Here is a 123198-nt window from a genome sequence, read left to right on the forward strand (position 1 = left end):
TTCCACCAGCAGCTGGCAGGTTCTGGGAGTGGGGGAGGAGGTTGTCCTCAGGTTGTTCTGCTGCCCCAGAGCCATCTCAAGCCCCTCTGAGCACAGGGATGCTCTGGGACAGGTTCCCAGGGGTGTTACTGGGATGAACGGGGCTGTCAGGGCCAAACTTGGCCAGGCCAGCCCAGGCTGGGGGCAGCCAGGGGACAGGGAGGGCAGGAATGTCCCCAGCAGACATTCATCCCCATTAATCAGCCCTGGTTTCACAGCACACACTTGGGACAGGACTGGGGCAGAGTTCAGAGAGAGACAGAGCAGGGGAGTGGAGAGGGAGCACCAAAAAGCTCTCAGAGAATGAACAGCTGAAGAAATCCCTGAAAACTCTGCAAGATTGAGCAAGAAAGGAAAAAAATAAGCCTGGGCTGGCTGGTCCATTCACTGCCACAGGCAGGAGTGGGATAGCTGGGAAACAGGGAGTCCTTGGGAGTGGCACAGGGCTGAGGGCAGGGGGAACTGGGGCTGAGAGTGGGAGAAATCCTGGCAGTGTGTATTGGAAGCACTGGGAAAGCAGAGCCTCCCCCAGCACTGCCTTGTCTGGGCACAATCAGACCAAGCCCAGCCTGGAAGTTTGTACTAAACATTTTAAAGGGTTCAAAAAATGGGTACAGAAAGGTCAAAGCCACATTTCTCCTCCTGGGGAGGCTGGTAAAGCACTGCCCCCCCAGCATCCCCCCTTTCTCAGCTGCCTGAAATGCTTGACACAGTTGAGGCCCAGTCCTCAGGAATCCACACTGACACTGCTCAGCTCTGGGAGCTGGAGGAGCCCATCCAAAAGGAAAACCTGCCTGGAGGCAACAGCAGCTGGAGACCAACAATACAAAATGGATCAGGGCTCTGGCTCTGGGCTGCTCACAATTGGTCCATGGAGACTCCTACAGCCATGGGAGTGACGTGAGGAGCAGCTCCCTGCCTGCTCTGGAGCCTCCAGGAGCCAGACTGGGCAAGCAGGGATGGGGAGGGACCAGCAGGTGCCAGCCAGGGCTCAGGTCAGCCCCCATGCCAGGGCAGCAGGGTTACATGGGGTAGTTGAGAACGACGTCCTGCTTGGCCAGTTCCAGCAACATGGGGTCATCAAAGAACTTGCTGATGCTCACGTCCTCACTGAGGCCCTGCAGATAACACAAACCAGGGTTATTCCCCACACAGCCACTGCCCAGACCTTGTAAGCTAAATTTTCAGGCTCCAAAAAAGGCATGAGGTGCTTCTCTGCAGTTTGAAGGCATCTAACACTCCTCAGGAACCTGCAAACATGTGGTTTCTGCTGCTGAGCACATCTGCCAGCTCACTGCTCCCCACAGCAGAGCTTGATTCCCTCTGCAGCCCCTCAGTCCAGCTGACTAAACCAGCACAGAAAGCAGTGCTGCTGTTTCTGCTGGACAAGGGGGCTACACCAGGCCTCTGAGGGCTCAGAGGGGCTGGGGAGGGAGTAGGGCTCAGCAGAGACCACAGGATCCTGTTCTGGACTGGACTCACTGGTGGGACTGGCAGGTTCTGACGGGCAGCACAGGGGAGGTCCTGGGGCACAAAGGCCACCAGACCACAGAGGGGATGTGGCACAGCCAAGGGACAACCCAGCAACAGCTCAGCTGCTGGGACAGAGTCACAGCACAGGGATTTGGCCCAGACACACCTTCCTACGCCTGGTCTTGATCATGAACTCCCTGGCCAGGTGTGGGGCTGGCTGTGGCTCCAGCGGCCGGATGACGATGCTCTTGTCCAAGGGGTCCCCAGGCACGATCTGAAACACAGGGCCAGGGTGTGAGAGTGATGCTGGGGCTGCTTCAGCCTCCTGGAGACACATCCCTGGGTCCCACAGACACCCCAACAGCCCACCTGCTCTCCTGGCACACAAAGCCATGTCACTGCTGGTGATCATGCCTGTGAGAAGTCAGTGCTGAGAACTCAGGCCAAGGACACATCCCTTCCCCAGGGAGTACTGCAAGACCCCACAACACCTCCTAACAGAACAATCCATGCAAATCCTGCTCAGCACAACCCCTCCACAAAGCAGGAGTGCTTATTGTTTCAGAGCTGAGCCTTGGGCTTTGACACACCAGCCTTTAGGGCAGGGCTCAGCCTGCAGCTGCTGCTCTCATGGAGCTGCACCCCAAAGCACTGTGCACCTCACAGCCATGGCTCCCACAGGACCTGATCTGCCCCAGACACAGAAGTGGCCAGAGAACAGTATTTTGTCCCAAGCTTTGTTTCCTACAGGTTTAAAACACCATCTCTGAGAGGCAAAGCTGAAGTGTGGCACAGATCAAACTTCCTATGGCAGATCAGTGAGTCTGAGCCTCAATCCAAGACTTCTGCTGCATGAAGGGGACCCAAACAGGCTCCCTCCTCCCAAGGGGGATGTCCTCTCTCCAGGCACTGCAGGACCCTGACACTCAGCCAGCAGCAGCTTCCAGGGCTCCCTCACAAGCACTGGGAGTGATGGGACTTGGAACAAAGCCTGGCAGACATGGAACAGCTGGTGCACAAAGCCTCCCCAAGATCCTCCAAGGATGCTCTCCAGAGCTTTCCTGCTCTGTTGGTGCCTGATCCTACCTGTCCCTACCTCCCCAGGGCATGGACTCACCTGCCAGTGGTGGAAGACAGAGAGAGAGAAGGCTTGTCCCTGCGTGTGGGTCCTCAAATCTGTCTCAAATCCAAAGGAATCAATGGCTGGGATGAAGGCTTTGATGGTGTAGAGGGGAGAGCCTGGGATTGGAGCATCCTGGGTCACGTGGCCTCTGCAAAAGTGTTAAAGGATCAGCATTCCCAGGTGTCACAGAATCAGGGAAGGCACCTCAAACCCCACACAGTTCCACCCCCTCTACCATGGGCAGGGACACCTTCCACTGTCCCAGGTGGAATCCAACCTGGCCTTGGACAGTTCCAGGGATGGGGCAGCCACAGCTGCTCTGAGCAACCTGTGCCAGGGCCTCTCCACTCTCACAGCCAAGAACTTCTTCCCAATACCCCATCTAACCCTGTTCTTTGGCAGTGGGAAGCCATTCCCCTCGTCCTGGTGTGGCAGCAGAGAAAAACAGACAAGTTCCCCAGGCATCATTCTGGGAAAGGCTTGAGAAGATCAGAGAAAAGAATGAGAAACAATTCTTATCTTAACTTGCTGCACCTGGTGTTGTGAACATGTGGAATGTGTCATGGAGATTTGTTTACCAAAGGGTGGTTTCTTAATTAGCTAATGGTGGTGGTGTTTTAAGTAAAGGAGCAATTTATATTTTTTAAACTTGGCTATAAGAAACCCATTGCTTTTTTATACCCAGGATCACCTGTAGTGAACTAGGGTATAAAAAAGCAATGGGTTTCTTAATAAAGAAAATGATCAGCCTTGTGTAATACACAGAGTCTATGTCAATCATTACCCAGCTGGGGACTCATTGTGCTGACACCCTGGCACTCCAGGCCCTTTTCCAGCTCTTTTGGAGCCCCTTTAAGCATTAGAAGGGGCTCTAAGGTTTCCCTGCAGCCTTTTCTTTTCCAGGTTGAACCACCCCAGGTCTCCCAACCTGTTTTTAGGTGTTCCAGCCCCCTGGGCATCTTGTTTGGAGCCACTGAAGGAGGTCCAAGTCCCTCCTGAGCTGGGGCCCCAGGGCTGAGCACAGTGCTTTGCACATTCTCCTCTCTGACACTCAGCAAGAACCAGGCACAACCCAAAGGCTGCGTGTGATCCCAAACATCCCTCCCCACACTGCTCAGGGCCAGGATCAGTCAAGAAGCTTCCAACTGTCACTTCACAGAGCCTTCACCCCCTGCACCAGTGGCAGGAATTCTCCAAGAGCCCAGATGCCAACAGCTTCACCCCCTGCACCAGTGGCAGGAATTCTCCAAGAGCCCAGATCCCAACAGCTTCACCCTCTGCACCAGTGGCAGGAATTCTCCAAGAGCCCAGATGCCAACAGCTTCACCCTCTGCACCAGTGGCAGGAATTCTCCAAGAGCCCAGATGCCAACAGCTTCACCCCCTGCAGCAGTGGCAGGAATTCTCCAAGAGCCCAGATGCCAACGCTGCTGCTCTGCAAGCCCCCAGTGCTGGCAGCAGGAGCAGCTCACCTGCGCCGGGCCAGCACCGTGTACACAGCAGACACACAGTCAGCAGGAGCCTGCACCTCCACAAAGTAGTAGGGCTCCATCAGACGAGGGGTGGCCTGTGAGGGGACAAGGACATGAGCCACTGAGTCTCTCACAGCTCAACAGCACAGTCAAACTCAGCACTGGATGAGATGACAGGGTTCCTGCTGTCCCATGGCTGCCCAAACCAACAGCACAAACACTGCAAGGACCTTTTCTCCCTCTGGGCATGAGTCACACGCCTCCCTCTCCCCCGTGCCCACCCTTCCCAGCAAGCCCAGCAGGAGCAGGAAGGGGAGAGCAGCAGATGCACACCAGGCCTGCAGGACTCGTGTGCCAGCCCACAAGGGTATGCAGACATTGATGGGTGAATGAGTCAGAGTGCACCCAGAGCCCCAGGCAGGGCTGTGGGGATCAGCCCAGCTCAGGCAGGCCCTCACCATGAGGAAGGCAGAGTACACCACCCTGCGGGCTGTGGGGATGATCTGCCCTCCACCCCTGTGCAAGGGCTCCTGAGCAATCACTGCATCCAGGATCTTGAACTTCACGTTGCGGATCACTGCAGAGGGAGAAATGACAAGCAGTGACCTCAGGGGATGTCCTCTGCCAGCACCAACCACGTCCCCAGATGCCCAAACACTCAGCAGTTCTCCTAAATTTAATTCCAGCATCACCACATCATAACCTTGCATATCAAAGAATCATGGAGTGATTCGGGTTGGAAGGAGCCTTAAAGCTGATCCAGACCAACTCCATGCCATGGGCAGGGACACCTTCCACCAGAGCAGGCTGCTCCAAAGCCTGCTCAGCCTGGAGCACCTGAATGCTTAGAGATGGAAGAATTTAACCAATCTCTCATTGTTTCAATTTCCCCACAGGTCCCACTTACATTCATCACAGAGGGGTCCTTCCCTGGTCCCCCACTGGAAGCCCTGCACGATGCTGTCCTTCACTGAACCCAGCAGAGACTTGTCCACCTAGAGACACACAGACAGCTTCAGAGACCACCCCTCATCACAGCCAGCATCACCCAGTGTTTCAGAGCCAGTTTCCAAACCAGCAGCAGTGTTGCCCTGTGCCCCCATGTTCCCCCCTCCCTCTCACAGCCCAAGAGCATCAGCACTATGTAATTTCTAGAGCACTAGAAATTAAGAGCCCACATTTTGGGGATTCTGAAAGGCAAGGCAAAAAAAAAAGAAAAGGGTTTTTTTTTTGCCTTTTGGCTCAAACAGCAACACCTGAAAAATAACAGGTGACCTGGTAACCAGTGTAGGATCATTGTGGGGAAAGTGCAGCAGATCTGAGGCAAACAATGAACACCCCAAAGGCACCAGGGCCTTGCTGAAAGTTCTGGGAGCAGTGGGCACCTCCTGGCACCACAAAGGTGTCAGTGAAGAGTGGCCCCCACTCCTCACCTCTGAGGGCAGTGTGTCATCTACCAGGATGTTTGGGCCAGTGGCATCTGGCCCAAAGGCCCAGATGGAACGGGCAGCCAGCAAATCCCAGTCGTATTTGGTCTGGAAGAATTCACCCAGCTTCTTTCTGAGAGAGAGAAAGGGAAGAAGCTTTAGGAAACAAGAATCTGACCTGAACTCACCATGTATTTACAACCCTGTTCCCTTCAGGCACAAAATAGTCTCAGCCAGAGATGCTCACAGACTGGCTGGCAGGAAAACCAAAACAGGATCCCAGCCTGATCCTGTGCACCCTGCAGGTTCCAGCATTCCCTTTTTCCCCAGTTCTTTACTTCCAGCTGCACTCCTGCCCTCCCAGATTGCTCATACCTGTTCCATGTTATCTGCACCACTTCGTTCTCAATGTCCTCTGCCAGTCCCTTCTCCAGGGGCTCAGCAATCATTGTGATCTTGTTCCTGAGGAGAGACAGTCACCATCAGGCACAGTGATGGAAATGGGGCTGACTGGGAAGACTGGCAGCCCTGGAGGGGCTGGGATGTGTCCAGAGAAGGGAACAGAGCACCAGGAGCAGCTGAGGAGCTGGGGGAATCAGCCTGGATGGAGAAAAGGAGGCTTAGGGGGCACCTCTGGCTCCCCACAACTCCCTGACAGGAGGGGGCAGCCAGGGTGGGGGTCAGACTCTGCTCCCAGGGAACAAAGGACAGGGTGAGAGGAAGAAGCCTCAAGTTGAGCCAGAGGAGGTTTAGGTGAGATATTAGGGAAAATTTTACACATAAAAGGTTGCAAAGGCCTGGCACAGCTGCCCAGGGCAGTGATGGAGTCATCATCCCTGGCTGGAACTGTTCAAAAACCATGTGGATGTGGCACTTGTAGATATGTTTTAGTGGTGAACATGATGGTGGTGCTGGGTTGACAGCTGGACTTCATTTAGGTTCTTTTCCAACCTTAATAACTCCACAATTCTGTGATTCTCTCACTGCACCCAGCTTGGATGCAGCTGGGTTGATGAAGCCACCTGCAGCCACTGCTGTTCCTGTGTCCCTGTGAACACAGCCAGGTGCTCCCCAAAGCCTGCTCAGCCCCAGAAGGGGACAGCTGAGGGACAGAGTGGCTCCAGCCCTCCTGTCCCACATCCAGGGCTGCAGGAGGGAGCCCATGGGCTGGGGAAGGTGCCCCTGGGAGCTGCATCTGACACAGCAAATGCTACCTCAATGCCTGAAACCTGCCCCCAGCACAGGTCATCCCATGTGCCTAAAAGGTGCCTGACCTAAGACTGGGAACAACCTGGTCTGGTGGAAGCTGTCCCTGCTCACAGAAGGGCTTGGAACTGGATGGTTTTTAAGGTTGCTTCCAAGCCAAACCATCCTGTGATTCTGTGAAGATTGGAACATCTCTGTTCCCAGAAATAAGGCTGCCAAACATGGTGAGATTGTTTCAGAATAAAGGAAAGCAAGAAGAACCAGAAACCACAGGGGAACGCAGGAGAGGAGAGTCCACCTCAGCAGACCATGATTTCTCTGAAAATTCAGGTATGGGAACATGCTGTGCACACAGATCTCCCCCATGGTCCCTGCCAGGCCTCCCTCTCCCAGTCACATGCACTGTGAGGGGCTGGAGGAGGAGATGAGAGCAGCTGCAAGGCTCCAGGGCATCACCAGGAGAACAAACCCAAGATTACATATGGATAAGAGAACACACAGCTCTTTTCATGAAACTCTTGGGGGAATTACTGAAGGCAGCACTTTGGCACTTGCTCCAGGATCCCAGAACACCTCTCAGAACTGCTGAAAAAGTGTGACACTTATGGAAAAAGGAGGATGTGGATCTGGCTTTATTCCCTTGATTCTCAGAGCTCCTACACAGCACAGGAACATCCCTGGGACTCTGCTGTGTCCCTGTGAGCTCAATGGGACATTGCTCACTCAGGAATGTGTCACTTGGTGGACAAGAGCCAGTGGGAACAGCCCCCCTGGAGGGATGGACCCTCCCTCTGCCCCCTCCCATCCCACTCACCCACAGCCCTTACTTCTTGTTGGGTGTCTCAGCAAAGCACTTCAGGGAGGATGTTTCCACCACTGTCTCACAGAATGTCACCACTGGATCAGCCACCTAAAAGAAGAAAAGGTTTGTAAAGTTTTCAGTACTTTTCTGCTTCTAAAACTACTGTTTGAAACCTCTGAACACCTGAAAGGAAAAACCAGTTCAACTGGCAGTGCTTTAATCAGGGTTGTGCATGAAGCACTGAGGCTTTCAAATGAGATGGGAAAATTTAAATCTAATTCCAGGTATGAAAAATCCTGCTCAATTTATTTATTTGATACTAGCCAGGCAACAGCTAGCATCAAATGAATAAATTGAGCAGGCAATGCTCTGAGCACAGGGAAGTCTGGAATAAATAAATTGCTAGCCAGGCAATGCTCTGAGCACAGGGAAGTCTGGAATATGGAAAACTCCTCTCCAAGCCAGTGTGCCACTCTCAGTCCCACTGGTGTGACAGCCAGGCTGGAAGAGCCCCTTTTACACACAAACAACTTTTTCTTACTTTTATAGGAATGTGACAAAATCCATGCTGTGTATTCAGGCAAGTTCCTTTTCTCATCCTTCTGAGAGAGGGGACCAAAACCCTGCCCAGGGTTTCCAGTGGGAAAATCCCTCTCAGATTGCCTCACCTTGATGTCAATCTCAGAGTACATCTTCCTCAGGTCGTGCATCACACAGTCCAGGTACAGCTCTCCTGTGCCCAGGATCACATGTTCCCCAGATTCTTCCACCTGCAAGAGAAAAGAGGGATTCAGTTGGCAGCCCCCCTGCTCACAGCTCCTTCCTACTCAAGCCTGAGGAAGGATCAGCCTTAAATAGACTTTGTTAGAGTCAGAACACCCCAAGGAAAGCTCCCAGGGCCTTGTTCAGCAGGAAGTGCTGCTGGGATCTTCCCTGGCACAGCAGGGTGTGTGCTTTTCTGCTGGATTTACATTTTTCTGCTATTTCTACAGAATTGATGAGATCAACTGAAACAGCATGAAAAGACCCACAACAAACATAACAACCTGTGGTAAAAAACCTGATTATCTTGAAGATCAGCTCAGAGGCTGCCCCCAGCACTGGCTGGAAACACCCCCACACACAGAGAGAAATCACAGAACAGTTAAGGCTGGAAGGGAGCTCTGGAAATCATCTGATCCAGGTGCCCCCAGCAGTACCTTGGTTGTAAGTGAGGGGTAGCTCTTGTTGACTTTACGAAGACCATCCAACATTTTGGGCAGCTCTGAGGGGTTCACTGGCTCCACAGCTATTTTGATAACAGATGTGGTGTTGAACTTCAGGGGACGAAAGATCTGAGCCTGGAACCAGAGAGGACAAAGAGCTGAAACTGCATCCCTGCACGTCCTCAGGTAACACACAGCATGTGGAGCTCTTCTCTTTCCCTCAGCGTGTCACAGACACATTTCATGAAAAATCCTTTCCTTAGGATTTCTTCTCCTGAGAAGCTGAGAGGCTTCAAGAACAAAATGTAAACATTGATTATCTGCTGCTGTGGAATGCAACAAGTAGATCTTTGATTAGTCTGTGTTAGTTGTTTCTAATTAATGGCCAATCACAGCCCAGCTGGCTCGGACAGAGTCTGAGATGAAGCTTTTGTTATCATTCCTTCTTTCTTATTCTATTCTTAGCCAGCTTTCTGAAGAAATCTTTTCTTCTATTCTTTTAGGATAGTTTTAATGTAATATATATCATAAAATAATAAATCAGCCTTCTGAAACATGGAGTCAGATCCTCATCTCTTCCCTCATCCAAAAACCCCTGTGAACACGGTCACAGACCAGAGTTTGTACCTTTATCAGATGATTAAGTAAAATTCTCTATTTTATTTAGCAAATTTCTGTAAAATGGTGTTGACTGGCATCAGTTTTGTTCATATAATTTCCCAGAATTTTATCCTTTGGAAGTTCAGTGGTTATTTTGCCTGAGATTAGTAATGGCATAGAGCTCTATAATTACTGAGATCATACTGCTTACCATCCTCAACCATTAGCAGAAAATGCTAGCAGCCTTACTGAATTTCTCTGGTGCTCCAAAATGTATTGAAAATTAGCATCATTGAAATGTTCCTCTCACAAACATTTTGAAGAAGGCCTCAGGAACAAAATGTAACCAATAATTATCTGCTGCTGTGGAATGCAACAGGTGCATCTGGGATTGGTCTCATGTGGTTGTTTTTAATTAATGGCCAATCACAGTCAGCTGGCTCAGACTCTGGTCAGTCACAAGATTTTATTATCATTCCATTCCTTTTCCTTTCAAGCCTTCTGATGAAATCCTTTCTTCTATTCTTTTAGTATAGTTTTAATATAATATAGATAATAAAATAATAAATCAGCCTTCTGAAACACGGAGTCAAGATTCTCATCTCTCCCCTCATCCTGGGAGCCCTGTGACCACCACCACACTCAGTGGCTCTTGTGCCCTGCCACCATGTCAGCCAGGGATTCTTTCACCCCACTAGAGGAGCTTTTGGGCTGGACAGCATCACCCTGCCTCCCTGGAAGGCTGAGCAATAGCAGCCATGCCTGGTACCTCCTCATTGCCCCGAGGCTCTGTCACAGTTGCTGTCTTCACTATGGGCTGGTCCACGCCCTCAATCAGCACCCAGTTGCCAGCAGGAACTCTGTTCACCTCAATGTGATATCTGAAAGGCAGGAGAGCACCACTGCAGCCTCAGACCTTCCAGGACCTTCTTCCTCCCTCCCAGTCCCTCCCCAGGTGACTCCTGTCCCAATAAACACATTTCTGTACCTTGCAACTGAGATCCAGAGGCGTCCAACGGTGCAGATCTGGGAATCCTCCTCATCTTCCAGGGTGTAGTTCTCCCCAAGGACCTTCACAGGCTGCCCAGCATGGATGGTGCCACTGAGCACCCTGCCAAAGGCGTGGAACTGGACACCATCATCAGTGCTGTACATTTTGGTGGTGTGACACATCAAGGGACCCTTGCCGTGACACAGAGAGACAGAAATGAGCTTCTTGCAAAACAGAGTAAAGAAACAGACACAGATCTGGCAGGACTGGACTTTGATGATCCTTGTGGATCTCTTTTAACTCAGAATATTCTATGATTTGTGGATGAAAGGGATGAATGGGCTGGAATTTAGAAATAATTGCTAAGTCCTTCAGTTTCTGCCACTAGAAGCCCTACATCTCCTTGCCCTGTATGGAAAGCTCTGGAATGACCATGGTGGACTGTTCTGGAGCTCCTGTAGAGCAGCAAATGGTGGGTGGGACAAAGCCATGAGGAAAAATGTCACCTGCTGGCCTGCAAACCTGCTCAGGGCAGAGCACCTGAGCTCCCCAAGATCACAGCTTCCAGTGCCACAAGGTCACTCCACACTGGTGACGTGGTGACAGTCACCACTGTGGAGTTTTATGTGGATAATCACAACTCATTAAAATAAATTTCTCTGCAGACATCAGAGCAAAAGTCACAGGCAAATTTCTCACTCAGCTGCCAGCGTTGGTGGCTCCAGACAACTCCAAATGACAGCTCAGTGCAAGCTGTTGGAGGAGGAAGGGTTTGCAGGGCTGGGAGAGGAAAGGTGCTGACTAACTAACACAGGGTTATTTTTATCAGCACCATGCAGCTTTTTAGAGTTTGGAGAGAGAATTAAACTTCAAGGAAAAGAGACAAAAAGACTGCAAAAGGACACAAAACTACCCTGCAGCTCCCACATGCTCTGGAGTCCTGACCTAGTCCTGTTCTTCTCTGAACACAGTGAAACAATTCCCTCTCTCCAGGGCTGCCCTGGCAGGCAGCTGAAGCTCCTTGGAGTGAAGAGATTTGTTCCAGTGTCGGATGAGAGGTTTCAGAGTGCTGCAAGTCAAATCTGTGCAGAAATCTATCTGGCTGGGAGGCAGCAGCCCTGGCAGGGCAGGGGGAGCAGAGCCTGCTGGAATTGGTTCTGCACACTCAGAGCAAAGACAGGAGTTTCCTTACATCAGGGTCACACTCGCTCATGGCCTCGCCCAGGTCGGAGTCCACGCCGCCGGTGTAGGTGTGCTCAATTTTGGTCTTGGCCCCCACTTTTGGGGAGGGAATGTGCTGCACACACATGTCCACAAAGCCTGCAACAGGAAAGGGTTAAGCAGTGTGGAGGAGAGAAATGGACTCCATAAACACAAGGCAAAGCCCTGGTGACTGCAGCACCCAGAGCAGCAGGGGAGAGGTGAGCAGTGCCTCAGGCTGTCCTGTGGGCAAGTGGTGTCACAGTTTAGATTTGGGAACTGAGCAGGATCTGTGCAAGTTAGCACTCCTTGGCCAAAATATAACCCTCAACTCTTGGTGTGAGGTACTGGGGATCTAAGGAGGATTGTGGAGGGAGAGCTTGTACCTGTGAACTCCCCAAAGAACTTCTTGCAGACGAGCCGCAGGAGGGGCCGGATGTTCAGTTTCAACTCCTCTTTGGTCAGGTGGATGCCAAGTTCATCCAGAGTCCTGGGCAGGGTGGTGTCCACATCCCCCACCACCTGCAAGACAAGTCCCACTCTCAGGTTCACTGTGGGGGTCTCAGTCAGCATCACACACCAGCCACCACCCCCAGAACTCTGGACTGCACTGGGTTACAGCTCACACAAGAGCCAGATGGGTCAAATCATAGATTTGTGGAATTATTAAGGCTGGAAAAGCTCTCCAAGATCATTTCCCCAGCACTGTCAAGGCCACCACTAAATCATGTTAGTCCCCAAGTGCATTTACATGGCTTTTAAATCCATCCAGGCATGGTGACTCCACCACTGTCCTGGGCAGCTGTGCCAGGACTGGACAACCCTTTGGGGGAAGAAATTTTTCCTAAACCTCCCCCTGCACAATCTGAGGCCATTTCCTCTCCTCCTGTCTCTGTTCCCTGGGATCAGAGCCCAACCTCCCCCAGCTGCCCCAAGCAAGGTCCCCCTGAGCCTCCTCTTCTCCAGGCTGAGCCCCCCCAACTCCTCCTCATCCGACTTGTGCTCCAAGTCCTTGCTCCAAGTCCAAGCTCTGTCACTTGGCTGCTATCAGAGCACACAAGGAAGAGCAAGGACTGTTCTATACACTGCAAATACAGCACTGCACTTGCAAGAAATAATGATTACTGTGCACCCTCCTGTGCAGATCCCACTGCAGAACAGGACAGGACCAGCCCCAGCTGCTCCTGCCTGGAGCTGTGGGAGGCAGAATGACCCATGACAGACCTGAGCCAAGATCTTGTACAGGGGCTCCAGAATGAACTCCACGAAGCTGCGCTGGGAGCTGCTCGTCGGGGCCTTCTTGGTGAATTTGCGGCTGTTGGAGAACAGAGAGGTGAGGAGCAGGAACTGCAGCCCTGCCTGCAGCCCTGCACAGCCTCTGCTCCTCCCAGCTGCTCCTCTCCTCCCTCCCATCCCCTGGGAAGCTGTCAGGGACACATGGGCCAGGTTTACTCCAAATGAAGGCCAGAGGAGCCTCTTTGCTGCTGCTTGTGGGATTCAGGTGTGAATCCACATGGATTCACATTAGCCAGGAGGGCTGACTCAACCCTTCCCAGATACTACTCCACTGTCACAGACACATTTTATCAAAAATCCTTTCCTTAGGATTTTTTCTCCTGAGAAGCTGAGAGGCCTCAGGAACAAAATGTAACCAATGGTTATCTGCTGCTGTGGAATGCAACAGGTGCATCTGGGATTGGGCTCATGTGGTTGTTTCTAATTAATGGCCAATCACAGCTGGCTTGGACTCTGTCTGAGACAGAAGCCTTTGTTATTCATTCTTTCCTTTTCTATTCTTAGCTAACCTTCTGATGAAATCCTTTCTTCTATTCTTTTAGTATAGTTTTAATGTAATATATATCATAAAATAATAAATCAGCCTTCTGAAACATGGAGTCAGATCCTCATCTCTTCCCTCATCCTCAGACCCCTGTGAACACGGTCACACTCCACCACAGGATCACAGGATCAGGAGTGACCTTGGGTCCACATTTTACAGGGGAAGGAGGGGAAAAACCCAGGAATAAAGCAACATTTAAACATTTAAACAGAGTTCTTACGTCTTCGGGTTGAAGTAGATGTCGCCCCAAAGCCGCTTGGCAAACTCCTGGTAATTGATGTCTCCTAAAGGAAAAAGCAAATGAAAGCCTCTCAGATGTCACTGCTTTTTTCTTAGCTTAGAAATCTTTATATTTTAGCTTTTAAAACAAGCCTGAGGATTCAGTTTAATGAACTGATGCTGATGAGTGAATGCCTCGTCCCAATTCTGCGTGAAAGATTAAGCACTGTCCTGGGGAGAGCAGGCAGAGATGAGCAGAGAGAGTCCAGTGGGGATGTCCCCAGCAGCCCAGGGACACTGCAGCTCACAGAGTGACTGCCCAGCTCTCTGCTACCCACAGGGTCAGAGCTGGGAGTGCTGCAGGACCCAACCTCATCTGCTGCACCTCCAAACAGGAAGGCTGTGACTGCTGCTGCAGTGCCAAGGTGCTGGGATGGCCTCCATCCCTCAGCCCTGCAGGCTCAGCACCAGCATCTTCTGCCCTTCTGAACATCTCCAGGCTCCTTCCTCTTTCTCAGGGAGCACACAGCCAAACACCCAGCACTGAAGGTCCTGTCATGGTGAATTTACAAATCCCAGGATGGAATGAGAACCTACAGCAGGTTCCAAACAAGCTTTTGCTGTGGGCAGGTGTGTGAACAGAAGGAATTGCCTGGTGGCTCCAGTCTGGACACTGATGCTGCTCTAACCCCTGTCAGTGATATGTGGTGGCTGCACACCCAATTCCTGGGGACCAGAATTCACTATTCCCAATTCCAGGCTCCTGCCTTCCCCACCTGGTTGGCATCTCCTGCCAAATGTGCTGTCCTCAGCTCCCTAAGGATGGGTGTCACCCTAGCAGGCTCTGAGTTAATGCTGTGACACTCAGGGAGCTCATTTGAGTTAATGCTGTGACACTCAGGGAGCTCATTCATTGCTCCAAACTCTCAGGACATGTGACAGTCCTGGCACCATCAGTCCCTGACCTCAACAACTTCATCCTCCCTCAGGCCAAGTGCTCTGCAAGAGCTGGCCCAGCTGCTTTACAACCTCCTTCTTCCCCTGCTCTCAGCTCCTCCAGATCCCCAAATTCCCCAGTGGGGCACTTCAAAAACCTGGGCTGTGCAGCTGCTAATGCCAGCACAGAGCCCACTGCTACATGCAGCAGATTGCCTTGAGTGGGCACCTGGGGAGCAGAAAATTAAATCCAGGCCAGAAAAAGACAGTTTCTTAAAAAAGAAAGAGGGCAAGAGTGCAAAACCTTGTGGGCAAAGCTTGTGCCCAGCTGCAGCTGTGTCTTGGACTTTTGGGAAAAGGCAGGAAGAGCTTAACTGCTTCACTCCTGAGCTGCTGACAGGGAGGCAAAGCACAACACACACACACCTGCCTTCAACTGCTTGTTATTTCTGCTCAGGGTATGAAAAAAATCTTGGCTTCTGACTCAAGAAACATTTATCAGGAGAAAATATCTTTGCTAAAACTGTGCTTGTGCTTTTTAACCCCCGAGGTTCAGCTCTGCAGCACCACTCAACTCTCAGCAATTCCAGAACACAAACACTGGCCATGTGCAGGGGAAGCTGAATGGCTCAGCAAACCCCCACAAGAAAGGTTGGGAAATGAGATGTTGAAGTGCACCAGGTTTCTGGCTAATCCTCACCATATGTGTCTGCATAAATCTTTGCAAAAGACCCCAGTGTGAAGCAGATGCTGTACTGAGAGCTGGAGAAGCACACGTTCCCCAGAAGGGGAGACAGCACAAGGTTCTCATCGGTGGAATACATGCTGTGAGGAGAAAAATAAAATCAAATCAATGTTATGAACCACAGAAGACACTTCAGCCCACTTCCCACACCCTACAGCAGTGACAGGCAAGGAGCCTGCATTGCCAAAAAGCATCTTTAAACAGGCTACAGCTTGCTTGCCATCAGAATCTCAGGGTCAGGAACATTTTCTGCCTATAAATTTCAAGCATTAATGCAAAGATTTAAAGATCCTAGAAGTAAAAAGTCACCAGCACAAATGCTTCAGATTTTTTATCTGGGATAACTTTTCTTCCTCTAAAAAAGCAGCCAAGTTGGTCAACCAAGTAAGGGAAAAGATAATAGAGAGATATAATTTAATGCAGACAGGTTTAATGAGCTCACAGCCATGCTAGGCAGGGTGAATTACTCTGCTCCCAGCACACACTGAACAGAACAGAGACATGCCAGGGAGCTTGTGTGCAAACACACACACACTTGAAAGGCAGAATGCTGTTAAAAAACCCCTGGGTGCAGAAGAACCCACAGAAATGTCTAAGATGTCCCTCCCTTTCCTGAGCAGGGCTGCCAAGGAGATTGGATTGTGTCAGTATCATAATCCTTGTCCAGGAGTTGAGACAGCAAATCCTCTTTTAGCTTTGTAGTATTTAGGAGCTTTGAGACATCTCAACCTCCAATTTGGAATACAACCTGGATCATTTCAGTGTATTTGAGATATCTGGGAGCACAAATTCCCTGCTCTGGTCATATGTCCACCTTCTCTATTTTTTAATGGAGGAAAAATGAAATGGGGCGGGGGAAATGAAATCCCTGGAGTTTGCCAGGAAGAGCCAATCCTGCTTAATTCAATGTATCAGCTGAGATGAACTCCCAGTGGTGTTTCCTGGCCCATTTTCTATGACTCAACACACCAAGAGACAAACTGATGAGTTTTCAGGCACGTGCAGGGCTCACAGAGAGCCATGGGACAGGGGCAGCAGCACTAACAATGCAGCCTCACCTGATCAGACCATTAACTTCATCCACAATGTGTCTGAGCTTGTAGTAAGCATCTGTGGGGGGCAGTTTGAGCTCCAGGATGAGTCTGTCAATCTTGTTGATGCACACAGTCACTGCCAGCCTCTCCTGCACAGCATGCTTGATCAGCCTCTCTGTGTTCAGCATCACCTGCAGGGAGCAGCAAGCTCAGAGCCCCAGGAAAGGCCCCCCAAAGCGTTATCTGGGCCATGAGGGACAACCAGTGACCCTTACTCTGCTGCCAGGCTGCAAAACAGCCCGAGCTCAGCAACCAGCTAATCCTCCTGAATTTCACAAATAGGTGCTAACCCAACCAAATTCCTTGAATCCAAGCCTGGGGACATCTCTGACATAAATAACCTGCTCAGTTTTAGGTATCATGGGGATGGAGATGCACACAAGTCACACAATCAGCCTGCAGGCCACAGCATCACATCAGTCTGGACACAGCAGCCACAGGCTTGGTTGCCTGTTCAGATGGAAAACACCCTCAAAACGTCCTCCAAAAACCCTTCACCCAAAAAAGCTGAACCCAGCCCAGGCCTTCATGCTGAGGCAGGAGCACAGAGCGCAGAGGCAGGGATGGAAGCCCCAGGAGGAGGAGGAGGTGGCACTCACCCCCTCGGCCGCGTCAATGAAGAGCACGACGCCGTCCGAGATGCGAAGGCCGGCCGTCACCTCGTCAGAAAAATTCACATGACCTGCAAAACCATACAGAGGGGGCAGTGAGAGGCACAGAGAGCCCTGGTGCAGCAGCAGCAACACACAGGCTGGGAAGCCATGGGGCTCTGCAGATTCCTCTGGTTGCTGGGACCCAGAGAGGCAGAATGGAGATGGCTCCTCCTCAGACGGGGACCTGGGAGCAGCTGCCACAGCTCCCCATGCAGGTTTAGCCTCAGCTGTTTTTGAGAATGCACACAAGTTGTTTAACAGGCACTTTTCCTCACGTTTGTGACTGTTTTTCTCACAGCTCTGTGCAAGGACTTTGGGAAAAGGAGGAAGATTTCTCCTCAAGGACAACAGATGTCTCTCCCCCCAGCCTCCTCCTGTGCTCTAACCTCCCTCATCCTAAGCTGTAGCTCAGCAGATGTGTCCCAAGACCCTCTTCCCTAAAGTTTCTTACAAATTCATCTGTGATCATGTTCCCTCCACAGAAGCTTGAGGAACTTGCTGAGTCTCACTGTGGGGCAACAGCATTTGAGCAAAGCAGGGTCAACACTGCACATGGCAATACCTGGGAAAGAAAATTCTACCTGTGCTGCTTAAGAAACATCTCTGCAGCCCCACCAGCCCTCAATCATAGACATGAGCCTGACTTGTCCCTGCCCAGGGCAGGGGGCTAGAACTGGATGGACTTTAAGGTCCCTTCACCCCAAACCACCCTGGGTGATTATGGGTCAGTACTGCTGGAAGTGACTTCACAGGAATGAACTCGGCTGAAGGCTCAGGACTAGGCTGGAGTCAGATACAAAAAGTACAAAACAAAGGCAAGTGCTTCCCACAGCAGGATTTTCAGGACTGCACAATCACCTGGAGTGTCAATGATGTTGAAGAGGAAAGATTTTCCTTTGGTGTCTGGCAGAACAATTGTCACTGGGGTGCTCTTGATCCCCACCCCCCTCTGAAACACAGGAAATCAGGGTTACAGGTAAAAAAAATAAACACAAGGATCACCCTGTACAGAAACACAAGGATCACCATCTAAAAAAAGATCAAGGAAAAATCAGAAAGATGGAAAGAAGTAAACATTCATCCTGGAAGAGAGTAATAACCTCAGCTGACCAAAGTAACAACCTCAGATCACCCAGCCCAGCTCTCCCATCTGTACTGGTCAGACTGGGGAGCCACCACTGCACCCTCCACAGCTGATTTCAGCTGAGGAGGAGCTACAGGCAACACCTGAGACAGAATGTGGGTGTTTGTTTGTGCTTTCACCCTCTGCTGCCACCAAGTTACACCTCAAAGCACAAGATTTGATCACATAGAGTATAAAATATAAACATTGAGAGGAGAAAAAAAAAATGCTTCAAAGGATTGTTCTGGTCATGACACAAAATAACATTCCCACTCATGCCCAACCACATGGAGTTAGAGCTAAGGAAAACAAACAGAAATGTATTTATTTTGAAATCTTTTTTTCCTCATCTACCACTACTGCAAATCCCTTCCTCCTTTTTCTCTTAGAGAAAGTAAGAATTAGCCCCAGACTGGGGTGACTCTGCTGTGGATTTAACATTACACAAGTTATAAAATCATACATGGAGATGAGAGAAGGAAGTTGGATCAGGAATCTTCCTGAGGCAAACAAGAGGAGCAGATTTTTTTATTGATAAAGAAAATAACCAAAATGTGGAAAGCACAGAAAGGAATTAAAATGGACAAGGAAACTGCCTACAAAAACTGTGAGAAAAGCATGAGACAACTGCATAAAATCACTACAAGACCACTCACCTCCTGCTCTGTGAACAATATATCAGTGTAGCAGAGCTGCAAAAGCAAAACAAAAATCAGAGACTCACATTTTGGTACCAGATACTCAGTTTGAAGCAGGACACAAAAACTCTGACACCTCACTAAGGTGACAAGTAAGGGACAGAAGCAGGAACATTCTCATATAATTAATATCTTCATTTTCATATAATTCATATGTTCATTCATATAATGCATTATGTGTATATTATATACATTTCACATATTTATATAGATTTTCATATAATTCATATATTCATTTTCATATAACTTATATATTCATTTAATATAATTAATATATTCATTCCTATAATGCATTATGTGTATATTATATAGATTTCACATATTTATATACACTTTCATATAATTCATACATTCATTTTCATATAATTTATATATTCATATAATTTATATATTCATTTAATATAATTAATATATTCATTCATATAATGCATTATGTGTATATTATATACATTTCACATATTTATATAGATTTTCATATAATTCATATATTCATTTTCATATAATTTATATATTCATTTAATATAATTAATATATTCATTCATATAATGCATTATGTGTATATTATATAGATTTCACATATTTATATACATTTTCATATAATTCATACATTCATTTTCATATAATTTATATATTCATTTAATATAATTAATATATTCATTCCTATAATGCATTATGTGTATATTATATAGATTTCACATATTTATATACATTTTCATATAATTCATATACTCATTTTCATACAATTCACATATCCACATAATGCATAATGTGTATATTACATACTCCCTTAGGGTGTATATAACACATAATGCAGAGCTAGGACTGAGCTCTGCCTTCCCAATCCCACATTCCAGTCCCAGAACCACCCTGTCCCCATGCAGTGTCCCCTCCCTAAGGGTGCAGAAGCCACCCCAGGGTGTCCCCAGGGTGGGGATTCCCCAGCAGCTCACTCACGTCCTGATCGTCGCGTTTCCGGATTTCGGGGTGCGTCTGCTCTATCAGGCAGTCAACAAAACAAGTCTGGAAAAGAGCACAGAGAGGAGCTGCCTCTCTCCAGACAGACACAAACACAGCCCCATCCCTCCAGCAGCAGCACAGAGCACGCTGAAAATCTGCTCATTCAACCTACAAAAAGATCTGTACAATTCACAGGGAAACCTCCTGCCAGGACAAGGGGGAATGGCCTAAAGCTGGAGGAGGGCAGGGTTGGGTGGGATATTGGGAAGAAATTCCTCCCTGGGAGGGTGGGCAGGCCCTGGCACAGGGTGCCCAGAGCAGCTGGGGGTGTCCCTGGACCCCTGGAAGTGTCCAAGGCCAGGTTGGAGAGGGTTTGGAGCAACCTGGGACAGTGGAAGATGTCCCTGCCATGCCACTGGATGAGCTTTAAGGTCCCTTCCAACCCAACCCATCCTTGGATTCTGTAAATAAGTGCAGGAGCAGAAGGTGCTGCTGCAGAGAACCAGGGGCCAGGAGGGCTGGCAAAGCAGCAGGTCACCCTCACTACCCCTGATTTTGGATTCTTTTGGACATTGACAGCACCTTGCCGTGGTGCAGGTGCCCACACAGAGTCACATTCCGGATCAGCTCCGAGTTGTCCATCAGATCTGCCAGGAAACTGCAGGAACAAAAACACAAAAGGCTGTTGGAGGGCTTCTGCTGTGTCTAAGAAAAGTAGGTGCTGCTTTTCAGCTCCACTTTCTATGCAAGGTGCCCCCTGAATCTTTGCCAAACTTTTATCCTGGCAGTGCCCTGCGGAGGAAGAATCCCACTTTCCAGATGGGGAGGACAAGAGAGTTGGAGTCCCAGACAGATGGCAGTGGGTGGGAGGATACAGAGCTGGTAAAGCTGCCAGCAATTGAATATTATTGAATATTTTTCTTCTCTTCTAGTCAGTACTGGAGCAAAAATCACATCCATGTACTCAGATGATGAAGCACTTCCACTCAAACCAAGGCAGACAATCAGGTTAATGGTGGTGGTGGATAACAAGCACCCCATGGAGCTCTGAAAGCAACCACAAACCATTAATTCTGATTTTCAAGCCTTAAAACAGTGACATTCCAGGGACTTAAAGAATTAAGTCTTTTTCAAATTAGCAGCAGAGCTGGGTAATGATGAGCTGGTCACTTCTGGATGGATGCTGGCCAAGAAATAATTGAGATCCTAAATTACCACCCCTAAAAAATAATGGGAGGCTGTAAAACATGCAGCCACTGCCAAAGGCCTGCAGAGAATAAATGCTGTCAAATAATTTCCTTTTTAAACAGATTAAATTTTCACTGATACAATAGACTTCTTAATGTAAAACATTTTGATTAAGAGCTAAAAAATACAGCAATCAATACTAACCCCGATTAGAACCTTCCTAATTGGTCTGAAAATAAGGCTAAATGGGAAATCAATACCAAGCTTGCAGGTTTCTGGCTACATCCCACAAGGAATTTCTTGTGGCCCATCCTAACCATTTCTATCAACAAATAGGAGAAAAATGAATTAATTACAAATGGAATGAGCAGAGCACACAGGGATCAGGGAAGTGGTGGATAATGCAGAGCCCAGGCCAGAGAAAAACCAGCCCCAGCAGCTCCTGGGCTCTGCTCCAGCTCTGCTGAATTCCCCCTGGGCAGCTGAGGGACCCCTGAGGGAACACCAGCTACAGGAACATCTCCAAATTTTAATGTAAATTTTTAAATGCATTTGGGATTTTTTCCAGGAGGTTTTCTCCCAGCCCTGGTGTCCAAGAAGCTGCTTTGGGACACAAGGAATGGACCCACCCAGCACAGCTGCAGTGTCCTGCTGACTGCACAGCACTCTGCACTCACCTAGAAGCAGAAAAATTCCCAGTGGAAAGTGGAATAGATGGGATCTAACCTGGGATGTGCCAATATGGTGTGTGCTACACACTGAGCATGTGGATATTTAACAGGGTGCCCAGAGCAGCAGCTGTGGCTGCTCCATCCCTGGAAGTGCCCAAGGCCAGGCTGGATGGGGCTTGGAGCCACCTGGGACAGGGGAAGGTGTCCCTGCCATGGCAGGGGTGGCACTGGATGGGTTTTAAGGTCCCCAAACCATTCCAAGAAGGTTTCCTGAGCCACAAGCTGTTGCTATGGAGCTTGACCTCAGCCCCTGAGGTGAGATTCCTTTTGTGTCCAACCCTACCCTGTGCTCATTTTCCATGGGGAGGGAAAGTGAAATAGTTTGTCCTGCACTTCTCTTGTTTTGGGTTCAGAACCTGGGAACTGGCTGCTCTCAGGTCAGTGAAACCCCCAGATCTGCCTCCCCCAGCCCCACACTCACTCCATCTCGTAGACAGTGACTGGCAGTGTCTGCTCCATCAGGGAGAACTTCTTGGTTTTCACAGGTTTGATAATGGGCTCTGAAACAAGAGACAGAACAACAAACTGTTCCCAGAGCCCCTGAACCAGCAGGGTCAGGAATGGCCCCAAGGAATGGGGACTTCAGCTGACAACCCCTCAGTTTTCCAGCTGAAAGATTCTCTCAGCTGTTTGTCAAAGCTGCAGGAGATGGTCACTGCAGGGCTCTTCCAGCTGAGCCACTCCAGCATGGAGGAATAAAGAGGATCATTTAAATGCATTTATTTCTCCCTTAAATCAATTTCCCATCTCTGCTGATTCCTGTTCTTCCAAAGACACCTTTGTTTGTGGTTTTTGCAAACCAAAGTGCCCAAATCTGCACACACCAGGCAGAGCTCCTGAGGCTATGAGGGGGTTCCAAAGGGGCAGGACAGAAAGGAATATATTATATTATATCATATCATATTATATCACATTATATTATATTATAATGTATATAAATATAATATATTATTATGTTATGTTACATTATATTTTAAATATATAATAATTATGCATTAATATTAAATAGTATTCTTTATTATTTCCCCTTTCTAAGGATCCATGAAGAACCTTCTCCCCACTCACCAGTGAGTGGCTGTGTGTCCTCCTCCTGCACAATGGTCTCCACCTCAGGCCCATAGACCTCCTCTGCTGTGGGGTAGTACTTCTTGTCCTCATGCAGCACCACCTCCATCCCAGGGTGCTCCTCGTCGTGCTCCCCCATGTCATCATCATCATCATCATCCTCCAGCTGCAACCAAGGCTTGCCCTGAGCTGCTGTGGAGCCTCCCAGGGGGACAGGCCTGGGCTCACCCAGCGACCCCCAGAGCAGCCCCAGCACCCACAGGGGTGCCCTGGGAGCAGCTCCTGGGACAGGAACAGCCCCTGGGCTTGCAGGGACACCCCACAGCCCAAGAACCACACCTGGTAACACAACACAAACCCCACCCACAGACCAGCAGGACACGGGAAGGGGCTCCCCCAATCCCCCCTGTCCCTGGGGTCCTGCTCTGCCTCCCCTGTGGGGATCTGGCTCCCTGTGGCAGCCTCAGCTTCCTCCTGAGGGGTTCCCAAGGGGACACGGACCTGCCATGGCCGTGGCACCAAACCCAGTCCAGCCAAACCCAACCCAGCCAAACCCAACCCAGCCAGACCCAACCCAGCCAGACCCAACCCAGCCAGACCCAGCCCAGCCACAGCAGCTCTCCTTTCCTCCGCCATCCCAGCAAGATCTGGGTGTTTCTCTTTACCACAGGCACAGATTTTGTGAATTCCTCAAACACCAGCCCCACTCGGACCCTCGGCATTCAGGGCCCCGCTCCGAGCGAGGTGCACGGGGCGGGAGCAGCTGTGGGCCCGGCCCCGCTCTGGCCCCGGGGGTCGCTGTCCCTGCTCCGGGGGTCGCTGCCCCTCCTCACCTCGTCCAGGTCTTTGGCCTCCCGGCCCAGCTCGTCATCGTCATCGTCCGAGTCCAGCTCGGGCCCGATGTAGTTGCCAAACTCATCGTACAGGTCGGTGTCCATGCTGGGGGGCGGGAAGAGGCTCGGTGGGGGCGCAGAGACCGGGGCCGTGACAGAAACCCACCGGGGCCGTGACAGAAACCCCTCAGGGCCTGTGGCACCGGGGGCTCAGCCCTGCCCCAGCCCCAAGCCCCGGTCCCACGCTCTCCCTCCCCGGCCCCGGCCCCTCTCCCCGGTCCCGTTCCCGGTCCCGTCCCCGCTCTCCCTCCCTGGTCCCCGTCCCACTCTCGCTCACCCTCCGCGGCCCCGGTCCCGGTCCCGCACTCCCTTCCCGGCCCCGGCCCCGCTCTCCCTCTTCCTCACCCTCCCTGGTCCCGCTCGCCCTCCCCGGTCCCGGTCCCGGTCCCGGTCCCGCTCTCTTCCTCACCTGCCCCGGCTCCGCTCCCGCCGCTGCTCTCGCCGGCGCCGCCGCTGCCGAAGGCCCCCGGGCTGCCCTCGCCGCCTGTCGCGACAGAGCGTCCCGCGCCCGCCGCCAGCGCCGCGCCCTCTGCAGAAGCACCGGGTGGGTCCGGGGGTGGGTCAGGACCGGCTCCGGAGCGTCCCGGGGCCCGCGGGGCGAGCGGGGCAGCTCGGGGCCGGTTGTGCCGGGCGCGGCCGGGGCAGCCCCGGGGGCCTTGCGCGGTGCCGGCGCTCCGGCGGCGGGAGCGGCGTTGTCGCGATAGAGAGCGCGGCCCCGGGGCCCGGGTGTTCATCACCGGGCGGGACTATCACGATAGAGAGAGCGGCCGCGGGGCCAGCAGTGTGTCAGGGGGGTTCGGACAGTGGAGAGGTTCCCAATTGTCACCCACGTGCGCGGCCTTGCGCTATCACAGCGGGGAGGCGGGACTGTCACGATAAGATCGGGGCGGTCGGGCCCGTCCTGGCAGCGCTGTTGTGACAGAAGTCTGTCCTCGAAGCCATCGCAGGCAGGGCTGTCCCACAGGGGTCTCTGTGCCCCCGCGGCCCGGGCACGGAACCGGGCATGGATCCGGGCATGGATCCGGCCGGGGCGTTCCCGGTGCTGGAGCGGGAGCTGCGGGCGGCGCTGGCGGAGGACGAGCGGCGGCAGCGGGAGGGCGAGGCCAAGCTGCGGGCGCTGCGCCAGGGCGTCCCCGACTACGGCCAGTTCAGGTCCGGGGCTCGGGGACCGGCCCGAGGGGGCTCCGGGACCCCGAGGGGTCTGATGGCCCCAGCACGGCTCGGGGGACCCGAGGGGCCCCGAGGACAGAGCCCAGTGGCTGAGATTTGTCCCAGAACTCCTCAGGTGGCTCCTTGTGGGCTGAGATCTGTCCCTGCGCCTGTGGTGGCCTGGCTGTAGCCAGCAGTGGAGTGGCACCGTCCCCTCCCCAGGGCACTGTCAGCTCCTCCCAGTCCCACCCCAGCCCCCGTTTCTCCCCCAGGCCATGGTGGGAGTGCAGAGCAGAGGGTGACTGTCCCCTGTGTCCCCTGTGTCCTTCCCAGCCTGTCCCTGCTCCCAGGTGTGTCCCTGCTGTGCCCAGGGGGTGTGAGCAGGCTGGGATGGCAGAGCTGCCCCACAGTTGGGCACTGCCAGTGTCCTCCAAACTCCAGGAATCCCCAGGGATCCCTCTGGAGGCTCCCTGTCCTTGGCCATCCAGGTAGATCCAGGACTTTGCCCTCACTTGGGACATGGTCTTAGATTCTGGGACCAGCTCAAATTCCATTCATGAAGTCACATCTGTCTCGTTCCCCCTTGCCACTGATCCCTGAGGGGCAGGAAAACACCTTCAAGTGGCTTCTTTCCCAAATACCTCGATGGGATTCCTGAGGGATTTCAGGCTGGTTTATCCTTGTGCTGCTCAGGGCCTGCTCCTCCAGCCTGTCCAGCCCCTCTGGGCGCTCACACAGCCCAAAGGCAGAAATTGGCCCAGAGCAGCAGCCTGGAGCCTCAAAGTGTCCCTCCTGTCCCTGTTTCCTTCAGGGAGATTGTGCTGGCTTCTCACCTGAAGCCTCTGGAGAAGAAGGACAGGCTGGGACAGAGGAGGAATGTGCTGTGGAATCCCTGTGCAGCCCCAGCTGAGACAGCACCTGCCTGCACTGTGGACATCCCACAGGTGAGGGAGACCCCACAGGTGAGGGAGAGGCTGCTGGGGCCTCACCCACAGCTGGAAATTCCTCAGGAATCACCTGAATGTTAATTGGGATGCAGGAGTTACTCAGGGTTCACTCTGGGTGTGAGCCAGCCCTCCTGGTCCCTGGAATATCAGGGTTTGGATCAGGCTGAATTCTCTGGCTGCAGAGATTCCCTGAGCACAGGGAATTAATTTAATGGTTTAATGGGCTGGGTTGGGTTAATCCTGCCCAAGTCTGATGAGCTCACTGGGTCCCTCAGCAGTGGGAGACAGGGACAGGACATTTTCTGTCCCTCCATTTATGGTTGGAGTCACCTCAGTCCTGTCCCTGCTGTGGGCTCTGTCCATGCTGGGGTGTCCTGGTCACTGGGTGTTTCCCATGATAAGGAAATTTCATGGATTGCCTTATAAACAATCTTAGGGGTTGTTTATGATGCTGGGGTTCACTGACCTCTGTTTATTGTAGCATCTTTTGCAACTCTCCTGGCTGGGGCTGGAGTCACTCCACAGCCGTCTGTGCTCACACTGGGTGTCACAGCTCATCCACACTTCCCTTCCCCCCTGGGTTTTCCTGGTTTCTCAGGGTTAAAGGCACCTGACATTCCCTTTTCCCCCTGGACTTCCCTCATTTCTCAGGGTTAAAGGAACCTGACATTTCCTGGTTTCTCAGGGTTAAAGGCACCTGACATTCCCTTTTCCCCCTGGACTTCCCTCATTTCTCAGGGTTAAAGGAACCTGACATTCCCCTTTTCCCCCTGGATTTTCCTGGTTGCTCAGGGTTAAAGGCACCTGGCATTTCTTTGCCTTCCCCTTTTCTCCCTGGATTTTGCCAAAGCCCCTGGTAAAAACATCCCAACTATCCATGGGCTGATTGGGGTGAGGGAATCAGAGTCTTCAAACAAAACAAAAGGAGCTGAGTGTCCCTTTCTCCTCCAGGAGCTGGATCAGCTGCCCGGCACCGCTGCGGAATTTCACCGCGATTGGCGTCGATGCCTGAAAAGTGGGACAGAGAAATACCAGTTCTTGCTGGAGCTTGGAGGGGAGGCTTTGGGCAGGATTTTCCAGGCTGATGTGGGCTTTGGCCTCCTGGGGGAATTCCTGACAGTGCTGGCAGAGAACATCCATCCTGGGGACAGAGCTGCCATCCTTCAGATCCTGCAGAGCCTGGCGGGCACCGAGCGCTTCGGGCTGAACGTGGCTCTGCTGAGCCAGGCAGAGAAGGAGAGCAGCCAGGATTTGTTCAGGAAGCTGCAGAGCAGGGATGGGCAGGCTGCTGGCCAGGGGGAAGCCCATCCCATGGAGACCCACCTGGAAAAGGAAACTGAGGAGGAGAGGACAGTGGTGGAGCTGATGAAGTGTTACCAGGTCAGCTGAGGGAGCAGGAGCACCAGGATTGAGCAGAAACCTCAAAGTTGACTTTGGCATCACCCAGGGCACAAGTTGTGCACAATAAAGTTTAGCTCTCAGGCTGTGGTGCTGTGATCTCTGAGCAGGGTGTCCTCACAGATGGGTATGGAGAAAACCAAGGGAAAGAAAACAAGGTGGTAGATTTGAAGGAGAAACCCAAACCCAAATAGTCCCTTTCTTCTTCCACCCCTGCCCACGGTTACTGAGGGGTTTTAGGAGATGTAATCAATGACAATGACAACTCAGGTCCAACAGGCAAATGGCAGAGCCACCGCAGCAGACTGGAGGCACCTCTCCCACCTGCCCTGGAGACACCACCAGGCACCTGATGGCAGGTCCAGGTTCATCCCTGAGGTCTGCAATGGGAATATTGGCCTTTGTGGCACCACTTGAGGGGACATGTGTGTCCCTGCACTCTGCCATGGTGCCATTCCTCCTCCCTTTGCACACCTGATGGCAGCTGAGCACTGCAGACTTCAACAAAAAAAGATCCTGGAGTTACCCAAGATTGGGATTGTCTTGGTTTCGAAAGCCAGGAGTCTGCTAAGGAAGGCAGGAGCCTCCCCTGAGATGGAGAATGTAAACCCTCCCCACCCCTACAAATTGCTATAAATTTTAAATTAAGGGGCTCTTGGGCAAAAATATGTCAGCAAGAAATAACAGTTCTTTAATAGGGAAAAGAAAAAAAAAATAAAAGGGTAAAACAAACAATGCAGTACACCAGAACAACACTGCCAGATTCAGAACCCAACCTGACACCCTGTGGGTCAGGCTGTTGGCACAGTCCCATTGGAATTGTGGCTCAGCCCTCCTGCAGTGTCAGGGCTGGCTCTGCTGGAGCAGGGATCCTGTAGAGAAGGATGGATTCTGCCTCTGAAGATCCAGTGGAGGAAGAGGCAGCTGCTGTTCCTCTGGGGAATCCCATGGAGAAGCCGTGCTGGTGTCTCCAAACCTCTGGATTATATCCAGGTAGGAATGCTTGGCTCCTCCCTCTGGGCTCCCATCTCCCAATGGGATGCTGTAGTTCTTATCAGCCATGCAGGGACATTCCATAGCTGTTATCAGCAGTGTCCCCTCCCGAGGGAGGAGTGATTGTGAGCACTCAAAGAGAGAGATAAGGCAAACTGCCCACTTGACAAAGATAATCTGCCATACAGAAATGGGGCTGGAAACAAAACCTGCACACCTGGGCCAGGACCAACACCCCAGGGCTGCCCCCCTTAGCCCTGAGCTGGGGATGTGTGGATGCCATGGGACAGAGAGAGAGAAACAGGAAGGGTTTCTCACAGTGACTTGTGAGAAGTTTTAGGGAGCTGGAAAGATGTGATAACTTGTTGAGTATAAACAATTTGCAGGTGGTGTTTTTCTGCTTTATTTTTCTGTTCCTCTCAAGTGTCACAGACATCTTTTATGGAAAATCCTTTTCTTACGATTTTTCCTCCTGAGAAGCTGAGAGGCCTCAGGAACAAAATGTAACCAATGGTTATCTGCTGCTGTGGAATGCAACAGGTGCATCTGGGATTGGGCTCATGTGGTTGTTTCTAATTAATGGCCAATCACAGCCCAGCTGGCTCAGACTCTCTGTCAGAGACACAAACCTTTGTTATCATTCCTTCTTTTTCTACTCTTAGCCAGCCTTCTGATGAAATCCTTTCTTCTATTCTTTTAGTATAGTTTTAATGTAATATATATCATAAAATAATAAATCAGCCTTGTGAAACATGGAGTCAGATCCTCATCTCTCCCCTCATTCTCGGACCCCTGCGAACGCTGTCACACTCAAGGACAGTGCATGAGAAAGATGTTTCTGTTAGTTAGCCAATAGAATAGTGTTGGGGAAGATGAAACAGGAAAGCCTTATCAATATGATTGTCTGGCAAAAGATTGTGAGAATATGGAAACTATAAGTGAGATTGAAATGAAAGCAAGCTTTGAGATCCCTCAGTTACTGAACAACTGGAAAACAATGGTGTGGCCAGCTGAAGGTGATCCCCTTTTGATGGAACAACACCCTCTGCTTGCAAACAGGCCCAAGGGTCAGAGCAGACCCTGCTAGCTTGGCAGAAGGGGCCCAAAGAGGAGTTTTTAGGGTTTAAAATGTAACACAGTATGGTAATGTAGTGATTCTTATAGGCTGTATGGAAATGCTCTAGGATTTGTATCTTGTACTGGATTGGTGAATGAGAATCAGAATATTCAACACAGAAGATTTAAGGTGTTGTAACGGGAACCTCGCTGTTTTACACTTTTACTCTCTTCCCCTCTCATCCTCTCTCCCCCTCTCTTCTCTCAGTCCTGCTCTGAGCTGTGCCTGGCAGCTCCCAGCAGGGCCCTGCACCCAGGCCCTTTGCAATAAACCCCAAGTTCCATAACCTGGCTGCAGAGATCTCTCATCTCCGTCCATCCCCACCATCCCAGCCCCTGACTCTCCTACAGACAGAATCTATTGTACCACTCTATAAAAACCGCGCGGTTCTTCTGAATAAAACCTTCTTTGCCTTTTCTACCATCCTGCCTCTCACCTGTTCCTGCCCCAATCTTGGCACAAGAATGACAGGGATGCTGCTCCCCAAGGGCTCTGTTCATGTGCTCTCTGCTGCCTGGCTGCAAAGCTGCCCCTGGATTTCAGTTCCAGACAGGTCCTTGCCCAGTTCCAGGGCTGTCACAGACAGAGCCTCTGGCTATCACTTCAGCCTGTGCTGCTGCCAGGGGAGCAGCCCAGGTGGCTTCATGCTTTTCCAGCCAGCTCCCAGCTGGGCTCCTTGGTGGCTCCTGGATTCCTGCCTGCACAAATCCCTGAGCTGTGCTGGAATTCTGCCCTTCCTGCTGCCAGCTCTGCCTCCCAACAAGCAAACCACGGCTGCAGAGGGTACAGGAGCAGCCCTCAGCTTCCAGCACCTCTGGCACTGCAGGGGTTAATCCTGGGGGGTGAGGGGATTACAGGGCAGTGGGGGAAGCACTTTGGGTTCTACTGGGAGATTTTTAGGGATTCAGAGGGGAAGGCACAGGGCAGTGCTGCCAGGTGAGTCTGGGTGGCTGTGCTCCCCCTGGCCTGCACCCACAGCCCTGGCTGGTGCCAGCCACCCTGGCGACACTGCCACCATGGGGACATTGTCAGGTTCTGTCTGGGGGCTGAGTTTGGTAGCAAAATCTCCAGGCCTGGAGCTGCCGCTGTGTGTGAGCCCCTCCCAGCTCATGCTGGGGCTTTGTTGCCCTTCAAGGACCCAACCAGCTGCACCCTGCTCCATCCCTGAGTGTGGGAGATGCAGATTGTTTTCCATAGCTTTGTCCCTCCCTGATTTTGCTTCTCATGTCATCACCAGGTGTTTGGCTCACCATCATCGACAAGGTTGAAGTGCCAGAGTATCGCTGGCACCCACAGTGCCCTCCCAGACAGCAGGATTTCCCTTGGGAATGCTGAAATCCTCAAGTCACATCCTCAAACAAAGGAGATGAGCCTGGAGGTCACATCCTGCTCCCTGCTGAAACCCTGCAGAGATGCCACCACCTTTGGGGAATGTGTAAGATAATTCTGGTAGGCACAAATATTGACTCCCAATTCTGTGCTGTTAAAAACACCTCAAAAACCAAGACAGTTCTGAAAAAAATTGCCAGATTATTTAAAAAAAACCCCAAAACACTTTCCCTTCAAAAAGTCAGAACCAAATGTTGAAACTAAAATGGTCCTCACATTGGAAATTTCCTGCACGAGGGCGAGCCAAGGTGTCCCAGTGTGGAGCTGCTACAACCTGGCCACTTTCCTGAACACCTCAGATCTGCAGTGGGACAGGTGGACGAGGAAGAAGATGCCAACAATGACGGCAAAGCTGATGCCCACAGCCCTCATGACGAAGATGGACTCGGGGTCGCTGGGGCTGCGCTGGCGCCGGGGCTCGAAGGTGACAGTGAGCTGGAAGCCGGCCACCAGCTCGCCCTCCCGCCAGCAGAAGTAGGTGGCTTTGTCCCTCCTGCGCAGCCGCTGCAGGTGCAGGTGGTTCCCGTGGTCGATGAAGAGCCTCATGTCCTTCCTCACCCCCACCAGGTAGTGGGAGCGGTAGAGCCGGACGGAGCCCTTGTCCCAGGCCACGGCGTGCTCCGGCCGCGCCCCCGGGCACGAGATCACCAGGTCAGTTTTGGGGGGCTGGTTGTGGTACTGCATGGGGACACGGGGCAGCTCCGGCTTCTCGCCCAGCTTGTAAACGACGTTGGAGATGGACTGCACGCCCTCCTCGGGGGCTTCCTTCTGCGGGCAAGGGGCCAGGCAGCTCCTGACGGCCACCTCGGGGCTGCGGAGGCGGATGAGGCGGCCGAAGGGTTTGGGCACGGCCCTGGAGCCACAGGAGCTGACGTTGGGCAGCGCCGTGCGGTAGCGGGGCTTCAGCTGGGCACTCTGCACGTAACAGAGCCCGATCCGCCGCTGCTCGCCCCGCACCCCGCAGCGGTCGCAGCGCGTCCAGTCCCAGAAGGTGGTGAACAGGGTGAATTCCTTCTCTTTGTGGTCCTCTTGGACGTGCTGGTCTTTATCCAGGAAAGCCACGGTGATCTTCCTGGTGGGCTGCACGTCCACGTCGTAGCCGTAGAAGAAGAGCCCTTCCTTGGTGCCGCACAGGTAATGGCCAGAGTCCCTCACCTGGGCTCGGAACACGATCAGGCTGAACAGGCGGATGCTGAAGCGCTTCAGGAGGTCGCTGCCCGCGCGCACCTGCTTGGAATCCACGATCACGGTGCCGTTGAAGTCCGTCAGCACCGTGGTTTCGTGGCTGTGCAGGTTCTTCTGGAAGTACCAGACCACAGAGGAGGCCTCCTCGGGCTTGCACTTGCAGGGCAGCTCGAAGGTCATGTCCGCCAGGTAGGCGACGTTCTCGAACACCAGGAAGGCGGGACACGCCGTCTTCTTGAACACATCCCCTTTCTTCTCAATGGCAAAGGCCTGGAGAACATCCAGCAGGGAGAGGAGAATGGTGGCTCCCAGCAGCCTCATCCCCATCACTCTGGGTGCTCTCTGGCCCAGCAGAACTCTCACAGCCCAAGCAGGGATCTGCTGGGAACATCCTGCCCTGGAACAGCCCAGCCTTTGTCACCCTCTCTGAAAGCAGCTCTGGGGCGTTGTCACCCACGTGCCTGGCAACAACGGAGCTGTGCTGGGGCCAGTGGAATCCCCAACATCTCATCATGGTTTGAGTTGGATGGGAACTTAGAGGGGATCTCTAGTGCAGATCAACATCTTCATGGCTGGTGCCATTGGGAAGGTATTGGCTTTTGGGGCGGAGAATTTTTGGGTTGTGCTTTAATGATGAGGTCAAAGAGAACCTTCAATCATGGGCTGGCCAGTCTGATGAGAAGGAAGGCTTTGGGGGTGGGTTCCAATGTTTGTGGAATGTTTGTGCCATTGCTTCCTCCTGGGGAGGAGACCAGGCCAGCCTGATGTTCCTTGGCTCGAGATGAGAATCACAGGGCAAACCCCATCAGTGCTGTGTGTGGCTGTGGTGGAACCTCTCACACCCCACACAGCTTCTTGATCCCCTCTCCAAAGTGCCTGGACACAAAAAATCACAGCATGGGGAACAAACAAGAACTAGAAATGTGAGTGTGCAGTGGCAGGGCCATGACCCCACTGCAATGACAGTGACACAGTGGGACAGCTCACCTGACTGGGATGTTGTCATGGATGGCCATGGCCATGTGCCCCCACAGCCCTCACCTGCACTCTGGGACACTCAGACCCCAACCCTGGCCCCCTGCCCAGGCCCCTGACAGCAGAGGCACCCACAGGCCCTGGGATGATGGAGAAGGAGGACAGAACCCAACCCCAGAGCCAGAACCTTTTCCAGGCTCCCCACACGAGGAGGAGGCAGGAGAGAACAGCTGCGTGCTGGACCTTGGATTTGGGACAGAACAATTTATTAAAAACACAATAACCTATCTCCTAAACCCACTCATCACCTGCAAACACACATACAGCACTGAGCCAACAGAGGGGGCACAGACGCCGGCACGCTGCTGGAACCACGGCCAGGAGGGCGGCACGGGACAGGAGGGGATGCTCGGGGAGCTGGAGGAGGAGCTGGAGGCCTTGGGGGTTTGGGCGCTGGGAGAGGAGCTGGGGGGTGGGCTCGGGGGGGCTTCCCGGAGCTCTGGCTGCTGCTGCTGCTGCTCAGCGCTCGGGGGAAGCAGCTCTGGAGCCGGCCCGGGCAGGGGGCTGGGGGTCCGTGCTGGTGCCGCGGTGCCCGGGCTCTGGGTGCCCGGCGGAGGGGAGGGCTGGCGGCTGGCACTGCGGGGCTCCGGGGACACGGGGGAGCTCTGCTCTGCCTTCCTACAGCCCCGCTGGCGCTTCCTCCGGGTTCGGGAGCCGCAGGAGTTTTCTGATTGGGAATCGCTGCTCGACTCGAGCATCCTCTTCACCGGCCAGACAAAGATGGGCTTGGGAGTGGAGCACGGAGAGAGCTCCTGGCTGCATTGCGGGGCCGTGCTGGGCACAGGGGGGTCTGGCATGGTGACAGGAGCCTCGGCTAAAAGAGCAGAGAAGAAAGAGAATCACCTCCGTGTCTGCAGCTCGGGAGCACCCCCAAGCCCAGGGGCACCCCGTGTGCCCCCAGCTCAGTGCAGAGCCGCCCTCCCAGCCCCGCAGGAGCCCTTTGCCCGCGGCTGTTCCATCGAAGCACATCCAGCCCCGAAGAGCCAGCACAGGCGCCGGGCCAGCCCCACAGCCAGCGCCCTGGGGCAGTGCCTGCGCTGTCCCCGGGTTCTGGAAGGTCCAGGGGGGTCCAGAGGGGTCCTGGAAGGTTCAGGGAGGTCCCGAGTGGGTTTGGGAGGTCCCGGAGAATTCCGGAGGGTCCGGGAGGGTCCAGGGGAGCTCCCAGGGACTCCCCAGGGCTCTGCAGAACCGCAGCTCCCTGCCAGGACCGCGCCGTGGCACGGAGGATGAGGAGGAAGAGGAGGAAGAGCTCAGCCCTGCTCAGAGCCGGCTGAGGCTCCATCCCGGCTGGCTCGGGCAAGGGAACCAGGGAGGAGGAACGGAGACGGGAGAAACGCGGCTTAGAGCGGCTGCTTTGGGCTCCTGGGGCCGGGACAGCCCCTCCCGTGGGAGCTGCCTTGCACACAGGGGCTGAGCTCCCCCCGAGCCCCGGGCTGCTCCCGGCTCCTCCCGAGGAGACCGAGCTCGGATCGCTCTGCACAGCGAGGCCACTTGGTGACACTGGGGACACGCCCGTCCCCTGCCCCCTGCCCACCGCGGGCTCCTCCAGCCAGCCCCCATCGAGACAGGAGAGGGGCCAACCCTCACTGTCCCCATCCCAAATCCTCACCTGTACAGCTCAGCTGCGTTCCTGGGGCTGGGGCAGCCTCGCTGAGCTCTTCGAGGCAACAGGGGAGTGCAGCTTCCTCCAGCCCTGGGGACTCCTCCAGCCCTGGGGACTCCTCCGGCCCTGGGGACTCCTCCAGCCTTATGGATTCCTCCAACCCTGTGGACTCCAGATCTTTGGGCTCCTCCAGCCTTGTGGACTCCTCCAGCCCTGTTGTCTCCTCCAGCCCTGTGAGCTCCTCCAGCCCTGTGGGCTCCTCCACATCCTTTGTCTTCTCAGTAATTTCATCAGGGCAGAGGCTGTGAGTAGAGATTTGGGGTAAGAGTGTCAAACTTGGAACATGGGACATTGCCAAGCTGCAAATCCCCTCCTGGAGAGCCTGAGCTGTGAGGTGTGTGTGCACCTGTGGGTGACAAGGGACCCGGGACAGGCCAGCATCTCCAAGCACAGCCCTGGTCCCACATCCACCCAACCATGGACAGCCCACTCTGCCCAGGCTGAGAGGAGGGAGTGGGACATGGAGAGGACACAAGGACACTCACTTCTGCTCCTGGTCCTGCAGGTCCTGCTGAAGGGGACTTGGTGTCCTGGTCTGGAACTGCAGATCGGGCGGGGAGGCTGTTCTGGAGCTGCAGGGAGACACCCCGGGGTCCTGCAGGGACTGGGATCAGGCAGGGGTTAAAACACAACGGTGCAGCACAGACCCATCTCCGGGGCTGCTCCTCAGCCTCCTCCAGGCTCCAGGGCCCCTGGTGACACCGGCAGGGGCTATTTACAGACCATGAATGGGATGGGGCTGCTGGGAAAGTGCCTCGAGCTGGTTTATTTTCCAGCATCAGTCTCATTCCATGGGTATGACAATGGGAAGATGCCAGCAGCTCACACTCCAGGCAGCAGGCCGAAAAACTTAATGTTACAGCTCACTTTATAAACTTCTTGACCAATCACACAAAGCAAAAGCACATTGACAGTAGTTCTATCCAATCACCATAAGCGCACGTGCCTTTAGTTAAAGCAATGCTTGCTTATTTTGAATACAATACCCACTTGTAAGCCTCAACGCACAGAGCTCCATTATTAAGCTTTAACCTTCCTAATATCTTGCTAGATAAACTTTCTGTAGCTTAGAGAGCTATTCAGACAAGCATTAATACACAGACCATTGTTCTATTTACCGTTGCTTTTCTACAGTTTAAATAATTTTTCTGCTGACCAATCTCATGGCTGCTGCTTTAGCTCTACTCACAATTCTGCTGTATCTGAGGCCTGCCTTTTGCAGCTTTCCCAAACCCCTCTGATTTTATGGATTCCCACACCCGGGTGGCCGCAGGGGACACGATCTGTGCCCAGAGACCTGGCAAAAGCGCCGCGGGCTGTGGGCTGAGCAGCTTCAGCAGCAGAGCAGGCACACTCAGCTGAACCTCCATCGGCACCTCCTGCCCTCAGCGCACCCCCGCGCTGGGAGATTGCCTCTGGATATGGAAAGCACCCACCAATGCACCCCACCACGGCCCCTCCTGCCCGCAGGCAGCAGCGGGGCCCTCGCGGTGCTCACCGGCAGCAGGATGTGCCGGGCGCGGCTGGCGAAGCGCAGCGTGCTGTAGGTGTCGGGGCCGGCGGGCGCCGCGGGGCTCACGGCAGCGATCACGGTGCTGCGGAAGCTGCCCACCAGCGAATCCTTCAGCAGCAGCGTCAGTTTGCTGTCCCGGAACGGCACATGGCACTGCCCGCCCTGTCCGAGACAGCGCTCAGCTCCGGGCCGTGGGGACACCATCCCGGAGCCGGCCCGGGGAACCAGACTCACCTTGGCTCCGGCCAGAGCACGGACGACGCTTTTGAAGGCCAGCAGGGAGCGGTTGATGCTGGTGCCCTCCCACATCCCCTCTCCCCGGCCCGGCGTGTCCCAGGCTCGCTCCGAGCCCGCCAGGTCGATGAAGCTCAGCTTGGCCACGCGTGGCTCCCCACCGGTGAGGTCCCAGTGCTTCACCTGGATCTGGGGACAGAGGGGGCTGAGATGGCTCCACACAGGCTCTTTTCAGGGCAAGAGCCAGGAAATCCAGAGGGAGGAGAGGAACTTGGCATGTTGAAAGGATGAGCCAAACACCCGGTGATGACACAAGGAGCAGAGCCAGGGAAGGGATGTGGCAGGGAGGGACAGCTATAGGAACAATCAGCACCTCCCAGACTCGATGGTAGAGAGAGGTATGGCTGGGCAGGTCCTCAGAGGGACTGGAAAAGCTCCCCTTTCCCAGCTCCACCTGGGCTGCTCCCCTGGCAGCAGCAAGGGGCGAGGCAGCAGGCTCAGGCTGGAGCGACAGCCCTGGAGCTGGGCAAGGACCTGGCTGGAACTGCAATCCAGGGGCAGCTTTGCAGCCAGGCAGCAGAGAGCACAAAACAGCCCCTGGGGAGCAACATCCCCAGCTCAGGGCTGGGGGGAACAGCCCTGGGGCTGCCCAGGTGTGCAGGTTTGTTTCCAGCCCCATTTGCAGCAGAGACAGCAGCCCTCACCTGGAAGATGGCGTGGGAGCGGGAGGAGGCGGCGTTGGCCTTGGTGGAACGCTGGGCCCGGTTTTTATTGCCTTTGGCCAACAAGTCCAGGAGCTGCTCTGGGGTCGTGGGCTGGGGGAGAAGGGGCAGGGGCTGGGTCAGCACCTGGGCAGGGCAGCCCAAGGCTGAGCAGCCCCAGGCAGTGGCAGCTCTGCGGGGCCCTGGCAGCTCGGGGCCACCTCTGCTGCCAGCCAGGAGCCAGGAGCACCTGGGACCTCCCCAGCCATGTCCCCAGGGCTCCCAGCTGCAGATGAGTCTGTCCCAGCCCTTGTGCCTTCCTTGTGCCCAGACCTGGTGCAAGGAGAGGCCCTGTGCCACGACTCCTTTCCCGGGCTGCTCCCAGATGTTCAGAGGGCCCTGGGGCTTCAGCAGGTCATAGACACGCTCCTTGTACACCTGGAGCAGGAAATCGAGGTCAGGCTGAGGTTTCATTCTCTGGGAGGGAGCTGGGTACCCCTGCAGGGTCTGGCACAGCCAGGGGCTCCCCCTGACCCCACTTCTGGCACCTCATTCCACCAGAGCAGCTGATGGGGCTCAGAAGGCAGGGCCAGCTCCCAGAGCTTTGCTGGGCAATTCCCCCAACCCTGCTCCTCTCCTGCCCTTCCAGCCAGGAGGCCCTCACTGCTCTGTGGAGCACAGCAAGGGAGAGAAAAGCCCCAGCTCCAGCTGAGAGGGAGGAACAGCAGCAGCTCTCTCCTCCAGGTGGATGATCCTGCTCCCAGCCTGGCTGTCCCCAGGCACAGCAGGGGACACTGCAGGTACCCTGAGTGTGGCTCTGGATCAACCCCAAATCTCTTCCCTGGGGACCTGAGGCAGGAGGGGACACACTGAGCCACAGCAAACCTGCTGGTAGGAGACAAGGACCTCACAGCTCCTGTCCTTCATGGCCTCGAGCCTCTTGTAGAGCTCCACCGTGGCCAGGTGCACAATGCCAGGAGTGCTCTTGGTGCCCATCATGGTGTGGGTCTTCCCAACCCCTGAAGCACCGTAGGCAAACACTGGAGGGAGAAGGGATGGGAGGTGAAATGATCTAACAGCAGGAGAGGAGAGGAGAGGAGAGGAGAGGAGAGGAGAGGAGAGGGAGAGGGAGAGGGAGAGGGAGAGGGAGAGGGAGAGGGAGAGGGAGAGGGAGAGGGAGAGGGAGAAGGAGAAGGAGAAGGAGAAGGAGAAGGAGAAGGAGAAGGAGAAGGAGAAGGAGAAGGAGAAGAGAGGAGAGCTTATCTGCTTCCCACAGAGATAAGACACAAGGTAAAACTCATAACTTTCCCCATTGCTCCTCAGGGCAGTTTTTCTCCCTGGTTTCAGCCTCTCCAGTGCAGCAGGGACAGAAGGAGTCTCCAGGTGAGTGCTGCTCCCATGCTCAGGTCACCTCTGACCCTCTCCCCACGAGGCATTTCTGTTTCCTCTCTTTCACCCCCATCTTCCAGCGCCTCCTCTGAAGCCTCCCCATCAGGGTGGGACGCACTGATCTGGATTTTCAGCCCTTTCCCAAGAGCAGCACTCAGTGCTGGGGCCTGGGGACAGGGGCAGCCCTTCAGTGGCTCTCAGGAACCACCGGGAGCTGGAACAGCATCCCCTGGTGTGAGCTCCTGGTGCAGGGAGAGCCCCGGGAGTGCTGGGCTCCTCCTGGGAATGCTGCTGTGATGTGCAATGCTGGGAACAGCTCTGGGGCTGCAGCAGCAGCAGCTCGGGGCTGTGGGAGCTGTCCAGGGCCTGTCAGACCCGGCTCTACGGAGCCATTCCAGCCTGGAAAGGGATGGCAAAGCCAAGGGGCTCTTTCCCTATGCATCCACCACATTTCTACCCATCCTTCCTGACCCAGGACACACAAGAGCAAGTAATCCTTTTTCTCAAAATGCCTGGCCAGCTCCTGCCCAGGGAGGAGGGCAGGCTGTGGGAGGGGGCTGTGTCTCAAAGGGATTTAGGGTCTTTGGGGAGTCTCTGGGGGTCCAGGGGAGCAGTAGGAGCATGAAGGGGTTTGTAGGGTCGTTTGGGGTCCAAAGAGACCCAAAGAGAGGCCAGGGTTTGGGGATAGGCTTTGGGAGCCTGAGGGGGTTCAGGCTCATGGGGAGCTCCAAAGGGGCACAGGATTGGCACAGGGAGGGGTGGGCACAGACCCTGGGGAGGGATCTCTCTCCCCCAACGCCCAGATCCATCCTCTGCACCCCATTTCCAGAGTGCTGAGCACTGCTGGAACCAGCTCTCTTCAGGCTGTGTGATTTTGGGGTTGTGGCACCCCATTCCCAAAGACACACGGGGGCTTCCAAATCCAATCCTGAGCGCCCCCAGCCCGGGAGGGGATGGGGCAGGAGCTCCTGCAGGGATCAGGGCTGCGTGAAGGACTCACCGGAGCAGTTGTAGCCAGCGAGGAGCGTGTCCAGCAGAGGGAGCGTGGTGTGCTGGAACACCTCCTCCTGCGTGGCCCTCTCGCCAAAAACGTGGTCGAACTCAAACTCGAGGTTCCTGCGGCGGCGGCCGGGGCCGGTGCCGGTGCCGGTGCCGCCGGGCTCCTCGGAGGTGAAGAGCACGGCGTGCTGGTTCAGGACGTGCAGGATGGAGGGTGCAGCTCGCTCCCGGCGGTTGGGGGGCCTCACACGCAGCACCACGGCCACGGAGCCCTCCTGGGGCGGGGGCTCTGCCCCCCAACAGGCACCTGGGGCTGGGCCATCGGCCTGCTCGGGGCTCCCCATCCACTGATCCGGGTCCTCGTGTGGTCTGGGGGGATAATTTCAGCTGTAGGTGCAGTGGGGGAGAGAGATCCCCAGGCTGGGCGAGGTCTCAGAGCCTTCCCCCCTCCCCGGGGTCTGTGCCCACCCCTCCCTGTGCCAATCCTGGTGCCCCTTTGGAGCTCCCCATGAGCCTGAACCCCCTCAGGCTCCCACAGCCTCTCCCCAAACCCTGGCCACTCTTCGTGTCTCCTTGGATCCCAAATGACCCTACAACCCCCTTCATGCTCCTACTGCTCCCCTGGACCCCCAGAGACTCCCCAAAGACCCTAAATCCCTTTGAGACACAGTCTCCTCCCACAGCCCAACATCCCCCTTCCAGCCCACTCAGCCCGCCCCTCTTTTGGCCCCCACAGCCCCTCTCACAACAGAATCCCAGAATCCCAGAATTACATAAACACAGAATCCCAGAATCACAGAAACACAGAATCACAGAATCCCAGAATAATGAGGTTGGAAGAGACCTCTAAGATCATCAAGTCCAACCCATGCCCTAACACCTCACCTGGACAATAGCACCATGCCCAGTCCTTTTTTAAACACATCCAGAGATGGTGATTGTACCACCTCCCTGGGAAGAGCATTCCAGTATTCATTACTCTTTCCCCGCCCCTATCACTCCTCAGAGCCCCATCCCACAGCCCTGCAGACCCCCGTGTCCCTGTCCCGGCCCCCAGAACTGACCCAGCACCCACGCCTGGGGTCGGCATGGCCGGGCAAGGGACGAGGCACGGCCCCGGTCACCGGGATCGCCCAGAGCGGAGCGCGGCTGAGCGGGGACAGCCCGGCCGTTGTCACTCGGGATCCGCCGGTGCCTGGCAGCCCTGGAACGTTGTCACTTGCGCCGCTGGTGGCCATGGCGCCGTGCCGGGAACAACGGAGCCCCCGAGGATTCATTGCCGTGGAATGACAGCGTCACTGGCGGGTTTGGGCTGGACCCTGAGCGGTGATCTCGGCACCCCCTGCCTCGCCCTCCTCTGGCCGCTCCTCTCCTGCTGCAGCCCGGGATGTGTTTGGTGTTTGGCTCGGGTGCAGCGTTTCCTCCACCAGAACCCCCCAGTCCTTCTCTGCAGGACTCTCAGCTCTTCTCCCACTCTGTGCTGGTGCAGCCCCTTCCCTTGGCTTTACCGAACATCCCTGCGTCCTCTTGGTCCCACTCCTCGAGCTTGTCCAGGTCCCCCTAGATGGCACCAGCACTGCAGCTTCGTGTCACCTTTGTGAACGCGCTGAGGGTGGCCTTGAGCCGCTGTGTCAGTGAGGAGGGGACTGCAGTGACACCCAGAGCCCTCAGGGACATCCTTGTCACCAGCCTCCCCCAGGACAGGGAGCCACTGCATCCAGCCAGCCCCTGACCCCCCTCTCACAGCCGTGTCCCCCCAGCTCGGGGATGAGGATGGATTTTTGAAGGGGAAGAAGGCAGCTCCAGGCAGAGGCTGCAGCTGTGGATTGGGGTGTCTGGGGATGGGGATTGGGGTCTCTGGGGATGGGGATTGGGTGTCAGAGGATGGGGATTGGGGTGTCTGGGGATGGGGATTGGGGTGCCTGGGGATGGGGATTGGGGTCTCTGGGGATTGGGGTGCCTGGGGATGGGGATTGGGGTGTCAGGGGATGGGGACTGGGGTATCTGGGGATGGGAATTGGGGTGTCAGGGGATGGGGATTGGGGTGTCAGGGGATGGGGATTGGGGTCTCTGGGGATAAGGATTGAGGTCTCTGGGGATTGGGGTGTCTGGGGATGGGGATTGGGGTCTCTGGGGATTGGTGTGCCTGGGGATGGCGATTGGGGTGCCTGGGGATGGGGATTGGGGTCTCTGTGATGGGGATTGGGGTGCCTGGGGATTGGGGTGCCTGGGGACGCTGCTCTGTCACAGTTTGGGGTGTGCAGTGAGGGTCCCTCGTGCTGAGGAGCACATTTAGGGCACAAAGCTGGTGGGGCAGCTGCCCTGGGAGCTGCAGGGAAATGCCAGAGCCCCCAGCAAGTGGGCAGGAGCTGGCACTGACCCAAAGGGCCCTGCAGTGCCAGGCAGGGCACTGGGACACAGCAGGAGAGGATGGCTCAGCAGGAACACCCCACTGCCAGGAGGGGATGGAGGTTCTTTGTTGGGATGAGCCCCAGAGGCTCCATCTCAAGCTGTTACTGAGCTGCTGCAGCACAATAAAATTCCTTAAAGGAGCCAGAGCCTGGGACTGCTCTCTGGGAGCCCTGGGGCTGAGCTGGAGAGGAAACCAGGAGCAAATGTGGGATGGGGTGTGGGGAACCAACAGGGCCCCCGGGGCAGTCTGGGGAGGGAGTGCAGCTGCCAGAGCAGCTCCAGGATGGGTGACAGGGAAGTTTCCTGAACAGTTTCTGACCCAGATGCACCTCAGGTCACCTTCCATCTCCAAACATCCAACTGCAGCACCAGGTGACTGACCCAGTATGTCAATATGGAGGGAACAATCAACTTTTTTTTGTGATTTTATATTGATAATCTTTTCTGGCCTATGGCAACCCTGTTGACCTTAATTTTATTGCTTGGTACCTGCAATAATGATGTATATCAGGGCAGTGTTAAATCCCTTGAAACTTTTGCTTTTGACTATATTAGCAGGAATGTCCTGTTAAAAACAATGGAGGAATTCCTGGTGAGGAATCTCTGGAGCTGCTGCTGTGAAGGGGCTTCAGTCCCAGTCTAGAGGGGCAGGAATGTGACTGCCAGAGGGGCTCTGGGATGGATGGATGGATGGATGGATGGATGGATGGATGGATGGATGGCCAGAAAGGTTCCTGAACACTTGCTGACCCCAGCCCACCTTCCTTCTGCAAACACCCAACTGCTGCTGCTGGATGAGTTCACCTGGCATCCTTGAAGCAGGGAGGAAGCAAAAGGAGAGTGTTAAAATTTCCTGAGCAGATTCCACACCAATTCTAAGAGTGGCTCTGAGTCTCTCCATTGTGCAGCATTTTGTTGCAGTTCCTGCAGTGGATGGAGCACGGGGCTGGGCTGTGGGTTCAGGGGAGCAGGCTCTGAGGCAGGCTGGAGCCAGCCTGGAGCCCTTTAACCCTTTAACCATTTTATAGGATGCAGTATGAAATGTTTACAATCCTGGGCTGTACCGTGTGCTGGGCGCTGTGTTTGGTGCGCGGTGATTCCTTCCCGAGGCACTTCCAGGGCAGAGCTCCCGGGCTGCCCGCGCTGTGCAGCCGGGCCGGGCTGGGCACAAACCCCGGGGAAGGAGCCGCTCCCTCGGGAATGCTGCCGGTGCTCAGGGAGCCTCCGGGGGAAGGGGATCCCAGGGCAGGGAGAAGGGGATCCAGGGCAGGGAGAGGCGCCCCGGCTCCAAGCCGCTCCTGTAACTATTCAGGCCATAGAGGTGACACCGTCCCCTCAGGGCCCGCTCAGCCCCTCGCGACCTGCCGCCCAATTCAGCCACGGCCTGCGCCTCTTCTGGAGCCCCAAAACCCCTCGCACTGTACCGACTTAGTGCACTAACACTAACCCCGGCCCCGGCCCCGGCCCCGGCCCCGGCCCCGGCCCCGGCCCCGGCCCCGGCCCCGGCCCCGGCCCCGGCCCCGGCCCCGGCCCCGGCCCCTCCGTTTCAGACGGGTTCCTGCTCCCGCGCCGCCTTTAAATTGCCCGCGAGGCCCCGCCCTGCTTCCTGATTGGCCCAGCGCCGCTTTCCGACTCCCATTGGCTGCGCCCCGCGCGGTGCCTCATGGGGGTTGTAGTTCCGAGCCCCGCGCGATGCCCTATGGGAGCTGCGGACTCGGCGCCGCCTGCGCCCCCTGCCGGCGGCCGCAGCGGCTGCAGCTCCGAGCCCCGGCGGGCGGCGGAGAGGGGAAGGTGCCGGGGGTCCCGGGGGGGTCCTGGAAGGTCCAGGGGGTCCCGGGGGTCTTGGAAGGTTCCGAGGGGGCTTGGGAGGTCTCGGAGGGTTCCGGAGGGTCCGGGAGGGTCCCCGGGTTGCGCTTCGGTCGCGCCGTTCTCGGGGACCTTCTGCTCGAAGCTGCGATACAGCCCCGGCCTCTCCGCCGCCTCCAGCCGGGATCGGTGCTGGGGAACAGCGCCGGGAGCCGCAGGGGCTTGGGACACAGACGGAGAGCTGGGGGAGGGAGCACAGCTGGAACACGCACACACATCTGGAACGAACATACACATCTGGAACAAACACACACACATCTGGAACATACACACCTCTGGAACACACACACCCCCCTCTGGAACACACACACACACCCCTGGAACACACACACACATCTGGAACACACACACACCTGGGGGCACGCACATCCCCGTGACACAGACAGACTCACCTGAGGGACATATGCACACACCTGGGGACACGAACACTCATTCTTGGGGACACACGGACACACACATGCAGCCAGGAGGACACCCAGCCCCGTCCTGTCCCCAAGGCCACTCCGTGTCCCCAGGGCTCCCATCCTCTGTCCCCACCACAGCCGCTGGCCCCGGGCTCCCGCTGTCACCTCGAATCGCGCCGCGTCCCGCCCGTGCCGAGGCAGCGGTGACGGGCGCGAGTGCCCGGGGGTCCCGGTGGCTCCGTGTGTCCCTCCCCCAGCAGTGGCCGTGCTGTGTCTCGCAGGGGACACCCCCTCATGGGGACAGGGCTGGGGTGAGGGCGGCACCCAAGCGTCGCCATGACGGCGGTGCAGGGACACGGAGCCGCTCGTGGCTGGGCCGGTTTGATAAAGAAGCGGCCTCGGGGTGGGAGGTGTTGGTGGTGGCACAAAGACCCCGTCCCCCGCTGTTGGGGACACTGGGGACACACACAGCAGACCGGGACAGATCACAGCTCTGCTTTACCATGTTGTCACCCCGGCGGGCGCGGGGGGGGGCAGGAGGGCGGCTCCCCCCGCCCCAGCACAGCCCCCCCGGCCCGGGGAGCCCCGAGAGCCCCGGCAGCGCCCCAGGGCGGGCGGAGAGCGGCGGCGGGACAGGGGGGGCACAGCCGGGCATGGGGGGCAGCGCGGGGGGCACCCCCAGCCTCCTGCCACCCCCAAACCTCTGCAGCCCCCAGCCCTTGTGTGAGCTGACGGGAAAAGGAGGGCTTGGGGCAGCCGGGAGCGCGGGGAGGGGGATCCGGGGGCGGGCAGGGGGTGCCGGGGGGGATCGGGGGGAGCTGGGGGGCAGCAGGGAACAGAACCACGGCCCAGGGACGCCGTGGGACTGCGGGGTCACTGCGGGGAGGCCGGGGGGGATGCGGGGGGCGCCGGGCTCAGTCCGAGTAGATGATGAAGCCGGAGAAGGTGCTGTACTTGTTGTTGTTGCCGCCGTGGGCTTTGCCCCCGTCCAGCTTGATGAAGACCTCGTCCCCCGCGTCCAGGTGCAGGATGACGCTGTTGCTGGCGTAGTCGTAGTTCTGGTCGGCGTCCTGAGCGATGGCGCTGGCCCGGACCTGCCCAGGGAGGGGACACGGCGGGACCGGCTCAGGGCACGCCTCGGTCCCGCCTCACGCACATCAGATCCACCCGCCCCGGGAGAGCCAGGGGTGCCCGGGATCCCCCCCGTGGGTGAGCGGGTCCCGGGGGGGAGGCAGCACAGCCCGGAGCCCCCCCGGACCCGGCGGGCACCGAAACGGGAGCGCGGCGCTGGGTTCGACGGGGACGGTGCCACTGGGTGTGACTGCGGGTGTGGGGTCAGGGGCGGGATTACAGCCCAGACACAGGACCCCACCGTGGTACAGGAGCGCAGCTCTGACACAGAACCCCAAATGCAGGTTTGGATACAGGAATGTGGGTCAGACACAGCACCACAGCCCTGACACGGAACACCAAATCCAGGTTTGGATACAGGACCGTGGGTCAGATGTGGGACCATGGTCTGACACAGAACCCCAAATTCAGGTTTGCATCCAGGTTTGGACACAGGACCCTGAGTCAGACATGGCACCACAGCTCTGGCACGGAACCCCAAATCCAGGTTTGGATCCAGGTTTGGACACAGGACCGTGGGTCAGATGTGTCACCAGAGCTCCACATGGGACCACGGCTCTCCCACAGGACCCTGACTCCAGGTTTGGACGCACAGCTCAGACACAGGACCTGGTCTCTGGGTTTGGATCCAGGGCCGTGCCTGGGACACAGCACCCATCTCCCAGCCCAGCCCCAACCCAAACCCTGAACCCTGCATCCCGCAGCGCTTCCCGGGAGCTGCACGGGGACCGTGAGCGTGTGGCGAGGGCTGAACCCCCATCCCGTGACACAGACCCGCACCCACCGCGGGACAGGATGCTCCCCCCAGAAACCCCCAAAGGTTTCCTGGGTGCCGGCAGGGCCGGAGGAGCCGTCACCGCCCGCAGGAGCGGTTCCGTGGCTGGAGCCGCTGCAGAATTCTTTGGGTAATCAAATCTCCGCCGGAGCCTCGCGGGGAGATCGCGGCGCTGGGTGACAGTGACAAGGCGGCTGCTGAAATCCCAAGTGAAATGCAGAAGCGCTGCGCCGGGAGAAGGTGCCGCTAATTACGAGCGACGAGAATCGGCTCTTAATTGGCTCGCATGGGCGAGCGGCTGCGGTGTCCCGGAGCAGTGGGACAAGGACGGCTGTCCCCTGCAGTCCTGTCCTTTGTCCCCAGGACAGGAGTCCCGGGGGATCACTCCTCACCCAGCTGCACCTCACCCGCAGCCTGCCATGCTGGGGCGGGACGCTGTAAACTCCGGAACCTACAGAGGGCCAGGCTGGTGGTGCCACAGGACCCACTTTAACATTCACCCCGTTAAAAGTCACCCTGTGCCCACCCTGCCACCACGAGGGTCCCCACTGCAGGTGGGGGACCCCGAATCCCGGTCAGTCACAGCGCCCCAATCTCCTGGGCAGTCCTGCTGCGGAACGGGAGCGAGGGAAGAAGCCGTGAGGAAGAAGAGCCAGGAAAAGCCATTTGGCGGCGTCCCCCCCGCCACAGCTGGAGCTGCCCGGTGCCATCCGTCTTCCCTCGTTAAGGAGCCGCCTCATCACGGCGCGCCCGCCAGCCCTCGCTAACCAGGGAAGATAAATGGCAGCGCTGGGCCCGGGCTGAGCCGCTGCCGGCACCGCAGTGGCACAGGAGGGGCGCTGCCACCACGGCCACCCGCGATGGCTTCACCCCTTTGTGCTGTTCGGTGCCTCAGTTTCCCCATGGCGCTGCCGGGAGCTGGGGGTGGCATGGCCCCAGCCTGGGCTCTGACCCCAGTGACAATGCTGGGGGTGTCCCCGGCGCTGGGGACACTCTGGAGGGGTCCCCAAGGTGGCTGCACCCGGGAGCTTTCAGCAGCCAGGGGACAGTGGGGCGCTGCCATGTGCGGTGACACTTGGGGCCTCGGGGACACCACGTGCCCCATGTGCCACCATGGCCCAGCACCTCAGGGTGTCCTTTGAGACCCCAAATGCAGTGGCAGGTGCTCCTCAGGATCCTCGGGCCCAGCTCTGGGTGCCCCCCAGGGCCCTTGGGTGCACCAGCAGCTGCCCCCCGACCCCCAGACAGGGCAGTGGGAGCCCCCAGGACCCTCCAGCACGTCCTTGTGTACCCTTGGGGACCGTCCCCAAGAGTCCCCTGGGGCTGTGACCCTCCCTGAGCCTTCTGGGGGATGGCCTTCTACAGCATGGGGACCCCAAAACCACCTGGTACCAGCCCTGCCCATCAATCAATTAATCAATCAATCAATCAATCTGTCCCTCCGTCCGTCCACCTCTCACTGCCCTTGCCTCAGCTACGGGCTAATACAAATAATAATTAATGCTAATTAACCACCAGCAGCAGCTCCCCTGGCTCTCATTAACTCCAGCCCCGACTCAACGGTGATGGGCAGCCCCCAAACCGCAGCACCGAGGGGATTTTTGGGGGGCCAGAGGGGGCCCCCCAAATTCTGACTGGCTCTGAATATGCCAGGATCGACCTTTATCTGCAGGGAAACCCACACCATGCCAGGAACGGGGGATTTTTGGCAGCAACCCCCTAAATAACCCCGTTTTTCAATTATTTGGGCCATTGAGGGGGATCTTCTTTCTAGATATCGATGCGGCGATGCCTTGTTAGTAATTAACAAGCCGTTAATTAAGTTGCATCGCCCGCCCGAGCGCAGCTCCTCTTGACAAGGGGCTCCATAGCTCCTGGAAATTCATCCAGAAATGTCGATGCCCCACAGATCTGAAGGGGTAGGAAGATTTGGGGTGGTCCCCAAAAAGATTTTGGGGGAAGCCAAAGGGTTGAGGGGACTTTTTGGGGTGCTCAGTCCGGAGTGCTTGGGAGAAAGAGCCAGAAGTGCCAAGAGGCGCTGGAACCCCCCAAAATTTAAGGCTGGAGGGCGGGGGAGGACAAAAATAATCTCAATAAAAGGAAATTGGAAGTGTTTGGATGGAGAAAAGCTGCCGAGCGAGCGGCTCCTGCTGTGCTCCCGCTCGGAAGGGCTCGGGGAGGGTGACAAAGCTCCCGCTCCTCCTCACAGCCCGGCTCTTTTTGGGGTGATAACTCAGTTTTGGGTTAATTCGGGGTCCTGGATCCTCAGGACAAGGATGCATCGCGGGCTGTGGCGCCGGAGGAAGCGCCGGGAAGCGGGAGCAGAGTGGATGGACCCGCGGGAATGCCGGCTGCGGTGACATCCCGGGGAACTGAGCCCGGTGACATCCCCGGGGGGACACAGCCACATCGCGTCCCTCGAGTCGCGGCCGGGAGGGGGACACGGCGTGGGGAAGGGGCACCCCAAAAGCGTGTGGATGGCGAGGCTGAGTCCTGGCATTGGGGGTTGCAGCGGGATGAGGTGGTGAGGATGCGGGAGAGAGGAGGGGAAAGGATGGAGCCACCCTCGGGGTGTCCCCCGCGGGGTCCCCACGCAGCCCCAGGGGTGCAGCCCCCCAAAACCGGGGCAGGCGCTGCCCCTCTCGAGGCCACTGCGGACGCTGTCCCTGCCGAGGAGCCCTGTCCCCGCAGGGACCTCCGTGGGGACAATGGCATGGCCGGGAGGGACACCCCGGGGACACCAAGGCACCCCAGGGAACATCTCCGTGGCCAAGGAAAGAGCTGAGGGAACCCCTGGGGACACGCCAGGGTGGATGGTGACTGTCCCCAGCACTGGGAGAGGGACAGGGCACACAGAGCAGCATCTGGGAACGGGAGGAGGAGGAGGAGGATGGGACACCCCAGGGTGCACCCAGAGCCCTGCTCTGTCACTGGGAGAGGGACAGGGCACCCCAGGGTGCACCCAGAGCCCTGCACTGTCACTGGGAGAGGGACAGGGCACCCCAGGGTGCACCCAGAGCCCTGCACTGTCACTGGGAGAGGGACAGGGCACCCCAGGGCTGCTCCTTCAGGGCGGGGAGTACCCCGGGGACACAGCCAGAGGCTGTCATTGTCACTGGGAGGAGGATGGAGCATCCTGGGGGAGCATCTCCAGCACTGGGAGGAGGATGGGGCATCCTGGGGATGCAGCTCCAGAGATGGGAGCAGGACAGAGCCCCTCGGGGGCGCACCCCGAGTCCATCACGCCACTGTGAGGAGAACAGGGCACCCTGGGGTTACACCTCCGTGCCCAGAGAAGAACGTGGCACCCTGGAAACGCACCCAAATCCCATCATTGTCACTGAGAGAGGGACAGAACATCCCGGGGTGCATCCCTGGGGGTAGGAGAAGGACAGGGCATTCTGGGGGTGCACACAGAGCCCATCTTCAGCACTGGGAGAAGGATCAAGCACCCCAGGGGTGCGTGGCAGTGTCTGGGAGAAGGATGTGCATGGACCTAGAGCCCATCACTGCCGCTGGCAGAAGGATGTGACACCCTGGGGATGCATCTCTGGGGCTGGGAATAGGATGGGGCCCCTGGGGAAGCACCCAGAGCCCTTAATCAGCACTGGGAGAAGGATGTGGCACCCTGGGGGTGCATCCCCAGGGCCAGGAGAAGGATGGAGCACCCAGGAGTGCATCCAGGGGCCGGGAAAAGGACGGGGCCCCTGGGGAAGCACCCGCGGTCCATCATCAGCACGAAGAGAGGATGTGACGACCTGGGGGTGCATTCCCGGGGCCAGGAGAAGGATGGAACACCCATTCCGAGGCCAGGAAAAGGACGGGGAAGCACCCATCGCCCTTCTCCCGTGCTGGGGGACGGCAGAGCTCCCGGTCCCGCGGAAGGAGCCGGGATGGGCAGCCCTTACCTGCCCGTTCTTGCAGAGGTCGGCCCACATGCTGGTGCCGTCTCCGCCGCGCATGAGGACGTGGTAGGTGAAGAAGTAGGTGCCGGGGATGGCGCAGGTGAACTTGCCCGAGGCGGCGTCGTAGCTGTTGCCCAGGTTGGTGACCACGTCGTCGAACTTGAGCACCTCGTAGCCCTCGTGGGGGTTCTTGAGGCCGGCGTAGAAGGCGACCCGCGGCACCGTGCTGTAGGTGGCCGCGCTCACCGCGCCCGTAGCGCCCGGTCCCGGTAATCCCGGGGGTCCCGGTCTTCCTGCTTCACCCCGCGCCCCCACCGGCCCCGGCGGTCCCGGTTCTCCGGGCGGTCCCGGCGGTCCCGGTTTGCCCGGTCTGCCCGGTTTGCCTTGGGGACCCTGCACCAGGGTGGAGGGCGGCGGGAGGGGGCCGCGTTCGGCCGGTTGCTGGGGGGGGGCGGCGGGGCCGTAGGGCTCGCAGACCATCCGGCAGGTGCCCAGCATCTCGTACCGACCATCGGTACCGGCGGAGCTCACCAGCACCGGGATGAGCACCACCAGCACCAGAACCATCACCACCCCCGCCGCGGCCGCCAGCAAAGTTTTCCGGCCCAGGCTGAGCCGCCGCCCGGCCGGGGCGCGCTGGCGCCCGGGGGAGGGAATGGTGCCGGCGGGGGGGAGCAGGGCGGCGGCGGCGGCGGCGGCGGGGGGGGGGGCTCGGGCTGGCGGCGGCGGCTCCGCTGCGCTCCGCTGCCTCCGGTGCGCCCCGCGCCGCACGGGCCACGCCCACCCCGCCGGGGCCACGCCCACCTCACGGCAGGACACGCCCCCTCGATGCCGCCCATCCAACCCAGGACACGCCTCCGTCGGTGTTGACCACGCCCCGGGAGGGAAACTGAGGCACGGAGGTGGCATCGGCCCCGGCTGCCCCACTGACCCCTCTCCTCCAATGGGGGATCCCTCGGTGACCCGGCCCCGCGTGTCCCCACGCCAGACCCCGAGCACTGCGAGCGTCCCCGTGGAGCTGGGGACACTCCTGGAACCCGTCACTTGTGTCCCCAGAGCAGAACACCCCCGGGGGTGATCCCCAGGGCCCCCCCCTATTCCCTGCCTCAGTTTCCCCTCCCACACTTTGGGACAGCGCAGGTGACACCCAAGCGTCCATCGCGGTCAGCCGTGGCTCCGTGGGATGGGATGTCACCGCTGGTGGCACGGTGACAACGGGACAGCCGCAGGTGCCACTGCCGGCGTGGCCGGGCTGCCCGAAAGAGCCGTGCCCGGGGCCGAGCCCCGGAGGGCTCATGGCACGGGGACACGCGGCTGCGCCCGCTCCGTCGCCTGCCATCTCCATCAGCCTCGGCGGGGACAGCGGGACGCGATGGCAAGTGACAGGCGCCGCCAGCGCCGGGGGTGAGCGAAGGACGCGGGGATGGGGGAGGGCGACACGGACACTCGGGCAGAGAGCGGCCCGGGGCCACTCCCAGTGCCGGCCCCACAGCGCTTGGGTGACAACGCCGAGGTGGCCTCAACCTCAGTGGCACCTGTGAGCTCCATAGGGTCATCAACCCCCTGCCCCCAGAAACGACCCTGGGGGTGCATCCCCTCATCCCCCTCGCTGCCAAAGCCCAGGGGACACACGGGGGACAAGCCCCAGCCCCGCCCCAAAAGAGGGGGAACCAAGGGGACTTTTGACAGCCATCGATCGCCCCCGCATGTCCCCCGGCTCCCGCAGAGGCTTTAATCAGCGAGCAGAAATCAATTAGCTACCTTTAAGGAGGCAATTATTCCTGGGGGCTTTACAAGGCTGGGGAGGGGGACAGTATTTTGGGGTGGGGGTGCTGCCAGCTCTGTATCCCCTCCTCAAAGTTTGTTACCATTGTGTCACCAGCTGTTTCCCTGATGCTTTTCTCCATCATTTTTTGGCCCCCCCCCCCCCCCCCGCACACCCCCCCCATTCCTCGTTATCTTTCTGTTTTAACAAGTGCCTAAAAATACGCCTGGCGAGGTCACGGGCTGCGTGAGTCACCAGCAGCACGGGGACAGGGTGGCCCGGGTGGGCAGGGGGCTCTGCGTGGGGACAGGGTGGCTGTGGTGGGGACACAGAGGGAGGACAGGCGCACACTGGCTGCATCAGGGCACTCGTCTCACCTGGAGGCTCAGGGGACATCCCTGGTCCTGGCTGCTGCATCCTCGTGGTGGGGACACAGCCCCAGGTCACCTTGTTGCCGCAGGACATTGTGTCCCCTTGGCATAGTCACCACCCCAGGACACTGCATCGCTCTGGGCCATCCTGTCCCCATGGCAAGGCCACCACCCTCGGCCACCATGTCCCCAAGCTGTGGCCCTACAGCCACAGAGCCTGTGGGACAGCAGCACTGTATGGGGGGTACAACACCCCAGGTGACACTGAGGTGCTCCCTGTCCCCAAGCCCCTTGAACCAGCTCCATGGGCACAGGGAATGGATGGCAAAGCTCCAAATGGTCATGGCCGGGAGTGCAGGAGGTGGGAAAGGGACAAGGGACAAGGAGGTGGCAGCAGCTGTGACTGCCGTGGTTGTGGTGGCAGCGATGGCAGCAGTGATTGCAGTGACAGCAGTGACTCCAGTGGGAGTGGTGGTGGCCACAGTGGCTGTGGTGGCAGCGGTGGCAGCAGTGGTGACAACAGCGGCTGTCACAGCTGCAGTGGTTGCGGTGGTGGCTGCAGTGATGGTGGTGGCTATGGTGACAACAGTGGCAGCGGTGGCTGCAGCGGTTGTGGTGGCAGCAGTGGCGGTGGTGGCTGCAGGGCTGTGGTGGCAGGGGTGGCTGTTGCAGTGGTGGCTGCAGTGGTTGTGGTGGCGGTGGTGGCTGCAGAGGCTATGGTGACAGCAGTGGCAGCAGTGGCTGCAGCTCTGCAGTGGTGGCTGCAGGGGTTGTGGGGACGGCAGTGATGGCTGCAGCAGTGGCAGTGGTGGCTGCAGAGCTGTGGTGGCAGTGATGGCTGCAGAGCCGTGGTGGCAGTGATGGCTGCAGCTGTTGCAGTGATGGCTGCAGCAGTGGCAGTGGTGGCTGCAGAGCTGTGGTGGCAGCGATGGCTGCAGCAGTGGCAGTGGTGGCTGCAGAGCCGTGGTGGCAGTGATGGCTGCAGAGCCGTGGTGGCAGTGATGGCTGCAGCTGTTGCAGTGGTGGCTGCAGAGCCGTGGTGGCAGTGGTGGCTGCAGCAGTGGTGGCTGCAGAGCCATGGTGGCAGTGATGGCTGCAGCTGTTGCAGTGATGGCTGCAGCAGTGGCAGAGGTGGCTGCAGAGCCGTGGTGGCAGTGATGGCTGCAGCAGTGGCAGTGGTGGCTGCAGAGCCGTGGTGGCAGTGATGGCTGCAGAGCTGTGGTGGCAGTGATGGCTGCAGAGCTGCGGTGGCAGTGGTGGCTGCAGCTGTTGCAGTGGTGGCTGCAGAGCTGTGGTGGCAGTGATGGCTGCAGAGCCGTGGTGGCAGTGGTGGCTGCAGCAGTGGTGGCTGCAGAGCCGTGGTGGCAGCGATGGCTGCAGCTGTTGCAGTGGTGGCTGCGGCGGTGGCGGTGGCGGTGGCTGCGGCTCCTCTCGACGCCCGCCGCTCCTCTGCAAAGGTTAAGCAAACAGCAGCTCCCGCAGAATCGATGCCGGCCCAGCCCTCGGCTGTTTGCTTTGGCAACGCGGGCGGGGGCGGCTGGGCCGTGCTGGGGACGCCGGCAGCGGGGATGGGGACAATCGATGCTCCAGGGGCGCAGCTTGGGCCGGGGGTGGCTGTGCCCGGCACCTCCTGCTCGCTGTGGAACTCACGGAGGAGGATTTGGGGAAGGGCACGGGTGGCCGGGCCAGGGCAGGGGGTTTGTGGGGGCTGGCACTGTGCCGTGCCTCAGTTTCCCCTCCTGGCATTGTGGCAGATGCTGCCCATAGGATCACACTTGGCCAGGGGGGACGAGGACATTGTGCCACCGTGGCTCAGCCCAGGCGTGGCTCAGATGGAATTAAGACAGAGCTGGACACAACCAACGAGCCCAATGTCGTCTCACGGTGACGAGCAGCCATTTGCAGGCCCCAAGGAGTTTGGATGATGCCCCAAATTCCAACTGTGTCCTCAGGATGGGCTCTGGAAGGACATGGGACATGGGAGGGGGACATTCAGCTGTGGGCAGGGAGGCCCAGCTGCCTGCTGGCCTTGAAGGACACGTGGATGGCCGGGTGGTGAGCTTGGTGCTCACCAGTGCTTGGTGGCCAGCTGGCTCACCGGCACTGAGGGGGCTCGTGGGACACCCAGGCGGGCTGGGCTGGATGGTGGCTCTGTGTCCTGGCCGGCCAGTTGGCTGATTGGCTGATTGGCTGGCTGGCCAGTAGGCCACCAGTCTGTCCAGCTGTCCATCTGCTTGTCTGGCTAGCTGAGCGGTTGGCTGGTGGCCAGCCAGCACCATCCCAGCATGTCCCAGCCCCACACCAGGCACTGTCCCTTGCCCAGCGGGGAGAGCCCGGCCGCAGGCAGGGGGAGGGCACAAGGTGTGGGTGGCACATCCCCGTCGCTGTCCCCGTCACGCTGCCTCTCATTACGGACACGGCGGGGCTGTCACCCTCCCACCGCGCGGCAATTAAGGGCTGCCAACACCGGCAGTTAATTAGCGCCGGCGGTGAGCGCTGCGAGGGGACGGCGCACGGCTGGCGGAGGGGACGGGCTCGGGGATGTGTCCCCAGGGGGAGCAGCCCTGGGGGATTTGGGGTGCTGGGACAGCTGTGCTGTCGCGGGGGCGGGGTGTGACACGGAGGGGGTGCGCAGTGACAAGGGGGTGCCAGCGATGGGGTGTGCAGGGGTGGCACCGGGAGCGTCCTGCACGGTGACGGTGTGTGGCACCCCGGGCTGTGCAGTGATGGTGACGGTGGGTGACACGCCGTGGGCCGTGCAGTGACAGTGACACTGGGTGATCCACTGTGGGCCGGCAGTGACGGTGACAGTGGGTGACACCCCGTGGGCCACGCAGTGACATAGCATTGTGTGACAGCCCCAGCACCAGGCGCTGACGGTGACTCTGTGTGACAATCCACAGGAGCTGCGGTGACACTGCGTGGCACCCGGCGGCCCCACAGTGACAGTGACACCCTGTGCACTGCGCGGTGACAGTGACACCATGTGACACTCCGGGGAGCAACAGTGAAGCTGTGCAGCACCGCAGGGCTGCGCAGCAGCTCCGTGTGACACGAGTGGGGCTGTGCAGCCACGGTGACACTATGTGCCACCCCAGGGAGGTGTGCAGTGACACTGACACAGTGCCACACCCCGGGGGCCGTGCAGTGACAGTGACACCTGTGACAACAGACGCCCTGCAGTGACACTGGTGACACCACACTCACCCCAGCCCGACCTGTTCCCCCTTGTGGCTACTGAGGCACCCGCCCAGTTCACACCTGGGGACATGTCCCATGGGGGGACATCACTCTGTACCTGCAGCTTCATGAGGGGACATCTGACCCCACCCTCTGCCCCAGCGGCTGTCCCATGGAGGGTGTGCCAAGGAAGGGGGGATCCAGGAATGGGGTACACCAAAGAAGGGGGGCTCCAGGAATGGGGTACACCACGGAAGGGGGGGCTCCAGGAATGGGGTACAGCAGAGAAGGGGCGCCCCAGGAAGGGGGATCCAGGAATGGGGTACACCAGGGAGGGGGTGCTCTGTAAAGGGGGTGCTCCAGGGATGGAGCTCCAAGAAAGGGAGGTTTCAGGAATGGGGAAGGGGATGCTCTGAGGAAGGGGTGCAGAGGAGAGGGGGTGCCCCAGGAAAGGGGTGCACTGGGGAAGGAAGTGCTCAAGGGGGGCTGCTCCGGTTCGGAAGGGGGTGCAGGAGCAGGGGTGCGGCAGGAGGAGGGTCCGTCTGTCACGAGCCCCCGCCAGCCGCAGCAGAATCGATCCGGCCGCCAATTTGCACAGTCAAATATTTGGCTTCGCGGCGCGGGGCTGGCTCTGCTCGAGCTGCCCCGGTGGGCGCGGGCCCGCGGTGACGGTGGCGGCTGCTCCGCGATCGATGGCGGGACCTGCGGGGAGCTGGGGCGGCCTCAATGCGCGGGACCGGGGCTGGGGCTGTGGTGCAGCACCCATAACCCTCCATCAGCACCCGGGATCCTCCATCAGCACCCACAACCCATCATCAGCACCCAGGGGCCTCCATCAGCACCCAGGATCCTCCATCAGCACCCGGGATCCTCCATCAGCACCCATAACCCTCCATCAGCACCCGGGATCCTCCATCAGCACCCGGGATCCTCCATCAGCACCCGGGATCCTCCATCAGCACCCAGGGGCCTCCATCAGCACCCAGGGGCCTCCATTAGCATCCGGGATCCTCCATCACCACCCACAACCCTCCATCAGCACCCAGGGGCTTTGGGAGCCCACGTGGAGCCCGCTCAGGGGGCAGAACCTGTTCCAGGAGCACAGGGCTCAGCCAGGGGGTCCTCCAGGCCCCCTCCATGGCCACTGATCACCGACCGGTCCAGGGAGCTGAGCCATCTGTCACCGACAGGGGATGGCTGAGGCTTGGCCACACGGCCACTGTCACGGCCCCAGGTGGCCATGGAGCTCCATCCCTGGAGCACCCCCTCCCTGGGGTAACCCCTTCCTCAGAGCACCCCTTCCCTGGGGTACCCCATTCCTGGAGCCCCCCTTCTTTAGTGTACCCCATTCCTGGAGCCCCCCTTTCCTGGTGCACCCCATTCCTGGAGCCCCCCTTCCTTGTGCTTGTCCCCGAGGGGGTTTGGGATATACAGGAGCGGGACTGGTGCAATCCTGGGGCAGCTCCCACAGACGGGCACCTCACAGCTCCCACGGACACAACTCCAGAGCCCTTCCCCGTGGGTGCAGCCCACGCAGGGGGCTCAGCCCAGGCTCCCCCGGCCTCAGCGAGGCCCTGGATCCGTTCGCTTTCCCGGCCCCGCTAAACTCGTTAGCGGCGGGTGAACGTCAGCCCAGCCGGGCGGGAGCGAAGCGCCAAATGCGATTACGGCTCCGTCTCGCTCCATCCTTCCACCCCGGGCTCCATTTATCCGAGGGAGGCGGAACTGGCTCTTATCTCGGCCGAGAAATCGCGCTCCGGCTCTGATTGATGGCTGGCTGCGAGGGACTCCAGCGGCACGGCGCAATTACGGAGCGTTTAGAGCAGGAGGGGTCAGCGCTCGGGTACGGCTCAGGGAGGCTCCCTGGGGCTGCACAAGGACCACCAGGTCTCTCCTCCCTCCAGGTGGGTGAGACATGGGAGCTGTGGGTGCACACTGGGGCTCAGGGGAGGATGGAGGTGGATGAGTGCCTGGCCCCAAAAAGGGGCACATGGTGGCTGGGGACACCCCGGGCTAAAGGATGGCACAGGGGACAGGCAGGACAAGCCCAAGGCCAGGCAGGAGGGTGGGAACACTCTGGAGAATCCCAGGGATCACCATGGTCAGGGGCTGGCAGCACCCACCTTTCTCAAAATGTGGGGACAAGCAGTGGCTCTGGGGACAGGGGTAGCCCAGAGGGAACAGAGAACCACAGCAGATCCAGGATCACATCCCAGCAAGCCAGACCCACCCCGTGGGGTGCCCAGAGCCAACACTGAGCCACAGCCCCCCCAGAGGAAGGCCATGGCAGGGCTGAAGCTCCAAGCAGCTCCTGGAGCAGCTCAGGGATGTTTACTGGGAAAAGCAGGAGCAGCCAGCAGCTCTTCCTGCGTGTGCTGAACTTTACAGAGTGCAGCCGTGCCCCGGCATAGGAACAGCCTGGGAGCAGGCTGGGAAGAGCCACGGGATGTGGAGCAGCTGCTTTCAGTGTTTTATTAAAACAAGAGTGAAGACCCAGCACCCGCCTCGCCCAGGCTCGGCTCTCCCACCGGGGAACTGCTGCCAAAGGAAGCTCAAACAGCAGGAAATGAGTTTGAATGAGGCAGAGCCCAGGTCTCAGCCTGCTCCAGGGTGGATCATACCCCTGGATCCAAAGCCAAGGGTGACCCATGAGTGATGGCCACAGAGGGGAGGAGCAGCAAGCTGAACACCCCATCCATGTGAATGAGGTGCTGACCTCCCCCTCGCTGATTTTACAGCTTTCCTTTAAATCAACATGAAAGAGGGGAAATCCAAAATCTAAATCTGGATGAGGAGGGCTGAGCTATGGGGAATCACCCTGGGCGACACTCTAGGCAATAACAGGGCCTGAGAAGGCCACAGCCCTAGGGAGGAGATTGTCCTGGAAGACATTAAAGGGAGATTGTACCTGATTAAAGTGAGATTGTACCTGATTAAAGTGAGATTGTGCCTGATTAAAGTGCCTCAACTCAGTGAAGTCCCACAATGGACCCACATGGGAACAAGGGCATCATCCCACAGGCACAGCTGGTGGGTGAGAACCTGAGCAGGGAGAATGTGCCTGAAAAAACCTCTGGCTGTGTTCACCTTGGGAAGTGTGCAAGGAGACACCGCTGTCTGCATTCAGCTGGCAAAGCTCATTAACAGAGGTGGCCTTTCACTGCCCTTTTCAAACGGGGAAATTCAGGCCCCTTCCCTGCCTAAGAGAAAAGGTGAATTAAGAGATGAAATGCCGGATGAGGAGGAACACCAGCCCGCCGAGCCCGGCAACGGCCGTGCCCACCACGAGCCGTGCCCAGAGGAAATCCAGGGAATCCTCGAGGCGGGTGTGCAGCTGCAGGACCTGCCGGCGAGTGCTCTCCCAGTCCCCGGAGTTGTCGATGACGTGCGTGGCCCACCTGCGCTTCTCCTCCAGGGGCAGCTGGGAGCTGATCCGAGCTTCGGCCTCGGCCACGCCCAGCCCGCTCCTCTTCATCAGCCGCGCCAGCTGCGTCGGGGGGTCACTGCCGGGGGGAGCACTGGGCTGAGCTGGGCGTGGGAGGGAGGGAAAGGGGGATCTGCCCTCCTCGGGCACGGGGGGAATCGCTGGGATAAAGTGGGGATGAGAGAGGTGCCCCCTTGTAATTTCTGACACAGTCAGCCTGCACTTGGAGCAGCAGAGCCACTGCTGCCTGGGCTGTTCTCAGCATTCACACAGCCTGTAACAGTGCCCCAGATCCTGCCCTGACAGAACATGGGCCGTGGAAGGCCCAAAGGCAGTGAATTCCCCTCTGTGATGGTGCCAGGGAAAGCTCAGGAAGGCCCTCATGCACTATAAAGGGAGGTATCACTTCTCTCAATTGCACCAGGGCTGAGGCTGAACCTCCAGAGCGGAGGCACATGAGGGTCCCATCTGAGAGAGGTGGCTTTGTCCCTGTCCTCGTGGCTCCTGGAGCACTTACCAATAAACCAGCACTGTGTATTTCATCAGCCTGGCCAAGCCACGGGTCTCGAAGAGCAGAGGGATGTCGAGGATCACGTAGCGGTAACCTGTGGAAATGGCAACATTCCCCAAAAAAGGGAACAGAGTTAACCCCCATTCCCAAATCCCTCATGCTGCACACACACCATGGTCAGGAAAAGCAAAGCAAGCAGGAGCTCTTCAGCTCCATGATCACAGCCAAGCAGAGCAGAGCCTGCTGGCCCTCCTCCCTCTCACAGGGAGGAAATGGTTTCATTCCAAGTTTCCAGAGGAAAAAAAAAAAATCAACCCTAACCTGGCTGCTCCAGACCAAAGGTGAAACTGCAGAAATATAATGAGGAGCTGAAACGAGGAGCTGAAATGAGAGCAGCAGTGCCTGGCTGGCAGGAGCAGCAGCTGTGTGCTGTGCTGGCCTCTCCCGGGAAGCAGTGCCCACAGCAGGATCTGATCTCCTCTCCTTCTCTTGTCCAAGACTTCACCAGGCTGCAGCCATCTGAGCCAACATTTCCCAGCTCAGCTTTCCTCCCTTTATGAAAAGCTTTGGCTAAACAGCTCCATTTTTCCAAGGGGAGCAAGGAAATCCCCACAGACCTCCTGCAGCTGTGACACTGAAAATGTGAGGGGAGCCTCCAGGCACAGCCCAAGGGCTGAACTCTCACCAAAACGGGCTGAGTTTGGTTTAAAACCTCTGACAGCACAGGGAGCAGAGCTTCTCACAGTCAATCACTGTCCCCTGGTCCTCTCCATGCCCCTGCCCTTGGCCAGAGTTTGGGGAGGTGCCCTGCTGAGTGTGGGGGAGAGGGGAAAGCTCTAAGTCAGGACTTCACTTCCCTGTGTGTCCCCCAGTCATGGGGACATATCTCAGGCTGGTGTCCCCTCTTTATAACCCCCCTAAAACCAAGCTGCCCACAGCAAGTAAAGTCTTGACAAAGACATCATCATCCGAGGAGCCACCATTCCACCAGCACCTCCATCCTGAGAGGCTTCTGGCTGCCCTCTGATTTGATCGATCAGAGCTTTCCTTACACAGCCATCCTCAGAGACAACATCCAGCTATCCCAAATCATTAAATCCTGACTAATGAGGACAAAGCAGCCTGCTGAAGCCACACAGAGCTCTAGCCAAGGGCCAGGACAGCATCCGCCTCCTCAGCCCGCAGCCCCGAGTTCAAGACTCCATCTCTGGCTCCTGGCATTCCTGCCTGTTGCTTCCTTTGTGCTTCCTCCTCCTCCTCACCCCGCAGCAGAGCTTGGCCCCGTGGTGCCCTAGCCTGTTCAGCTCTCTCAGGGCTCAGCTCTGATAAGCACCACCAATCCAGACTGACTCTATTAAGGCATATTTCTGTCTACATGGAGACCTCTGGAACAGCTGGTGATCTTATCTGGCATTTCCCCAGCCCAGCCTGACAGCTGCATTTGTTCCTTTTATCAGGGGGAACGTGGCACTTTGGAAGCCACAGCTGTCAGCCCATTCCTCACCTTATCGACACTCAGAGGGCTCCAGAGCTTGCAGTGAAGCTGGAGCAGGCAGGGGGCAGGGAGGGACATGTGGCCATTTCAGCAACGTGGCATTATCTGGTGGGGAATCTCAGCAAAGCTGCTCCCAGGCCCTACAGATACACTTGAAACCACAGAGGAAAGCAGTGAAGGGCAGCAGTGAAAGGCAGGAGTGAATCAGGAATGAATCCTCCAAACACTGACACCAAAGGCCACGGCAGGCAGAGCACAAAGGCTGTCACTCAATGTCCCTTCCCTTCCTCTGTCATCCCTGCCCCTCTCCTCATATTCAAGGGACCAGGGATGGCTCCTGCCCAAGCAGGAGTCCTGGCAGGCTGGACAAGGCTGACACCAAACACACCTCAGGCTGTCACTCAATGTCCCTTCCCTTCCTCTGTCAGCCCTGTCCCTCTCCTCACATTCAAGGGAGCAGGGATGGCTCCTACTTGGGCAGGAGCCTGGACAAGGCCTCTTACCAAGTACAAAATACTTCAGGATCTGCTTCAGCATCTCCTTCAGGATCTCAGGGTGGGTGATGGAGTTCAGCAGCCGCCGTTTCTCTGGCTGGGAGAAGATGATGCTTCCGAGAGCCTCCCGATTTATCTCGCCGTTCTCCAGGAGGATCTCGGTGCCAAAGTGCTGCAGGATCTGCTGATGGGCCTTGGAGTGGGGCTGCACCACTGAGAACATCAAAGAGCTGGGGGTGAGAGCCAGTTTTACAGCACAGTTGGTGTTTGCATCAGCAATCACCCTCAGATGGGGTTTACTCATTCACCACAGAGCTGATGCTCGCCGTGGCAGCACATCTGCCTCCAGCACATCTGTCCTGGCACCACCTCTGCAGCTCCTGCCAGCCCAAGGTCCCTTTGAGGGCTGACACCTGGAAGATGGAAGCCCTGCAGACATTAATTCAGCAGCACAACCCTGGTGGCACGTGCTGCTGCTCAGGGTGACCGGCCAGCAGGGAGGACACGGTGATGGCCACAAGCCAGGGCTGGGGGAGCAGCTGGGCTGAGCCAATTCCCACCAGGGATGGAGCAGGGAGATCCTAAAGGAACCAGGACCAGCTGGAAACTTCAGCACTGTGTGGATGTCACTGCTGTAACGTGGCCCTGGATGCTGCTGATGTGGGGTTTTTTTTATTGTCTTTCACATCAGTCACTAAATCCTTCAGGAAAATGAACAGAAAAAGATTCTGAAAGCTCAATCCCCAATCAGCTCTTGCAGGGGCTCTGACGTTACAGGAGTGTATAACTTGAAAGCCACACACACAAAAAAAATCCAACAAAAGGGATGAAGCAATAAAACCATAATTAAGCTCCAGCTGAGGGTAACCACAGCAAGGACAGACCACAGATAATCATCTCTCCCAAATCCAGGAACATTGCCACAGGTTGTAACCTCAGGCCAACCTCATAAAAGTCTTTAAGACCAATTTTTTTCTCCTGTGGAAGGCAGTTTCAGGATGGGTGAAATCCATATAGTAAACAAACACATATAAAAAAGGAATTGGTGCAAAATAAAGTGATTGGCAGAAAACTTTCACAGAGTATCTGTAGTGTTTTCCTACCGTCTCTGAGGGCTTTTAGCACCTCCAGCAAATTTCCTGCACCTCCAGGGGAATTACAGTGCAATAAAATGTTAAAGCATCACAGCTTTGAGTGGCTACACAGTAAGTTCTTCACCAAACAGAAAAGCTCAGGCACTTCCAAATGACACCACTGCACCATTGTTCAACAGCAGACCCCAAACCTGCTGCATGCAGGGGCCACAGCCCTCAGAAACCCAGACTGGTTTGGGGAGAAACCTCACCCAGTGCCACCCCCTGCCATGGCAGGGACACCTTCCACTGTCCCAGGCTGCTCCAAGCCCCATTCAGCCTGACTTGAGACACTCCCAAGGATCCAGGAGCAGCCACAGCTGCTCTGGGCACCCTCTGCTCTCCTCATTGTCCTGGTGGGGTAAAGGGATTAACATCTCACAGGTAATCAGGGAAAACAAGGTCTGCTCTGGTCCTACTGAGTCAACAGATCTGGGATTTTGGGGTTTTTCTCCAGCCCAAGCAGCACAACCCTTTTTTTTTTGTTGTTGTTGTTTAGGGGTTTTGTTTGTTTTTTTTTTTTTTGTTGTTGTTGTTTTGTAGTTTTTTTGTTGTTTGTTTTTTTTTTGTTGGGTTTTTTGAGCACATTAATTTTGTGCTCTGATCTCTCAGTATCACCAGAAAAACAACATCCAGCACAGAGGGACATTCTCTTTCAGCCACCAGTGTAACTGAGTGACAGGATGGGTGTCCTGGGGCTCAGGGGGCATGTTGGACTCACCAAGGGATCCCACTTGACAGGGAACCACATTTCCTTTTGCCCAGAGTTGGCTTTCAGACCTGGGAATCACCACACTCCAGGGGATGGAAACTCAGAGTACAACATCCCCACGGTGTTTTTTGGTCATAATCTTCTTTTTTTCCCTTTATTAAAAATACATCCCCGTTCCAATCCCCCCTCCCGGGGCAGCTGGGACTGGGAAGCAGGAGGGAAACCCTTTCTGCGATGTACCCAGAGCACCCTCTGCCGTCAGCGATCCCGGTTGTCAGGGGAACCTCAGGCAGCGGGAGGAGCGCTGGAAAACTCACCCTGCCTGGCGATAACATCGGCATCGAGCACGGCACAGCCCAGCTCCCGCAGCACGGCCACCACCGCGCTCTTCCCCGACGCGATGCCACCCGAGAGTCCCACCAGGAACATGGTGCCCGTCCCTGCAAGGGAAAGAGAAAAGCTGCAAAACATGCCAGGATATTGTCTGAATTCTGTTCATGCTGAGCACATCAAATATTTAATCCCAAACAGGCAACTTCATTCAAAGCTCATTTTCCTACTTTCTCAGGGTGTCACTGAGACAGCAGCAGGATTTTGGCAGCCTCTGAGATGGGTGTTCCACAGGCTGGAGGACAGCGTTGGATTAAAAATGCTGCTCTGGATGTGCCACTTGAGCCAGCCCTGAGTTCCTCCAGCTGGTTTATCTGCAGCTCCAGCAATTCATTCCCCTTTAGCATCTCCAATCATCAAACCACAGCCCCATCTACAGCACCTGTCACAGGCATCTTTTATGGAAAATCCTTTCCTTAGGATTTTTGTCTCCTGAGAAGCTGAGAGGCCTCAGGAACAAAATGTAACCAATGCTTATCTGCTGCTGTGGAATGCAACAGGTGCATCTGGGATTGGGCTCATGTGGTTGTTTCTAATTAATGGCCAATCACAGTCAGCTGGCTCAGACAGAGAGCCAAGCCACAAACCTTTGTTATCATTCCTTATTATTCTATTCTTAGCCAGCCTTCTGATGAAATCCTTTCTTCTATTCTTTTAGTATAGTTTTAATGTAATATATATCATAAAATAATAAATCAAGCCTTCTGAAACATGGAGTCAGATCCTCGTCTCTCCCCTCATCCTCAGACCCCTGTGAACACGGTCACAAGCACCCTGACCATGGAATTATGGAATTGTTTGGATTGGAAGAGATTTTAAAGCCCATCCAACTCCACCTCCTGCTATAGACAGGGATTTCCACTATCCCAGGGTGCTCCAAGCCCTGCCCAACCTGGTCTGGAACATTTTTAGGGATGGGGCAGCCACAGCTGCTCTGGGCACCCTGTGCCTCTCCACCCTCACAGGGAGGGATTCCTTCCCAATATTCCATTTCCCCTTATCCTGTCCCTCCATCTCTTGTCCAAAATCAGGGAGGAATTCCTTCCCAATATTCCATTTCTCCTTGTCCTGTCCCTCCATTTCCTGTCCATGTCTCTCCTGGAGCCCCTTTAAGCCCTGGAAGGGGCTCTGAGCTCTCCCTGGATCCTTCTTTTCTCCAGGTGAACCCCCCCAGCTCTCCCAGCCTGGATCCAGAGCAGAGGAGCTCCAGCCTTTGATGCATCTCCATGGCCTCCTCTGGATCTGCTCAGAGAAATCAGGAAATTTCTGGCAGGTCTGTTGAGGGTGACCCAGGAGCAGGGAAAAAGGGCAGAATTCAGAACTGAGCCAGGACTGGGACTCAGGAGCAGTGAAAAAGGGGAAAATTCAGAATTCAGAAAATTCAAAATTCAGAAAATACCTGAGCCAGGGACACAGGAGCACTGAAAAAGGGCACAACTCAGATCTGAGCCAGGACTGGGACACAGGAGGAATAAAAAAGGGGCAGAATTCAGAAAATATCTGAGCCAGGAGTGGGATCCAGGAGCAGTGAAAAGGGGGCAGAATTCAGACAAAATCTGAGCCAGGGACAGAGAAGCAGTGAAAAGGGGAAAATTCAGACAATGTCTGAGCCAGGACTGGGACACAGGAAAAGTAAAAAAAGGGTAGAATTCAGATCTGAGCCAGGACTGGGACCCAGGAGCAATAGAAGAAGGGGCAGAATTCAGACAAAATCTGAGCCAGGACTGGAAAAAGGGCAGAATTCAGACAATATCTGAGCCAGGGACACACAAGGCCCAAGAGGGAGAGCCCTGCTCAGTCCCTGCAGCCAGGAATCAAAGCTCAGCCACCTCTGACACCACCAGAACCCACAAGGAACTCAGGAAATGCCATTCCCACACCAGTGGCAGCCCTAAGGACAGGGCACTCACAGCTCTGAGCAGCACACTGGTGTCTGGGAGCTGCCCTGAGCACACATCTGTGATTTTGGGGTTTTTGTTTGGTTGGTGACACTGCACAGACCCTGCAATCCTCTAAATCCTGCTTGTGTGTTCTCCAAATCAAGGGATTCAGCCACATAGAGGCAGCTCTGGGGAGCTGAGGGCACTGTGAGTATCTGAATCCCACAAACAGAGCAGCCCCAGCAGGGTACAGAGCCCAGTGTCCCTCCTGCAGCCCAGCCCAGAGCCCTGCAAAAAACTCTGCCCATAAAAGAACCAGGTACAAACTGCCCAGGTGGGCACAGAGGATGGCTGGGAACACAACAAAACAGAAAACAACAACAAAAAAAAAGACATTTCAGTCACAATTCAGTCCTCAAACAGGAGCCAAACCCACAGTTTGGAGGGAGGAGGAGGAGGTGGGCAAGGCCTGTGGCAGCTGGAGGCAGAGGGAAGGGGCAGAGCTGGAGCAGACACCAGGACAGCAGATGGGAACATCTTCCCTTTTCCTTCCCTTTTCCAGACACCAGGACAGCAGATGGGAACATCTTCCCTTTTCCTTCCCTTTTCCAGACACCAGCACAGCAGATGGGAACATCTGTTCCCCTGCAGCAACAAGGAAAATCAAGAGGGCCAAAATATGACCAGCAAACAGCAGAGACTGTGGAGGTTTATCTACATCCCCAACAGGACCTGGCCCCCATGAAGAGCCTTTCTGGTGTCCCAAGGGGCTTGGAGTAACACAGAGGCTGGTTATTTATTATTTATTTGCCATCCCACCAGGATTTTATCCTCCCACTGCTGCAGCCTGTAGGAGGAGGAACCAGGAGGAGCTGGATCACGGCAGTGCAGGCTCCTGCTTTGTAAAAATACCCTGAAATAAATACGATTTGTAAAAATACACTGAAAACTCTCCTGCCCTTGTAAACAGGGTTTTAACTGCAGTAATTCCAGAGTTCTGGCCTCCAGCCTCAGCTGGGACTTGCTCCCAAAACCCTGCTATTTCTGTCCCTCCTCCACAGGAATCACTGCAGGGGAAAGCAGCCCTTGGAAGGGTTGTCCTGGAAAGCAGGGCCAGGCAGGGATCTGAGCACTTTTGCTGTCCAAGGGCCTGCACAGATCTCACACATCAATATTTAACAAGCTCTGGTTTGAAGTGCACACGAGGGGAGAGGGCAGCTTGCTCCTGCAGATGTTACTGGCAGGAGCCAGAACTAGTTTTCCCCAAAATACAGCATTTTTGGGGGATATATTTGGCCTGTTCCAACTAAACCAGACATGGGGAAAAATCAGAACACCACCCAAAGAGGTTGCTCAGGAAAATTTGGTGAGCTGTAATGGGGAGACGCACCCAGAGCATTGAGGAAATGTCTTTCAAAGAATTAAGTGCCCAAAAAATTCCCGCGTCCCAGCTTCTGGAGGGTATTGAGCACAGCACAAGCTGCCAGCCCCAATCCATCCAGCAGGGAAGCCTAGGGAGTGGGGATGAAGCTGGAGCGTGTCCTCCAGCACCATCCTCACCCGGCCCTCCTCATCTCTGCTGGGGCTGAGAGCGCTGGTGTTTGGTTGGAGGAGGCTACAGCCAAAGGGAAGAATCATCGTTAATTGGCGGGGAAAGAACCGCCGCAAATACCGTGACCGACCCCGCGGGCGCCGCCATGGCCGCCGCCCTCACACTCACCCTCCGCCCGGCTTCACCCACGCCGCAGTGTCCGGCGCGCCCATTGGCTGGCGGGAAGAGGGGGCGTCTCTCCCAGCCAATCAGCGCCGTCCTCATTAGACTCGACCCATCCCTCAAGCATCCCTCCCATCCCTCGCGGGTGAAGACGCCACCACCGCGGCTTCAACGGGGAACGGGTCGCGGCTCTCCGTCCGCCGGGGCATCCACGCGGCTGCCCGGTGTGAGGGAGCCCTCCCGCCAGCGGCGGCCCGCCCCGAGACACCACCAGAGATCTGACGGGAATTGTAGTTCCGGTCCCGGCGCAGCCCGGCCCCCGCAAGCCCACGCGGACTACCACTCCCGGCATGCCTCACGGCCCGCCGGCCAATCGCGGCGCGCTTTGTTGCGGGGGCGCGGCACGCGCGGAGGCCCCGTTCAAGATGGCGGACGACAGTGAGACAGCAGTGAGGCGGCCACCGGCGAGGCCTTCGCGGCCGACGGCGGAGGAGAACGACCACGAGCATTGCAGCGACTGCGAGAACGAGGCGGAGCATGGCTCCAACCGGGGGTGAGCGGCGGCCGGGACCGCGTGCCACGGCAGCGGCCGGGCCCATTGAGGCGAGGAACGGCCGGGAAGTGAGAGGCGCCCCGCCCCTTGCGTGCGCTGATTGGCCGCTGGGCAGCATCCCGGGCAGCGATTGGTCGAGGCGCCAGTCAGTCTGGCGGGGGGGCGGTGCCGCTGGCGCCCATTCACGCCCGCTGCGGGAGCGTGTCCGAAGCTCAGCAGGGTCGGGCGCGGCCCGGCGTGGATGGGTGACGGCTGCGGTGCTGCGGGGCGGCCGGGACGGGGCCGTGAGCTCCTTTTTGGGGCAGAAATGAGCCCATTTAGCAGCTCTTCCTGCCCTTGCGTTAGGGTGTGTCTCCCCGCATTCTCTCTGCCCTCCCGCAGGAGCCTCAGCCCACTCGTGGCATCTCCATCCCCGCGGTGCCACCCAGGGTGGTGGCACGCGTGATGCCGCTTTCCGGAGCATGTGGCATCCCTGGAATAATCCCGGCTTTCTGCACACTCATCCCGTCGTTATCCTAAACATAGCCCAGGGTTTTGCAAAGCTCTTGCCTACATTGTCTCGTGGTTGGAGGAGCGCAGCCTCCAGGGCTATGGAATGGTGGAATAACAACAACAAGGCAGGGAGCGAGCACAGGCAGCCAGGCAGGTCCTTATCTCAGCAGGGAAGAGCTGGGATGCTTAACGTAGCACCCTCGTTACTCACTGCCTTAATTAATACGGTGCAGAGCTGCCTCACTATGCTTGGGATTTGGGGGAGAGGCTCTGTCCTCGTTCCTGCTGGGAATCCAACACCCATGTGTGGCTTTCCAGAGGTTCCCGGTGGTTTTCACTTTGTTTTTCCTGCAGCTGAGCCTCCTTGGGCTCCTCTTTCTCTCCTGGTGCTGCTTCCCCAGCCCTGCAGAGCAGAGACCACAGGCTTGGAGAGCCATTCTCCCTCCAATCCTGCCTGCCCAAAGTGAATAAAAGGTCACACAAGAAATATCACAGAGGCTTTTTTTTATGACAGCACAGCTGCCCATTTATATTTCATTTGCCTCCCGGGTGTGGCACCGTGTCTCACTTTAATCGGTTTAGCTGTGCTTGGGGGAGATTTTTATTTTCTTTCCCTCTGACATGATTAGGTTTGTGGAAGCCAGAGCTGAGCACAGGAGACACGGTGCTCAATCACTGCTGCTCCTCAGCCCAGCAGTTCCTCCTGCCCTTTGCCAGGAAAAGGTGTGGCCTGGAGCCCTCCTGGGATTCTGGGCACCTCGAGGAGCTGGGCCACCACAGGCAGCCTGGGGAATATCCACTAGGAAATAGTTTGGATGACTTGGGAAAAAATACCAAAAGTGTGGCTGGTGGGCACATAAGGAGCACGAGGCAGGGAGGCTTTGGAGCTCTCTGGCAAAGCCCCAAAAACCACCAGGGAGAGACCAAGTGGTGGGAAGGAGGATGGATTTCTCACTGGGTGCATGAATTCTGTTGATTCCATACCATCCATCCCATTAGAGCAGGGTGTGGGAGTGTTTCCTGTCACCCCAGTGACACTGTCCCCAAAAACAGGGCAAGGGAAGGGCTTTGAGCTGCCAGGCTTTGCAGAGCCACACTCAGAGCCCTTCCTGTGCCAGTTTGTGCTGGGACTCGGTGGATTTTGGCCCTGAGGTTTAAAACATAAAAGTATTCCTCAGTGAAAGCAATACTTCCTTTCCTTTTAAGGACAGGAAAGAGGAATTGAGTTTCCTCAGCCTCAGTCCTGTCAGCATGGGGAGGTGGCTGCAGTGCTCTCTGCTGTGCCTATCCAAGCTGATTTTCCAAAGAAAATAATCCCACTCGGTTGTTTTTCATATTTCCTTTTGTGTGGAGGGAGCTTCTGCTGTGGAGGATTTATTCCCTGGTTCCCTGGTTCTGGAAGGGCATGGGCTCAGCCTGGTGGGGTTTGTCACCTCCCAGGCACTGGTGACACCAAGGATGGCAGTGTCCCAATCCCCTGAAACAGTTCAGAGCCATCTGGGGAAGCTGTTTCAGGCTGGAAGGGTTTGGGAGTCACTGTGTGAGGGGGCACAGGGGCTTTTCCAGACCAGAGGGGTTTGGCAGTCCCTGCCTGCTCTTAGCCACAAGAAAGGGTTCCTGGGACAGGCACTGGTGGCATGCTGGGCTCTGGGAGCTGAGCTCTGCCATCTGGAGATCCTCCCTGCCACAGCCCCTAACGAGATTACAGAGATTACAGCCTAAGCACTGTGCCTGATTAGCCCCTGGCATGGCTGAAGGATTTTCCAGCACCTAAATACAGAGCAGGGATCTTCTCCTTCTCATCTGACACTTTCAGCCTCCCACCAGGCTCAGGGAGCTGCCCACAGCTGGGGTTGTTCCCCTTGTGCTTCCTCCCTCAGCTTTGGGAGCACCCAGGGATGGATGAGTGGGTGCTGAGCACCAGTTTGTTACTGGGTGAGTCTAGAGGCTGTTTTCCAGTTTGCACCAGTTTGTTACTGGGTGAGTCTAGAGGCTGTTTTCCAGTTTGCACCAGTTTGTTACTGGGTGAGTCTGGTGTTTTCCAGCCTCTAGAGGTGCTGAGCCAGTCTGAGCAGGTCTCACCCTGAACAAGCCTGGTTGCTGTCTTTAAATGCTTCCAAAAATCAATTTTCAAGTTCACTCTGTTCACAGGGGTTGTTTGCTGGGCAGTGGTTGGGGCTGGAGCCTTTGCAGACACCTGGAAACAGAAAAGGAGGGATTGGAGCAATGGCCATGGTGGTGGGGATGCCTTTCCCAGGAGAAAAGTGTTTTCCTTAGCCAGAAAAGAGACCATGGTGATCCCACAGGGAGCTGGGAGATGTTTGCAGCCAAGGTGCCTTTGTCCTGCTACTTCATCTCTCAGTGCACCTCAGAATGCAAAGGGATATGAGAGGGAAAAAAGGGCCTTAAATGCAGCTGGGAAGGCTGTGGGCTGTGGGATGTGGGATGTGGGCTGTGGGATGTGGGATGGGCTGGCAGCTCACCCCTCCTGGGGATGAAACTCCTCCAGCCCTCTCAGCTTTGTCAGGCCACCTGCAGATTTTGGGTGGTGGTGATTTGTCCCACACATTGTCATTAATTTGGGGAGTATCTGGGTGGTGTAGCTGGAGAAAGAAGATATTTCCTTTCCTAAATAGATTTTAAATAAAAACCACCTGTAATTGTTGCTTCTCTGGGTGTGGTGAGTGGGGTCTTTGGGTTTTCCAGCATTTCCCTACATGCTGGTGCCTCCTCTGCCAGGTTGGTTTTCATCTCCTGGCTGGAGCAGGGCCCTTCCCCAGGCCATGCCACCTGGAATGCAAAAGCTCATCCCACCTTCTGCCACCCTGATTTCTTCCAGGTCACGACAGCTTTGCTCATAAATCAGGGAGGAATTTTCTCAGAGATTTCACCTGCGAGCTTGGGCTGAGCTCATTAGCACCAAGCTGGGAGTTGGCAGCTCTGATTTATGAAGCAAAGCAATGCTGACACAGTATGAGGGGAGCATTTTGTCTGTCACAGCTGACACCTGCAGCATCCCAACGTGCAGGTGAGCTGGGAACTCGTGTCCCTCCCCTTTGGAAGGGGCAACTTCCAGTGTCAGCCCTTGAGGTGTGCTCAGGAATTCTCCTGGTGCTGTCAAAATTGATAGGAAATTGTTTGGATGTGTTTATTGCAGCTCCAAGGTGGCTTTGCTCATCCCAGGACTTCAGTGTGATCAGGATTTGCCTGTGCTCCTCCCCAGAGAGTTAAAAAAGCCATCACACATTTGTCACTAAAATCAATAGTGGTGTCAGCAGCGCTGTGCTGCCATTGCTGCTGCTGTCATGTCCAAGCAGCATCTCCCAGGGGGAGGCAAAGCCCTTTCCTGGCAGTGGGAAGGGAAGGAAGGTGAGATTCCCCCCAGGGCTGCTGGACCTTGGAGCTTTGTTCCTGCTCCTCTCCCTTCTTGTTCTTCTGGAGAAGAAAGGGGGTTTATCTTCACCCCCTTTTGTGGGGCAGCTTGCCCTGAACCACTGCTTGTTCCCTCACCAGGAATGCTCCATTTCCTGGTGTCCCTTCCCTCTCCAGGTGTCCCTTTCATCCCCAGGTGTCCCTTCCGTCTCCAGGTGTCCCTTCCGTCTCCAGGTGTCCCTTCCGTCTCCAGGTGTCCCTTCCCTCTCCAGGTGTCCCTTCCACCTCCTGGTGTCCCTTCCGTCTCCAGGTGTCCCTTCCCTCTCCAGGTGTCCCTTCCGTCTCCAGGTGTCCCTTCCGTCTCCAGGTGTCCCTTCCCTCTCCAGGTGTCCCTTCCACCTCCTGGTGTCCCTTCCACCTCCACGTGTCCCTTCTATCTCCAGGTGTCCCTTCCACCTCCAGGTGTCCCTTCCACCTCCAGGTGTCCCTTCCCTCTCCAGGTGTCCCTTCCCTCTCCAGGTGTCCCTTCCACCTCCAGGTGTCCCTTCCATCCCCAGGTGTCCCACACAGGCTCTGCTGGTGGATGAGGATCCTTTTCCCCAGCATGTGCTGTCTGCAGAGTCTCTGCTGCTGTTCAGGTTTTATCCAGAGGAAAAGCTTCCCCAGTGTCCTGCAAACCCTTCTCTGCTCCCCATCATGTTGGCTTTCTATTCTACATCCCATTTCATCCTTCCAAAACCATTTCTCCATCCACTTTTCCCCAGTTTCATAACCTTGCTGCTCAGCCCAGGGATTGCACAGAGTGGTTGGGTTGGAAGGGACCTTGAAGATCATCCAGGCAGGGACACCTTCCACCTTCCAAGCTCTGTTTTCCTCCCTGGCCTTGCTAAAATAAATAATTGGATGCTGCTCCAACACATTTTCCAACACATTTCTTTTTTTTTTTTTTTCCTGCTCCACCCTCTTTACCACATCTTGTGTTTGTAAAGACATCAAACTGTGCTTTTGTGGGGGGATTCCAGGCTGGTGCCTCTGGGCAGGTCAGATCTGTGGGGTTTCCCTGTTTTGGGGTGCAAGGAGGGGGACAGCTGAGCTGTACCTGACCCTGCTGGGCAGCACTGAGGGGCAGGACAGAGCTGAGCCATGCCTGAGCAGCTGGCAAAGCTCTCCTGACCCTGCTCCTTCCCCTCAGACCTGCTCCAGCCTCTCCAGGACTGCATTTCCCCCTGAGCCCTGAGTGCCTCAGAGGCTCCCAGCTCCCCCATAACGCTGAATGTCCTGTGTCAGGTCATTCCATGCAGGATCACAAAACCATCATCATCATCAGTTGCCCTCTGCCATGCTGGGAGCAGGAGCCTCTCCTGGGTTTTGGCACCTGGATGCCAAACAAAGGCCAAGCTCAATGAGGGGACAAAGCTGGAACAAAAGCCAGGCTCAGTGAGGGGAAAAGCTGGAACAAAAGCGAGGCTCAGTGAGGGGTTTCACACCAGCAGCTGTTTGGGGATGATGATGATGATGATGATGATGATCTGGATGTCCAGGGCTGCCCTGCAGCTCTGGAAGGAGGAGCTGTGCCCTGGTGTGGGCACTTCCCACCCTGCACTCCCAGAAATTTGCTCTTCACTCTCAATTTTCCAGCTCCAGCATAACAATATGATAATTTTCCAATAAACAGCTTCATCTCCTTAGAGCATCACCTCTGCAGGAGAGGTGACACTTGGCACAATGTCCTTGGCCAGTGACCTCTCTGTGGTGCCTGAACCTGCTCTGAGGCCTCATCCCTGGGGCTGGATCAGTTATTTCTGCTTCCACATCCATCCTTGGGCTTGGACAAGAGGGAAAAGCCAAAGCTGAGCACCCCAGCACTCCACAGGGTGGGTTTGGGCACGGGTGGCAGAGCAGGGATGTGGTCACCTGCAGCACAGGGCACAGTCCCCACTGCCCAGCACACCTGGGGGTGGGAGGTGTTGGTGCTGTCCCTTTTTGGGGACTCCCAGGGAGTTCTGTACCATGGAGTGTGCACAGAATATTCCCCTTCCTGGAGACTTGGACTCAGCAGGAGCCTGCATTTTCTTCAGAGTGCCTCAGAAACCAAAGAAATGTTCTCCCAAAAGAAAACCCCAAGGCTCCAATGGTGTTTCTTTTGTTCCTCAGGGGCCTGAGTCCAGCAAATGACAGCGGAGCCAAAAAGAAGAAAAAGAAACCCAAAAGGAAGAAAGAGAAGGGAGGAGGAGACCAGGCTGACCAGGCTCAGGATCAGCCAGTGAAGGTGACCACCCCCTACCCAGAATCCAGGCCCTCCCAAACCCCTCCAGTGTTACTTAGGCCAAGGAAGGAGTTCCCAGCCCTGGTTTTAGGCACTTGTTTGCTCAAAAAACTTCAGATTTTGAGTGATTTCTCCATGTGTGGGAATTCCTGTTGGTGCAGAAGGTGTTTGCAGAGCACTCCAGGGGTAATGCAGTCCTTGGCTGGATATCTCAGCCAGTTCCAGGCTCAGACTGGCACCTCCAAGTTACTCTTCCCAGAGAGCAGCTGCTGTCACAGGCAGGAGCTGCCACTGCCAGGTGAGTCCTGCCTTCAGCAGCACAGAGGGGACATCTGCTGGTGTTGATTTTTTGCTTGATGATCCCAAGAACAGCAGCTGGAGAGAGCAGGGTCTGTTTTATCCCTCTGGGCTTTGCCTGATCCTCTCCAGCAGCCACTGATTCAGGAATGGGACACACAGGGTTTGACCCTCCTGGCCCACTTGTCCCCTCTGGTCCTGTGGCAGAGGGGACACATCAGCAGAGGCTGTTTCCTGTCTGATGCCAGTTCCTGTCCAAATATTTTGAATATTTTGTCCATCTGACACTGCAGAGCTTTAAATTGGGGCTTTGTGTTTTTCAAATTAAATTCCTCAGGGATCAGAGAGGAGCTGGGGTTGGGAATTCAGTGCAGAGCCATCCCCCTGAGGAAGAGGAGGATGAAAGTGTCTTTCATCTTGACTCAACCTCTCTGCCTTGTCCCAGTCCCTGGGGTCCAGGGACTCCTCTGGAAGCTGCAGTTTGTGGATACAGCTTGGAGGGAGGAGGCTGAACAGTGAGAGAAAAGCCACTGAAAGCATCTCAAGTGCTGGGTGTGGGTTGATCCATCTGTCTCTGCAGGATGTCAGGTGGGGAGGTTTGCTCCTGGGGCTCACAGCACCCACTTAAAGCATTTTTCAGAAAATTCTGCCATCCCCTTTGTCCTGGGAGTGCCTGGAACCAGTTCTAGATGAGGGGCAGGAGGCCTGTCAGGGACTGAGGATGGGAAGGGAACTTCCTGCCTGCTCTCCATGACAGGATCAGCTCCACATTCCCCTAATGAGGAGGAGCCCTGCTGGCTCAGCTTACTCATTTTGCCTTTCCACCCTCCTTCTGTGCCCTCAGGTGAACTCTTTACCTGCTGAGAGGATCCAGGAGATTCAAAAAGCCATCGAGCTCTTCTCTGTAGGTCAGGGACCTGCCAAAACCATGGAGGAAGCCAGCAAGAGGAGCTACCAGTTCTGGGACACACAGCCAGTGCCCAAGTTAGGTATGTGCAGCCTCTCAATGTCCTGTGGGCCCTGGGGGAGGCCCTGTGGTCTCCAGGAAGCCCTCAGAGAAGCCTGGAGGTGCTGATCTGTGGCCACCAGGTGAGTCCCTGCCTGGCCTGGGCTTCAAAGGCACCAAAACCACTTCCCCACCATTCAGCAATGTGGGCTAGGAGGGTGGGGAGGGTCTGAAGAGCTGTGCAAGCACTTCAGGGGTACAGAGGGACAAGGAACCCCTTCAGACATCTCACCTGATGCTTCCTGCATTTGTGCATCCCTTAATCCCAGGCCTGGTCTGGGCCTGGAATCACCCAGGGCAGCCAGAGCAATGTCCTGGGTCCCAACAGGTCTCCTCCAGCCAGGTCTCATCAGCTCTTGGAGATCTTGGATTCACACCCAAGATAGCTCAGCTACCTTAGAAAACATAAAATCAGCAGGATGGCTTCTGTGGTGGTGTTGGAAACAAAAAGGTTTTAATTAAAGGCAAAATAACAAAACTCTTTACAGAGAAAAACTGAGCCACCTGCTAGAGGTTCTTGCTCCTGCTAAAACACTTCACAAAAGCAATTTAGTTCCTTTGTTCTCTTCTTTTTCTAGTGAATTGCTCAGGCTGGACTTTTTGCCTCCTGTCCAATTTGCCATCCTTAAATTTGAGGTGAAGTCCCCAAGGTCCTATGAGGTCTCTTTTTTTGCTAATTGAGGAAAGAAACTTCTGAGCTTTTTTCCTTTTTAAGGGGACAAAAGACAGTTTTGTCACTCTGTCAACATGGGCCACACTCCTACAGAAGTTCTCTGCTGTGTGAGGCCTCCACAACACCTCAATCTCACCTCTCCCACCCCTGCAGTGGCAGACAGGGATTGTCACTTCACCCACCCACTTTGGGATGTGACAATGGGCAGGCAATCACAACTTCCAGGGCAAGGCTGGAGCCCATTGGGTGAGCAAACACAGCCACAGCTGCATCCTCCAGCTCCACACGGGTGGTGCCTGATCCTTCCCCATCCCCACCATCCCAGCCTGGGCCAGCACTTCCCTGGGAGCCCCTCCAGGGGACAGTGATCTCCTGCCAGCCCTGCAGTTGTGTCTCCCCAGCCTTCTGTACCCAAGTTTTGGGTGTGGTGTTGCCACATCCTGAGAAGGGCTCAGAGCTGTCCAGCTCTCCCTTTCCTGGGGGTTGGAGCTTCCCAGACAGAGATCCTTGGTGGGGAAGGTAATTTGGGGTGAGCTGGGGCAGGGAGCAGCTCTGGGAAGCAAATCCAGTGCTGAGCTGCCACATCCTTGTTCTGCTGGGCTCACATCCCTCCCTGGCACAGGCAGGAGAGGGGAAGCACAAACATAAACAGCTCCACCCCAAGCTGCCATGGGCATCTAAGGATGGAGAGCCCCATCTCTTGTCCCCTGTAAATATCCCAAATATCCCAGTGGTGCTTCCCAGCTCTGGGCCTTGCTCCTGACAGTCTGTGGCAGTGATCTGCCACTGAAAGCATGGCAGGAGCTCTCAGAGCAGACCTGCAGGAGAGCTGCCTGTCTGGAAGGCTCATTCCCAGGCTGATTGGGGTGCCTGGGATAGCTTTGCTTCAGTCTCTCCTCATCTGCATCCTCCAGAGCTCAGGGGAACTACAGAATGAGTCCAAGCCCACAATTTTCTAGATTTATCTAAAACTTGTCATGGCTTCAGATTTGCTGCTCTTCAGGATTTCCCTTCATGAGTTGTGACCGTGTTCACAGGGGTCTGAGGATGAGGGAAGAGATGAGGATCTGACTCCATGTTTCAGAAGGCTGATTTATTATTTTATGATATATATTACATTAAAACTAAACTAAAAGAATAGAAGAAAGGATTTCATCAGAAGGCTGGCTAAGAATAGAAAAAGAAGGAATGATAACAAAAGCTTCTGTCTCAGACAGAGAGTCCGAGCCAGCTGAGTGTGATTGGCCATTAATTAGAAACAACCACATGAGGCCAATCCCAGATGCACCTGTTGCATTCCACAGCAGCAGATAACCATTGGTTACATTTTGTTCCTGAGGCCTCTCAGCTTCTCAAGAGGAAACATCCTGAGGAAAGGATTTTCCATAAAAGATGTCTGTGCCAATGAGTTTGTATCCCCTTTGCTGCAGGTGCAGTGTTTGATCCCCATTCCATGTTGTCCACAGCACTCTTTTGAGGCTTTTTTGGGTCTCAGAAATTTTCCTGGGAGCACCAATCTTGGCTTTAAGTTGGGAAAATCCCAGTGAGATGGGACATGGTCATGTGAGACAGCAAAGTCTTGCATTTGCCCTTTTTTCCAAGGATCCTGGGCTTGGAAAGCATAATTTCTGCTTGGGAAAACCCTGGGGAGAGGGTGGAAAGTGTCTCCTGGGGTGAGGGGGGCACATAGCAGCTCGTTACTCCCAACACCAGGCTGGTGGCTGTGCCCTGGCTACTCACAGTGTCCCAGTGCTCCTGCAGTGCTCTGACACGTGGGCATGGGGCTATTTAGGGCTGGGATTTTTGGGGCCAGATCTCCAAACAGTTCAGCACCTGCTCAGAACAGAGAGGGCAGCCAGGGGTGAGTGTTTCTGGAAGCTGCCTGGGGTGGGTGTGATGGGAGAAGTTCTTGCTCTGGGCTTTCATCACCTCTCCATTGCTTGGAAACCTTTTCAAAGCCTTTTTAAGGGAATTCCTAATTAGCACAACTCGCTTTTCTTGGCAGCACTGAAGTGATGCTGCTGGACTGACATCCCTGAGACAGCCAGAGCTCGAGCTGACACCTCCTGGCTGAATCAGGGCCTTTAGGAGTCAGTGGTTTTACAACAAAAGTTGTGTTGTTCACTTCTCTAGGCACAGTGGGAAGGAAACCCTGACACTTGCCAAGTGGCAGTGGCCAGAACTGACAGGAGATCACTGTTCCATGCAGGGGCTCCCAGGGAAGTGCTGGCCCAGGCTGGGATGGTGGGGATGGGGAAGGATCAGGCACCACCCGTGTGGAGCTGGAGGATGCAGCTGTGGCTGTGTTTGCTCACCCAATGGGCTCCAGCCTTGCCCTGGAAGTTGTGATTGCCTGCCCATTGTCACATCCCAAAGTGGGTGGGTGAAGTGACAATCCCTGTCTGCCACTGCAGGGGTGGGAGAGGTGAGATTGAGGTGTTGTGGAGGCCTCACACAGCAGAGAACTTCTGTAGGAGTGTGGCCCATGTTGACAGAGTGACAAAACTGTCTTTTGTCCCCTTAAAAAGGAAAAAAGCTCAGAAGTTTCTTTCCTCAATTAGCAAAAAAGACACCTCATAGGACCTTGGGGACTTCACCTCAAAATTAAGGATGGCCAATTGGACAGGAGCCAAAAAGTCCAGCCTGAGCAATTCACTAGAAAAAGAAGAGAACAAAGGAACTAAATTGCTTTTGTGAGGTGTTTTAGCAGGAGCAAGAACCTCTAGCAGGTGGCTCAGTTTTTCTCTGTAAAGAGTTTTGTTATTTTGCCTTTAATTAAAACCTTTTTGTTTCCAACACTACCACAGAAGCCATCCTGCTGATTTTATGTTTTCTAAGGTAGCTGAGCTATCTTGGGTGTGAAATAGATCTCCAAGAGCTGATGAACTTGGCTTGAGGAGACCTGTTGGGACCCAGGACATTGCTCTGGCTGCCCTGGGTGATTCCAGACCCTGGCAGGGGGCTCAGAGACCTTGGCATGGAGTCACAGACACCTGTGCCTTTGATTTTAACCCATGGAAACAATTACTAGCTTTGTGTGAAGATTTACAAGCCACAAGAATTTGAGTAGAATGACAGTGAATTTATCACAGGGTGAAAATGTAGAATTTTGGGGTTTTAGAATGGGGGTTCAAGAGGCAAGATGCAGGAATCTGGGAGTGTCCTGTCCTTCTTCTCCTTCTTCTTGTCCTCCATCTTCTGCTGGGATGATGGCATTTTTGGATTGGTTTAGAGTAGAGACAGCCTGTCTAACATAGGTGATAGGTATTGGAAAATTATTGTAAATAAAATACATGTAGTTTTTAATATAAAAATTAACACCACCCCAAGGGCTGTCACTGTGCCACAACCCCAACTGCTGGACAGATCTCAGCAGGTCAGAGAAAGAATGAAATAGATGAGAGAAAATAAACAACCTTGAAAAGCAGAACTGATGAATCTCAACTTCTTCTTTGGTCACAGAGCTGGGAAAAAGAGACTTTCTAATCCCTCAGGGGTCATCTCAACCACAGAAACTCGAGGGAGACCCCAGTTTCAAACTTCTTCATGCTCCCTGCTGTGTCTTACAGGAGAAGTGGTGAACACCCACGGCCCAGTGGAGCCAGACAAGGACAACATCCGCCAGGAGCCCTACACCCTGCCCCAGGGCTTCACCTGGGATGCCCTGGACCTGGGGGATAGAGGTGTGGTGAGTACAGGCAGCTCAGCACATCCATTCTGGAGTGTCTTGGGTGGCAGCTCAATGCTTGGGCTGTTGGAGATGCTTGTGGGGATGGAAATCCCCAGCACAGCAGGTGACTCTGGGGCTCTGTCACACCTTGGGCTTGGGTGGGTCAGGCAGCTCAGCACAGCTCCACACGTGGTGCCTGATCCTTCCCCACAATCCCAGGCAGCTCAGCACATTCATTTTGGAGTGTTTTGGGTGACACTTCAATGCTTGGGCTGTTGGAGATGGTTTTGGGATGGAAAGGGGTCCTTCAGCACAGGAGGTGACTCTGGGGCTCTGTCACACCTTGGGCTTGGATGGGTCTGACTCTCCCCTCTGCAGTTCCATCCTACACTGGGCAGCTTGGCCTGGTTTTTCCAAGGGGATGTAAGGATGCCTGAAGCCTGGAGTTCTCCTGTGAGAGCCCCTTTTAGAGCATGTCCCACCTCCCTGGGAGGTGACACAGAGCTTACCTCACCACTGGCCTCCTCCTATCCACTGTCATAAAACTCCCTCCAGTCACACTACTCTACATAACCTCACCCTCATTAAACCCTGCACTCCTAACTATCCTGGCTATCCTCTCAGCAGCCCTGGGAGGATGAATAGGACTCAACCAAACACAAATCTGAAAAATCCTAGTCTTTTCTCCCATCTCCCACCTAGGCTGAATAGCAATCATTATCATCTACAACCCTAAACTCACCCTCCTCAACTTCTACCTATACATTATAAAAACTGCAACCATTTTCCTCACCCTAAACACAATCTAAGCCCTAAAGCTATCTACCCTAATAACTGCATGGACCAAAATTCTGTGTCCTGCTGCTCCCGTGCTCTGTGTGGCACCGCTCCAGCACCCCACAGCAGGGCCATGGCTGCACATGGTGCCCCAGTGCTGTGGCCACACATTCAGTGCTCAGGGTCCTGTCTGGGGGCAGCTGATGGCTGAGTAAACTCCTTAACCTGAGTGTTCTCTGCTGCAGCTGAAGGAGCTGTACACTCTGCTCAACGAGAACTACGTGGAGGATGATGACAACATGTTCCGCTTCGATTACTCGCCCGAGTTCCTGCTGTGGTGAGTGGCACCAGCACTGCAGAGCAGGGGTGTGGGGTGCTGACAAGCCTGATCCCTGTGACAGAGCTGCAGCTGCCTTTGCTTATGCCATCTCCCTTCTTCCTGAAGTGTCCCTTCCCCATCTGTCACTGTGTACGGTGTCCCAGGGACACGGTGAGAGGGGCTGTCACCCAGCCCCGCCTGCTTCTGGCTCCTTTGAGATGTGGGAGCTTAAAAGTGGATTTTTCTCCTCTTTGGTTTGATCCCTCAAGTGTTTGTGAAAATCCCAGTAGCTGAGGGACTCCTCAGTGCCCTGGAGTTGTGGGATGAAGGCAGCTGCCAGCAGTTCCCCTTGGAGTCCAGTTGCAGCAGAGCTGCTGTTTCCTCAGGGTGTTCCTAAATCCAGGAACAGATTTCCTCTTGTGTCCTTAGTGAAGACTGGCTGTGGGATGCAGGCATTGCCCTGGATCCCAACAGTCCCTGTCACATCCCTGTCACTCTCTCATCCTCCTGCTGGCCAGCAGGACTCGGGGTGTCCCAGGGCAGGGTGGGAGGCAGGAGCAGGTACACCAGGGACCTTGGGTGTGTCCTGAGGTGTGTCCCCTCCCCAGGGCACTGCGTCCTCCAGGCTGGCTGCCCCAGTGGCACTGTGGGGTCCGAGTGGTGTCCAGCAAGAAGCTGGTGGGATTTATCAGCGCCATTCCAGCCACCATCCACATCTATGACACGTGAGTGCTGCTGCATTTCTCATCCTGCCCCTTGCTGGGGCTCTGGGAGTGCTCAGGGGCTCTGGCTGCGTTGTCTTCCCCAGCACACAGCCAGACCTGCACCCTGCAGCTTTGGAGGTGTTTTGCTGCTTGGAGGGGAGGGTGGGGGATATTTAAGGGTTGGCAGGGAGGTTCTGGGCAGGATTATCTTGTAGTTAACCATTGTGAAGGCTGTTTTCCTCAATGAGGTGGGTTAACTTAGAGCTCTGGCTTACAGAAATCATCCAGGGTTAGATGGAGATGTAGAATCATTGAGTATCCTAAGCTGGAAGGGATCTCCAAGGATCATCCAGTCCAGCTCCTAGACCTGCACAGGGCAGCCCAACAATCCACCCTGTTCCTGAGAGCATTGTCCAAACTCTCCTGCAGCTCTGGCAGCCTTGGGGCTGTGACCATTCCCTGGGCAGTGCCCAGGCACCCTCTGGGGCAAGAACCTTTCCCTAATATGCAACCTGACCCTCCCCTGACACAGATTAAGGGTGGGTTCTCCAAAACCAGCCCCTGCCCCTTCCCTGAGGTGTTGGTTCCTCATTCCCTTGAAGGGGTTTGGAGGTAGATTGCCCAGGGCGTTGGTCTGACCCTCCCAGGTCAGGACAGTCAAGCCTCATGCTCTGCATTGTTTCTTCCCCAAGAGAGAAGAAGATGGTGGAGATAAACTTCCTGTGTGTGCACAAAAAGCTGCGCTCCAAACGGGTGGCTCCGGTTCTGATCCGTGAGATCACCAGGAGGGTGCATCTAGAGGGAATCTTCCAGGCTGTTTACACTGCAGGAGTGGTGCTGCCAAAGCCTGTGGGGACTTGCAGGTGAGTGTCTGTGGCTCTCCCCAGGTTTCTGTCTGCAGATCTTCCCTCTATGGCCACTGTGGGATTCCCCAGGACAGGGGAGTGTAATCCCAGTCCAGGTTTCTCCTCTCAGGATTAAGTGCAGTGGCTTTGCTAAAGCTGCTCATGTAACACAGGAGAGGAGGCTTTGGCAGCAGAATCACATCAGAACTGTTGAGGAAGATGAAACAGGAAAGCCTTATAAATATGGTTGTCTGGCAAAAGATTTTGAGAATATAGAAACTATAAGCAAGATTGAAATGAAAACAAGCTTTGAGATCCCTCAGTTACTGAACAACTGGAAAACAATGGTGTGGCCAGCTGAAGGTGATCCCCTTTTGATGGATCAACACCCTCTGCTTGCAGACAGGCCCAAGGGTCAGAGCAGACCCTGCCAGCTTGGCAGAAGGGGCCCAAAGAGGAGCTTTTAGGGTTTAAAATGTGACACAGTATGGTAATGTAATGATTCTTATAGGCTGTATGGAAATGCTCTAGGATTTGTATCTTGGACTAGATTGGTTAGTGAGAATTAGAATATTCAACAGAGAAGAAGATTTATTGTTTCTAATGGGAACTTTGCTCTCTTAGCTCTTACCCCTTTTGCTCTCTTACCCTTTTACTCTCTCCCCCTCTCATCCTCTCTCCCCCTCTGAGCTGTGGCTGGCAGCTCCCAGCAGGGCCCTGCACCCAGGCCCTTTGCAATAAACCCCAAGTTCCAAGCCCTGGCTGCAGAGATCTCTCATCTCCATCCATCCTACCCCCCGACACTCTCACAAGAACTGTGTTGCTCTCTGTGGGGAGCTGCTGGCCTGATGTTCTCACTTGCCCCTGCAGCCACCCCTCTGCCCCAGGACGAGTGTCCCACTGCCTGTTTGTGTCTGCAGGTATTGGCACCGCTCCCTGAACCCTCGGAAACTCATCGAGGTCAAGTTCTCCCACCTGAGCAGGAACATGACTATGCAACGCACCACGAAGCTGTACCGCCTGCCCGAGGTGGGTGCCAGCCTGCCAGGGCTCAGGGCTTGCTCCTCCCTGGGCAAAACACACAAAGGAGGTCGAGGTCAAGTCCTCTGCCTGGAAACCCAGAGTTTGTTCCATGTAGTAAATGGCTCTGTCAAGCAGTTGTGCTTTATTTAATCTTTATGTATTTTTGCCTGGGTACCTGCATTTTAAGGGCAAATTCTTGCAGTTAGAGGAGCCTGTGAGCTTTTGTTTGCTGGTGAGTCACAGCCTGTCATTCTGGTAAAACAAGCAGGCAGATGTGACAGCCTTCATCTGTCCAAACACAGCCTCAGTGTGACCTTGGATCGAGTTAGTCCCTCATTCTTCAGTCACACTGATCACTTCTGGCACTGCAGTTGTCCTGCTGGGGAAGTTCCCCAGCTGGAGATGGAAGAGAAAGAAGCAAACTGCATTAAAATTGCCACCACCTTCCCTGACCTTGTTGGCTCCTTTCTGTCACCCCTTTGGGGTGCTGCTTTCATGCTGGGCAGCTCTCAGCTCCTGCCTCCCACAGCCACACAGACAGCAGTTGCTGGGCTGGAGCTACTGGTTTTTGCATAGAAACTCAGCCTCAGAGCAGATCTGGGCTTGCTGAGCCATCCCAACCCTAAATTAGTAATTGAGGCCAACTGGGAATAACATCTTGTGGAGCCTGGGACACATCTCCCAGCCTGTGCCTGCTGTGAGTGGGAACAGGAAGCTGCAGGGAAGCAGAGTTTGTGCTGTTAGTGGGTAGGAGCACTTCCACTGGGACCTGACCTGGCACCTGGGGCTTTGGGACGTGCTGTGCTTTCTGTGATCTTTGCCATCGGTGTCACAGCAGATCTCATCCATCCTTTGCTGGGCACACAGGGCTGGGGAGCTGGAAATGGGCTGATCTAAGCACAGAGTGTCTCTGTGCTGCTCATTGGAGAGCCCTTGGGTGATGAAAACCACTGTGCAAGCAACAAAACAACTTGTCCCACTTTGTGCAGACTCCCAAGACTCCTGGCCTGCGGCCCATGGAGCACAAGGACATCCCTGCTGTGCACAAGCTCTTGACTGAGTACCTGAAGCAGTTCCACCTGACACCTGTGATGAGCAGAGAGGAGGTGGAGCACTGGTTTGTACCTCAGGAGAACATCATCGACACCTTTGTGGTAGAGGTGAGGGCAGGAACAGGATGGGAGGGTGTTCTCCTGGGCTTTGGCCTCTCCTGGAGCTGTGGGAGCCATCAGGGAGCAGCTCCTTGGCCCTCCAGGATGGGAATTTGCTGGAGATGGTGCCTCCATCCTGAGCCAGGAGTCTCCTTGCAGCCACCACTCCAACTGGGAGCCCCTCTAAGGCTCTGGCCAGGCTTTATCCCAGCCTGACATGTCATGGGTGGTATTTTCAGGATCCTCTGTGGCAGGGAGGAAATGATGAATCTGACTCCATGTTCTTAGAAGGCTAATTTATTATTACATTACATTACATTATGTTACATTACATCTTATCATATAATCTCATACTATACTATATCATACTATACTATATAATATCATATATCACATATAAATTGTATAATATTATATCACATTATGCTATATCATATATAATATTACATTACATTATGCTATATTATATTATATATTATGCTATATTATATGATGCTATATTGCTATGTTATAATATGATATAACATATATTATATCATATCATATTATATTATGCTATACTAAAACTTTACTAAAGAATAGAGAAAAGGCTTAACAAGATAATAATGAAAAACCTGTGACTCTCTCCAGAGTCCCAATACAGCTGATGGTGATTGGTCATTAAATCAAAACAATTCACATGAAACCAATCAAGCAACCACTTGTTGGATAAACAATCTCCCAGCACACTCCCACGTGAGCAAAACCCAGGAGAAGCAAATGAGATAATATTGTTTTCCTTTTTCCCTGAGGCTTCTCAGCTTCCCAGGAGAAGAATCCTGGGCAAAGAGGATTTTTCAGAAAATGTGACAGTGACAATCATGATGTCACTTCTGCCTTCCAGAGTGCCCCAGGAGAGGTGACAGACTTCCTGAGCTTTTACACCCTGCCCTCCACCATCATGAACCACCCAACTCACAAGAGCCTGAAAGCTGCTTATTCCTTCTACAACGTCCACACCAAGACGCCTCTCATCGACCTCATGAGCGACGCGCTCATCCTCGCCAAGTCGGTGAGTGCTGCACTGAGCCCTTCCCCGAGCCACAGATGGGGCAGCTGAGGGGTGTTTTAAAAAGCTTTCATTCCATTTTCAGTCTCATGTGAAGGGTGAGACAATACAGATGTTAGAATTCACGCCATCGTAATTAGAAGCCAGCTATTTCCTAATTACATTTTAAGTGTATTTTGGCCTATCAGCTTTTGTCACATCATGCTGTAAATGCCTTAAAGCCAATCATCTCAAATTACCCTCAAAGCCTTCTGTCAGGCTTTGAGAATTCTCTACAAATCCATTTTTCACAGAGGTGAGGGATGCAGGGATGGGCTGGCACCATGGGACACTGGGCAACTCACAGGAAACTCACTGCAGGCTGGCCACCCTTGGGTTTGTGGGAAGGGCTTGATCCCAGCACTATAAAAATCCAAATCCAAAAGGATCTGTCACCCAGGAGAGGGATCCTGGAGTACCTTGAACCTTCCAGCTTGTGGTGGTTGCTCATGTCCTACAGCAAACAGTCTGTAGTAGTTGGATTGAGGGTGAGAACACCAAGGCATTTATAATTCATGCCATCACAATCAGAAGCCAACTATTTCCTAATTACAATAAACTATAAGTGTTTCTTGGCCTATCAGCTTTTGTCACACCATGCTGTAAATGCCTTAAAGCCAGTAATCTCAAATTACCCTTCATGGGTTCTGCTATGTGAGCCTTCTGTCAGGCTTTGAGAATTCTCTACAAATCCATTTTTCCCACAGGTGAGGGATGCAGAGATGGGCTGGCACCATGGGACACTGGGCAGCTCACAGGAACTCACAGGAAACTCACTGCAGGCTGGCCACGCTTGGGTTTGTGGAAAGGGCTTGATCCCAGCACTGTAAAAATCCAAATCCAAAAGGATCTGCCACCCAGGAGAGGGATGCTGGGGTACCTTGAACCTTCCAGCTTGTGGTGGTTGCTCATGTCCTATAGCAACCAGTCTGTAGTAGTTGGATTGAGGGTGAGAACACCAAAGCTGAGCTCTTCCATTTTTCTGGGATTCAAAACCAGTCAGGAAAGGGGGCCAGGCTGCTCACAGGTGGGAGGAGCTGCCCAGCACAAAAAGCAGGAACTGATGGCCTCATGTCTCCCTGTGCAGAAAGGATTTGACGTCTTCAATGCACTGGATCTCATGGAAAACAAAACCTTCCTGGAGAAGCTGAAGTTTGGGATCGGGGATGGGAACCTGCAGTATTACCTGTACAATTGGAAGTGTCCCAGCATGGCACCAGAGAAGGTCAGTGCTGTGAGGAGGGGTCTTGTCCCCACAGCCCTGGGGACAGGGGTTTGCTGTCACCTCAGCATTCCAGCCCAGCTGGTGTCCTTGCAGTGTCACACACAGTGAGGGTGGATCCCTCTGTCATCTGTGCCTGCAGAGTGTGTCCCTGGGGAAAACCCCTCCACATTCATCTTACAAAGCTGATTTTATTCCTGGACTACTGCAGGTTCAGTCCTCCAAAGCCAATTTTATTCCTGGACTAGTGCAGGTTCAGTCCTTCACACCAATTCTTTCCCTCTAAGGAAGGAGGCCAAGCACAGAGGAGACAGCAGAGGGCTGCAGGGTGACAGAGGTGACACTGGGGGTTGTGACAGTCACCTGTGATCCCTCATGGGTGTCACTGTGTCCTGGTGGGCTGGGAGGAGCAGCCACCCCTCTGGAGAGAGCAGGCAGGCTGGAGCAGGAGCTGTGACAAAGGAGCTGAGCCACAGGATCCCAGGATGTCCTTTGTCCCCAGGGCCAGCAGCCTGCTCCCCACTGCTCCAGAGCTGGCCTGGGTCCCCACCTGCCTGCCCTGGGCCATTCTGAGGCAGCCCCTGGTTGCTGCTGTCCCTCCTCAGCAGAGATGTGATTCAGCACCTCTCCAGTCCACAGGCACCTTGCAGACCAGAATCTGTCCAGCTACACACAGCTAATTAATGCCTTAACAGCTAATTAATGCCTTGATGGCAGTCACAGGGCTTTGGGTTCTCTGGTGTGAGGCCAGGTCTGTCCCTGGGCACAAGCTCTGTGCCCTAAACCAGCCTCACTTGCCTGCTAGGAAGCCCCAGGAGGTTCCCTGGCGGTGTCCAACCTGGCCTTGGACACTTCCAGGGATCCAGGGGCAACCACAGCTGCTCTGGGCACCCTGTGCCAGGGCCTGCCCACCCTCACAGGGAGGAATTTCTTCCCAATATTCCATCTAACCCTGCCCTCTGGCAGTGGGAAGCCATTCCCCTTGTCCTGTCACTCCAGGCCCTTGTCCAAAGTCCCTCCTGGTGGCCCTTTTGGCACTGGCAGAGGCTCTGAGGCCTCCCTGCAGCCTTCTCCAGGCTGAACAACCCCACCTCCCAGCAGGGATGTTCCATCCCTTTACTCATCATGAGCTGAGAAACACCCTTGGCTCATGAATCAAGGCTGCCTCATAACCTGATGGGGCTTGTCACACCCCAAACATTGGTCACCTCCCCAGATCAGAGCTGAGCAGGGCCTGTGTGCCCTCTCAGCCACAAACCCAGGGCTTTGCTGCTCTCAAATACCCCAAAAGCAGTGGGGAAACCTGTGACAGCATTCACAGGAGTCTGAGGATGAGGGAAGAGATGAGGATCTGACTCCATGATTCAGAAGGCTTGATTTATTATTTTATGATATATATTGCATTAAAATTGTACTAAAAGAAAGGATTTCCTCAGAAGGCTGGCTAAGAATAGAAAAGGAAAGAATGATAACAAAGGCTTGTGGCTTGGCTCTCTGTCTGAGCCAGCTGGGCTGTGATTGGCCATTAATTAGAAACAACCACATGAGCCCAATCCCAGATGCACCTGTTGCATTCCACAGCAGCAGATAACCATTGGTTACATTTTGTTCCTGAGGCCTCTCAGCTTCTCAGGAGGAAAAATCCTAAGGAAAGGATTTTCCCTAAAAGATGTCTGCGACAGAAACCAACACAGACAGCACCGAGCTGGGCACAGAGCAGAGGGCACCTCCTGAGCCCAATTTCTGTCCTGATGAGCCCAATCTCTGTCCTGATGAGCCCAATCTCTGTCCTGATCCCTATTTCCAGGTTGGATTGGTGCTGCAGTAAGGGAGCCCTTGCCAGGAGAGCGTGGAGGAGCCGGGCCTGAGGAGGTGCTGCCCTCATCCTTTCTGCCAAAGCCGGAGCCACGCCGGGAGAGAGGGGCACCAGAGCCCCCCTGCTGCTGCCAGCCACCTCCTTGTTTGATTTAACTGCATCCTCCTAAAGACATGATCAAGGGAATGTAACTGCTGAAACTAGATCATGATTGGCATATAATGGATTTAACGGGTGAATAATAAAAGTATATATTATATATATTTTAAATCTTTCCTGTTCCCAACTGCCATGAGTTACATTCGGCTGCTGAAGGTCACCACTGGGCTGCTGGACTGGGACTTTTCTCCGTGGGGACAGCTGAGGTTGATGCTGATGGTGGCTGCTGGTCAAAACCCTCCTGCCTGCCCCGAGGGTGCTTCAGGCTCTTTGCCCCAGGTTTGCTCCTGACTCTGTTTAACAGGGGGAGATTCCTTTCCAAGGGCTATTTGTGCAAGAGATGCCTTGTCCCACCTCCTGCCCAGCCACAGAGACTCCAACCCTTCCTGCTGGACAGCAGTGCCCGAAGATCCAGAGGGGTTCAGCTCCAGGCACACCCTGCTCTGCTCAGGCTCCTGGGGCTCCTTCCCCTCAGCCTCCCCACTGGGGATGCTCCACTGCCACTGCCACAGCCTCTCTGCTCAGCTGCTTTTCTCTGGAAGCATGGAAATCTGGATACTCCATCGGCATCATCCTCCCCGGTGCCTCCAGCACCAGCTCCCGGTGTCACCTCGTGCTGTGGGATCCTCTGAGAGAAAGGAAACGTTGTCATGGCAACCCTCCATCCCATCCAGGAGTGCCAGGACATCCTCCTGCCATGTCCCGAGCCCAGAGCTCCGAGATGCTCCTGCCTGCCCAGCCAAAGGTTTCCAAAGCTGCACACCAAGGCCAAGACCCCGTCTATGCACTGTCACACCTCCCTGTGCTGGCGTGTCCCTGTCACACCCCGTGGCACCACGGACCCTGAGAGCCTGTGCCCGCCCCAGCCTGGACCTGTGGGGCCTCAGAGGGGACCAGGAGCCCATCACACCCCCCTGGCAGTGCCATCACATCGCCCTGCTCGGGGTCCTGTGTCACCTATGCAAGTACCTCTGTGTCCCCCGCTGTTCCCTGCTGTCCTGGGTGTGGGTGGGGGACCCTCCCCTTGTCCCCATGGCAGGGTTGAGGGCTGCTCCCCAGGGCACTGCTGGTTTGGGGGTGGGCTCAGCCCTGATCCAGCCACGATGGGCCCCGGAGGGTGACAGGGACACTGGGACAGGCTCTGTTAAAATAAAACCTTTATTCCACTGGCTTGATCCCAGGCTGTAAATCTGTGCCTGTCACTGGTGCCAGAGCTCGGCAACGTGTGCCCACCCGGGCACAATGGAGTGTGTGGTGGCAGGGTCCCCTCAGGGACTCCAGGGTGATGATGGCACCATCCTTGCACCCCAAGAGAGGGGCTGGGGGGCCCATCCTTGCACCCCAAGCGTGGCCAAGACTGGTGAGATTTGCTGGTTGCTGTCACCCATGTCACCCCTGTGTGGCTGTGCTGGGCTGTTGGCCCAATCCTGGTAGTCACAGCATCTCTGTCCCCTCAAGGACAGGACTGGGACCCCAGTGGGTGGCACTGGGTAGGGGAGCCCCCACTCCCTTGGGTCCTCCACAGACAGGTGAGCAGTGTCCTCGGGCTGTCCCCACGCAGGGAGGAGCCTGTTGTCCCCACAATGTCCCCCGTGGGCACCTCGGGGACACCAGGCTGTCCCTGCCGTGCACCCTCACAGGCTCTTGGCTCGAACGTGCACGAAGAGCGTGGCAGGGGCCAGGGAGGCGCCGTCCTTGGAGAGCAGGTGGATGTGGCGGTACCCTGGGGACACACAGGGGGCTCAGCCCGTGCCAGGCGCTGTCCCCATGCCCGGGGGGCAGCGGGGTGGCACCTGCCCCCACCTTGGCGCATGCTGGGCAGGGGCAGCGTGAACTGCCCCACGAAGTCATTGCAGGAGGTGCTGTCGTAATCCTCCACCACGAAGCGCACCAGGGCCAGCTCGGGCACCCGCACCTGGAACCGCAGCGTCTCCTCCCAGCGCGGGTTGAAACCTGAGGCACCGGCAGGGGGCTGGGTGGGGCCACCGGGGACAGGCAGGACCCCGGGCACTGCCCCTGCCCCGGCTGAGCTGCCGCGCTGCACTGGGGATGTGGGGATGGGGGTGATGCTGGGGCTACAGTGGGCTGGGCTGGGGGAATGGGGGTCATACTGGGGCTGGACTGGGAGAATGGGGGTCATACTGGGGCTGGACTGGGGTCATACTGGGGTAAAGGGGGTCATACTGAGGCTGTGGTGCAGTGTACTGGGAGAAAGGGGGTCATACTGGGGCCATGATGGGGTGTACTGGGAGAATGGTGGTCATACTGGGGCTGTGGTGGAGTGTACTGGGGAAAAGAGGGTGATACTGGGGTTGTACTGGGGAAAAGGGGGTGATACTGGGCCAGTACTGGGGGAATGGGGGTCATACTGGGGCTGGACTGGGGGAATGGGGGTCAAACTGGGCCAGTACTGGGGGAATGGGGGTCATACTGGGGCTGTGGTGGGCTGTACTGGGGGAATAGGGGTCATACTGGAGCCCTGATGGGGTATACTGGGGAAAATGGGGCCAAACTGGTGCTGGACTGGGTTATACTGGGAGAAGGGGGGTTGTACAGTGACTGGTGGAGCAGACTGGAGGGATGGGATCATACTGGGAATCTGATGGGATGTACTGGGGGAATGGAGGTTATGCTGGAGCTGGGCTGGACCATACTGGGAGAATGGGGGTTACACTGGGGCCATGGTGGGGTATACTGGGATAATGGGGTCATACTGGTCTTGGGCTGGGTGTACTGGGGAAAAGGGGGTCATACTGGGGCTGTGGTGAGGTGTAATGGGGTCATACTGGGGGGAATGAGGATCACACTGGGCTTGGGCTGGGTGTACTGGGTACCATGAAGGAGCAGCACTGGGAGAACTGGGACATGATGAACCCTGCCACTGGTGTGGATCGGGCTGTGCTGGGGAGGGGACTGGGTTAGGGTTAGGATAGGGTTAGGGATATCCTGGGCACTGGGATGTGCTGGGCACTAGGATATCCTTGGCACTGGGGTGTGCTGGGCACTGGGGTGTGCTGGGCACTGGGATGCCCTGGGCACTGGGGTGTGCTGGGTACTGGGGTGTGCTGGGCACTGGGATATGCTGGGCACTGGGATGTGCTGGGCACTAGGATATCCTTGGCACTGGGGTGTGCTGGGCACTGGGGTGTGCTGGGCACTGGGATGCCCTGGGCACTGGGGTGTGCTGGGCACTGGGGTGTGCTGGGTACTGGGGTGTGCTGGGCACTGGGATTTGATGGGCACTGGGATGTGCTGGGCACTGGGGTGTGCTGGGCACTGGGATGCCCTGGGCACTGGGGTGTGCTGGGTACTGGGGTGTCCTGGGCACTGGGATGTGCTGGGCACTGGGGTGTGCTGGGCACTGGGTGTGCTGGGCACTGGGGTGTGCTGGGCACTGGCTCAACTGGCAGTGAGTGCTGGGCTGTGGGTACCCATGTCCCTCATGGGGATTAGGGTGCCCCTGGTGTCAAGGTGTCCCTGGATCAGGGTGCCCTGAGGTGTCCCTGGAGCCCCCCTGGAGATCAGGTTCCATGGGGTGTCTGCAGGGATCAGGGTGCTCCAAGAGACCCTGGCTTGTCCTTGGGCATTCCTGGGATTGGGGCAGTAATGGGGTTGTGACTGGATGTCCCTGGGGGCTGGGGTGTCCCCAGGGTGCCCAGGGGTGTCCCCAGGGTGCCCAGGTGGCAGCACTCACCATTGTTGAGCTTGTGGTGGGTTTGTTGCTTGGCACAGTCGGCCGGGACCCCGTGGATCTCCACGCGCACGAAGGGATCCACGATGGAGCTGCCCTTGTCCCTGTTGAGCTTGGGCAGCTGCTGGGCTGTGATCACCTGGGCACAGGGACCAGGGCACAGGGGACATGTGGGTGTCCCCAGAAGGGACCTGAGTGGCACTTGGCTGGGGCTGGGGACACGGTGAAAGGAGGGAGGTGGCTGATGCCACCCAGTGGTTGGCAGCAGCTGGATTTGGGGACAGGGTGGTGTCACCCAGGAGATGTGTCATGGGTGGCACAGTCAGGAGTGAGGATGGGATGAGAAGGAGGGAGGTGGCTGGTGCCATCCAGGAGAAGGTGACACATGGCTGGGGACAAGGTGGTGTCGCCAGAAGGGAGCAGATGGCACCCAGCCAGGAGTGGGGATGGGGTGAAGAGGAGGGACATTGTTGGTACCACACAGGAGAAGGAACATGAGTGACACGTGGCTGGGTCATCAGGAGGAGGGATGTGGGTGGCCCTTGGCTGGCACTGGGGACATGGTGGCTGATGCCATCTCAGAGAAGGGACATGGCTGACACCAGCTGGATTTGGGGACAGGGGTGGTGTCACCCAGAAGTGTCATGGGTGGCACAGTCAGGAGTGGGGATGGAATGAGGAGGGGGGAGATGGCTGGTGCCATCCAGGAGAAGGTGACACATGGCTGGTGACAAGGTGGTGTCCCCAGAAGGGAGCAGATGGCACCCAGCCAGGAGTGAGGATGGGATGAGGAGGAGGGAGGTGGCTGGTGCCATCCAGGAGAAGAGACATGGGTGGCACATGGCTGGGGACAAGGTGGTGTCCCCAGAAGGGGATGGAGGGAGGTGGTTGGTACCACACAGAAGGAACATGAGTGACATGTGGCTGGGTCATCAGGAGAAGGGATGTGGGTGGTCCTTGGCTGGCACTGGGGACATGGTGGGGAGGAAGGAGGTGGCTGATGCCATCTCAGAGAAGGGACAGAGCTGATACCAGCCAGATTTGGGGACAGGGTTGGTGTCACCTGCAGGTGGCACCTGGCCAGCCATTGGAATATCAGGGATGTCACCCCGCAGGGACCTGGGTGGCACTCAGCTGGCCTTGGGGACAGGCAGGCGGGGTGTCCTCACCCTGATGTGCAGGGCCAGGCGCCGGGAGCCCTCGCCGGGGGGGCTGTGCAGGCAGGGCGGTTTCAGGACGTAGCCACAGCGCCCGTTGGGCAGGAAGCGCCCGGCGTTCAGGTCCATCTCATAGCCCGGCGTCTGGAAGTTCAGGGCCACTGTGGGGACAGCAGGAGGGGCTGTCAGGGGTGGGTGACACCTCCAGGAGTGGGTGCCAGGTGAGAGGGGCCCGGGGTCTCACCCAGCTGGCAGCCAGCGTTCCACATCTCCTGGGGGTTGTAGTTGGCAGAGTTCATCTTGAGCCCCAGCGGGTACACGCGGCTCAGCTGGCGGGCGTTGTACCGGACCAGGGCTGGGCCTGGGGATGGACACGGCTCAGGGGGGGCTGCTGCACCCTCCAGTGCTGCTGGGGGACCCCAACAGAGGCTGAGGGGCCCAAGGACACAGACAGAGCCTGCCCAGATGGGTGGGCCTGAGCCTGTTATATGACCCTGAAACCAGACCCCAAACCTGAACCTTGACCTTGGATCCCTGACCCCAAACCTCTGACCTTGATCCTGATCTTGACCCCACACTTGGACTTTAGACCCCTGACCCTGGACCTTGACCACGGAACCCAGACCCTGACCCTGATCCCTGGACCTCAGACTCCAAACCAAAACCCTCAAGCCTATGCCCTGACCCAGATCCTAATCCTTGACTCCAGACACTGACCCTGGACCCCAGACCCTGAACACCCAAGATCTGACTCAGATCTTAATCTTAGGCCCTGCCTGACCTCAGATTCTGACCCTGACCCCCAGCCCTTGATCCCAGACCCCCCTCCCCCCTTGATCCCTGGACTCTGACCCAGACCTTAATACCTGCCCTAGGCCCTGGACCCAGATGCCACATCCCAAATCCTGATCCCAGACCTTGATCCTGGTCGTGTGACCCCAGTCCTGGCCTCTGGCCCCAGGCAGGCCCTGCCAGCAGACCCCAGTCCCACCCATCCAGGGCAGCCTGGGTGAGGCCAGCGTGCCCCTGACCCCTCATGGAGCCACCCTAGAGACTGAGCCCATCCTCAGCCCATCCCAGTGGCTCAGGAGCAGGGACCCACCCTGTCCCCACCCCGTCCCCATCTGGTGACCCTCACCTGCCTCCTTGATGAGCTTCCGAGCCTTCCTCTCGCTGAAGGAGGACACGTGGCAGGGCTGGGGGTGGCGCAGGGCCTGGGCCAGCCCAGGGAAGGGGACAGCCTGGCAGTACACCACCAGCGCCGACAGCTCTGGGGACACCTGCGACGCGTCCTTGGCCTGCAGCGGGAGCCACCGTGGCAGCAGGGAGGGACAAGCTGGCCCTGGTGGCCATCTGCCAGTCCAAGGGCCTACAGACCCCCTCCCCTGCTAGTGCTGAGTGCTGAGACCCCCAGGGCTGTGGAGACCCAGAACCCCAGGCAATGGAGTGAGGGACCAGGGGCTGATGGAGAACCCAAGGAGGTTGAGAACCTGCAGTCATGGAGAATCCAAGGGAATGGACAACCCAAGATGTTACAGACCCCAAGATGAGAGAGACCCCAAAGTGCTGGAGACCCCAAGAGGATGGGATACTTGAGGTGGTGACCCCAAAGTGCTGGAGACCCCAAAGAGGATGGGATACTTGAGGTGACAGAGACCCCAAGGTGGTGCAGAACCCCAGGCAATGGAGTGATGGACCAGGGGCTTGGGGGAACCCAAGGAGGTTGAGAACCTGCAGTCATGGAGAACTCAAGGGAATGGACAGCCCGAGATGTTACAGACCCCAAGATGAGGAGACCCCAAAGTGCTGGAGACCCTGAGGTGATGGGCACCTCGAGAGGATGGAATACTTGAGGTGACAGAGACCCCAAGGTGGTGCCGACCCCAACAGGTCACCCTGGATGTGATGGAGGCCCAACACAATGGAGAACTTGAGGTGACAAAGAAATCAAAGTGTTGGAAACCCCAGAAACAGGAAGAGGGAGGCACGTCCGAGCTGTCCCCAAGCTCTGTCCCCTCTGACAGCCACTCACTGCCCCCACAGCACCCACCCTGTCAGCCCCCCCAGCTCCAGCATCACCCACCTGCAGAGGTTTGATCTCCTGCAGCGACTGCAGCGACTGAAAGAGGAGAGAGCAGGGCTGCAGAGGGCATGGCAGAGCTGGCAGCGCCCAGCTGGGACAGCCCCAGGATGCCCTGGCACCACCAGGATGCTCTGATCCATCAGCACCACCAGGATGTCGTGGTCCCCTGGCACCATCAGGGTGCTCTGACCCATCAGGACCACCAGGATTCCATGGTTCCCCAAAACCACCAGGATGCTCTGATCCATCAGGACCACCAGGTCCCCCAAAACCACATCCCTGGGGAAATCTCTTACTCGCCGGGGGCTTCTCTCCTGCAACTTCTCCTCGTCTTCCTCCTCTTCCTCTTCTTCCTCCTCGGGGTCCAGAAGGGAGGTGACACCCCGTGGCTCCTGCCACAGCTCTGGCAGCTTCTTGCCCTTCACCAGGATCTTTTCCTTCAGCTGCTGCAGAGGGCAGGTGCGAGCTCAGGGCTCGGAGGGGACATGGGGACGCCGTGGTGGCACACGGGTGGCCTTACCTCTGGTGAGGGGAGGTCGTGGGGGTCCTGCCCCTGCAGGGGCTGTGTCAGCAGCCTGTCCCCAAGGATGGCCTTCATGTGCCGGGCCATGGTGGCCTGCTGCTCCAGCCCGCAGTGGTTCTCCAGGGACAGGATGACGGGGTAGGGCGATTTCTGGGCATGGGGAGGATGCCCTCAGCAGCGGGCACCGGGCACCCCACATTCAGCACCGGGCACCCCACACTCAGCACCGGGCACCGGGCACCCCACATTCAGCACCGGGCACCCCACACCCCACACTCAGCACCGGGCACCGGGTACCCCACACTCAGCACCGGGCACCCCACACTCCGCACTCCACACCAGGCACCGGGCACCCCCGGGGCTCCCGCCCGGTCTCACCTCGAAGGCGGAGTCGCGGATGCTCTCGATGACGTCACGGAAGAGGATTTTGGAGGTGAGGGTGTGCCCGTGGTACACGACAGGTTCCCCGTCCGGGCCCTCCCAGCAGTCCAGCTCCACACAGCGGCACCCGGCCCGCAGAGCCCTGCCCCGACACCGGCACCGGGTCAGCCCCTGTGCCCCCGCAGCCACGGGAGCTGCTGTGTGTCCCTGTGTCCCTGTGTCCGTGTGTCCCTGTGTCTGTGTGCCCCTGTGGCTGTGTGTCCCCATGTCCGTGTGTCCTTGTGGCTGTGTGTCCTTGTGGCTGTGTGTCCATGTGTCCCTGTGTCTGTGTGTCCCTGTCACTGTGTGTCCCTGTGTCTGTGTGCCCCTGTGTCCGTGTGTCCATGTGTCCCTGTGTCTGTGTGTCCCTGTGGCTGTGTGTCCTCCCACCCATCTGTCCCTGCATCTCTATATCCATGTGTCCACATGTCCACATGTCCATCTATCTGTGCACCTCTATATCCACACATCCACATGTCCATGTGTCCATCTGTCCCTGCACCTCTATATCCACACATGCATGTGTCCATCTGTCCTTGTTCCTCTATATCCACACATCCACATGTCCATTTGTCCCTGCACCTCTATATCCACACATCCATGTGTCCACGAGTCCATCTGTCCTTGTACCTCTATATCCACATATCCATGTGTCCATCTATCCCTGTTCCTTTATATCCACATGTCCACATGTCCATCTGTCTGTGTACCTCTATATCCACAATTCCACATGTCCATGTGTCCATCTGTCTGTGCACCTCTATACCCACACACCCACATGTCCATGTGTCCCTGCACACCCATGTGTCCGTCTGTCCCCATTCTGTTCCCCAGGGACACACACCTGACGTAGGCCTCGGTGCTGCTGCTGCCTCCGACCTGGTTGCGGGTCAGGTAGGTGTTGTGGGACGAGGAGATGAAGTAGTGGCTCAGGGGCTGGCTCATGTCCTGGTGCACCTTGGTGTGCTCCTGGTTGAGGATGTCCCCAGCAGCTGACAGCAGGTACATCATGAACCCGTCCAGCATCATCAGGTCCTGCTGTTTGGCTGTGGGACACGGTGGCAGGTGTCACACGGTGGCAGGTGTCACATAGTGGCAGGTGTCACACGGTGGCAGGTGTCACATAGTGGCAGGTGTCACATAGTGGCAGGTGTCACACAGTGGCAGGTGTCACATGGTGGCAGGTGTCACACGGTGGCAGGTGTCACATGGTGCTGGCAGGGTGGCACCCTGAGGGCTTTCCCCACTTGGAGGTGCCATGTTCATCCCTGACCTGGCACTGTGGCACCCAGGGGACGTGTAAGTTCTCTTAATGTCCCATCTCCATCCTGATGTCACCCAAACTGCTGGTGCCACATTCACTCTGGATGTGGCATGGTGACACCCATGAGCTGTGGAGGTTCCCTGTCCCCACCCTGATGCCCTCTGTCCTCCCAGTGCCGTGTCACCCCAGACCTGGCACTGTGGCACTCAGGGGAGGTCCCCTTTGTGTCCCATCTTCCCTCTGATGTCCTCCATCCTCCTAGTGCCACATCTACCTTAAGGGTACTATTGTGACATGGAGGTCCTTCATCCCCACCATGATGTCCCCTGGTGCTGTGTTCACCCTGCACCTGCCATGGTGGGACCTGAGGAGGACAGAAGTCCTTCATGAGTGTCACATTCATAGCAGAGCTGGCATCACACCACCCATGAGACCTGGAAGTCCACGACCTGCCCATCCCCACCATCCCCAGGGAACCTGTCCTGTCCCCATGGTGTCACATCCACCAGGTGCCAGCCAGGCCATGTGTAGGATGGCAGACACTGGCAATGGGCACCAGGACAGCAATAGAAACCTTGGAGGACCCCGTACCCATTTGGGATGGTGATACCCCAAATCAGAGCCCCATCCCTACATCCATGAGCGCCCAGCCCACGATCCCCCAGCCTCACCCTTGTCGTTGAGCTCGTGGGTGCGGATGATGGCGCGGGCCTGGCGCAGGCTGCTCTCCTCTCCCTGGTCCCTCAGGAAATCCTGCAGCTCCTCGGCCGACAGCACCCGGTCCTCGCCAGAGTAGCGCCCAAAGAGCTCCTCGAGCTCGGGGCGCCGCAGCAGCCGCCGGCAGAACTCCTCCAGCTCCCGGCCCTCCAGCCGCTCGTTGCCAGAGTGGTCGCACTCCTGATGGCACAGCCCAGCCTCAGGGACTGTCCCCTGCCTGTGGGGACGGGGTACAGCCACCCCCTGCCTTGTTCTGCCTGTCCCCGGAGCGGGCAGGGTGAGTGGGGTGAGTCCTGACCCCTCTGTTCCCCCAGCCAGGGCCCCCTGACCCCCAACTCTGGGATGGAGCAGAGCAGAGCTCCGTGCCTCAGGTTCTGTCCTTGTGCCTCTATGTCCACACATCCACGTGTCCATCTGTCCCTGCACCTCTATATCCACACATCCAGGTGTCAGTCTGTGCTTGTGCCTCTGTATCCACACATCCACGTGTCCATCTGTCCCTGCACCTCTATATCCACACATCCAGGTGTCCATGTGTCCATATGTCCTTGTTCCTCTATACCCACACACCCACGTGTCCATCTGTACTTGTTCCTCTATACCCACACATCCACGTGTCCATCTGTCCTTGTTCCTCTATATCCACACACCCATGTGTCCGTCTGTCCCTGCACCTCTATACCCACACATCCACGTGTCCATCTGTGGGAGATGCCCAGAGGAGCAGCTCTCCATAGGGGAGAAATGTCCCACCTTGGGGACACAGAGCAGCGGCTGGGACAGCTCAGACCACCTCACCCCTCTCCACCACATGCCCCTGGTGGGACCCAACCCTTGGTGGCTTTGGTGTGAGGGGTTTGTCAGCTCTCTGTGCTGGGCAAGGCAGAGAAGGAGCCACTGGTGGTGCAGCTCAGGTACCTTGAAGAGCTTGGAGGCGTAGACATCATCCATGTCGATGTTGAGCATCCTCAGCATGCTCTTCACCTCCCTGAAGGACATCTTGTTGTCCTTGTTCCTGTCTGCTCGCTGCAGGACCCCGTGGATCCAACTGCACCGGGCTAAGGAAACCTCTGGGTGTCACCACAGCCGTCCCCACCCTGTCCCCAACCCCTCCTCGAAGGATACTGGTCGAGCTTCTCCATCTGGCTCATGGCCTGCAGCCTCCCCATCAGCTTGCCGAGCCCCTGCACCCAGTGCCGGGCGTCCTCCTCGCCTCGGGCGGCCAGGTCCAGGTTCTTGCGGCGGCCCTTGAAGGCCAGGCTGAAGCAGTGGCGCTCGGGGAAGGCGGCTCCGTGCTTGCGCAGCCCCTCGGAGCGGCGACCCTCGCGCACCGCCTCGATCAGCGCCACCGAGACTGCGGGGACAGCGGGGCAGCGTGGGCCGGTCACCCACCCGCCAGCATCCCTGCAGGACACCCCGTTCTGCTGACGGACAGACAGCCCCGGGACGGACAGACAGCCCCGGGATGGACAGACACCCCGCGGGACGGACAGACAGCCCCCGGGACAGACAGACAGCCCCCAGGACGGACAGACACCCCCCGGGACGGACAGACAGCCCCCGGGACAGACAGACAGCCCCCGGGACAGACAGACACCCCGGCTGCTGACGGACAGACATCCCGGCTGCTGATGGACAGACACCCCGCGGGACAGACAGACACCCCCGGGACGGACAGACAGCCCGCGGGAAGGACAGACACCCTGCGGGACGGACAGACACCCCCCGGGACAGACAGACACCCCGGCTGCTGACGGACAGACATCCCGCGGGACGGACAGACACCCCGGCTGCTGACGGACAGACATCCCGCAGGACAGACAGACAGCCCCGGGACGGGGCTGGGCTCCGCTCGGTGCCGCTGCCGGGCTTATCCCGCTAATCCCAGGCGCGACAGGAGCCGCTGTCCCCGCGGGGATGGGGACGGGGACGCTGCCAGGGAGGGGACGGAGCCGCCGTGCTCCAGGCACCCATCCCGGCTGAGGGTGGGAAGGGACGGGTGACAGCGGGGATGGGGACAGGACCTCGGGGGATGGGGAATAGTGGGGGCTCTCCCAGCTCCATGTACTGGGAGGCACTGGGAAGGGCTGGAAGGCTCTGGGAGCCACTGAGTAAAGGGTGCTGGAGGTCAGGTATTGGGTAGGGGTCCACATTCTGGGTTGGGTTCAGCTCAGGTGAGGGTCTGGACCCCAGGCTGGGGTGCAGGGTTGGGGTCTGGGTGCTCAGCTGGGATATGAGTGAGGGGGATGTCAGAGTTCTGGGTCCAGGTCACCGGTGGGGACCCAGGCAGGGATCTGGGGCACAGGGGGCATCTGGGGCACAATTGGGGTCTGGATTGTGGAGTTCCATGCCCCAGGATTGGCAATCCCCTGGTTCTCACTGCGGGATTTGGGTCCTGGGCTGGGATCTGGGTCCTGGAACTCAGGGGGGGTCTGGGTTCTGAGTGGGGGTCCAGGTCTTGGGTGGGGATCTGGGAACTGGGCTGTGGTCAGCATCCAGGTGGGGCTCTGGATGCTGGGAATGGATCTGGGTCCTGGGGTAGGGTCTGGATTCCACGTGGGGGTCCTGGCTTGGGGTCTGGGTCTCACACGGACATGTCCATATCTGGATTCTGTGTGGGAGTCCAGACCCAAGGCTGTGGGTGAGGTCCTGGACTGGGATCGGGGTCCCAGGTGGGGTCTGGGTAAGGGTCAGGTCCTTGGTGGGGTCCAGGGGTGTGTCTGGGGCAGTGCCCGGCTCCTGTTCCCTGCAGCTGCTGGCAGCCCAGGCTGTGTCTGGTGTCCCCAAGCCCCGGGGGACAGGGGCAGCACTCACAGCTCTGGGATGGGACAGGGGCAGCACTCACAGCTCTGGGGATGGGACAGGGGCAGCACTCACAGCTCTGGGATGGGACAGGGGCAGCACTCACAGCTCTGGGATGGGACAGGGGCAGCACTCACAGCTCCGGGGGTGGGACAAGGGCAGCACTCACAGCTCTGGGATGGGACAGGGGCAGCACTCACAGCTCTGGGGATGGGACAAGGGCAGCACTCACAGCTCTGGGGTGGGACAGGGGCAGCACTCACAGCTCTGGGGATGGGACAGGGGCAGCACTCACAGTTCTGGGGATGGGACAGGGGCAGCACTCACAGCTCCGGGATGGGACAGGGGCAGCATTCACAGCTCCAGGGATGGGACAGGGGCAGCACTCACAGCTCTGGGGATGGGACAGGGGCAGCACTCACAGCTCCGGGGGGCGCGGGCGCGCCGGAACCGTCCCTCGAAGCTCACGGTGACCCCGTCCTCCTGCAGGCGGAACAGCCGCGCCCTGGAGCCCCCCCGGGCCTTCACCTTCCACAGCAGCGACCCCTGGAGCATCCGCTGGACGTCCTCATCCTCCGTCAGCCCTGCGGGGACAGCCCTGGGCTACCGGGGGCACGGGGGGCACGGGGGGCATGGGCTGGGGGGGATTGGTGCACATCTGGGTGCACATCTGTATCCTGTGGGATGGCATGGGACAAATGGGACAGGAGGGATGGGATGGGATGGGGTGGGATCCATGGGACGGGATCCATGGGATGGGATGGGATGGGATGGGGTGGGATGGGATGGGATGGGATGGGGTGGCACAGGACAGGATGGAGGGATGGGACAGGACAGGGTGAGATGGACAAGAGAGGCTGATGGGGTGGGACGTGAATGACACAAATGTGACAATGCAGATGGGACAAGATGGGACAAATAGGACTGGACAGGAGCGGGTGGAGCAGACTGGACTGGATGGGACAGGGTGGGATAGGACAAGATGAGGCAGATGGGATGGGACAGAGCAGATGGGGTGGAACAAACAGGTTGGGATGGGATGGGAATGGGAATGGGAATGAGACAGGACAGGCAGGAGAGGACAGACAGGAAAAGCCACTGCCCTGGCTCTCTTTGGAGCACAGTGTGGCTGTTCAGGGGGCACAGGGCACAGCAGTGACACAGCCCAGCTGCTAAATCCCAGCAAAGCTTCCCAGATCCTGCATGGAGAGTGCCAGGATGGTGCCAGCAGCAGAGCTCAGGCTGGGAACAATGACAGGGTGGCCTCAGGGGACTGGCAGGCCCACGCCTCAGCCAGGATTTTTCCATCTGTTCATAGAATGGTTATTTCCTCCCTTTATTGTTCCGGCAGCTATTTCTAAGATCTCCAATGACCACGTCCTGCTCTGGATGGAGATTCCACTCCTGGGCTGGGAAAGGGTAGTTTGGGGGCTTGGGGACATTCTGAGCCACCATGGCCTCGGGGGTGCAGCCACCAGCTGCCAGCATCTCCTGCACCGTCACATCCTGCCCAAGGTGCAGGACAGAGGGCAGGTGAGGGGACATGGGGACACAAACATGGGGATGCAGGGATGTAGGGACACATGGATACAGGGATGGACACGTGGATACAGCTCCATGGGCACAGGGAATGTCAGATCCATGGGCACAGGGATGGAGGGACGCATGGATACAGGGATGGGCATGAGGATATAGGGATGGACACATGGATACAGGTGCATGGGCACAGGGATGGGCACATGGATACAGGGATGGGCACATGGAAAGTCAGATCCATGGGCACATAGAATGTCAGTTCTGTGGGCACAGGGAATGTCAAGTCCATGGGCACAGGTGTGTGGATGCACAGACACCAGGACACACGGACGATGGATACAGAGATGCAGGGATGTGTGGATCCATGGATCTGCTGATGGAAGGACAGACAGACGGACATTCAGGTGAGTGGGTGCATGCACAGGTGCATGGATGCAGGGATGCAGGCACATGTGGGTGCATGGACAGAGCTCCTCAGTCACACAGACACAGGGGACACAGGGATGCACTGACAGGATGCAGGGATGCATGGACCAGCATGGATGCACTGCTGCAGGACACACGGACATGTGGGCACATGGGGGCACGAGCATTGGGATGGACAGACAGACACACGGACATGCATGGACATAGAGGTGGGTGCTCCCAGACACAGCCCAGGGGAGGCATGGACACACAGGTGCTGGGAGGCAGGGACAGATGGACACATGGATGTGTGGATACTGAGGTGCAGGGACAGATGGACATGTGGATATATGGGTATAGAGGAACAAGGACAGATGGACAGATGGACACGTGGATGTATGGATATAGAGGTGCAGGGACAGATGGGTGGGAGGACAACACAGCCACAGGGACACACGGACACACGGACACACAGACACAGGGACACACAGACACACGGACACACGGACACACGGACACACAGACACACGGACACACAGACACACAGACACACGGACACACAGACACACAGATACACGGGCACAGGGGCACATGGACACAGGGGCACACAGACACACGGACACATGGACACACGGACACACGGAGCTGCAGCAGCTCCGGGCACTCGGCCCCGTGTCCAGTGCTGGGGGCACAGGGCCGGACCTGCCCCTTCCTGCTGCTCCCTCCCAGGACCCGCCCTGACCCTGCGGGCACCCCCTGCCCTGCTGGGCTGCTGAGCCCCGTGTGCCCCCTGTGCCAGGGCAGCGCCCCTGGGGCGGGGAAACTGAGGCACGGTGCTGGGGAGTGGCACCGGAGCCTTGGGGACAACAAATGCCCTGAGCAAGGGGGCTCCTGTCACCTGTGATGCGGCCAAACCCTGATCCCGCTGTCCCCCAAAGGCTGGGGTGATGCACAGATATTTTGGGGTGGCCTTGGGGACCCCTCCCTGCTGTGGGGGACCCATCCCAGCCATGGGGACCCATCCCAGCCATGGGGACCCTCCTGCCCTGGGGCCTGTTCCCGTCCCAAGGAATATCCCTGTCCCCCCATTTCGGGGACCCCTCCCGGACCCCCCTGGCCCAGCCCTGCCGGGGTTTCTCGGTTTCTCCCCGGTTCCCCCGAACTCACCCATTTTCTTCAGGGCTCTCCCGGGCCGGCGGGAGCCCCCGGCACCTTCGGACGGGGCTCGGAGCTGTTCGGCGGCGGGACGCGCCCTCCTGCCGCAGATCATGGCCCGGGACCCCCGGCACCCCGGTACCCCCGGTGTTTCGGGAGTGTTTCGGGACTCCGGTGCTCCCGGTGCCCCGGCCGGTTCTGGCGCTCCCGGCGCTCCCGGTGCCCCCGGCCGGTGGAACCGGGCTGGGCGGTGGCGGAGGTCGGGGCTGGGGCTGGGGCTGGGCGGCCGGGCCGTGACCGGGGCCGGCCGCGGGGAGGGACCGGGAGGAGCCACAGGGCAGCCGGGCTCTGTTAACCGTTTGTGCCGGCCCGGGGCGAACGGGGCTCACCGGGGCTGGCCGGGGCTCACCGGGGCTCACCGGGACGGGACCGAGCTACACCGGGCTCGTTCTGCACCGCGGCTGCCTCAACACCGGGAACGGGCCGGGTCCCGACGTGTCCCCGGTTCTGTGCAGCCGGTCCCGTTCTGTCCGAGCCCGGGACAAACCGGTGGTGCCCGCTGTCCCCCGCCTGCACCGGCGGAGAGCCCCCTCTGCCCGGGACCTCCCGGTGACTGTGCCCAACGAGGGGACACGCAGGGACCTCCCGGTGACTGTCCCCAATGAGGGACACCTGGGGAGCTCAGGGTGACCATCCCCAATGAGGGGACACTCAGGGAGGGGCAGCAGAATGAGCCGGGAGGTGCCAGTCCCAGAGCCCCGAGAGTGTGAGTGTGAGTGTGAGTGTGAGTGTGAGTGTGAGAGTGTGCAGCCACGCTCACACAGACCCCAGAAGGGTTTAGGGTGGGAAGGACCCCGGGATCATCGAGGCTGTGCCTGACCCCTCCCTTGTCCCCAGCCCGGGGCACTCAGTGCCACATCCAGGAATTCCTTGGGCACCTCCAGGGATGGGCACCCCAAAGCCCCCTGGGCAGCTTCTCCCAAGGCCTGGGCACCCTTTCCATGGGGAAATTCCTGCTGGTGCCCACCCTGAGCCTGCCCTGAGGCCGTTTCCCCCCTGAGGGTGGTGGGGCAGGAGGGATGGGTCACTGGAGGCTTCTCCAAAATTCCAGAGTCTCCAGGGGAGCAGGGAGGGCACCCCAGGCCTGGCGGGGCTGTGGGGACCAGGAGCTGCAGGACAGGAGGAGGAGGTGACTGTCCCCAGCCCCTGGGTGGGACAGCTGGGCATGCAGGGGTGAGAGCAGGGCAGGCTGGAGCAACATCTGGGCAACATCTGGGCACCTGGAGTGACAGCTGAGTGTCCTGGGGTGACATCTGGGCTCTTAGGGCAGCATCTGGATACCCTGGGGGATATTGGAAGATACTGAGGGAACATCTGGGCACCCTGGGTGTGTCCTGAGCAACATCTGGGCACCACTGGGGACTCCTGGGACAATCTCTGCTTATCCCAGAGCAACATCTGGACACACAGGGAGACATCTGGGCAGCACCTGAGCAGCCTGGGACAGAGTTTCAGTGCTGTAGTTCCAGACCTGGGCAGTTCCTGCCACATCTGGACAGCTGGGGACACATCTGGGCTGTGTTTGGGGGGGATAAAGCTCTTCCTGAAGACTTTGGGGACAGGGTGTTGAAGATTGCAAAGCAAGATGTTTTCCATTCCCATCTGTATGGCAGATTATCTTTGTCAAGTGGGCAGTTTGCCTTATCTCTCTCTTTGAGTGACCACATTCACCACTTCCTCGGGAGGGGACACTGCTGATAACAGCTATGGAATGTCCCTGCATGGCTGATAAGAACTACAGCATCCCATTGGGAGATGGGAGCCCAGAGGGAGGAGCCAAGCATTCCTGCCCGGATATAATCCAGAGGTTTTGAGACACCAGCACGGCTTCTCCACTGGATTCCCCAGAGGAACAGCAGCTGCCTCTTCCTCCACTGGATCTTCAGAGGCAGAATCCATCCTTCTATACAGGACCCCTGCTCCAACAGAGCCACCCCTGACACTGCAGGAGGGCTGAGCCACAATTCCAATGGGACTGTGCCAACAGCCTGACCCACAGGGTGTCAGGCTGGGTTCTGACTCTGGCAGTGTTGTTCTGGTGTACTGCATTGTTTATTTTATCCTTTTTTTTTTTTCTTTTCCCTATTAAAGAACTGTTATTTCCTGCTCCCATAATTTTGCCTGAGAGCCCCTTAATTTAAAATTTACAGCAGTTCGGAGGGGTGGGGAGGGTTTACATTCTCCAGTTCAGAAAAGGCTCCCACATTCCTTAGTGTGAAAAATGCATGTATTTTATGATTGGCTTTTCACAAATATTCAAATGAATATTATATGTGTTGTGTTAGAAAGTAATGCTGTATTAATTCTCTTAAGTACTGTGTTAAATATAGTTTTAGGTTATAAAAATTGTTAAAATAGAGATGATGCTATGTAAGATACTTTTTTAAAGAAAGGACTCGCAGCGAGATAGCAGCCACAGGACACCTGAATCTTTCAGAGAAAAAGAATTTCTTGCTCCATTATCAGAAGAAATGAACTTCTTCCTGCCTCAAAGGCGCTGTCAGGATTCAGAGGAAGAAGTTGCTGATGACCAGACAGAATCCTGTGTTTGAATGGAATTTATGCATCATGTATGAAGTGTATGAATATGCAACAGGCTGTTGCTTTTAAGGGTTAATCCTTGGTTAACGTGGGTCCTTTTTTGGACTTGTGCTGCCCAGAAAAAGGTACCCGGACTGTCTGTAACTCTTTGTATTTATTGTCTCACATTGTCTTAATTCAAATTGTCCAAATTATTATTACTCTAATTGTATTATTATTTTTAATAACCATTTTATTACTATTAAACTTTTAAAAATTTTAAAGACAAGTGACTGGCATTTTTCACACTTAGCAGACTCCTGTCTTTCCAAACCAAGACACACGAGGACACCGGAGTCACCCCAAAAATGCAATTTCAACCCACATCAGCAGGCTCTGCTCCAAGCTCTCTTCCTTGCAGGAGTTCAGCCTCGCCTGGGTGGGATGAGCAGGATAAACACCTCTGGCTGCAGAAACCCCGTGGTGTAGGATTGATGGGGGATAGGATGGATGGAGATGAGAGATCTCTGCAGCCAGGGGTGGAACTTGGGGTTTATTGCAAAGGGCCTGGGTGCAGGGCCCTGCTGGGAGCTGCCAGGCACAGCTCAGAGCAGGACTGAGAGAAGAGAGGGGGAGAGAGGATGAGAGGGTGAGAGAGTAAAAGGCAAGAGGTAAGAGACAAGAGAATAGAAAGTAAGCACTAAATTCCCGTTCCAATACAATAAATCTTCTTCTGTGTTGAATATTCTGATTCTCACTAACCAATCTAGTACAATACACAAATCCTATAGCATTTCCATACAGCCTATAAGAATCACTACATTACCATACTGTGTCACATTTTAAACCCTAAAAACTCCTCTTTGGGCCCCTTCTGCCAAGCTGGCAGGGTCTGCTCTGACCCTTGGGCCTGTCTGCAAGCAGAGGGTGTTGTTCCATCAAAAGGGGATCACCTTCAGCTGGCCACACCATTGTTTTCCAGTTGTTCAGTAACTGAGGGATCTCAAAGCTTGCTTTCATTTCAATCTCGCTGATAGTTTCCATATTGTGAAAATCTTTTGCCAGACAATCATATTTATAAGGCTTTCCTGTTTCATCTTCCCCAGCCCTGCGGCACAACAAATCCCTGCTCTGGTTCCTCCCCTCCCTGGCGCTGCTGTTTTCTGCCAGCTTGGAAGGGATCCCGCGGGATTCGGGATCGCATTCCCGGCCGATTATAGCACAGCACGAGTGCCGTGAATCAGCGCAGGAATCCTGAGTCAGAGCTTGGAAATGGCCGGGGAGTTAAAAGATTTTACTGCTTTTGTTTCATTTTTTTATTATTATGATTTATTTCTTTTTATTTATTTGTCTTTAATTGGCAAAGGAAATGTTTCCCCAGGCGATGTGGATGGGATTTAGAAGGGTTTGGGGGGTCTTGACCCACTTGGATTTGGGATTTGGAGGTGGGGTTAAGGTTGGAAAACCAGAGTGGGAGGCAAGGATGAAACAGGGATGCTGAAAGCTGCTCTGCATCCCAACCCCAGCATCCTGGGCCAGGCTGGATCCAGGGAGTCCCCATGGCCCCCTAGAACCTCCCACAGCACCCCAGAACCTCCCATGGCACCCCAGAACCTTCCATGGCACCCCAGGACCTCCCACCCCCCCAGGGCACCTTGTTCTGCCAGGTCACACACGTCCCCATGTTCCCACAGCCCTTGGAGCAGGGGGGCTTCACCCCTCAGAGACCCCAAATTCTGCCCCTTCCTTGCTACCATAATTAATGAAGTTGGATAATAATTAACAGTGGTTAAAAGTATCCGGTGAATAAAAGAACAGTGGGTGCAATTGGGTAATAATTAACAATTGCTCTGCCTGACCCAGCTGTCCCCTCTCCTGCCTGGTGGCCCGGTGGCACTGTCCCAGTGCCATGTTCCACATCCCAGTGCCCTGTTCCAGACCCCAGTGCAGTGTCCAACCCTCCCAGTGCAGTGTCCCAGTCCCTGGCACCTTTGGCACCGTTGTCCCTGTCCCCACTGCAGTGTCCTGGTGTCACAGTGCATGGCCCCAGTGTCCCCATGTGTGGCCCCAGAATCCTGGATGATTGTCACAGAATCCCAGGATGGTTTGGGTTGGAAAGGACCTTAAAGCCACCCAGTGCCACCCCTGCCATGGCAGGGACACCTCCCACTGTCCCAGGCTGCTCCAAGCCCCAATGTCCAACCTGGCCTTGGGCACTGCCAGGGATTGAGGGGCTTTGGGCAGCCTGTGCCAGTGTCCCAGAGCATCCCTGTGCCCTGGCACTTTCAGCACAGCCCAGGTGGCACCCCCAGCACTGTCCCCGTGCCTGCTGCAGTGTCACGGCTCTGCCACCACCCCATGGCACCGTGCTCCTGCACAGGGTCCCTATGCCAGGGCTGGGTCCCAGAGCTCCACACCTGGGGACAGCCTGGGTGCTCCGAGGTGCTGGGCACTGTCCCTAGGCACCACCTCACTGTCCCCTCTCCCAGGGCACTGTCCCTGTCCTGTCTCTCACTGTCCCACTGTCCCTGTGCACTCTCATTGTCCTGGCTCACCATCCCTGTGCACTGTCCCACTGACCCTGCCCCCATCCCTGTCCCCTGTCCCTCTGTCCCTGTCCCACTGTCTCTGTCCTTCTGTCCCTGTCCCTGTCCTTCTGTCCCTGTGCCCATCTCAGTCCACTGTCCTCGTCCCCCGTCCCTGTCCCAGTCTCCCTGTCCCAGTCCCTCTGTCCCTCTGTCCCTCTGTCCCTCTGTCCCTGTCCCTCTCTCCCAGTCCCTCTGTCCGTGTCCCAGTCCTTGTCCCTCTGTCCCCCTGTCCCCCTGTCCCCCTGTCCCTCTGTCCCTCTGTCCCAGCCCTGCAGTCCCTTCCGTCCACGCCAGGCGGCGCCTCCCCTCCCCGCTCTCCGCGCGCTGCCCGCTCCGGCCGGCAGGGGGCGCCAGGAGCGCAGGGTGGGCGGGGCCCGTTCCAGGAGCAGCGCGCTGATTGGGGGCGGCTCAGAGGGGGCCAATGTAAGACAGGCGATGATTGGTCACAGAACGGGGCGGCCGATGTAAGGCGGGCTCTGATTGGCCCCGCTCTGTCCCCGCACGGAGAGGGACCGGGAGCGGAGCCGAGAGCGGAGCCGGAGCCGGTGCGGGGCCGGTCCCGCCATGGAGGAGCCGGGCTGCGGGGCGCAGTTCCGCGCCGCCGTGCAGGTGATCCAGGGGCTGCCGCGGAGCGGTGAGTAGCGGCCGGGAGCGGGGCCGGGCGGCTGCGGTGTGAGCGGCCCCGCTGACCGTGCCCCGCAGGTGCGTACCGGCCCTCGTACGAGGAGATGCTGCGCTTCTACAGCTACTACAAACAGGCGACGGCGGGGCGCTGCCAGGGCCCGCGGCCCGGCTTCTGGGACCCCATCGGCCGCTACAAGTGGTAAGGGGGGCGGAGGGTCCCGGTCCCAGTCCCAGTCCCGCTCCGGGTGCGGTCCGGGTCCGGTTCAGGTCAGGTCCCGGTCCTAGTCCCGCTCCAGTTACGGTCCGGCCCCGGTCCCCCTCCGGTTCTGGTCCAGTCCCGGTCCCGCTCCGGTTTTTGTCCCGCTCCATTCCCGCTCGCGCTCCGGTTCCGGTCCGGTCCTGGTCCCAGTCCCGGTCCCGCTCCAGTTACGGTCCGGTCCCAGTCGCGGTCCCGCTATGGTTCTGGTCCCGCTCCGGTCCCGCTCTGGTTCCAGTCCCGCTCCGGTTCTGGTCCGGTCCTGGTCCAGTCCCGGTCCCTGTCCCCCTCCCGGTCCCGCTCCCGCTCCGGTTCCGGTCCCGCTCCGGTGCCGGTCCCGCTCCGGTTCCTCTCCGGTTCCGGTCCGGTCCCGGTCCCGGCCCCGCTGACGGCCCGGGCCCCGCAGGGACGCGTGGCACAGCCTGGGCGCGATGTCCAAGGAGGAGGCGATGGCCGCGTACGTAGCGGAGATGAAGAAGGTGGCACAGAAGGTACCGGGGTGGGCGGCGGGGCCGGGCCGGGCGCTGCCCGGTGCCGCCCGGTGCCCGTGCCCAGCCGCGGCCTCCGCAGGTCATTGACACCGTGCCCATGGACGAGAGCACGCAGGAGATGTTCCGCTACTTCGAGCCGCTCTACGAGGTCATCCACGACCTGCCCCGGCCCCCCGAGTCCTTCTTCAGGAGCACAGCGGGTGAGTGGGGCCGTGCCCCGGTGCTGCCGTGCCCGGTGCTGCCCCCGGTGCTGCTCCCAGAGCTGCCGTGCCCCCGGGTGTGACACTGGTGTCCCTCTGTGTGACAGTGGTCCCCTTGTGTGACACTGGTGTCCCTGTGTGTGACAGAGGAGTCCCTATGTGTAAAACAGGTGTCCCTGTATGTGACACTGGTGTCCCCTTGTGTGACAGAGGTGTCCCTCTGTGTGACACTGGTGTCCCTGTGTGTGACAGAGGTGTCCCTGTGTGTGACACTGGTTTGCCTGTGTGTGATATTTGTGTCCCTCTGTGTGACAGAGGTGTCCCCTTGTGTGACAGAGGTGTCCCTGTGTGTGACCGAAGTGTGTCTCTGTGACTCAGGTGTCCCTGTGTGTGACACTGCTGTCCCCTTGTGTGACAGAGGTGTCCCCTTGTGTGACAGAGGTGTCCCCTTGTGTGACACCACTGTCCCTCTGTGTCCCAGGTGCTTTGTTCTCCATTTTGATGCTGAATCCCTTTAAAAGGCAGATTTGGTTTTTCTCTGAAATTTAAAATCTATGTCTCAATGGGTCATTATCCACTTGGGAGTGTCACTTACAGGTGACATTGTCACTTAAATCCAAACTTGGTGGAACAACGAGCCCGGGGTGGCTGGAACTGAGGTGCAAAGCACTGAGCTCCTCAAGGTGTTGAGTCATTTGTGTTAAAGGCTCCCAAATCACCTTCAGACCCTGCAATCTCAGCTTTGGTGGAGCAGAAAGGAGATTTCAGAGTGTGGAGCGTGGCAGGTGCCTCCAGCAGCTTCTGGTGTCCCTCGGTGTGACTCTGGTGTCCCTGTGCGTGACAGAGCTCACAGAGCTGGGGGTCTGGGCAGCTTTGGGTTTGTTTATTTATATATAAAGTTATAAAGCAGCACTTGGAACCCAAACCGTGGATGGATCCAGGTCTCTGCTTTCAGCAGAGCCCTGTGAACGTGGTGGCTGCAGCCAGGTCTGTCCTGGTGCTCTGGGAGGTGACAGGAGCCACACTCTGGGGGTCACAGCACACCCCGAGCAGGGTTTGGGGATGGGGAGGAAGATTTTGGGAATCTGAGGAGGATTTGGGAGGATCACAGAGCAGTGGCACTACCCCTGTGTGGGGTGCAGCTGCCTTGTCCCCCTCAATGTCCCCTGTGATGGCGAGGACAGGCTGGGGACAGCAGAGAGTGAGGGAAGGAGCAGCAGGGCAGCGTTGCCACACACCTGCCCAGGAGCAGAGAGCAAAGTCCTGGGGGCTGCTGGAAATCTGGCTGGGATTAACCCCTTGGGCTCCAGGGGGTGCTGGGGAGGGCTGGGGCCTGTCAGGACCCTCAGGGTGCTGCTGGCCCTGATCTTGGGGTGCTGCTGGCCCAGGTCCCTGGGGTGCTGCTGGCCCAGGTTCTGGGGTGCTGCTGGCCCAGGTCCCTGGGGTGCTGCTGGCCCAGGTTCTGGGGTGCTGCTGGCCACACAAGGCTCCTCCAGCCAACACCTCTTGCCCTGGGCTCTGTTACCATGGCTGTGCCCTGGGCTGTGGGCACTGCCAGGGGACAGCAGTGTCACTGTCACTCAGCAGTGCTGATCCCTCTGCCTGCTGCCCCAGGGGACAGGGACACCCCACCACCCCTGGGTGAGCAGGGTGGGTTCCTGGGCTCTCAGCAAACAAACCTGGCTCCTCTCCTTCCCTGCCAGCTGCTGGCACCTCCCTGGCATTTCCATGGGCAGCCCAGCCCCAGGGAGCCAGCCCAGCCAGGACAGCAGCTCTGAGGCACAAAATGACCCAGCTGTGCCTTTCTCTCCATGCAGAGAGCCAGGGACAGCAGGATGGCACCAGCCAGGATGGCACAGAGAGCAGCCCAGCTCCAGAGAGCCCCAGGGACACCCTGCCTGGGCAGCAGCAGCATGGGCCAGGTTGGTGTCCCTGCCTTGCAGAGCCCTGTGCAGCAGAACCAGGGCTGGGGCTCCATCCATCCATGGAGCTGTTGGCACCTCTGGCCCAGCCCTGGGTGCTCTGGGCACTGCCCAGGTCAGGGGTCTGGCTCTCCCTGGACTTGTGGGGTTGGCTCTGCCTCACTCCTGCTGTGCAAAGGGGCCAGGATCTGCTAAACTGCAGGGACAAGGGGAGGCTGGTGCCCCATGGGCTGGGAAAAATCACCCTGGAAGGTCCCTGATCCATGGGGGGATGTTCCCCCGTGGCTCAAGCCACGTTTGCTGCTTCCTTGGCACTGAGATTCACAGCACCAAGCCCTGGTGGTGCCTCAGCCGTGGCTTTTCTCTCACCCCCTGCCTCGCTGTGCCCCCCTCGAGGGCCCCTGGCTGTGCCCTGGGGTGGGCAGGGTGCTGCAGGGAGGTTCCTCCTCCTCCTGCTGCTGCTCCAGCCTTCCCCCAGGAGCAAATATGGTCACAGAGCGAGTGCCAGTGTGCCAGCCTCGAGTGCTGCCCAGGGAGCTGGGCAGTGTCCCTGCCTGTGCCACTGCTGCCCTGGGGCCCTGGGGTTGTGCAGAAGGGGAAATTCAGTCCTTGGCTTCATGGCCACGTGAGCAGAGCTGCTCCCACCCCTGCAGTGCCTCAGTTTCCCTCTCCAGCCTTGTCTTGGGCATGCTCATCCCCTGTTCCAGCTGTGCCCTCTACACAGCTGGGCAGTCCTGCCCTGCCCAGGGCTCAGCCCTGTGCTTCCCTTCCAGGACCTGGGCTGGCTCAGCCCTGTGCTTCCCTTCCAGGACCTGGGCTGGCTCCTGCCCCCGAGGGGACCCAGGTGACGAGTGACTCTGATGGGGACACGTTCAGTGAAACCCTGGAGCAGATGGAGCCTGAGAAGGTAACGGAGGAAGCGCTGGAGGCTTTGCCACCCCTGCCCTGCTCGCTCTGCACAGCAGCACCAGCCTGGGAGCTTCATAAAACCAGCAGGGACACGCTCCTGCAGTTCTCTGTGCTTTGTGTCACTCCTGGAGCCTGTCCCTGTCACTGGGGGGTGCTGAGGAGCCTCCCCAGCCCCCCATTGCTGTGGTGAGGCTCCACCATGTACATGAGTGCCACCGCCTGGGATTGTTCCCCTGCCACATTTGGTGCCATGCTGAGGCCTGGTGGGTCTGGTGGAAGGAGGAAGGAAATCCCTCCCCCGCTTTTTCCACCTCAGATCTGGGCACTCACTCCCCTCAGATGTCACCTCCCAAACCAGAAATGCCATCAAAAATGCCTCCCCAAAAATGCCACCCCAAGAGCAGCACTGCAGTGCTGCCCTGGCATTGCCCCCCCTGCCCTGGGGAGGGGAGTGGGGGTCTCAGGGCCCTTCTCTCCCATCTCACAGGCCAGGCAGGTGTGGGGGCTCACCCCAAAAACCCCCCAGGCTGGGGCTGAGCCCCTCAGTGCTGGGCAGGGCGAGCGGGGCGAAGGCAGAAGAGCCGAGGGGAGCAGCAGCACAGACCTGCCAGCCCTGGGCTCCGACACAGGTGGGTGCAGAGCTTGTCCCTGCGCCCCTTCCTGCTGCTGCTCACCTCCATGGGCTGGGCTGGGGGGTTGGGGGGCTGAGTTTGGCTCCAGCACCCACAATTGGGTGCTCAGTAGCTGAAGGAAGCCACAAATGTCCTGTCTCTGCATCCCTTGGTCCCTAAGCAGCTCAGCCCCTCCTTTGCCCATTTCCTGCTGTGGTACTGAATTGCCTGAGTTTGGAGGATGCTCTGCTGGCCCTCCAGCAGGGCCCTGGCTCCCCATGCCCTGCCCCTTGTCCTTCAGATGTGGGTGGTGCCAAGGGTGAGCTGTGCCAGCAGGGCAGGGGGGAAGCTGGGCTCTGTGCCCTGGAGGCCTTGGGGACAGCAGTGCCACTCCCCTGGGCACCACCAGGCCTTGAGCTGTGCCACAGCACCCTCTGTGCTGTGCCCAGACACTCTGGGCTGCCCTGGGGTGGCATTGCCACCCTCACCCATGGGACTGGTGCCATGGCTTCACCTGGGCACAGCCCACGTGTCTCACCCTTTCCCCTGTTACTGTTCCCTTCCGGGCTGCCTGACCTTGGCAGTGAGCTTGTCCCCAGGCCAGGCTGGGCTGTCCCCAGGGCTGGCAGCGAGTCCCTGCCTCTGTCCTGCTCCCTGCCTGAATTACCCAGGGGTTTGCCAGCCTGATCTGGGGCCTTTGCTGGGCCCAGGCATGAGTTGCTCTGGCCCTGGGTGTCCAGCCCAGTGGTGGCACCTTCACCAGGTGTCACCAGGTGACCCACAGCACCCACCCCATTGGTGGGCTGGCCACCCACTGCCACCACCAGGCAGTGTCACAGTGGTGCATGGCCCTGGGGACATCCTGTGGGTGGGCAGCCCACGGCAGGTGCCCCGTGGGAGTCGCTGCCCAGCGGTGGGTGGCAGCGCGGGGCGGGCAGTGCCAGCCTGGCCTGGCAGCCGTGTGCCCGTGGCTGTGCCCGCAGATGTGCGGCTGCCCGTGGGGAGCAGCCCCGAGCCGGGGCTGCCGGCGGAGCTGGAGGCGCACGTGGCCGGCGCGGTGCGGGCGCTGCAGGAGGAGCTGCGGCGGGTGCGGGAGCGGCTCAGCCGCCTGGAGACGCTCGGGGCTGCCCAGGTACGGCCGGGGGCAGCGCTGGGCTCGGCTCCGGGCCCTGCCACAAGGGGTGGCCCCGGTGTGGGGACACCCCGGTGCTTGGTGGTGGCGGGGCCGAGGCTGGTGGTGCCCAGGGCTGCCCCTCGCTACCACTGCCCCCCTCATTTCATTGCCCCACTTACTCCTGCTGCCCCCTCATTCCCACTGCACCCCCCATCCCTATTTTCCCCTCTCATTCCCACTGCCTCCCTCATTCCTCCTGCCCCCCTCATTCCCATTGCCCTGCTCACCCCCATTGCCCCCCTCATTCCCACTGCCCCCTCATCCCTGTTTTCCCTTCATTCCTGCTGCCCCCCTCATTCCCATTGCCCCCCTCATTTCCACTGCCTCTTCATTCCTGTTTCCCCCTCATTCCCTCTGCTCCCCGCATTCCCACTGCCCCTTCATTCCCATTTCCTCCCTCATTCCTGCCCCCCTCATTCCTGTTTCCCCCCTCATTTGTTTCCCCCTCATTCCCACTGCCCCCTTTGTTCCCAGTGCCCCCCTTATTCCCACTGCTTTTTCATTCCTGTTTTCCCCTCATTCCCATTGCCCTGCTTACTCCCATTTCCCCCCTCATTCCCACAGCTCTGGGCTCCTGGCCCAGCTGCACCCTCTGATCCCTGCACAGCCTCTCCAGCCATTCCCTCCCTCTCCCAGGGGCTGGCAGGGGGTGCCAGCCCCAGCTGCACCCCAAACCCTCTCCTGTCTTTCAGGGGGAGACAGACCCCGGCCCGGCACTTGCTCCACAGGTGAGTTGGGGCTGAAGGACGTGCTGGGGGTGGCCCTGCTGTCCCCCTGCCCACCCGACAGCCCACGGGGGTGTGGGGACACAGCTGGGGGAGGTCAGGGGAGGGCCATCCATGGGGACACTGCCAGGGACAGCGGTGTGATGCACACAGGAGGGGGAATGTGAGCGGGACACTGAGCAGTGGCGGTGAGGGGGTGTCGCTGCCATCGGTGCCACCTCTGTCCCCGTCCCCTGGCCAGGCCGTGTCCCGGTGGCGCCTGCCCGTGTCCCCACGCACGCTGCTCTTCCTGGCCACCTGGCCCTTCGTCACCCAGTGGCTGCTGCGCCACTGGCAGGGCAGGAAGAGGTGACCCCCGACCACCGCCACCGCCAGCCCTCCTCGCCATCCCGCTTCGCACGGAGCCACGCGGGAACCGCCTCAGCAGCCACCGGGACACCGGCACCGACACTGAGGGCCAGCACCGGCCCCCGCGCCGCCACCACGCACAGCCGGAGCCGGAGCAGCCCCGGGCCCGGCCCGGCCTCACCAGGGACATCACCGAGCCTGCCTCAATTAAAGTCGCATTTTCGGTTCAGCCCCGCTGCCTGTGCCCGCCTGCCAGGGGAGGGGAGTGCGGCCAAACGCTCCGGCCCCAGCCACTGTCCCCAGCTGGTCACCCCCTGTCCCTGCTTGGTCACCCCCTGTCCCCCTGCCGGGTCCGTCTCCAGGCCCCAGCCTGCCCCCCCCCGGCCGGGTGCAATGCCCACCCTGAGGGTGCCACCGGCCCCCGTTCGGGAGGCGGCGGTGGGGAAGCCCCAGGGCTCCCCGGGACCTCCGTGAGGGGGTACCCGGTGCGGGGCTGGGCAGGGCGGGTTGCACCCGCGGGTTCCTCCCCCCGTGAGGCCGCGGCTGCCCCGGGGCCCTCCTGTGCTGCTCCCCCTCAGACATGGGGCCCCCCCCGGCCTGGCCATGGCTCCCCCCGCCGTGTGTCCCTCAGCGGGGCCCTCAAACCCTGCCAGCCCCCCCGAACGTGGGGCCCGAGGGGGACATCGCCACCGTGGCTGGGGGTGGCAGGGCCGGGAACGGGATCGGGACCGGGACCGGCACAAGGCTCGGGGCCTCCCCATCCCCCTCCTTCGCCGTGCCCCTCCCCCCGCACCCCCCGGGCTTCGGGAGCGCGGCTCCGCACCGCCCCTGCGAAAAGGGACGCGGCGCCTTTAAGAGAGGACTTCTTTCCGCTTCGGTTTGTTTACATCTCCCTCCGCCAACTGCAGCACCGCCGCACTCCACACGGCACCGGGATCCTTCCGCTCGCCCCCTTCCCCCCCGGGCCTGCGCACCCCCGAAGCCCCTCCCGGGCCCCCTACAACCCAGCCTGGCTTGGCTCGGCCCGGCCCGGCCCTGTACAACCCCCCCGATCCCGGGGCCGCAGCATGGTCGGCGGAACCTCCGCCGCGCAGGGACTCTTTTCGGACCGTGCCACAGCCCCGCCGCGGGGGGAACGCGCGCGCTGCCCTCGGCGCGGACCTGAAGGTCGCGGGGCGCGCGCGTCCCCGCGCACGGGGACTCCCCCGCCTCGTGGTACGGCCCGGTCCCGCCTTCTCCCCCTCGCGATTGGTGGCGCCGCGCAGGAGTGACGGCCATCCCAGCCAATGGCGACCAGTCCCCGCAACGGCCAGGGGCGTGTCCCGGCGGGCCAGCCCGCCCCCCGCGCCCGCTGATTGGCCGCGAGGCGGCACCGCCCGCGCGCTCGGGGCCGTGGCGGCGGCGCGGGTTGCGCGGCGGGGGCGGGTCCCGACGCGCGGCGGGGCGGGGCGCGCAGGGCGCCTGCGCGGGGCGGGGCGGGGCGCGCGCGGCTATAAAGGGAGCGGCCGCGGCCGGGGAGAGGCAGTCGGGAGCGGGCGGCGGCGGGCGCGGGTTGGGCCGTAGGGTGGGATTGCGGCGGGAGCGGCGGCGGCGGCGGCGCGTGCAGTGCGCGCGGGGAGGCGGGCCCGGCGGCGTTAAACCTCCCCCGGGCCATGTCCCGGGCGGCCTGAGCGGGGCCAGCCCCCATGCGGCGCCGGTAGCGCCCGTCAGCGAGCGTAGCCGAGCGCAGCGCTATGGCCGACGCGGCGCCCGCTGAACCGGGGCCGGAGCCCCAGTGCGAAGCGGAGCCTCGCTCCGAGCCCGAGGCGCGGCCGGAGCCCCAGTCCGAGCCCGAGCCGCAGCCCGAGCGCGGAGAGGCGCCGACGGAGGACGGCGATGCCGGGCGGCTGCCGCCCCCCGGGGCGGAGGCGGCGGCGGGCGGCGCCGAGGGGCGGCCGCCGGCGGGCGGAGCGGGGCGTCCCGGCCTGGGCCCGCGGTACCGGGCCGTGGGACGCACTGAGGAGTGGCCGGTGAAGAAGAAGCACCGTCGGCGGCCGTCGAAGAAGAAGCGGCGCTGGAAGCCGTACTCGAAGCTGAGCTGGGAGGAGAAGCAGCAGTTCGACGAGCGGCAGAGCCTCCGCGCCTCCCGGCTGCGAGCGGAGATGTTCGCCAAGGGGCAGCCGGTGGCTCCCTACAACACCACGCAGTTCCTCATGGAGGACCATGACCAGGAGGAGCCCGACCTGAAAACCGGGCTGTACCCGCGGCGAGCGGCCGCCAAGTCGGACGACACGAGCGAGGAGGATTTCCTGGACGACGCGGCGGACGAGGACGGGGGCAGCGACGGGATGGGGGGGGACGGCAGCGAGTTTCTGCAGAGGGACTTCTCGGAGACCTACGAGCGGTACCATGTGGAGAGCCTGCAGAACATGAGCAAGCAGGAGCTGGTGAAGGAGTACCTGGAGCTGGAGAAGTGCCTGTCGCGCATGGAGGAGGAGAACAACCGGCTGAGGATGGAGAGCAAAAAAGCCGGCGGGGAAGCGGCGGACCCGGCGCGGGTGCAGGCGCTGGAGCGGGAGGTGGACAGGCTGCGAGCCGAGAACCTGCGGCTGCTGCGGGAGCGGGAGCTGCCCCGGCAGGAAAAGGGCCCCTGCAAGCCGGGGGAGTGACACTGGGCAGGGGGGCGCGGGGGGGTTTTTACAGTGCTGGGTGGAACATTCGGTCCTTGTACAGAATCGCCGCGGACCCTTTTTACGGGCTAAACTGCAGCTGGGTGGGCCGAGGGCTCCCCCTTTTTTAGGTGGCTGTGATGGGGTGAGGGGGGGGTTGATGTATTGGTGATATCTGGTTTATGGTTTTGGTTTTTTTTTTTTTTTTTTTTGTTTTGATTTTTTTTTTTTTTTTTTTTTTTGTGTCTAAACCAAAAAAAAGAAAAAAATTCCCCAGGAAAGCTGTAAATTGGCCAAAACTGACTATAAAAAAAAAAATACAGAGGTCTAATAAATTTAATTACTTGTAACTGTAATAGTTTTGGTGTGATTTCTCGAAAATAATCAGAATGACATTCCACCAGGGAATACATCCTGGATTATTTTCATGGTGTTATAACTGTTGTTTGATTAAACTTAGTTGTAATTCCCCGCTTAACCCTTTTTGTTATTATTTTACCCCATTTGTTTTCAATTTTAATTCTGCTTAATGTGCTGAAATAGTTCAAAGTACCTGGAAGGGGGGGTAAAATGGTGTGTGATGGACACAGAGGAGTAGGAGTAGCCTCAAGTCTGTCTGTTTGCCTAAGGCTCACTTAAACTTGACTCTGTTTCCCCGCAGCTCTGCAGGAATCCAGGTCATTAACTGGAATCTGGGCAAAAACTGCCCCAAAATTAAAAAAAAAAAAATACTTAAAGCTACAAGTGAGAGGAAAAACCTTAAAGTTTTGGAGCAGCCCAAGGAAAAGTTTTGGTAGTCAGCACTTGGCCTCTGAAATGGCTGACGAGGGAAAGGCGATGGCTCAACCTCCCTCCTGCTGCACCTGAGAGGGGGAGGAGGAGGGAGAAGCTCCGAGCCTGGGGCTTTTTTTGGGGGGTGAAGAGGTCCATGAAGGGGTGAAGCAGGGGAGGAGGGGCTGAGGTGCAGCCAGAAGTGGGGATGGGGCTGGGAGGTGATGAAAGCTGGACCTGGTGAGGCAGGAGCCGGCATGGGCCTGGGAATGGGGGAATCGGGCATGTCCACAAAACCCGAGGGAGGGGACGGGGCTGTCCCAGCGCTCCGGGGATAGCAGGAACCGGAATGGGCCCGGGCAGCTGCCCGGGAATGGGGGAATTGGGTATTTCCACAAAACCCGAGGGCTCGGGAAGGGCAGGAGAGGGGGACGGGGTTGTCCCAGCGCTCCGGGGACAGCCGGAGCCGGGATGGGCCCGGGCAGATGCCGGGAATGGGGGAATTGGGCATTTCCACAAAAGCCGAGGGAAGGGATGGGGTTGTCCCAGCGCTGCCGGGGCAGGATCGGGGCTGGAACGGTCCCACCAGGTTTAACCCCAGCCTGGCCAAACCCCTGCGGTTCCACGGGGGAAAACCAGCCTTATTCAGGGGGAGAGGACAGTGACGTCCCCAGCGCAGGTGGGGCGGTGTAAACCCGGGGGTTAAAGCGAGGGAGCCGCTGGAGGGGGAATGACACCGATTTGAACTCCCCCCAGCCCCCATCCAGCTCTGGGGCACGGCGGGGGGAAGGAAACGAGCCAGGGCCACTTGCTCAAGAGCCCGGGAGCCAGCGGCTCCTTCTCTGTGCCATGACATCACCGCAGCGCCGGGGAGGGGGGGGCCGTGATCTGCGGGGTCCTGCGGGCTGGGATGGGGCCGAGCCCCCGTGCTCCTCCGGCCCGGGCCCGGGCGATGCTTCCCCGCTGTTTATTTCCCTGCAGAGCGATTTTGTGTCCGCGATTCCCACAAGAGGCGTTTTGTCCCCGGGTTGATGGCACCGATGGGGGTTCCTGATGGTCCCAGGTCTGGGAAATGCAGCTCCCGGTACCTGCTTTGTGGGAAAAGCTCGAGCCAAGGCGATATTCTCAGTCGGGTTTTGCCCTCATCCACTCACCCCACACCTGTCAGCCAGGTTCAAGGCCCTGGAATAAATGTTTTCTCTGCAAATGCTTTAAAAAAATACAACTTAGAAAAACCCAAAGCAAACAAACCAACTAAAAGGACCATAACCATCAACCCTCCAACCTCCTCTGCCCCCACCAACTTCTCCTGCTTTATTCCATCTGTTTAAACCAGGTTATCCTGATCCCAGGGGCTCGGTGCAGCTCCTGCAGACACAGACCAGGGACATTTGGGGACCTTTGGAACCTCGGAGTGGATCAGTAATGGACAAGGAGCTCCTCCCTGGCTGGAGACAGAGCTGCCCATCCCAAGGCTTCCCACAAGCTCCAGGAGCTGACTGGAGCTCAGCTGTGTGAGCACAGAGCCACAGCAGCAGGGATCAGCCTGGCACAGCTCAGCTTGCAACCAGAGGCTGCAATCATGGAATGGTTTGGGTTGGATGTGACCTCCAAGACCATCCAGTGCCAACCTTGCCATGGTGGGGAGGGCCTGGCAGAGGTTCCCAGAGCAGCTGTGGCTGGTCCTGGATCCCTGGAAGTGTCCAAGGCCAGGTTGGACCAGGCTTGGAGCAGCTGCCATGGCAGGGGGTGGAATGAGATGAGCTTTAGGGTCTCTTCCCACCCAAACCATTCCATGATTCTCTGGCCAGGCAGGAATCACTTCCCCAGGGCTCCATGGCTGTGGGAAGGCAGCACCAACGCTGGATTTGGGGCACCAGGGAACACAGAGCATTGGGAGATCCTCTGGCAAAGGGTCCCCCAGCTCCTCCCCTCCCAAGGGTTTTGTTTTCAGAAGAAAGGGCTGAAATTCTGTCAGCACCAACACAAAAATGGACACTGCTCCATCCCATGTGCAGGAATGGCCTTTCCCCTTGGACAGGAGCAAAGAAGGGACACAGCAGATCCCTGGAAACACTGCAAATCCAAGAAGGAAGTGTCTGTTGGGGTGAGGTGAGCCCCAAATCCTGCCCTGGGACACAGCAGCCCCTTGGAGCTGCTCCTGGTGCTCCTTTTGTGGCAGTGGCTCCATGGTCCCTGCCAGGGTTACAGCTCTGGCATCCCACCATGTCCTGCCACCACCTCACCTGCCCCAGCTCCCCCTCACTGGCCCCACCTTCCCAGGACACGTTGGTGACTGGTGACTCTAGGTGACACAAGTGGCATTTTGGTGAAACAAGAGGTCAATCTGCAGCTGGTGGGGCCATCACAAAAAAAACTGGCAGCTCCATCCTCTCAGGATTGTTCCCCTTCTGCTCCCAACAAACCCTGTGACACCTGGGCAGGTGCAAAGCTCACAGCTCAAACCAAGTGTGACCCTCATGAGTTCAGCAAAATCAGCTTGAAATTGCATTTTCAGCTGTCACAAGCATTTGAAGACACAAACAATAAACATCCCAGCCCTGGAAATGCAGCTGGGATATAAAATATAATGGAATGACAGAATGGATGGGGTTAGAGGGACCTTAAAGATCAGTTCCCCCCCACTGCCATGGGCAGGGACACCTTCCACTGTCCCAGGTTGCTCCAAGCCCTGTCCAGTGTGGCCTTGGACACTTCCAGGGCTGGGGAAGCCCTCACCTTTCCATATGATGCTTTGGAATTCAGGACCTGCTACAGCAACATTTGCAGAGTCACAACAACAAATACAATTAAAAAAAAAAACCCAAAAACCACCCCACCCACCAAGTGCCTAAATGTCAAATAATCTGGTTTTAACTTGCTGACCCACGTCTGACAGCACAATCCGCACTTAGAGCGGAAGGCTCCCAAATCTCCCTGTTTTAAACCTAAACCCAGCCCCACAAATACCAGGGGATGAGCTGGTGTTATCGAGGCAACAACGGGGCTGGCAACTGGAGCTCCACTGAGGAGCCGTGGGGAGGCTGCGCCAGCTCAATCCCTCCCCCCAAAAAAAGCCATTTTTAGTTTTTAAAGAGCTGGGTTTTGACTTTGCACGGGGTAAACAACGCAGCAGGTGCTTCGCCAGCCCCGGAGGGGCATCGCTCCCTGCGAGCCCGGGGTCGCTCACGTTTGTTACCGCCCGAGAAGTTC

General features: G+C 57.3%; 10 protein-coding genes across 18 annotated transcripts; 4 read left to right on the forward strand and 6 right to left on the reverse strand.

The window, feature by feature from the left end:
- Nucleotides 1–611: 611 nt before the first annotated feature.
- EFTUD2 (elongation factor Tu GTP binding domain containing 2) lies at nucleotides 612–24248 on the reverse strand. Its single transcript, XM_071450703.1, has 28 exons — nucleotides 24089–24248; nucleotides 23620–23725; nucleotides 22787–22952; nucleotides 22143–22221; nucleotides 20385–20460; nucleotides 19800–19865; nucleotides 18804–18839; nucleotides 17883–17973; nucleotides 16971–17053; nucleotides 16336–16502; nucleotides 15233–15357; nucleotides 13598–13661; nucleotides 12762–12852; nucleotides 11924–12059; nucleotides 11530–11657; nucleotides 10335–10528; nucleotides 10116–10227; nucleotides 8741–8881; nucleotides 8210–8311; nucleotides 7567–7649; nucleotides 5909–5995; nucleotides 5540–5666; nucleotides 5014–5101; nucleotides 4565–4683; nucleotides 4107–4201; nucleotides 2630–2783; nucleotides 1679–1786; nucleotides 612–1157 (listed from the first exon to the last, which is right to left on the reverse strand). The coding sequence occupies exons 2-28, from the start codon at nucleotides 23722–23724 to the stop codon at nucleotides 1062–1064; spliced, it is 2919 nt and encodes a 972-aa protein (XP_071306804.1). The 5' UTR covers nucleotide 23725; nucleotides 24089–24248; the 3' UTR covers nucleotides 612–1061.
- A 108-nt stretch (nucleotides 24249–24356) lies between these two features.
- DNAAF19 (dynein axonemal assembly factor 19) lies at nucleotides 24357–28188 on the forward strand. The gene is made up of 3 exons (XM_071450704.1): nucleotides 24357–24831; nucleotides 25640–25772; nucleotides 26727–28188. The coding sequence occupies exons 1-3, from the start codon at nucleotides 24683–24685 to the stop codon at nucleotides 27162–27164; spliced, it is 720 nt and encodes a 239-aa protein (XP_071306805.1). The 5' UTR covers nucleotides 24357–24682; the 3' UTR covers nucleotides 27165–28188.
- A 2744-nt stretch (nucleotides 28189–30932) lies between these two features.
- Nucleotides 30933–32671, reverse strand: FAM187A (family with sequence similarity 187 member A). The gene has a single exon (XM_071450918.1). The coding sequence runs from the start codon at nucleotides 32182–32184 to the stop codon at nucleotides 30940–30942; it is 1245 nt and encodes a 414-aa protein (XP_071307019.1). The 5' UTR covers nucleotides 32185–32671; the 3' UTR covers nucleotides 30933–30939.
- Nucleotides 32672–33096: 425 nt separating this feature from the next.
- On the reverse strand, nucleotides 33097–44410 carry KIF18B (kinesin family member 18B). Its single transcript, XM_071450781.1, has 12 exons — nucleotides 42868–44410; nucleotides 42564–42615; nucleotides 40456–41017; nucleotides 39393–39760; nucleotides 37889–38043; nucleotides 37337–37441; nucleotides 37007–37117; nucleotides 36303–36491; nucleotides 36054–36230; nucleotides 35041–35159; nucleotides 34502–34797; nucleotides 33097–33706 (listed from the first exon to the last, which is right to left on the reverse strand). Exons 3-12 carry the CDS (start codon nucleotides 40479–40481, stop codon nucleotides 33117–33119), a joined length of 2136 nt encoding a protein of 711 aa, XP_071306882.1. The 5' UTR covers nucleotides 40482–41017; nucleotides 42564–42615; nucleotides 42868–44410; the 3' UTR covers nucleotides 33097–33116.
- A 148-nt stretch (nucleotides 44411–44558) lies between these two features.
- Nucleotides 44559–50678, reverse strand: C1QL1 (complement C1q like 1). Its single transcript, XM_071450782.1, has 2 exons — nucleotides 49888–50678; nucleotides 44559–45167 (listed from the first exon to the last, which is right to left on the reverse strand). The coding sequence occupies exons 1-2, from the start codon at nucleotides 50449–50451 to the stop codon at nucleotides 44988–44990; spliced, it is 744 nt and encodes a 247-aa protein (XP_071306883.1). The 5' UTR covers nucleotides 50452–50678; the 3' UTR covers nucleotides 44559–44987.
- A 6977-nt stretch (nucleotides 50679–57655) lies between these two features.
- Nucleotides 57656–67093, reverse strand: DCAKD (dephospho-CoA kinase domain containing). Its single transcript, XM_071450713.1, has 5 exons — nucleotides 66960–67093; nucleotides 63287–63409; nucleotides 61134–61337; nucleotides 59142–59229; nucleotides 57656–58703 (listed from the first exon to the last, which is right to left on the reverse strand). The coding sequence occupies exons 2-5, from the start codon at nucleotides 63396–63398 to the stop codon at nucleotides 58418–58420; spliced, it is 690 nt and encodes a 229-aa protein (XP_071306814.1). The 5' UTR covers nucleotides 63399–63409; nucleotides 66960–67093; the 3' UTR covers nucleotides 57656–58417.
- A 137-nt stretch (nucleotides 67094–67230) lies between these two features.
- NMT1 (N-myristoyltransferase 1) lies at nucleotides 67231–89560 on the forward strand. The gene is made up of 12 exons (XM_071450712.1): nucleotides 67231–67506; nucleotides 73525–73639; nucleotides 74778–74922; nucleotides 79182–79300; nucleotides 80305–80396; nucleotides 80987–81103; nucleotides 81775–81945; nucleotides 82848–82956; nucleotides 83940–84110; nucleotides 84985–85152; nucleotides 86276–86413; nucleotides 88218–89560. Exons 1-12 carry the CDS (start codon nucleotides 67304–67306, stop codon nucleotides 88236–88238), a joined length of 1569 nt encoding a protein of 522 aa, XP_071306813.1. The 5' UTR covers nucleotides 67231–67303; the 3' UTR covers nucleotides 88239–89560.
- On the reverse strand, nucleotides 89526–104457 carry PLCD3 (phospholipase C delta 3). 2 transcript variants are annotated; one of them, XM_071450708.1, is made up of 16 exons: nucleotides 104151–104457; nucleotides 101465–101626; nucleotides 99366–99594; nucleotides 99159–99288; nucleotides 98195–98420; nucleotides 97104–97305; nucleotides 96218–96362; nucleotides 95837–95989; nucleotides 95613–95759; nucleotides 95317–95352; nucleotides 94372–94531; nucleotides 93478–93594; nucleotides 93246–93394; nucleotides 92080–92215; nucleotides 90189–90338; nucleotides 89526–90108 (listed from the first exon to the last, which is right to left on the reverse strand). In XM_071450708.1, exons 1-16 carry the CDS (start codon nucleotides 104251–104253, stop codon nucleotides 90020–90022), a joined length of 2334 nt encoding a protein of 777 aa, XP_071306809.1. In that variant the 5' UTR covers nucleotides 104254–104457; the 3' UTR covers nucleotides 89526–90019. The 2 variants fall into 2 exon arrangements, with proteins under 2 accessions (XP_071306809.1, XP_071306812.1); XM_071450711.1 differs by having other exon boundaries at nucleotides 95613–95762; nucleotides 104151–104421.
- A 5340-nt stretch (nucleotides 104458–109797) lies between these two features.
- On the forward strand, nucleotides 109798–117964 carry ACBD4 (acyl-CoA binding domain containing 4). Of its 8 annotated transcripts, XM_071450794.1 has the most exons (10): nucleotides 109798–109940; nucleotides 110009–110129; nucleotides 110593–110677; nucleotides 110757–110877; nucleotides 112695–112799; nucleotides 113609–113706; nucleotides 114196–114337; nucleotides 115303–115451; nucleotides 116186–116221; nucleotides 116460–116795. In XM_071450794.1, the coding sequence occupies exons 1-10, from the start codon at nucleotides 109871–109873 to the stop codon at nucleotides 116568–116570; spliced, it is 1038 nt and encodes a 345-aa protein (XP_071306895.1). In that variant the 5' UTR covers nucleotides 109798–109870; the 3' UTR covers nucleotides 116571–116795. The 8 variants fall into 8 exon arrangements, with proteins under 8 accessions (XP_071306895.1, XP_071306888.1, XP_071306896.1 ...); XM_071450787.1 differs by lacking the exon at nucleotides 114196–114337 and having other exon boundaries at nucleotides 116460–117959; XM_071450795.1 differs by lacking the exon at nucleotides 112695–112799.
- A 164-nt stretch (nucleotides 117965–118128) lies between these two features.
- On the forward strand, nucleotides 118129–119456 carry HEXIM1 (HEXIM P-TEFb complex subunit 1). The gene has a single exon (XM_071450705.1). It carries the CDS (start codon nucleotides 118300–118302, stop codon nucleotides 119212–119214), a length of 915 nt encoding a protein of 304 aa, XP_071306806.1. The 5' UTR covers nucleotides 118129–118299; the 3' UTR covers nucleotides 119215–119456.
- Nucleotides 119457–123198: the final 3742 nt, after the last annotated feature.

The sequence above is a fragment of the Agelaius tricolor genome, unplaced genomic scaffold (assembly GCF_023055355.1).
Source record: "Agelaius tricolor isolate 1412-34295 unplaced genomic scaffold, bAgeTri1.0.p SCAF_31, whole genome shotgun sequence".
Taxonomy (NCBI): domain Eukaryota; kingdom Metazoa; phylum Chordata; class Aves; order Passeriformes; family Icteridae; genus Agelaius; species Agelaius tricolor.

What these genes read in the sequence shown, in the direction of transcription:
- DCAKD (XM_071450713.1), bottom strand. Translation starts at nt 63,398, where the DNA reads ATGTTCCTGGTGGGACTCTCGGGTGGCATCGCGTCGGGGAAGAGCGCG. An exon ending in CCTGAAGTATTTTGTACTTG is followed by an intron (nt 59,230 to 61,133) that starts GTAAGAGGCCTT and finishes CCATTTCCACAG; the next exon opens with GTTACCGCTACGTGATCCTC. An exon ending in TACACAGTGCTGGTTTATTG is followed by an intron (nt 58,704 to 59,141) that starts GTAAGTGCTCCA and finishes TCCCCCCGGCAG; the next exon opens with TGACCCCCCGACGCAGCTGG.
- NMT1 (XM_071450712.1), top strand. Translation starts at nt 67,304, where the DNA reads ATGCCTCACGGCCCGCCGGCCAATCGCGGCGCGCTTTGTTGCGGGGGC. An exon ending in GAGCATGGCTCCAACCGGGG is followed by an intron (nt 67,507 to 73,524) that starts GTGAGCGGCGGC and finishes TTTGTTCCTCAG; the next exon opens with GGGCCTGAGTCCAGCAAATG. An exon ending in CTCAGGATCAGCCAGTGAAG is followed by an intron (nt 73,640 to 74,777) that starts GTGACCACCCCC and finishes CTGTGCCCTCAG; the next exon opens with GTGAACTCTTTACCTGCTGA.
- ACBD4 (XM_071450787.1), top strand. Translation starts at nt 109,871, where the DNA reads ATGGAGGAGCCGGGCTGCGGGGCGCAGTTCCGCGCCGCCGTGCAGGTG. An exon ending in CCAGGGGCTGCCGCGGAGCG is followed by an intron (nt 109,941 to 110,008) that starts GTGAGTAGCGGC and finishes CGTGCCCCGCAG; the next exon opens with GTGCGTACCGGCCCTCGTAC. An exon ending in AGACGCTCGGGGCTGCCCAG is followed by an intron (nt 115,452 to 116,185) that starts GTACGGCCGGGG and finishes CCTGTCTTTCAG; the next exon opens with GGGGAGACAGACCCCGGCCC.
- FAM187A (XM_071450918.1), bottom strand. Translation starts at nt 32,184, where the DNA reads ATGGGGATGAGGCTGCTGGGAGCCACCATTCTCCTCTCCCTGCTGGAT.
- PLCD3 (XM_071450711.1), bottom strand. Translation starts at nt 104,253, where the DNA reads ATGATCTGCGGCAGGAGGGCGCGTCCCGCCGCCGAACAGCTCCGAGCC. An exon ending in AGGAGAGAAGCCCCCGGCGA is followed by an intron (nt 95,353 to 95,612) that starts GTAAGAGATTTC and finishes CTCCTCTTTCAG; the next exon opens with TCGCTGCAGTCGCTGCAGGA. An exon ending in AGGAGATCAAACCTCTGCAG is followed by an intron (nt 94,532 to 95,316) that starts GTGGGTGATGCT and finishes CTCCCGCTGCAG; the next exon opens with GCCAAGGACGCGTCGCAGGT.
- EFTUD2 (XM_071450703.1), bottom strand. Translation starts at nt 23,724, where the DNA reads ATGGACACCGACCTGTACGATGAGTTTGGCAACTACATCGGGCCCGAG. An exon ending in GATTTATGCAGACACATATG is followed by an intron (nt 13,662 to 15,232) that starts GTGAGGATTAGC and finishes TTTTTCCTTTAG; the next exon opens with GAGACATCAATTACCAGGAG. An exon ending in TGTACTCTGCCTTCCTCATG is followed by an intron (nt 4,202 to 4,564) that starts GTGAGGGCCTGC and finishes GTCCCCTCACAG; the next exon opens with GCCACCCCTCGTCTGATGGA.
- KIF18B (XM_071450781.1), bottom strand. Translation starts at nt 40,481, where the DNA reads ATGCCGACCCCAGGCGTGGGTGCTGG. An exon ending in TCCTTGTCTCCTACCAGCAG is followed by an intron (nt 37,442 to 37,888) that starts GTTTGCTGTGGC and finishes TTCCTGCTCCAG; the next exon opens with GTGTACAAGGAGCGTGTCTA. An exon ending in AACGCAGCTGAGCTGTACAG is followed by an intron (nt 33,707 to 34,501) that starts GTGAGGATTTGG and finishes CTGCTCTTTTAG; the next exon opens with CCGAGGCTCCTGTCACCATG.
- DNAAF19 (XM_071450704.1), top strand. Translation starts at nt 24,683, where the DNA reads ATGGATCCGGGCATGGATCCGGCCGGGGCGTTCCCGGTGCTGGAGCGG. An exon ending in CCCGACTACGGCCAGTTCAG is followed by an intron (nt 24,832 to 25,639) that starts GTCCGGGGCTCG and finishes TGTTTCCTTCAG; the next exon opens with GGAGATTGTGCTGGCTTCTC. An exon ending in GCACTGTGGACATCCCACAG is followed by an intron (nt 25,773 to 26,726) that starts GTGAGGGAGACC and finishes TTTCTCCTCCAG; the next exon opens with GAGCTGGATCAGCTGCCCGG.
- C1QL1 (XM_071450782.1), bottom strand. Translation starts at nt 50,451, where the DNA reads ATGGTTCTGGTGCTGGTGGTGCTCATCCCGGTGCTGGTGAGCTCCGCC. An exon ending in ACCTCTGCAAGAACGGGCAG is followed by an intron (nt 45,168 to 49,887) that starts GTAAGGGCTGCC and finishes CTCCCTGGGCAG; the next exon opens with GTCCGGGCCAGCGCCATCGC.
- HEXIM1 (XM_071450705.1), top strand. Translation starts at nt 118,300, where the DNA reads ATGGCCGACGCGGCGCCCGCTGAACCGGGGCCGGAGCCCCAGTGCGAA.